The sequence below is a fragment of the Agelaius tricolor genome, unplaced genomic scaffold, assembly GCF_023055355.1.
Source record: "Agelaius tricolor isolate 1412-34295 unplaced genomic scaffold, bAgeTri1.0.p SCAF_2, whole genome shotgun sequence".
Lineage (NCBI taxonomy): Eukaryota > Metazoa > Chordata > Aves > Passeriformes > Icteridae > Agelaius > Agelaius tricolor.
The window spans coordinates 50,144-194,322 of NW_027269262.1; the positions used below are offsets into that span (position 1 = coordinate 50,144).

Below are 144,179 nucleotides of genomic sequence, written 5' to 3' on the forward strand. Positions count from 1 at the left end.
AAGAGTCTTGAAAGACAGTCTAAAACCTTTTAGCTTGCTTCTTCAACTGCCTTTAAGTTTTGACTTTAATTTTAGGATATTTTTGGAGGATGAAGATGGCGTGTTGCAGGTGTACAAGCATTGGAAGACATGTTAACTGGAATTCTTTGCCTGAAAAAAGTGCCTGCACTTCTGTTTGGTGTGTCATGGACTAGAGGGAGACCCAAATACATCTTCCTTGTCAATGTGTGCAAATGGCAGCAGAAGAGACAATTGGTTTTGCTTTCTCTTCACTTTTCCATGTTTGGAAAATGTTTAGATAGATACTATTGTTCAAATGTTGTGTTTCAAGTATTGTAGCCTTTGTAGATACTGAATTCCCAGCAGAAGCCTTCATATTTAACAAATGCTGTTCTCATCCTTTACTAATGCTTCTCATCCTTTACTAATGCTGAATTCCTAAGATGGTTGATGTGCAAATTTTTATGTCTATATATTTACTACTCAACCATAAACCAGAATATTAGAACTATTAGAAAGGGCTTATGTAGAGAGGCTGTACTTTGGACGCTCTTGAGCTTTAGACCAGGTTTCTTAGTGTTTGTCATCTCAAGATTTTTGAAAAAGTAGTGCAGTGTCTTGAGCAGATGGAGAGACCATGTTGATACTGTCCTACGAGAAGCAAGGTCCTAGAAGGATTCTAGGAATCTTTTGTTATTATCCATTAATAATAATGCTGTTTCAAGCATAGTATTTTTATTTTGTTTCTAAGTCAAGGTGTCTAATTTAGAATTTATATGTGAAATACGTGTCTCTTTCAAAACAGAAAGTTACTTTTATCACTGAAAGAATCTTTTTAAGAGCACAGATCAAGGTATATCACCTTTCTGATATTTCAGACAACCCTTTTACCAGTTTTTGTGCCATTATGAGCTATGGCTGCCTTCTTTGGAGTTCTTTTCAGTGAAAGGAATAGGGGCAAAATCTGTTGTGTAGAGCTCAGCTATGCTTGTCCTTCTCAACTTTTTGTGAAATGTTCAGGAACTGCCCCCTTGTAAATGGTTTGGTTTTCTGATGGACCTAATGTGTGCATACTCCAGCATCCAATCATCTTACTACATTCAAATTTAAAGTGTGGAAAATGTATTCTAGTCAGAGAACTAGAGGGCTTGATTTGTAAGGAGATGTAAGAAACTAAACTAAAAGCATCAGCACAAAGAAAAATCCATCTTAATAGAACATTTTTTATATGCTAGTCAAAAGACTGTCTTTCAAAATGTGTATGTAGGGTAAGTTAATGTTTTACTAGGGAATGTTACTTATAAATCTAAGTTCTAGGAAATAGAAGCTGTGGTGAAAACTGTTGGATGTTGGATAGTCACTTATCTAACAGTACAGTCAGGAAAGTACATTCTGTCCATTCAAGGCACCTAGACAGCTTACCTGTTTTTTAACAAGCAGCTTACCTGTTTTTTGACAAGCAATTAAAGGAATTTTCAGAATTTACTGCTATCACAGTAAGTTAGATACCTCTTACAAAGAAATGATGTTTCAGGAAGTACTAATTAAAATCTTCAGTCCGTTCAGTAACTCATGGTGAGTACTGACTCAGGTTGGTGTTTAAATTCAGTATGCTGGCATCAAATAAATAGGTGCCAAAGTTTCTAGTTAAGCGTGATTGCTTAGGAACGACAGTTCAGCAGCTTCAATTAAAGTCTTTTGCTATTTTAATTATATTCTGTTGAAGTAGGCAATGATTAAACAGGTATTGGGTTGAAATATCAAATCATTAATTTTTATGTAAGTTGTGTTTTTGATAACTTTATTAGGCATTTAAGGAGTGTATGTCTTGGCTGTCAGCTGATATCCAATACTTATTAAGTGAGTAATGTACTTACTAAGAACTGATAAAGCCCCATATATAGTTAATTTTTTAGTCCATGGTTTTCCTGCTTCTTCCAGCCCTGGCTACGAGAAATTATCTTAATCTTCAGCCTAAATGTGTACAAAGCCATGGACCTAAAATGGAATAAGCTAATGCAATTGTACAGGCTGGAGCTTATTGTCTTGATAGTAGCTTTATGTAAAAAGAACTGGGTGCCTGGGCATCCTGGTGGACAGTGAGTTAACTGTGAGTTAGCAGTGCATCCTTGTGGCAAAATCAGTCATGCACTCTGCCCTGGATTGTAAGCACAAACACAGCAGGTCGAAGGAAGTCATTACTCTTCTCTATTCAGCACTTGTGAGATGATTTGTGTAATACTGGGTCCAGCTGCAGGCTCCACAGTACAAGAAAGACCTTGACTGAAACAACCCAAGCAGAAGACCACCGAGTTGGTCAGGAGGCAGGAGTACATGATGTGACATAAAGGAGAAGTCAAAGGCACTGGATTTGTTCAGCCTCAGAAAGGAGAATACTGAAATCTTTACTTCTGTCCACAAATACCTAACAAAACGTATAGAGAAGACAGAACCAGAGTGTACTGTAAAAGGATGATGGGAAATAGAAGTTGAAACATGAGGCATTATTATTTGATACACATTTTCCCAAGAAAGGTGGTAAAATACAGGATGAGTTTAGTCAGATATGTTACAGAATTGTCTTCTGTGAAGACATTAAGAAATCAACTGTATGAGATCCTGAATAGCCTTCTTTAACTGGACATGCTTGGAGCAGGAAATTGGACTACATCACCTCCCTGAGGTCTCTTGCAACCGATACGATCCTACAATTCGTGGCCAACCTAAAGAAGCTATGCTTTTGACTCAGTTTTGTCCCTGAGGTTTAGCAGTTCTTTTTATACATACAATGTTAGCTGTCAAAGGTGTGTGTAGAGATGCATTAATAAAGTTCTCACCATGTCTTTTCTGGGTTGTCTTGATCTCCCTGAGTTCCCTTTTGCATAGGCTGTTGATTCTCTTTATCATCTTAGTCTTTTTATTCACCTTTTTGAATGCAGCTAGAGTCTCCAGAAATTATTAGCAATTCTATTAATATGCTAATATCTGTGCTACATTTTGTCTTTTTCAAAAAGATTATGATTGGTTAATTGATAGAAGAGGTAATTGTGCAGTCACATTGAAGTGTTCAATGCTCATAGCTCCTTGATGGTTGTTTTGTGCCAAATTTGATAGCTCCTAATCTTTTGCAGTTGTTTATTCTGATACAGCTTTTCTACTCTTTTAATGTTTCCCATTCAGTGGTTTTTATACATTTATGGGTAAAATATCTTCTTGTAGAACAGGAATGAAGGGAAATCAAATTTTCATGTTTTCCTATGACCTTATAAGCTGTGTATGCAATGTTGTAACTCAGTTATGATAAGGCTGTAATTTTTCAGTTGCTACAGTGTTTGCAGATTTTCACTGTTATAGTTAAATTTGAATATTAATTTTGGGGATAACAAGAGCAGCAAATGTTAATATTTATTCATTCTAAGTGAATGAAAAAATTATTTTAGTGCTTCATAACATTTTTTTTTGATCAAAGAATGTATAAAATTGAAATAATTTAGAAACACATTGGCTTGAAGAGAGAGCTCTTAATATTCTGAGATTAATGAGGCATTCTTTAGGTGTTAGCTGATATTTGATTCCTTAATAAGGACATACTTTTAATGGCCAAACAGTTTCTGTCATCCAAAGCTAGCTGAAGCAAGGTCCGTTTATTCTGTGAAATGGACATCTTACCATCTATATCAAGAAGTTAGAAAAAGGGCTTGTTTTTAGAAGCAAAATGATTTGTAATTATTGTAGTGATAGATGTCTTCCTCTTCACATGAATATAAACTAAAAACTGCTACCCTGTAAAATATTTTTCAAAACATTATCCAGGTCTATAAATTAAAAATATAATTATGTGAAAGAAATTACTGTCAATAAAAACTACTTTACAACTATGCACATTTAGAGTTAAGACTTTCCCTTTTTTCTACTAATATAACAGCTGAAGAGTGCAGTTTTGGAATTACTCCATAGCACACTGGCTGTAATCAGGTACTGGTTCCTCTTTGGATGTTCAGTTCAAATTCAGTCCACCAGTAATGTCAGTAATGTTCTTTACCTGCTCTAGGTATTAAGACTCTCTGATTGTTACTGGGTGGGAAGTTTGGCCATTGCAGGTGCAGACTTGGAGTCTAGACCTATGTGAATCTGTGACAAGAGTAGTTTTAGGAAAACAGATTGGGCAAGAGAGAGAAAAAGACATGGACTCACAACATAACTGGTGGTTTTAATTTCAGAGTTCATGGAAGATCTTATACCTAGCAGTCTTTTTGTCATACAGAGTGCCAAAAAATATGGGGAACACTGGAAGAGTTATGGGTATGATTGATTTCTTGATGCTTGACGATAAGAAGATAGTAAGAAAGGCAGCATACATCTCTACCTCTGTAGATGAAGGTGAAAAATGTGTATTTTATGATTGGTTTTTCACAAATATTAAAATGAATATTATATGTGTTATGTTAAAAAGTTATACTGTATTAATCCTTTTCAGTAGTGTATTAAATATAGTTTTAGGCTATAGCATAATATTAAAATAAAAACTTTGTGATGTAAGATACTTTTTTTGACTAGTGAGAGAAATTCTTCACACGGAGATAACAGCAACAAGACACCTAAATCTCCAAGAGAAGAATTATTGCCCCCTTATTGGAAAAGACAAACTTTCTTCCACCTCCTTCTTGCCTTTAAGGTACCAACAGGATTAAGGAGGAGAAGTTGACAATAACCAGAGAAAACCCTTTGTTTGAAAAGAATTTTTGAATCATGTATGAGATACATGAATATGCAACAGGCTATTGCTTTTAAGAGTTAATCGTTTGTTAGCAAGCCATGCTTTCAAGAGGAAAGCATCCAAACATTCGTAATTCTATGCTTTTATTGTCCTTTATTGTCCTAACTGATTTTCCAAATTCTTATTGCTCCAATTTGTATTAATATTTTTATAACCATTTTATTACTATTAAACTTTTAAAATTTTAAAAGAATTGATTGGTGTTTTTCACATTAATTACATGAAACTGGTCTGGAGTCATATGCATGGTATTGTTGAGCTTGGCTCTATAATTTAGACTCAGAACAGACTCTAAATTATAAGATGGCCAGGAAAAAAGCAGTTTGGGCTGATATAAGGGAGTAAGAGAGCAGGAGGGGTAGCATATGTTCTCAGGAACAAAGGCATTGTCATTCTAGCAGCCCAAGAGTTCATGAGGTATTCAGAGAAGGTAGTGACATGGAATGCAGAAAATGTTCCTCTGGCAATTTCTGCTAAAAGGGCAGAAAATCAGGCTTTGCTCTGTTTCTGGGAGGATATTGTCTCATAGTGATGAGAAAAGAGCAGGACAAAATGAGGAAAGGGATGCATAGTCAGTAGTATTCCTGAGCATATTGCAGGCAGGACAGCAACCAACAATATATTTCAAAAACAAATTAAGCTGGCCCAGGCATTTGGGAAGTGTGGGCAGTCATTCTGGTGGCACACTGAGGAACAAAATAGCTTGAAATAAGAATGGGAGATTAGGCAAGCATGAGCTAATGAGTGAAGACTTTGATGAATGGAGAAATATAGGTGAGTTATGCTTGAAGTTATGCTTGAAGGTGAGTTATGCTTGAAGCATAAGCATAAGTTATGCTTATGAAGTTCATGATTGCACCAAAGGTGAAGAGGTTTTGCATGCTAGACAATGGAAGAGGGGAGAGATTGGGATGATATATTTCTCCAGACTCTACGTGATGTTTGTTACACTTCGATGAGGCACTATTGGTGAAACCTCCCTCCTTTGCCACATGTGAGGTGGACGCTCAACCAGAGTCTGGCCTGCTTTGAATTGTAAGCTAAATCACAGAGGTGTGGATGGGAATATGATACACTAACAATTTTGGGTATTTTAGAAGTTCATTTCACGGTGGACTCTGCGTTCTGACAGATTAGCCCAGAAGAAGCACAAAGAGCTTCTTGGGTCAAGTACCAGAAGACTTCCTGGTTTTAAGGTGGACAGCATGTTAGCTAACAGCATGGAGTTACAACCTATCAAGAAACAGATAAATCCTTTAGAGGGAAAATTTTGTTTATTCTTAAGACCAATGAGTGATAGGGGACCAGTGAATTCTGGTTGATTATCACTTGTCCTCTTACTGTAGATATAAATTCCATGCTATTCTTGGAGAGCAGCCAGAGATGACAGAATGGATCCTCTGTTATCTCTGTGAGATACTGTTCCTTTCACTAAACATTGTTCATATATTTCTGTGGTTATAGAACATCGCTTACAAAAGATAGTAACTTAATATTTTTACTACTATTGATAAACCCCATGTGATTTTAATCTATTGAGATTTCAGTTCTAAGGCCAGACACAGTGGTTGCTCAACGGCTTGTTCAGTTTTCAATGCAGATGAGTCCAATGCTAGAATTAACAAATTCAAAAGACTGCTCATGTTTTGGATTGTCCTAATGGCTTTCTGTTTGCTGTGCAGCACAGTAGAATTGTGCCTGGACTTCTGGTATTTACAAGGCAACAGAAAAGAAGACAAATAGTACTGTTTAAATACACAGTGAGAGGAACCCCAGGACAAATTCCTCACTCTTATTATTGGAATGAGAGAACAGACATTTGCACTCAATTAGCAATCCTATTAAATTCTTTAGTTTTGCTGCCATGGCAACCCTAGTAACCATGCAGTATAGGCTACAACAGTGGCCATCTTGAGGCTGAAAAGCCGGACTGTCACACAAGGAGACCTGTATGTTTTACAGAAATCCTTATGAGACCTGAAGGGCTTCTCATAAAAAGCCACATGTTCTGGGGCCATGGACTGAATTTCAAATTTCATTCTGAGAATGCTAGTAGTGGGGAAGCATCCTTTACACACAGCTGTGTGGGAGATGACAGCTTGTCATCTAATAATATTTGTGTTGGAAGCTTGTGATTTTGTTTGATGTTTCAAATGAAAAGACTTTAAGAAGACTAAGAATGAAATAAAGACTGTACTGTTAGACCATGATTACTAATTATCGCAGCATAATGAGTGTGGAAACAGCAAGACCAAGGCTCTGGGTTGCAGTCACACATGGTCTGGAGACTACAGTTACTGCTGGAAACCCAAGGGTGCCAAAAAAAATAGTGAGGTTTTTGCAGAGCTGAAGATCATGGTGGTTACTGGGTATGGAGGAGTAGCAGGCAAGGTAGAAGGCATAAAAATGCTGATGTTGCAAATACTCTTGGCCCAGCAAAACATACAACATTGTTACAACAAAGACTGCTCATTAGTTAAGGCTAAAGAATCTGCATCTTTAAAGAGAGAGTTTATGGCAACTGTAAGTCCCAGAAGTGTAAACTGCATTTCTGAGTCTGCTGGGCAGTGGACGTGTGTCCTTCTAGGAAAGGAGTTCCTGGAAGGAACACCCTGGATATAGTGCTCACTAGAACAGGGGGCTATACCCACAAGTTTACAATGACTATGTCTGCCAGGAGAGGCCACTGGCAGCATACGCTATTTATGAGGGGGTATTTAAAAGCTCAATGTTACTTTTATACCCAAATGTCCCAGAAGAGGTAGAGCAGGAGGCATCCGTGGCGGATGTGCAGCAATGTGAATGGCACATCCAGGTGTTTGGAGCTAGGCAATATGTAGAAGAATACAGATTTGTACATTTAGGCTATCATTTAGGTATCATTATTGAAATTATATGAAATATTTTAACCATTCATGCCAACTGTTCAAACCTGGTGATTATGTTCAGCTTCATCTTGAAGCTCTCAACATGTACCATCCTCCATATTCTTCCACTACTAATTTAAGCAATATGAAAGCAGAGAGAGTTTTAGACTGCATCAGTACCTCTCCTACAGAGTAAATGAGTTGTGGTTTTGATCAGATTTTCCTCTTGACTATCATTACTATAAAGGAAGTTGAAGGTATATGACGCAGGACTGTTGTTCATCTGCCGCTTTAACCATAGACAAAAAGAGATACTTTTTAATTGAGCTAAATGATGGTAACAATAACCTTTGTTTTGCTGAGAGTCTCACAGGACTTAGAGAAGTGACGGATCTGATGTATGTACGTGTGTTTGTGCAAAAGAACTGCCTCAGAAATTGGGATGGTCTGTGCATAGGAAGGTCATATTGATTAATATCTCCTTGCCCAAAGAGCCACTGCATGTTAAATCAGAGTGGGGGAAAGTGTTGGGGTATTTTTAAGCCAAACAATCACCATGAATCTCCCAAGACCTCATTCCTCCTTTCACATGATGAAAATTATCACAGGGTTAGGGATGTCAGAAAGTTACTTAGGGCAGGAAATTTTTGTGCTGTACTTGTATTACAGGTGATAACTGTCTATAAAGACATATTGCCAGCTGTGCTTATCATATGAACCTGCAATTAATGTAAATGTGAAAGTAATTTGCCCAAGCTGCAGACTGATGTCTGGGAATGTTTGCAGAAGCACAAGGCCCTGGCTGTTAAAAAGCAAACTGTTAATTTGGCTATGATTTTTTCATGAAAAATGAAAAGTTTGCAAGGAAAGCATCAAAGATAAAAATGCTAAAAAAGTTAAACATATTATGGATTGATCTGTAACCTAAACAAAAGCCATGCTTCATTCCCCTGTCAAAATAAACAGAGAAGTGCTATGTTGTTAATTACATAAAGTGTATGCAGAAAACCGAGACTTCCAACTCTTATTTAGTACTATTTACATCATACTCAAGTCCCACACTATACCATACAGCCTTATTAACCACTTTCCCCTTCCCATTCTTTGATATAATACAGAGAGATTATTCCCTTAGTCTATAGACCACCCCTGCAAAATGTCTATAAAATATGTTTAAAATGTCTGTTGAATTCATTTAGTCCGTTACTTTGGGCTCTATTTCTTGCTTCTTGTTACTGGGCATCAAAGCTAACTCAGGTCAAGTCACTGCTTCCTATAAGGCTTCTCCTCCATTGCCTCAGGTGGTTTCTGCTGTACTAATTCCTGTACTACACAATTCAAATCATAGTTTACAACGATTTAAAGGTATAGCCCTTACAATCTCCATCGCTAGTCCTTTTGGGCCAGGTTATAGTGTTTTTAACATTGCCATGAACTCCTCTCCTTGTCCCCAGCCTGGCAAACAACAAAGGGTTCCCATTAGAATCTCCTGTTAGTGTAGTCCACCTCACAGTCCTGCATGCACTACAGGAGATAACTGCTTCACCATGGTCTTCATCATAGGCTGTGAGGGAATCTCTGCTGCCCCTGCTCCAGTGTGGGACCACACCCATGGGAGACAGTCCCTAAACTTCTCCAGTGTGGGGCCTTTGCACAGGTTCCAGTTCTTTGCTAACTGCTCCAGCAGGGCCCCCCATGAGGTCACAAGGCCTTGTCAGCAAACCTGCTCCAATCACAGCATCGCATGGGGTACAGCCTTCAGGCATTCACCTACTCAGGCATAGGGTCCTCCATGGGCTGCAGGTGGGTCTCTGCTCCATCTAGAGTGATTCATGTCATAGTCTATTCAGCTGAAGTTCACACTGGAATTCCACCTGTCCAGTAGAGCAACACAGAAACAGCAGTAACACCCTGGCCATCTGCCATCAGGTATATCACTAAGGCTGTTATCAAGATGTTCCCAGGTACAATACAGGGAGATGATAAGCAGTACAGCAATACAGGAAGCAGCAAAAGCAAAAAACATAGACTAATGAGCACTAGACTAATATACAGTCATAGAAGGGAGCCCCATGGCAAGCACAGGAGCCCGCTGATTACCAGCTAAACAGCACTAATAGCTATAAATTCAATTTAGCACATTCCAGTCAAATCTGTCTTTATCTTAAACACTTTGTGCCTCACATTGGGAGCCAGAAAGCTGTCGTGGCTTAACCCCAGCCAGCAACAAAGCCCCCCACAACTGCTCACTCACTCCCCTACCAGTGGGATCAGGGAGAGAAATGTACAGGTAAAAGCTAGAAAACTCATGGGTTGACATAAAGACATTTTAATATGGAAAGCAAAAGCCATGTACACAAGCAAAACTGTGGAAACCCAGAGCACTGGGAATATTTGTCTGCTCTGGGATGTCCTGACCCCCAGGGGAGCACTGACTTTGACCCTCATTCATGGAGAAAGTTTCCTAGACTTCAAGATAGACTAGAATCCACAAAAGTGTGAAATAGATTATAGAGAGTAGTGTAGGTGTATCACTTGGTGAGAAATTTAGGTTTTGGGATTTTTAGTATGTTGGGGATGGAAGCAAGATGGAGGGCACAGGGTGTGGTCCTGGGTTTCTTATTCATGCTTCTTCTTCCTTCTTCTTCATGGATTTGGGGGGCATTTTGTAATTGGGCAGAAAAGTCCACATTGCAGGCTCTTTGGGATCAGTTATTGGATTAAAAGGGAAAATAATCTAGGTGTCAGTTCTTAATTGATAGTTTAGTCTTAAAAGAGCTTGTGAAAAGAGACTGTTAGCCATTTTGTGCCTTCTAATGACAAGCTGCCGAACTCATGGTTGTGAAACTGTTTTGCTGATAAGAAGTAATAAACACCTGAGTCCGAACATGAACTCAAGTGCCTTCAATCCAGACCCCGAGAAACCGATACAAAATAAAACAAGTAATTAATTCACTGCTTCCCAAGGTCAAGCAGGTGTTCAGACATCTCCAGGTGAGCAGGGCGCCATCATGAATAACAGTTACTTTGGAATTCAAACATCATCACTCTAAACATCCCACTCTCCTCCTTCTTCCCCTACTTTATATAATAAGCATTATGTCATATGGTCTGGAATATCCCTTTGATCAGATTGGGTCACCTGTTCTGGCTATGTCTCCTCCCAATTTCCCATGCACTTCCAACTTCCTTGCCAGCATGTCAGTACACAAAGCAGAAAAGGCCTTGGCTCTGTATGAGCACTGCTAACCAATAACAAAAACATCTCTATTATCATCACTGTATTCAGCATCAATCTAAAACATAGTCCTATACCAGACACTGTGAAAAAAGGTAAGTCTATCCCAGCCAAAGCAGCACACAAGACATGTGCTTTCATACTCATGTTAAAAGAAACTAGAGACAGGAAAGTGCTATGTTTGTAATGATATAAAGTGTACACAGAGAAGTGGGATATATATTCCAAATTATACTCTTTCAATGGAGTTAGCAACAGGACCACAGCAGGATGCTGTCAGCCCTGCCTCTGCCTCTCTCTACCCCAGCTTTGAATCTGCTAAGAAACTTGCAAACTTCTTAGCCAGCACCAAAATGCCCATGATCACCATCTATATATTCTCCCAAAGTAGGCATTTTCTTTCTATTTTTCTATTGTATTGTGCAATGTGGCCTGTATCTTGCTGCCCCAGGAACTGCCACGATCATCCTGGCATCTTGGGTCAGGGTACACAGGGTCTTTTGATCACACTCAGAGGACTAGCCTCTTTGCATGGGGAAGAGCTTGCTTGGGGATTTCTTGGGGGCCTTCTAAGACTGGGGCATAGTCCTCTTGCATGTTCTAACTTGCTACTATACCTGTATGTTTTTAGGGTTAGGGGAACTACCTCCTAGACTTCTATTATTACTGCTAATATTGCATTAATATAACAGTGTAAAATCTGTAGACAGCAGTCCTGCACCAGTGTCACAAAAAAAAAAAAAAAAAAGATGGAATCTACACATTTCAGGAATACCAGAGGAAAGGTGACTCTACTCCCTTTCTTCCCTCCCCTTGCTTGGATCAATGCTGCATCCATTCCCTGGCTTTTCCAGGTTTCCCAGTCTCTCAGCTAGAAAGAAAGTAACTCATTTCTGTCCATTCAAGCCCAAATACGTGCTATATAATTATTACAATCAGTTCCTCCCAGTCTAAATCTATGTAATCTTTCTTGTGGACACTTTATTTCACCTATGCTCTTTTATCCCATTGTGAGGCTGTCTTCTTCAAAATGTTTGTGTTTAAAGGGGGATTTTGCAGTGGTTTCCGAGCTAATTGTGCAATTTCTGACTCCTTTCTCTGATATGACTTGCCTCTTTCCCTGGGTTTGACAAGATGAACAATCAACTCTGACTAGAGAGGTATTTCAGTCTCCTTATTCAAATCCTACAGGAATTATAACTAGCTTAATTTTTCAGGTTGTGTGTATGCACACTTATCACACTTCATTGATTTTAAATTTTATATATATATATATATATATATATATATATATCAGGTGATGAAGTCTACAGTAATTTTATATATTTAAGCCCTTAGTATTTAAAGGAAAAATGTATTCTTACAGGCAACAAAATGTCTAGAGTGGGAGTGACTTAAGACATTTTTTTTTCTCCAGATATATGGTTTTCTATGTAGCAGAGTGATGAGCTGAAAGTTAGCACATCCTAGTTCAAAATGATGCATAATTTCCTTGACTGGGGCCATTTTCTTGGCTCTAAACCAGGCCATATTTCATGAAGAGTTACAAGGCTTTTCTCAGCCCACAGACTTTTCATACAGTTTTCCAAATTTCCATTTAGAAGACAGCTCAAAGTGTAATGCTTTAAAGGATGCTACAATTCAAATTAGGATTTTCCTTTGCATTACAGCATAAGCTTTATTCCTGTAAGGCAAAAGTGGCTGATGTTGAGATCTTATCTCTAAAGAAAAGCTGAGAGAAATGTAGACAGTTTTGAGAAGTTGTGGAGATGTAGACAGTTTTTCTAAAATCAATCAGCATTTCTTAGTCAGCTTGCAGCATACAGTCTCCAGATAACTGTGATCAAAGTCCATATAGCAGGCACAACCTAACTTGTTTTCCTGGGACCACAGTAGTATGTGTCATTGAATGACAGTTAAAAAAAAAAATCTTCTAAAGCCTGGCTTTTGTTCCTGTGTTCTGTGGTTACCAAAAGATGCCATTCCCCCATCAGCTGCTTCTCTGCTTCAAACCTGGGTGAAAAGTTTCCTTTGGTTCTTAGTTAGAAAGGTGCTATTTTATGTGTACTTTACTTCCGCAGGCTCTTCTGAGAGGTACTGTCGAACTATATTGCACTGGGTGACAGTATACAACAGTGTGAAGACACTGAGGCATGATTTAAAAAAAAATCCACAGAGATTACGCGTTCCCAAATATTGTGAAAATTGTGATTTTTAATAAGCAGTAAATCTAATACAAGTTTTTTCTTATTTAGTTGAACAAAATTCTACAAAGAAAATTAAGTTAAGCTGGTTAGTATTTCAGCATGACAAGGTGTATCATAATTTTAGTCAATATTCAAATTTGAAGCTGTAACTGCAGCTATTATAGTTTACAGAAAGATTAGCAGCTTTCTATTGATTTGCAAGATCATTATGTTGGCTAGCTTCCCTGATACATAAAAGATACTTGCTCTCTTTATTGAGAAATAATTGGTCAGAATCAGCTTGTTTGTGTAGACTCACTTCACTTCAGACAAAGCAAAGAAGGTCCTAGTTTTGCCCATGTCCTCTGAGGGTCCTCATTCAGCAGACATATTAAAGAATACGATTTAACAGTCACCAGACAGTTAATTAAAAAGAGAATGTGAAGCACCTAGTTTTAGCATAATAACATGCTATTTGGAGTACTCCAGGAAGATTCCAAGTATTTATTGCCCAAAGGGATTCAACTATACTATTTGCCATGTCCCAAAATAACATCCTTAATGAGTATGCAAGAAAATACTCCCCACCCTTTCTACTGAAAATATAATACTCAGTGAGAGAACTCACTCTTCCAAGGAGTGCATATCAGTGTTACTTCTCAGTGATGAGGGCTCTCACTGGGCAGAGGGACTCCTAGCATTGAGTTGAGCATAATTTTCCTTTGGAAGAAAAGCAATGTAATTGGATTATGCAGGGGTTTTTCTGCCAAGTACTCTATGTCAGCAGAATAATAAAAGAAAGTTAAAGCAAAGTAATATTAAAGCAAAAATAATATTAACTTCTATTGTGTCATCTTAGTGTTTTTACCTGCCGCTCATATGAAAAAGTATTGTTCTTTAAGTAACACTTTACATTTTTTTATTATGATTCTATGTTCTCCTTACTTATTTGGCATTATGGAACTAGTTTCACAATTCATTTAAATCTCGCCAATGATTAACCTACAGTGCTTATGTTGCAAGTCAGCTCAATTGTGTATGCTAGCAGATGCCATTGGGAGAATGGAAAGGGCATTTATTTTGTCAGAGAACAACTTCAAGAGATACAAGTGTTTTAAATACTTTCATTATGTTTTCCCTCCCTCAGTTTTCCCTCCCTCAGAGTAGTGGTTCAGCAATGATGAAGAGGAACAGGTGTATGTGAAAGTCATGTTGGTATAAGCAATTTTTTTTTTCTACTTCAGCCTGTAGAGAGGTTTGCACTGCAGTCTTTTTTAGTCAGTCACTTCTGTAACTAATAAAATTTGCTCCAGCTGGCACAGACTCTGCAAGTCAGAAAAATTGACTATGCATATTCTAAGGGTACATCTCCACAGTTTTGGCATCTTCTCCACTCAACAACCTCTCAGCTCAAGGAGTAAGTGAAATGGTATGTCAAGTGGACAGAGAGGGAAAGGATAGAAAAGTTAATTCTGCAAGTGAAGTTGAACAATGCAACAAGAATGAACAGAAATTAGAGCTCAGAGTTCTAAGACAGCAGGGCTGTTATAGGCCCCATAACACAGGCTTAGCCTTTTTCACAGTGAAAGGTGACTTTCATTCTGTTTTATCACCAGGAAAGATAGAACCTGGTTTTATTAATATTCTATGAGTGTTTCCTATATTGCATGGCAAACTACAGGAGCTAGGTTTCATGACGTGCCCATACCACACAATATTGACACCGTAAGGCAAAAGTAGAAAAGAGAGAACGGAAGTAGAGACTGGAAGCAACAGATATTTTACCAAGCTTTCTAGTTTCTTTCTATTTTTCTTTGTGAAAAAGCAAATTCTGTTGCATCTAGTTGGTGTGGGCTAGTGGTTGCATTTTTACAAAATCAGAAAGAAGTAGTGTGTGAAGAACCTTTGGATGTCATTTAGTGCAGCCTCTTACACTAAGGGCGAACTTCAAGGGTAGAGCAAGTTATTTAGGGCCTCATTCAGAAGAACATCAAGGGACACTCAGGCCTTTCTGCTCCCTTTGGGAGAGGAGCCAAACCACAGTAACAAAAGCTAATACAGTAGGAGATTCTCCAGCCACTGTGCCCAAGTGAGACAAGCAGGCCAGCCTCTGGATAACAAAGCTCATGATGAAGCAGAGCTGTAATGGAACTTAAGGCAAGTACATCTGTACTATAGATCACACAGAGACAGAAGGCCCAAGCCTGAATTTAAAGGGAGTTCCTAGATCCAGGGACAGAGAATGTGAAGGCAGAAGTGTCTCAGGTGAGGCTGTCAGCACAACTTTGACCAATTAGTACATTTAGGGTCTTTGAGAACAAATCACTAAGACAGAGAAGGATAGAAACAATACCTTTCTTTGCTAGTTTTCTTCTTAAATGAGGATACTGAATCACATAAGATCGCTCTCCAAAATAAAAAAAATTCAGCCCTGCTGGATGGAACAAATAAATCTGAAGTCGCAAAAGAAATTTGCCTACTGTGGCCCCTTCAACGATCCTGCTGGATATATGATATTAAGCAATATCATAGGGCATTCCTGGAGTTAAAATACATAATGTGATTTCTCTGCATCTATTTTTTCTGTAACTTCTAGTCATTGACCGTTGGTACTAGTCCTTGAGACAATCTTTATCCGTTACTTTTTAGAGAGTTTGTCAGCTTGTCTGCCAGCTATCTTGCACTTGGAAACTTCTGTTGACCACTGTAAGTTACTGTCTAGAAAGGCAGAATGCCTATTCCAGGTGCCAGAGAGGCTCATGTACACACCTTTTTGCTTTGTTGTTTATCCATCTCATCTGTACAACAAAATAGACAATATGCAGGTTTTCATAAAGTAAACGGAAGCCACAAATTTAAGAAATGCAGCTATCTGTCGCAACACCTTAACAGTCTACACAACCTCATGGACTAAAAAGCACCACAAACTATCACCATGTAAACTTACTACAGGCCCAACTCAGTCTGAGGATTTCTACAAAGTTCAGCCATGAGTTTTTCCCTTTAGCAAACCAATACAACTCTTGAGTTTCACTCTTTACAGAAGCCACAGGAGTTTACTGAAAGAGGAAATTGTCATGCAAAGGCTGCCCATGAGCCAACAGCATTACTCAGCTAGCAACTCAAGTACAACCAAGTATGTGCATTTAATGAAAGGTGGCTCATTAAAGGATTACAAAGCAAATCTCAATCTCGTTAGAAACCTGTGTGGTGATATCAGCACATGCTCTGCCATATAATTTCTCAGTGAACATGCTATACTGTAACTATATCTGCCACTCTCCTAGTTTCCTGAGCCTTTGGTTAGCAGAGATTTATATATGTGCTGAATGGAGGAATAGTTGTTAAATCCACGTGTGTTCCCAGCCTTTTATAAGTAAAAAATACTTGCCACTAATTTTGCAAATATTGTTCAATAACTATACATACACAGGTTTTGATTTTGTGGTGGTATCATAACATGCTTCATATTGTAGTGGATACAACATCCTAAATAACCCATCAAAGGATCCTCCAGTGTTCTCTTGTCAATGTATTTATTATTTTTCAAGGAGTCAACCATGTTGCTTGATGTTATTCTTTCAGTACCATTCTACCTTCATACCAGTTTGTGCTTGTCTATCAGCATTCTCTAATCCTGTAAGACTGAACCAATTTCTTTAATAATGGAGAGGTTATACTGTGTTTCTGGAGCTGCTGCTGGGTATTCTATATTCACAAAGCAGTGTGAATATACCACTATGCTCTTGTTCAACCTGCCTAAAAAGTAACAGTTCACTACTTGAATTGACTGGGTTGGCAATGACTAATTTCATCAGGTTTTCATAGAATTCTATTTCCATGTGCTCTGAATGCAAGACAAGACATGCAATCTGATACTTTGCTTCAGGTGTGTCTCAATCACTATAGATATGAAAAGGCACTGCAGCATCTCTGCATGCCCTAGGCATGAACACTTGGGCAATTGATACTCTCTAGCTCTCACAAAGTTAGTCCACTGCAATTAAGATGAACTGTGTTCTAGAAGACAGAAATAACAGACTGTAAGGAATCCAGTAATGGGAGGTTATGATGCCCCTCTTTTCTCATTGAGGAGGCACAAGTAGGTAACAAACTAAGTCTTAAAACAGTATCACTTGGCATGGTGCATGGAACTCTGAAAAACACTTGTTAGACAGGAAATAAAAAGCACAATGCAGCTGGCTTGCATTTTCATCATAGTAAAAAACATTAATTCCTGAAGAGTCAGGAAGATCTGGCAAAGGTCTAACTGAAAAAGTGTCAGACTCAATTTGGGTTACACTGGATCCTTTTTGGAATTACTGCTTCCCAAAAGGAATTTTCACCTCTTGTAGTCCTGAACCTCAGATGTATTTATGACTGCATTATAAAGCCTTTATCTCTTCAATTCATATTACAAACATTTTCTGCCATTACTTACTGCAATCATTTGTGAACTACAGACTTTACTAGAAAATCTAAATGGCTGATGAAAAATGGGTCTGAGGAAATCCTAATCCTAACCTTCCTTGCTCCCTGTCTTTTATGTTTTTTCTGCTTCTGCTAACAGCTTGAGATCTTTCAGAAAGCAGTTTTGAAATACATAGGAAGTCTATGCAGTTAATTCCATAGAAATTTCCAACCAATTTTCCATTGGTACCAAATCACATGCCTTGACTATTTCTTGTGTGGACTGTAACACTTTAACTGTTCAGACACATTATCTTGTCCCCAAAATATAAAGATCATGATCATTCCTCAAAACAAAATGATCAGTAAGCGAGTTACCTCAACTTTCTTCAGCCACTCTTTTTCATCCTTTTTAAGTATTGATGACTCAATATTGACAAGGCCAGTCATTCCCTCTCTTGGAATTTTCCCTATTTTGCAAGATTTCTAAAGACTCTGAGGTTTCTAAAAATGCAACATTCCCGAGTCCAAGAAGTCAATTGCTAGTTTATTTTCAGTTTCACATGCCTAAACTGCATTAGTCCTGATGATGTGAAAATTTGTAAACATTAGTAATTTTTTTCACTCATATAGACTGTTAAGCATTCTTCTTTCCTGCTTTGCTATTTCTGACTTTACATTTATCTGTAACAATAAATATATTTTTTTCTTTCTAGTGATTTACTTCTAGTATCTTGATAACATCAAAGACAGTACAGGTTTTTTAAGGTATCGGTGGTTTTGTGACATCAGTAACTTCCTTAGACAGATATCTTGTTTTAAATCACAACCTTATTGTTAGCATTAATTTTATCCCTTTACTATTCTTGGTATATAAACTAGTTTCCTATACAGATCTTCATGTGCTCCAGTTTTTAGTTTCTTTTCGGGGCATGCTGTAGAATGTTCACCAAAATCCATTTTTGTTAACAAGAGGAATGACTTCTAAAGGTCCATCTGGATATTTCTGTTTGAATTGGTGCTGTCCTGCTGCATTCCTATCTTTCCAAACAGGAAGATGGTAATGGTGCAGAGCTCTGTGTTTTCAGTTAAAATGAACTTTAACATTAAAAATGCCCCAAAACATCCTTACCTCTGCAGATAACATTAATATTGGAGATCTGCTGTCATTAGCAATGAAACTATTCTAGTTGCTTTTTTAAGCTTGGAAAAAGGCTGAGGGAAGATGAAGAAATCCTTTTGTTCATGCAGACTCTATTCTTGTTACTGTAGTGACACCATGATTTGAATGGAAAGCCCATTACCACATATCAAAATGTTACAATGCATCTCTCTGTGCCCTTTTCTTGCTGCCCAACTGTGAAAAATTACCAGATAATATTGGCTTTTGCATTTATGTATTAGCTTATGCATGTTCTTAGTGATTATAAGTATTTAGAAATACTATCAATTATAACTCTTTTTAACTGCTTGTTAATATAATCTATCAATTAATATAATCTATCAGCTTAAGTATGCACTGTGTTGCTCATAGAAATAGTAGTGTAATGAATATAATATCTATGTATCACTTATGGAAATAATAGTGTGGTGAATATATTATGTTTTGGACCTTAGTAAAACATAAGATGTAAAAAAAAGGCTTTTATGTAACTAAAAATAGTGTAAGGCTATCTACTGACCAACATGTCCAAGTGATAAGATAACCATGACACAAACCAGAGCACCGGAGGACAATTAGTGAATACCATGTTAAATTTAAGGAGGACATACTAAATCCCTATCAGAGGATGTGAAACAGCAGGATGGAGACACAAGAAGAAATATAATATATTGACCTGACACACAGGATGTCATACAGATAAGCTGGAGTGTGAAGAAGTCAAACAAAGGAGTTCCCAACACATCAGAAAGTTCACAAGAATGTTTGAATAACGCAGGAAATACATGAATATACATGTATCTCAGCAATGTAACAGTATAAAGACAACATTGTCTGTATACACTGATGTGTTCTTTGGCTGTTGGCTAGGAGCATCCCAGTGCTGAAAATTTGTCCTTTTTTATCCTATTATTAAACTTTTAAAAATTCTAAGCAGTGAATTCTGGTTTTCACAATTTGGAGGTTTCACTGAGATATACCTCAAGTCTCCATGGCTCTGGGGATCCCAGGCAGGAGGCACCCTGCTTAAAATTACAGTGGCCCACCTGGGCTTTTCCTGCTGCTATGAGAGACTGCAGGTTAACCCTCATTTGGTAGGATAAAAAGGACAGAAAGAGAAAGGGGAGTAAAACTCTCTAAGAAATCGCATCAATTCCTAAACTGGTGCATGAAGAACCTAGGTGGGTGAGTATATCACAAAAAGGGGATCGTGAAAAATCTGGGAGTCTGGGTGCGTGTGCATGAGACATGGACAGGGCAGTCCCTGATCTGCCATGTGAGAGCAAAATCTTTTTAACTGCATTTCTGTCCCCCCACGAGGGGCCCGGCCTGTAACAAGACAATGTGAATGTTGGAGGCTGAGTGAGAATCTGGAGTAAGGGAAACTTTAGCCATTTTGCAGTTAAAACAGGGATTAAGGGATTGAAGAGGAGAGGGATTGCCTGTAATTTCGACTGCAGAAATCCTAATTCCAAGGTAGTGCTGCACTTGACCCATGTCTGACAGTCTATAGGAATCTAGGTTATAATGGGCATTAGGATAGTTAAAAGGTTAACATAGAGCCTTCAATGGCAAGGGGCAGGGCCTAGGCCCCAATATATTCTTGAGACATGACTAATTTGGCTGATCTGGAGTGTTTACTGCTAAGTAGTGAAACACTGCCTGAGAGATTGAGAAATTGATTAGGTCTGGTTGACAACAAGGCTTTTGAGAACCTTGTAGCAGGACCTTTGGAGTTTGTTTATGTGTTGGGTTTTTATAAAAAGTTTTAAGTTGGGGGAATCTTAGAAGGGTTGAAGACGATTTTTAAGGAAAGGGCATTGTATAACTAATAAGCATTGGTACAGGAATATCAGAACCTAACTCAACAAGAAGAATACTTTATTATGGTGTAAATGTGTGTGAGATGTATGTGTATGTCCCTCATTTTGTGTGACTTGCTGCTGAAAGGCAGAGTGCTCATTGTATTGTTTTATAATAAAATTTTTGTGTTGTTTGTATAAGTGTAGTTTTGTGTTTGAATTGTGGACCTGGGTGTGAACCTTGGGTCTTGTGTGAGTGTAAAACTTGTCATAAGAGGTGGCATTGTACTGCCTCTCGCAGGAGTGCCTGCTGTCAGGAGTGCCATAGGGCAGAATTGAGTACCAGATCTCAGGTCATAATTTCTGTAGGACATGAAGAAGTGGGTAGCCCAAGGATAAGAGAAGCCTGGAGTGAAGCAGAAGCTGAGTCACGACAGGCAAAGATCATCAAAGTAGTGTGTGAAAGACAGTATTTATTTCCCAGGATTTGGATTAAATCCGAGGAGAACTGGGGAAAAAAAACTGTAAAGAGTGTGTAGTTAGATTCACTTGGAAGCTAAGAAAGAAGATAGGCCACCAGGGTGGTGTGGGAGGTGCTGGGACAAATGAAACAGAATGGAACACAAAGCAAGCAAAAAGAAAGCACCCATGGATATACCTCCCCATAGTCCCCTTGGTATAAAGTTGGCACAGTGGAAGCAGAACCCTGACACAAAGAATAACAATAAGATCAAAATGATACATTATTGTATGATTTAGTGAACTAAAGAGATAAGATCAGAGCATTTATTCTGGCCCCTACATGGGTCTTTTGAAAGGGAAATATGCCAAGCCTTAAATACTTATGTAAATGACAAGAAAGGTGTCAGGCAAGGAGAAAAGGATTATGCCACTTGCTCGGGGAAGGTAAACTCTCTGGGAGAAGTGAAGGTGTTTAAATTAGAAGAAGACAAAAAGAGGGACCTCTTAGACTGTCTTCCCCCCCATATCTGCCAGCACCCAATGAACCTCCTCAGCCCCCTGACAGGCCTAGTCAGAATACCTGGGGAAGAGCTGCTCAACAGGAGGAATTAAAAAGGGAAGACCAAGCAGCATCACTATGCCCCTTCTAGGAAGTTCCACTGGGAGGGGCACAAGGGGGGATTGGGTTTGTCACAGTCCCACTCAATTCCTTCAAAGTAAGAGCATTCAAAAAGGAATTGAGAGGTCTATTTGAAGACCCTATTGGATTACCAGAACAAGTAGACCACTTTTTAGGGCCTAATATTTATACTTGGGAAGAAATTCATTCTATACTAAACCTTTTGTTTACATTTGAAAAAAGACAGATGATTTGAGCTGCTGGTATGTGAATATGGGAGAGGGAACACATCAACAGACCCCCTGGGGAGGATAAAATGCGACTACAGTCTACAGTGCAGGATGTGGGACCATAATGACTCCAGGGGAAGGCAAAACATGGAAGAATACAGAACATTGATTATCAGGGGAATTAGGGAAACAGTTCCCCGTAATCAGAATGCCCACACAGCGTTTGCAGAGCAAGAAAAAAAAGATGAAACCCCAACTGAAGGGCTGGAGAGGTTAAAAAGGAATATGAGGCAGTACTCAAGAATGGATACTGATACAGAGGTGGGACAAACACTGCTAAAAGTGACCTTTGACACATATGCTTGGCCAGATATAAAAAAGAAGCTAGAAGGATTAGAGGATTGGCAAGACAGAGGGTTGAATGACCTGCTAAAGAGGTACGAAGAGATGAAGAGAAAGAAAAGGCAAAGGTTAAGCTAATGGCAGCTGCTATTGCTGAAGGAAACCACTGGGCAAAGACTCACTCCTATAGGGAGGTGAGGCCCCAGTCAGGCCACAGCAAGGGGGCTGGGAGGAAATTAAGGGGAATAGAGCTCCCTTGGAGAGAGGCCCTACAAGGGAAGAAGGGGAATTTAATAATCAGGGCCCAATCTGCCATTTTTGCAAGAAAATCGGACACTAAGGATGAAACTGCCCACAGAGAGAAAAGGATCTGAAAGTTTTCAACGAGGTTCAAGAAACAGGCAAATAGGGGGGTCGAGGCCTCTATCTCCTGGGGGCAAAATATCAACAGGAGCCCTTAATAACTTTAAAAGTAGGCCCCCAGGAGGAGGAATTCAAGTTTTTAGTGGATACAGGGGCAGAGAGGACATGTGTGTGTAAAACCCCAACAGAGAGAAAAGCCAATATACAGTTCAAGTAGTAGGGGCAAAAGGGGAAGGATTTAGAGTGCCAGTCATAAAACATGATATTTGAAGGAACCAACAAGATAGGAATGGGGGATGTTTTATTTGTACCAGGGGCAGGATGTAATCTGCTGGGAAGGGGGTTGCAACTACAGTTAGGCATAGGAATCCTTCCAGAAGGGGATAAAATGGTAGTTAAATTCCTCAGGTTAAAAGAAGATGAAAAGCAAATTGAAGTAGTTTGGGCCAAACCTGGAAATAAGGGTAAGTTAAACACAACTCCTATCTATAGTAGTGTAACCACAACAAAGGATACAGCAATATCCTCTCTCTCTCAAAGCAAGAAAAGGGTTGAAAACTGTAAATCATGAATTAATCAAAGATGAAACTTTGGAGCCGTGCATGTCTACCCACAATACCCCCATATTATTAGATAAAAAAATCAAAAGGGACATAGAGACTCATCTAAGACCTGAGAGAAATAAACAAAAGAACTATAGAATGATATGCAGTAGTACCAAATCCCTATACACTGTTAAGTAGAATTCCTCCATCACACTGATGCTTCAGTGTGATAGATCTCAAAGATGCCTTTTGGGTTTGTCCCTTTGCAGAGGAAAGCAGAGATATATTTGCTTTCGAATGGGAAGATCCTGATACAGGGAGAGAGCAAAAATTCAGATGGACTAAATTGCCCCAAGGATTTACTGAATCCCCTAATTTATTTGGACGAGCCCTAGAAGAGGTACTGCAATGTTTCCCCGTGAGCTTTATTGATTCTTTTGTATCCCCAAAGGCCAGAAGGTTTCCAAACTCTGGGGCGGTGGTTTGCTACCTCCCCAATCAGGGGTATCAGGTATATGCAAACTAACAAACACCAGGTCCATAGGTGAGCCTAGAGTTTTTGCTTTTGCCTGTGATGTGCAGAAAGAACAACTATTAGCCTTTTCTGCTGAGACACCTCCCAGATTTATTCTTGATCACATACCTGGCTTAAAGCACCCTGGAATGAGACACTCAAGTTGGGTACAGTGTCAATGTGAAAACTGTGGCCAGCTCTGGCACTGAAGCTCACTCAGACAGCAAGCACGTAACAAAATTTGTCAAGATAAAGGGAAAAGTTCCAGCACTAATCGAGGGCAGGTACCAATTCTAACACTTTGTTGTGGAGTTGAGTGGATGATCCCTGATATTCACGAGCTATTAGAAGCTGAATGGGAGGTACTAAATCAAAAACAGAGACCATATTTTGAATGCAGGCAACCACTCTATATGATGGGGAGATAATAAGACCCTATTCTGAGAGTGAACTTAATAAGGGCTGACTATGTAAGGAACTACAGAGAATCACAAAATGAGAAAAGCAGGTTACATAGGTAATTTTAGGATAAGGAGACCAGAAGGCAAGACCAGATTAACCACTATACTTGCCACCACTCATGTCCACATGCTGTGGCCAGCAACCTCATCAGTCATGGCAGGTGGGGGTACACATTATACTGGGCTTCTGTTACTCCTTATTAATCATGTCACCTTTGGGAATCCAGATGATCCCTGCCACAAATGCTACAGACCACTATACCATGGGAAAACCCAAGGTTCTTACTTTAGCTTTCATACCTTCATTAGCCACCACTGCTGTAACTCCTCTCAGGTAGACACCCACATACAAAATAACCAAATGTATAAAGTTACCAAAACTGTAGGGTCATTTTGCCCATGAGGACACAAATGGGTTTGTTTCCCCATGAGTCAAACCCGAGAATAGAAAAAGGAACAAGATTTGATAAAAGATTTAATACGGGAACGAATAAGGATAAACAAAACAAAGAAAACAGACACAGCAACCCACCACTCTGAAGCCAACTTCGCATGGAGGTTTATATGCAAAACTCAGAGAACAACTGGAAAATGAAATAGTAATACCAAAGTTAGGGGAAAACTTCTTTGTAGATCTGGGAGAAAGGATCAGCAGGGAGCTAAATGTTAGCAGCTGCTGGGTTTGTGGAGGGGCTTTAATATCCGAAGAATGGCCATGGAAGGGTAGTAGCCTAGGCCCAGCTGAACTTCTCAAATGGAACAGATCCAAAATAAAAGGGGAAAATCAGACAGAGGGGTGGATATTAAGTTCAGACATAATTGGAGAGGAGTGCCTCTGGCCTATGGGAAGAGAATTTTTAGACAAGGACAGACCTTTTATAAAAGTGTTAAAGTATATAATGGAACTTTCACATGGTGGATCCCTGGGCCAATATCCTAATATTGGACTCAGGAAAGGAAAAAGAATTGTAAATATGAAAAAGAAATTAAACTTTTCCAGTGCAATGACTCAGGGAAAAATCCCTATTATGGGATTCCTGAAATATCCAAATTTTGGGAAAATATGAATTACCAAAGGAACAAATAATGGAAAGCACCAGATGGCTTATTTTGGATATGTGGAAAAAGGGCTTATTCAGAACTTCCTCTCCTATGGAAAGGAAGTTTTAGCCTGGGAATTATACAACCAGGATTTTTCCTGTTGCCAAGCCAAGATGGAGATGATCTGGGAATACTGGTGTATGATGCCTTAAAAAGAAAGAAGAGAGAACTAATTGGAGAAATTGGGGGATACCAAAAGTGGGGTGATGAAGACTGGCCACCTGAATGGATAATACAGACATAGGGTCCACCTACCTGGGCACAAGATGGGAGTTGGAGATATTGAACCCCAATTTATATGTTGAATTGCATCATAAGACTACAAGCAGTTGCAGAAATCATACCTAATGAAACAGCAGGGGCCATGGAATGAACAGTCAAACAGCAAAAGCAAACCAGAGCTGCAGTGCATCAAAACCGGTTAGCACTAGACTATTTGTTAGCAGAAGAGGGGGGGGTTTAACACATCTGATTGCTGTCTACAAATTGATGATATTGGGGATGCAGTTTTGGATATAGCCAGAAACATCTGGAAAATAGCCCATGTGCCAGATTCCCAAAAATGGGAATCTATAATGAATAAAGGACAGTTGGAAGATTTTTTTTGGAATATCCTGGTGGAAGAGGGCCGGATTTGTATTGCTATGCGGAATAACAGGTCTAATCTTTCTTCCATGTTTGATCTCATGCTTTATTCAATTAATCACTTATGTAGTCCAAAACATGCAAATAATGACAGTATCCACCAATCCAAAGTTGGGAACCACAGGACGAAAGCAGAAAATTATGGTATTGAGAAAAGAAAAAGATGATGAAAACAAGGCATTTAAGATCTATGAAAAGTATCAGCATGCCAAAAGTGTAGAAGTACATAAGTTGTAGCTCAAGCCAAATACAGTAAGAAAAACGAAGAGGAGGGATTGTGAATTCTGTTTTTCAGGGAATTCTGTTTTTCACTGAAATCTGATTCAGTAAATGCTGTTTTTCAAACCAATTATCTTCACATCTGCCAGCTCACTGCCACTTTTGATGGCCAGAATAATTTGCCTACTCCCTTCTCTGAAGGCCTTTATGCTGTGGGACAGACTGCAGTGTCACATATACATCTTCCATTCCAATGAAGTATAGGAGCCACAAAACTACCAGTCCTCTTCCGAAAGACACAGATACAGACTGAATAAATAGTCTTTCTGGTTTATTCTAGCACTTTGCTAGAAGAACAAGAAACAAGAAAAATGCCCTTGGCTTTTAAATTTGTTTTCTCTACTTTTGGAGTGGAGATGCTACGACCTCCTTTGAGATGGAAGTTAGAGGTAACCAAGAGCTATATCCCATCACTAGTGCTACATCATTAATATTTAATTTGATACACTGCTCATCCACTGACTCTCTAAATCTGCGTCACTGCTGGTCAGAGTTTAAATGCTGACTCCGGCCTGAATCCCAGGACCTTCACCTGCCTACTGCAAAGCATGGCTGCTGTGTAGAAAAGCAGATTTCTGGGAGCCATCTTTATGTCCTGGTAGTCCAAAGGCACACAGTGAATTTTCTCCACTTGTCCAAAAGGTGATCATAAATCCCCTGCTTAGGCCTTTTGGATACTCTCATCCCTTCAGTGATCTGGAGGATTAAGGTCCTACAGCCTGGCTCTGGTTTCGTTTGGAAAGCAATTTCTGTCCGGTGGGATCAGAGGAGCAGTAGCCTACTGGTCTTAGCGCTGCAAGGGTAACTGTAAGCCAAGGTTTGAGGAAGAGGGGATGCCCCAAGGCCCGTGCCCCTCCCTTCGGAGTTACGGCCGCAGCGCCATCAGGCGAGCGGTGAGGGGGAAGTGGCGCGCTGCCGGCCACCGCCCCCCCGCTGCGTGAGGAAATGGCTCTCACGTGAGGGAGGCGGCAGCGCCCGGCTCACCCTGCCCGCTGCCCTAGGAGGAGGCGCCAGCGGGTCTGTGGCCGTCTGCAGCATGCCGACGAGCTTCACGGTGGTGCCGGTGGAGGCGCAGGGCGAAGAGCGGCAGCGGGATGAGCAGCAGCGAGAGGAGGAAGATGAAGGCGACGAGAGAGACCGGGGCACTGGTGAGAGAGTGGTGAAGCGCCGGTGGTCAACGCCTAAAGAGAGCGTCGGCTCTTTGCGTGCGGAGGAGCGGGTCTGTGGCGGGCCGAAGGGCCGACAGAGAGTCCCCGAATACTGTGGAGGGGCCGCATCGCCTCTCTGCAGCGAGCGATGCCGGGGCTACCTGTCCAGGTGTAGAAGTGCGCTTCGGGAAAGGGCGAAAGTCTGGCGCCTGGGGTGGCTGAGAGCCTGTTTCTCTTTGTTTCCATTAGTCAGCGCCGCTGGCCGAAAAGAGGAAGTACTTATGGGCGGCTCCAGCCGGGGGAGCGGAGCAGCCCGTTGTCGGGCGCGGCGCCTGCCCGGGGCGGTGTGGGGCGGTCAGACCGCCTCCCGTCTGCGACGGGAAGCGGGCGGAAACAGCGTCGCCCACGGCGGTTTAACAAACGGGGAAAACACGTAGAATCAATCGTTTAGGTTGGAAGAGACCTTTAAGATCAGATCATCAAATCCAACCATTAGGCTGTCTTTAAGGCTAACTGCTGTTGGAGCACACTAGAGAGACGGCTAAGAGGCAAGATTCAGACTGTGGAGAAGAGCACAATTTTACCTGCGTTGCTCCAGGTGTTTGTCCAGCCATGTGCTTTTGCATCAGATATAGCGTCTAGGGTTAAGTAGGTGTTTGCTACGAGATGCCGTCGCGTTCGGAGCCTTGCTTCTTGCTAGGCCTCGTTCCTGAAGTTTCCTGGGGGAGTAGAATCAAACCGGAGGTGGAGCTCGGGCATCGTGAGTGAGGGTCTGCTCAGGACAACCCCTTATGCAGGGGCAGTAGTATTTCTCTGCCAGCGTTGCTGGGGAAATGAGTGATTCTTCACTTGCATGATAAGGCACTGCTGGGAAACCAGTAATTCTTGTGGCGCTTAACACTTCCTTTTTCCGAAGCGTGTTGCAGCAGCAATACCAAGTATGGTGTGTGAATCTCTGCTAGCACTTCGAGAGCTAGTTCACATCTTGAACTTTATTCTGGATGCTTTGTTACAATCGATACTTCTGTAAAAGTTTGGGTGGGGGGATTAACTTTGTTACATGATAACAGGTGAATAAATGGGGGTTTGTAAAAGGCATCTTATTTTTGTGGTACAGGTGGCAGATAATTAAGGCTAATTCCGTGTGATGTGGGATATGAATGTAAAGAGATAAACACAGATATTTGACAGACTTAATTTTAGGAAGCTAATATAGTAAAACACCAAGCTGACACAGTTGGGTTATTTTCTTCCAAAGCTTTTTACTCTAAAATCTTACTAACCCACTAAAGATATACAATACATATAGTTGCCTTTCCCTTAGTATATTCAAACGATCACTAGTTGTTCTAATAACTGCCTCTTCTTTTTCCGAACTAAATGCAATAGAAAAACCAAAGCAATATAAGCTGTGAAAGTTTAACAGTTTGTTTCTGACAACAAACAACAACAACAGTTTGTTTCTGTGACATCTGTTTGTACTGGATGGATGACTAGCAGTACAGCATTCATCTGGACAAATTTTCTTTTGGTAGAAGAGCTAGTCAGAGAGGCATGTGTTTACACAGGTAGCATGTTAAAATACTGACTATACATACAGGCAAAGTTAGACAGGATTTGTTAGACTGCATGTATATATGAAGTTATATGAAGTATCTGAAAGGCTTGGAACATTTTTAAATCCTGGGAAGGTGAGAGGAAGAGAGGAACTGCTGCTTTCACAGTGGTTTATCACAACCCTAAAGACCAGAGATAAATAAAAAAAAAATTATGTGATTAGGTAGTGGTTTGGGGACTAGTAGTTACAATTGCAAGATATATTTAAATACTGTTATGGATCTGTATCAGTCAAAGGGATGAATTTACGTATGATTCTTCTTGTGTGTTTGTAAAATTGGAAGTAGAGACAAAAACAGTGAAAAGCGAAGGCATTGGTTTGTATATAAATTATAGGCGAAGAGTTCTGACCTCATGAAGAGATTAAATGCTACCATCTGACAGAGAGTTTTGGGAAGTGAAAGATGTGCTACTCAGTGTTGCTTTGGGTATTGTATGGAATTGTTAAGTTAATGCTGTATAATAAAATAATTGTTCTTGAGTTATTCTTCTGAAAAGTAAAGCATTCTGAAATGTTTGTACTTCTGATAGCTGCTGTAGTTAAGCCCATCTAAAAGCCTGCTGCTCAGAGAAGGACTCCTTGCCCTTCTCACTGCTCTAGCCTTGAGAAAAAGGCTAAGAAGTAAATTATTTCTTTCCTTGTCCTCCTCTGTGTCTGGGTTTGCTTCCTTTTTCCTGCACTTGACCATCAGACGCTTCACTGATCTGGTTCAGCATGCTAAACTGTGAGTAAAGTAAACTGCTGGAGAGGTAAAAATCATTTTGGGTTGAGGTGAGTACTGCAAAAAGTGAGAATGGCTAGGGTTGTGTCAAGGTGAGAGGTGGGTAAAGCTGAGAGCAGAGATGAACATAAAAAAGAGGAGAATGGGAACTTCCCATTTGACTTATCTTTAGCCTATATAGCTCAGCATGTTATTTTGTTCCAGTTGTTTAGAAATCTAGCATGTTATCAGTTTTGATTGAATTGTCTGTCTTAAAAACCAAGTAGTTTTTCCTTGACTGCACTAGTACCTTTTTTTAAAAAAAAACCTAACCTACCAAATACATGAAAACCTGACAAACCTGTCCCATCAAACTCTGCTCATTTTTTTTGAGGGAATCAATTGTATGCTGTCTAGTCATTAGATCAACAGTAGTTTTGATTTTTATTAGCAAGGCACTTACCAATTAGTGCACAATTTTGTGCATTTATCCCCTTTCACACATTCTTATCTGATAATCATCTATGTGGTAAAGGAGTAACCTGGGATCTTCTTGTTCTATGATCTACACTCCTTCTTAATAATCTGAAATTCCATATCTTCATATTTTCTGACTATATGATACTTTGATGTATGTGAAAGGAGGAGAAGACATTTGTGACTCCCTATGGGGCTGGACTGTAGCATTAGTCACAGTAGTACTTCAGAAAAGGCAGAATACTTCAAGTTAACATGGTTAAGGGTGCAGCCTGCTAACTCAAATGTTCACAAAGTAGCAGAAAGAAGATATGCCTGTCTTCTGTGTCTTTTAATGTGCTTATAATAGACTACAAAGAAAGGGTAGTCAGGAGATAGTAAATGGTTGAAGAGGAGAAGGAAATATGAGTGTAGACAGTAAGGTATGAAGTTTTATAAGAAATTCTGGGCTTGATTTGTTTTGGGTGTTTTGTTTGGTTTTTTCACACATAGTTGTAGTGACTGTCTAGATAGACCTGTAAAAATTTTGTAAAGTTGATCAGCTTTTCGTTCCTTAGCAGCTCTGTGTATCAGGTGCTTCAAGACATCGCTAGTATTTTTAGCATCCCATAGTATTAGTTACCTTTCCACAGCAGTTTCTTATTTAGAAACTAATGTGAGAACTAACTCCTGCAAATTCTTTTAAAATTGAAGACCCTCAAATACAAGGAATAGCAATAACAAACCTGATCATCTACAAAGAAGCCATCATATAACTAATGAAGCATGGATGCTGTGAATTTCTGTAAAATGTTACTTATTGGAAAACCAGGGAATAGTCGACACAGTTATGTGTGTGTGTGTGTGTATGTGTGTATATATGTGCAATGGAGGAAGATAATTAATCTCACGGAGAAGTCTAGTGTATTTTCAGTCAACCCTTCAACCTTAACTGCCACAATTGACCATGCTTGCAGCATAGATATTATGATCAGAGAAAAGTAGATTTTAGATGTTATTCAAGGATTTGATCCCAGGAACTAGTCTGTTCCTATCGCTGGCATCCATTTAACAGAATTGAAACACTTTTTATGAGTTTAAGACTGGTTTAAAACGTGTAATACATTAATGCATAAACTAGAAAACAGTGACATATGTAATTTGAAAGAGAATTAACAAATTATGCTGCCAGTCTAAAAAGAAACCTTTATAAATTAAAAATATTTGTTTTTAAAAAGAGCTTACAAAATTACTAGAACTATATTTTAAAGTGTTTCTCTGCTACATCTTAAGTAGAACAAATGCCAACTATTTCTACATAAAATCAATGTTTAAAAACTAACTGACTTGCTTAAGGTCTGCTAATACGTACAGATATCTTTTGGTGTGTAAAAAAAGGTTTGTTAATAGTAGATAGGTCTTTGGAATAGGTTAATACTACTTGTTGCTAATCTCTACTGATCTGTTTAGTGGATATATTTTAAAATTAATTTATTTGATAGAAATAGAACTTTTAAAATACTTATTAGATGGAGACATGGGATGTTTTAGTGACTTGATCCTTCCCATATCACTAAGCAGGGTGTTTATTGCTGACAAAAATCCTTCAGCTTAATGATCTTCAGTGAATTCTGTGACTCTCATGTAGTTCCTGTCATGTGCACTCATGCTGCCTGAAGTCTTAATGACTTGTTTCAGGATTAATCCAATGCTAGTAAGAAACAGGATTTGAGGTCTTACATTAAGCTGGGAGGAAGGAACTGTCAGTTTCCTCTTTCAATTCTTGGTACCTGAAGAATCATCAGAGGAGACCCACTTAATTTTCCTTAATCATGAGTGAGCAAGATTTTGAAGAAAACGGGCCAAATCCAAGTGAGTCTCTTTACAAGACAATACCATGGTTCTAATATCTTTCTTACTGAAATAGGAGGTTCCTGTACTTCCAGCCATATTTTAAAGAATTTATAAAGAGCTTTTGCAGTGTTTTCATTAGAAGTAAGTTGTGCTTGATGATAATAGCAGCCTAAGTAAAGAAAAATCCAAGATTTAGCAATGTTGATAACATAGATGATGCATGTAATATTAGAATCATCCATTATGTAAAGAGGTTTATTTACAAGGGGTTTAAATACACTTTGTTCTGCATATCAGTATAACATATAAATTGTGCTTATCATTAATAAAAACACTGGAAGAAATTTGTGATGTAGTAAATATATTTAGACATTAAATTACTAAAAAGAACCCAATAACACGAACCTTTGAGTTAGGTTGCACTGAATTCTTAAACCAATGTGGCTCAAAAATTGAGGCAAAGTGTGTTCAAACAATTTTATGGATGCCTTTTTCATAATTTGCATTATAGGAAGACAGTGGCTTTTAAAAATTTGACTGTATTGTAGAACTCCAAGGTGGCTTTTAAAAACATGACTATGTTTTAGAGCTCTAAGGAGTGCTCCAGTATGTGGGTTTAGATTAGAAGTGTTAGGATATTTAATTTATAAGATTCTATGACTTCTCTTTTGTTGCCTCCCTATCAAAAACTTGAACATACAGGAAGGAAATACACATGATAGAGAAGATAGAATTACAGATTTTGCCACAGGCAGCTTTCTTGGATGAGATGGTCATATACATCAGTTTTATTGATTTTTAAACTTTATGTATTTTTACCTTAAAAAGTTTTGTTACAGTAACATTAAATGTTTGCTGTCTCTTGTGCAAACAGAATCCTATTTTCATATTCTCAGTTTGCAGTCGCATGTTCTTAATGTGACCAAATACTATGTGAATGAAAATGTTACCATTGTTTTTATTTAAAACTGTTACGTTTCACCTGTATATGGCTAACCAGAACCTACCTCAAGGTACATGGACTGTGATTAAGGGTTGCCCTTTGCAAACTGTGAAGAGTTAGGGCTTTTCTGTTAAAGGTTATTCCCCAGCTGCAGTTCTGCTTTAAATAACAACATATAAAATTAGCAATTTCTAGTGGGAATCAAAGCTTTTCTAGTTTAACACATGTACTTGTTTGGAGAACAGTTATACATTATCATAGCTGCACTACTGTATTTGAGGTCATCATGTTCAAAAGTTTATGTAACTCTCACTCCTTTGAACAACACTTGCATTCTTTTGCCATATGAAAGCTATCTACTTGTATTTTTCAGATAGATGTTAAACTCTTACAGGATGTCAGGAGAAAAAGGTGCTTGCTTTTTTGGACAAAACATGTTTGAATTCAAAGGTAAACAGGAGCATTAGAAGCATTACTTGGATATGAATCATGATGGCAGACATAGTGTGGGACAGTGAGGAAGCAGTGAATCTGGAAAGGATTTAGGGGTCAGACTGGAATAGAATACCATGACCTTGGTTTAATGCTATGGTAAAGAGGGCTAGCCTGATCCTTGGAGTAGTAGTGACGATTATACTTTTGTAAATAGCATTGACTGAGGCTGGTGTTAGAACACTGTATTTGATTTTCAGAGTTTGATTTTTTTTTTTTTTTTGATGTTGTGTAACTTAAAACCTGTACAGAACGTTTCCACAAAAAAAGTTAGAAAAATGTTTTAGGAATTTTTTTGATTTTTCAAGAGATAGGTTGAGATGATTTAAATAAGTATATTTACCTTCACAGAGAGAAAATACTGTAAGTGGTTAAATTTGGAAGCAGTTACTAGGATGTTAAACCTAGAAGTTTGAAAGAACCAAATTTAAGTAGAAATATGGAACAATTTGAGATTTTTTCAGTATTAAAACCCTTAAGCTTTACATAAATTAAGAGGGTTTTTTCTTATTTCAGTTCTGAAAACATCAAGAGATGCACTGCTTAAATTACAATATGATTTTTTTAAAGTTATGGAGCTTAGTGATCAAATTAAATTCCTGAGCCTGCAGAAAGATGGGAAATTAGATTAGATAGTCAAATATTTTTGTTCTAATCTCCTGATCAGGCATCACAGTGCAAATTTAGGACCAATTAAATGATAGTTTCCTATCCTCTATCCTTTCTCTGCCACTTTCTCTATAACAAGACAGCTATAACATACATTTTTCATACTCTGCTACTTGTGATTCGGGAGTGGGGAAGGAGGCAGAGGTGGAATTGTTATGAATGCTAAGGAAGTTGTTTCTGTTTGAGTAATTGCTCATTCCTACATTGATTGTCTCTGGTGACAGCATATGCATTTATGTTCAATAGTTCAATTCTTATGAGGAGCAGTATGATATGGGGATGCAGAGTGGTGAGTAGTAAGTGTGAGAGGGAAATTGCAAAATTGTCACAGTTTGAAGGGACTTCTGGAGATCATGTTAGTCCAACCCCTGAATAAGAGGGCCACCTTATTGGCGAAGTTGGCGTCTGCATGTTTAAGCTCTACTGTTGGATTCTGGTTTACACTGTATAAAATGGGCCAGTTTGGATCAGCTTAGAAATTTTTACCTGTTAGCATGCTTTAAAAGTAATCTACTTGTTGGTGTTTCTGAGGATCGCTACTCTGAAACTTCTGAAGAATATCAATTTGCACACCGTGCTGCCTTTTGTGTCTGTGACCAGCACTGAACTGTGATGTGCAAAAATTTTTACCTAAGAAGTTTTGTTTGGTGTGTGGAAGTGTTAATAAAAAATCATCTGATGACAATGTCAGAAAATTTAAGGCCAGAACAGCTCTGGTATAGTTTGTGATAATTTGTGTGGGTTACACTGCATTGGCATTTGGGGGACTAGTGTGTATGGGTGTGCACATTGTAATGATGTGCATCAATGCACTAAATATTATCTTGAGATATATCTCCTACCTTCTCTTCTTGTATTGGAATATAATCCCAATATTACAGGGGGGAACGTGCCTGAGCTCTTCTGGCCCTTGCTGCTTGGCCAGAGGCGGCAACTGTGGTGTTTTCACCTCAGAGACACCCCTGGCTGGCTATATGATGCCCTGGCTAGGCACTGTAACAAGTCCAGACAAGCAGGAATTCAGTTATTACCCTTGATGGAAAGGATTTAGGCGAGGTGAAGAGGAAAAGGGGATGGATTCTGCCGGAAGGTTAATCCAGAGTTTGATTCCATGGTCACAGATCTCTGAATCTTGGTAACAGCTCCCAACAGAATAGGGACTGCATGGTCTCCATGTCTTTTAAGGCTGGGGGCAGGGGGAGGGAAGGGATAGGTGAGCCACCAACCAGGTGGGAGGGGGGGGAGTCTCAGGAGACAATGACACCTAGATGGGCCAATGACCCCAGGGCTGAGGGGCATCTTTTGAACTTCACCAACCAGACGATGCCCTTGCTGGAATGTTAAGCTTGATGGACAGCACTTAGCAAGGAGGCAAGGGGGCGGGGAAAGGAGAGGTTGGCACACCTGGGGGACTGGGATAGCTAAAACAGGAAATTGCTTCACACTGCAACATTCTTGTAGCTGTATGTCTTGTTTACAAAAAAAATGTCATTGCACCTAATTTCCATTCAGATACAATCACTCATCACAGTGCTTGAGTATATGTAGAAATCAAGAGTAGGGTTTTTTACATGTCCCATCAACACAGCAAGTACCACACAGGCTTTTAGGAAAAGTACATTAGAGTGAGAGACAACTGCTCACTTTGAAAATTTTAAAAGGTTTATTAAGCCTTAACAAAAATACAACAAAAGGACTAAATAAGGAAAAAGTTGCAGCACTGGGAGCTGCCTTCGTGGCTGCCTACCATGTGGCTGGTTCATCTTCAAGATGGATGCTCCGTCTTTTATACCCCTGGGGGTTGCATCAGCCAACACTGGCCCCTTCCAAAGTCTGTCAGTCAGCTCTTCTTTGCCGTTCATTGGTGGAGACTGCTTTCTTGTAACTTGATTGGAGGGTCAGGTGTTGTCATGCTGCACCACCTTAGCAACAAGCTTTTCCATTCCCAACTGCCCCAGGTAAGGGGCACATGTGCACGCCTTCTCTCTACCTGTCCTAGACAACCCAGGCTGTCTGATGGCAACAATACAGAGTAGATGGAAAAGGCAACTATGGGGAGAACAGAGGACATCTAAACAACATTAACATAATTATACAATAATAAAGCTTTTCTTAATTTTCACACAATATTCATCTCTCAATTGTAAGACCCAATCATCTCATTATCTATCTATAGCAATTAGTCATGGCTTTAGTTTGTCTACTGCTCCAGCAGTAAGCACAGAATTGTGCTGGGTTATAAGAACATTCCGTATCAGATTAAAAATTGTAATAATAATTTTTAAAGTAGGTACAAGGGTAGAAACATAATTTTTAAAACTTAGGCTTTGATGACTTAGTTGAGTGACATGGAGTATGATATCAACAGGCAAATTTTTTCTGTGTCAGAAGACACATGAAACATACCATAAACAAACCCAAAGGGTTTTTTTGGTTATTCTATTTTGCCTTTTTTGTGATCCAAAATGAAATACTAGTCTAGATTTAAGATTTTTGTCTGTAAACCCTCATAAACTGAGTTACTTTCAGAAATCAAGCAACAGAAAGTATAGATTTTTGGAATGCTTCGCTTGCAGAAACTGGATTTCAGAAGAAATGCAGCTGAATGATATGACTGAAACTACATTGGAAGTTCTAATTTTTATTTTATGTTTCACTCAGGTCACACTTGAGAAGTGTTTAAACAGACACAATTTCAAAGAGACCTAAGGAAAAGGTGATTTGCTTGTCAAGCATTGGAATGGGCTGCCCAAGGAAGTGGCTGAGCCATTGTCCCTGCTGATGTTTAAAATATGTGTAGGTGTGGTGCTTAGGAACATTGTTTAGTGGTGAATTTGGCAGTGTTAAGTGTATGGTTGGTCTCAAGGTGCTTTTCCAACCTACATGATTCTGTGATTTGACTATCTTAAAGCTTCCTCATAGAGTTCAAGGGGATAGGGCTGAGATAAACCATAGATGGCTTAAGACTTACTAGTGAAATGAAGTTCTTATTGCTTTTGTGTTCCATGTAACCTCAGTAGAAGTAACTGAAATAGCTTTTTCTATTGTCCACTTGATGCATGAGGGGCAAGATTTACAGGATTTGTGAAAAGTGTTAATCCTGTCATAATTTGATTCTGGTTTTCTAATGAATAATTTCTTTTCTATTGAATCTTCTTTTGAAGAAAGAATAAGCTAAAGATTGAGATAGTTTGTTTGGTTAATTTCACCACAGATGATGTCTGTGCATTGAGATTCTGAAACTAATTCTTTCTGCTGAATGGTATAATACATGTCAGTTTGACTTACATGTTAATAAGATTCACTGTATATCTAAACATATTAAATAAGGATACTTCAAAAAGTGGTGGTTTTCAATTTGAAATAAAGGTGATTTTGTTGACAGCAGTGATGAAAACTCAAAGATGTTCATAGGTGTTTTTATGAATATATTAACAAAAAGAAGACCAAGGAAAATATATCCTTTCTTGGATGTGAACGGTAACATTGTAACAAAGGATGAGGAAATCTGAGGTGCCTTTTTTGCCTAGTCTTCAACAGAAAGACCAGTTATCCTCATGGTGACCAGCCCTTGGAGCTGGTAGAGAGAGATGGGGAGCAGAACTGACCCACTATAATCCAGAAAAGTAGTCAGTGATCCACTGAGCCACTTAGACACTCACAAGTGTATGGGGCTGGGTGGAACCCACTAGAGTGTACTTGGGGAGCTGGCAGAAGAGATTGCCAAGCCTCTCTCTATCATTATTGTTAGTCCTGATAAACTGGGGAGGTTCTGGACAACTGGAGGTTAGCCACTGTGGTACATGTATGAGGTTCAGTAAGGCAAAATGCCAGGTCATGCACAACAACCCCATGCAACTTTGAAGACTGGGAGAAGAGTGGCTTGAAAGTGGCTCATCAAAATAGGACCTCAGAGTGCAGGTCAACAGCTGATTGAATATGCGCCAGTGGTGTGCCCAAGTGGACAAGAAGGCCAATGGCATCCTGGTCCCTGTTGAAAATAGCGTGGCCAGCAGGACTAGGGAAGTGATTGTTGCCCTGTACTTGGCACTGTTAAGGCCACACCTTGAGTTTTGTGTCTAGTTTTGGGCCCCTTTCTTCAAGAAAGATATTGAATTGCTGAGTGTGTCCAAAGAAGGGCAATGAAAAGGTCTGGAGCACAAGTCTGATGTCAAGTGGCTGAGGGAGCTGGGGTCATTCAGCTTGAAGAAAAGGAAGCTCTGGAGATACCTTATCACTCTCTATAACTACCTGGAAGGAGTTGTAGTAGAGTATAGGGGTTGGCCTCTTCTTCCAGGCAACTGGCAATATGGCTAGAGGAAATGGATTCAGGCTGCACCAGGGTAGGCTCAGGTTGGACATGATGAAGAATTTTTTTACTGAAAAGGTGGTTAAACATTGGAATGGACTGCCCAGGGAGGTCGTAGAGCCACTATCCTTGGGGGTGTTCAAGAAATGACTGCATGTTGCACTTAGTGCTATATTAAGATGGCATGGTAGTGTTCAAAGTTTGGACCTTATCTTAGGGCTCTTTTCCAATCTTAATGCTTTTATGATTCTGTGGTCCTAATGATTTTATAATTGTAGAAGTAGTCAACAAACTGCAGATGACAGAGTACTTGTCAGTTTGCTTTTTTGGTCACTTTTTCAGTGTTGATTCTCTTTCAAGTGAAGGTAAAATAATATTTGACATGATCAGCATTGCCTATCAAATTGCTGTGCCAAACATACACAAATACAAAAAGAAAACTGTGTTAGAAAAACAGGAGTTTATTGCAGTCTGTCACTACCAGACTATTTTGAAGACTATTATCAGAAAACTTTAAAATAGGCAGAATATTGGTTGTAAGCACTGAAATAGGTTTCTTGTTCTTCAGATCCTAAGTTCTGTATTTTCCCGTTTGAAGCCTGTCAGGTGCGTTTAACAAGACTTTTGTTAGAGATGCTGTGCTCTTTTTCGTATTGGAGTAAAGCCAAGTAACTCTGTTTAGAAATAGAAACATATAACGGACAGCTTCACAATTCTCCAATCTACAATTTAAAATACTGTGTAGTGCTGAGATACTGATTTTTATGTCCAGAACTGGTTAGCCAAAATTCTAGTCTTCAACTTCAGAATTATGAATACTGATTAACTTTTTTTTTTTTTTTTGCTACCCTTTTGGTGTTTAGATTAGTCTAATGATAACCACTGAAAGAGTAACTCCAGTGACATTATCATCTATATGAAGGCAAAACAAGAATTGAAATTTCCCAGCTCACTTTTTGAAGAGTAATCCTTTCTGAAGGGATTGGAAGTACCCTGAAAGGAGTACCGATATTTAGTTAATAATTACAGGTACCAGATGTCAGTTGGTGAGAAAATCAATAGAAGTAGGGTCTTGGCAAGACTGAAATCAAGCAACCTTATTTTTATTTTAACTTGGGAACATACCTTTTAATGAATGGCTTATAAAAACTTCAGCAGAAATAATGGGTGATTTCAGGAATGGAGCTAAAAGAAAAACAACATTGCAAAAATCTTGGAAAGAAAATGCAATGTCTTAAGCAAGAAATCCAAGTGCTCATATGCTTTAGCAAAATGGTAAGAGAAATCAGGATGTATTTGTTTCAGGGCAGAGTTGCTCTTTTGTTGTCTGTGAAAAAGCTAATTGAATCTTTCTTTAAAGTACAATGGAGCCCATTAATGCCAATTTCTCAGATAATTTTGTGTGAAACCAGCATGTTCCATATACTGTGAAACATCTCAAGGTGTTAGTTCATGAGGGAGATTCTTTTGTTTTAACAGTGTTCCTTCTGCTGACCTTGCATTAACCTTGGTTGGAAGAGTGGTGCCTAACCAGGCTGTAGGACTTGAAGTAGTGAGAGACCAAATATATAATGTAGAGAAGCAGAAAAATGAAAGTTGGAGGATGTGGATAGAAGGAAGTATATTGGATGTGTGAATTCATCACCATTTCTTCTCTGGACTGAGGAACTAATTTTAAAGCCCTAATTTTTAGGACAGTTGTTATATTCTGTGTCTCTTATAATAGTATGTGGTTTCTATGTCATGATACCAATAACTATAGTGATACTGTGGAGAGTGGTAGGAAATTAGTGGTGGGAAATCCACAGTCCCTCTTATGTTTGAGGGACTGAGATATATTTCTGTCTGGTTTACAACCAAGATAATATGTTGTGCTGAGACTAGTGTACACATTTGCCGGAGCTTTCTTCTAGGATTTCATGTAGGGAGCAGAGGGAGGAGACAGGGGAAAAGAGTACAGCTTGTTCTCTAACTGTTCCTTAATTTTGTAGTGGAGAGACTGTAGGTGCTATTGCGGTCATCTGTGCATATAAGGGCAAAAGGGCACACAGGCAAAGTGGTGCAGGCAAGGACTTGAGATTATTTGGAAATGCCAGGGTTGTGACGGTATCAGCATGTCATAGTTTTTGTAGTTTGTCGGCTGTAAGGCAGTGAAAGTAATGCTGTATTTTTTGAGAGGTGTGCCAGAGCAGGTCAGTAGAACTACAGGTTAATGCAATTTCTATTTCAATAAGGAATAGGTTAAGTACAACATGTCATGGAAGGTTCCCCACAACCTTTACAAAGTAATTCCTTTTGCGTTTCATAAATTCCTTCCTCAACTACTGGAGATTTTTTGAGGGAGTCAGTAAAGCAATAAAAAGGTTAGCTGGAGGGCTATTTTATTCTATACTCAAAACCTTTATGTGTAGTGCAATTATCAAGTGTTTTTAGGGAAACTAGAAAGGGTAGGGGAGAAATCAGTATGTGTGTTAAAGAGTAATAATGATGAAACACTATACCAAGATTAGACTGTTAAACTAAATCTCCTTAAATGTTTAACATCCACATGTCTGAGATGAAAACTGGGTTTGCAGCAACCTGTGGTCTTATTTAGAACCAGCTCTTACCAGACTCTTCTGACTATTCCTTTTATAGTATAATGTATCTTTTTTTTTTTTTCCTCTTGTTTTTAATTGTGTTACTTTTCCACTAGGGGATGGGATTGCCAGGGAAAGTAGTCCATTTATTAACTGTGCAGAACTGGGCAGAGGAAGCATGTATGAAGGAAAGAATATGGCTCTCTTTGAGGTAAGTTAAATACACCAAAAACATATTTCACCTTTAATGGAGATGAGCAATCATCTGTTTACTTTCTGTCTTAAAATTTAGTGGCAGGGAAAATGAGTTTTAATAACTTTTTCATAGTTTGGTTCCTGCTAACATTCCATTTCAGTGGATTTGAATGATATATAGGCAAGAACAGTAAATATTGGTGTGCATAAATGTGAAGATATGAAATAAATCTTCGTGCATTTAAATTTTTTGGGCTATGATCTTGACACTGTTAGACAAAGCTACTGGAAGTCAAATGTATTTTTTAAAGAAAGCAGTATTCAGTTTTAAGAGGATTAGCAAAATAATTTGTTCAACGGGGGAATTTTTGTTAAACAGCAAAGCTAAAAAACAAATTTGCAAGCCAAATTTACAAGCCAGTTGTATTGTCCAACTACAATGTAGAGCACACCATAGCAATTTCTAATGTAAATATCTATTTATTAATGGACATTTCATACCTTTTTAATCAACTGAATTATTACAATCAAATTACTGGAAAAAGTGTATTAATTGAGTACTTTTAAGGGCCACTTTTGCAATTAAGTAGTATTTCTAGTAAAAACCTTAGTTGCTGTGCTCTAGCAGCATCAACTAGTCTTACTCTGATGCTTGCTGTTAACAAAAACAAGGTGCTTCCAACATTGTTTAGCCACCTTGTTGCATTCTTCTCAATTTTTTCTTGTTGTTCTCTTACATTTCTCTCTTCTTCCTTTCAAATATCTTTGCACAGGGGACATGGTTTTTCGTCTCACCTGCGCATGACCCAAATAATGTATATTTACTATTTTTCACTGTTTTAGAGAAAATTTTGCTTAGGATCAAACTAATGTTGATCATTAATTGTCTTTTTGTCATGTATGCAATATCTTAGTATTTTTTGACAGGAATGATGGTAATAAAGTTCTGTCATTGAATTTTTCTCCTTCAAGCTCTATTCCATAAAGCCATTTCTGAAACTTTATGTGGTTCAAATTAGTTGCTGTATTCCTCAGTGATGATAATTTGGCCATAGCTGCTTTTTGTCCTGAATCTGTTATTTTGACACATGGCTCACATTAAATCAAGTGATATGAAACCATTATTTTTATGTATCTCAAGTTATAGATATTGCTGTTAACAATATCGCATTGAAAGCCTTCTAGTGATTGCATCACTGCTGGTGTTGTTGTGGTGAAATTTTTTGATACTATGTATGTTTCAAAGTAAGTTTTCTATAATCTTGTTTTTCTCGTGTTTTCAGATGTGAGAGTTGTATAAACTGTTAAAAAGAAGTTTGACTATTATGACCATTATCATTACCTAATCTCCCATACTTTACTTCTTGTCTATGTTTGTCACCCTGATCTCTTGTCTTCTTTCCAGTGTTCAAGATTTTGTATTTAATTGAATTCTCCTGGATCCATTTTTCTTGGAATTCTAATGCTGTGTATTCTTCTGGATTGTATGATATGTTTTAGCATGCTTTTGTTTTGTAGCAATAAAGAAAGATGGGCTGACTTCTGTGTCAGGTGCTATTATATATGTGCAATTATATGTAATAGATGTGTGGGTATTTTCAACAAGTTAACACTTTGGAAGTATGCCTGGTATAAGAAAATATGTAAGCCTGCAGCACTAGACTTCAGAGAGGTACTTAAGTACTTTAGTGATTGAGAAATCATTTGAAGTCACTTTCTAAACACAAGCAAGGTGCTGGAAAAACTCATGTGCTGGAAAAACTCAAATGACTCAACTCTACCAGTACAATCCACTAAAGACTGTGCTGTGATGAAAATAGATTTTTAAAATTACAGTGGAATTTCTCTAGGTTTTCCTTATATTTGAGCTGCATATTGTAAGGTAACGTAAAAATATTAAAGAAATGGTGCAACATAGCCATGTAGAGTTAAACTTCTAGAAAGAATAGAACCCTCTTGTTGGTTGAAAGCTGACTGGTATTCTGTCATGCTAATTTTTTTATTTGGCTGAATCAGGGCTGACCTGTTGAGTATGTTTGAAGCAGTATCATAAAATGATGACTTAAAAAGAAAATTTATTTAATAAATGCAGTATTCTTCAAAACCCAACAGGAAGAAATGGATAGTAACCCCATGGTGTCATCTCTTCTGAATAAACTAGCAAACTACACTAATCTGACTCAAGGAGTGGTGGAACATGAAGCAGATGAAGACAGCAAACGAAAGGAAGTGAAGGTATTTAGATTTCTAATAATTTATCGAGATAAGAAGTGCATTTTTCAACCTGAAAAGTGAATATGTGGACACCTAAAAATGGGAGTGAGGTTTGTAATACCATGTTTAGAATTGAAGCATTTTTGCAGGACTTGTGTTAATTTGATGTTCTTGTTAGCATGTTTTAGCAAAACTGTGCTGTAAAACCCGTAGATAAAACATGTGCAAAGCTAGGATCTGAAACATGGAGTATACCCAGTTTTTTCTTCTTTCTTTTCTTCTTCCTTGTGACTAGTGCAAGCATCAGTACCTGTTACCTACCTCTAATAAGCATGCAGTAGGACTTTTTGCAGGTTTATTGATATATTTTAACTGCCTAGGTTTTTAGGTAGTTATATTAAGGCAAATTTGAGATGAAACAGATCACTCTTTTAATTCTAGAAGCATATTTGCACCTCTTAACATGGTATTAGTTTTTTGAGTAGTTGTCTTAGTTTTGTGTGTTGGAGTAAGTATTTTTAAAACTTAATGGATGAATTCCAAGAAAACACTTTGTCGCCAGCATCAAAAATATTGTACTTGGGGGAGAGGAAGTCATATGCTCTGTGTGACACATTGCTAAACACACTTGCTAGAAGTGAACTGAATTCATCAAGGGTTGTCTGTCTACTGGACACCCAAAATGTGTATCTGTGTCTGTAGAAGTGGAATGTATGCAATAGTTGGAGTCTGCAGTGGCATGTTGGATTGATCCCTCTGTTAGCAGAGGCTGATTTTGAAGGAGAAAGCTTGGAATAAAGCATGTGACCTGACAGAGTATAAAAACATATAGGCAAGGGAAGAATGATGAGCTGCATGGTGAGCATGGTGACTGAAACTAAGAAAATTAAGGTAGATGCTGGGAAGAGACAGTGCTGGGAGTCACCTGTCTTTGTGTAGGAGAAGGGGTCCTGCTACTGAATTTACATGCCGAGCTATGAAGAAAAGAGGAGAAGTATATGAGAATGAGAAAAAGGAAAATGAGCACAGAGCAGAAAAGACAGAGATAAAAATATGTTTGAAAATAAGGTTAGAACAGCAGCTCATTTGAGTGGAATGGAGCTTTTGAGTGGAAGTTGGTACCAGGACAGTGGGCAAGGGTCAGGGATAAAGGCCAGCTGTTTAATTTTTTCCTTATCCTGTATTTGTTCATGGGTGTGCTTTCTTTCTGTTTGTCTAGTTGTGCTTGATCTATATTTGTTTCATCTCATCTGAAGATAAACTTCAGATGTGAGAAAAGTAACACTGATCTTCTCACACTTTCCTTACTGTGAACCCCTTTGTCTGTTCAGCTGCTGTGTAGAGGTTTTTGTCAATGCAGCACCATATTACTCTCTCTGGAGCTGACTATGAACAAATGAACATCATGCCCTCGCTTGCAGTTGATCTTGTTTGTGCTCCATGTGGTGGCCTGATAACACAAGTTTTATGTATGTATCTTAATTTAATTTCTGAAATTGTGATAGTTAAGTAGTAGCCTGTCAGAGTAGCATTTTAATAGTGTGATTGAGACAGTGGAGCTGATGCTGCACATGGATATCGCTCAAGATGCTAAAAATAAAAAATGTAGTCTAAATGGCATTCTATGGTTTCTTACAAATACTTGGAAATTTAGAGTTTTCTTAATGATTTTGATAACTTCCAAAGCATCAATGCTTGCTTATTTATTTAAATCAATTGCCATTTTTCACAGCCCAGGTTGTGATTTAAGACTATCTTGTGTAACTGGAAAGCTACTGTGTATAACTGTTGATTTTAACTAGAGTATTTCAAAGCCTGTTTTCTCTTCATAAGTGTAGAAGACTGAAACTTTAGTGATGAAACCTGAATGCTTTTGTGTATGTCTTGACCTATGATGATCACTAGCAAATAAAAAGTACACATATACTATGTTGTGACAGGTTTTGCAGTTTTTGAAAAAAAGAAATTGTAGTCAGCTCTGCATTACTTCATGCTCTGTCTTAATACCTTGTCTGTCTTTTTTTAAAATTGAAATTACTATTGAATATAATTTTTTGTGCCAGCTGTGTGGCAATTTGTGATCAACTTTTTGCAGAATATAAATGATATTTTGATTATGGCAGTAATTTATCTTTAACCTCTAACTTTAGCCTGTAACTGGTATTTCTGAAAAAGTTTGTAAAGTGTTATGATCAACAGATGAAGGGCCATCCTATCCCATCTTATCATTAGGATGACACATCAAGGTGTCATCCTAATTTCTGTGGTATCCCTATCAAGGTGTCATCCTAATTTCTGTGGAACAAGAGAGTTTGTTATCACAAATAGTTTTCTCTCTTTTCAGGAATTTTTCTTTATAAATAGCACATGAATATTTGCAAAGCTGGACACTCCGAAGCTACCATTCATTTTCACTTGGCATTTGTTCATGGAGCATTTGTGATAAGTGTTTGTGGAATAAAGTGTTTATAGATTTAAATTTTTTAGTGCAAAGGAATTGATGTTCTCACTTTGTTTCCAGGGTCCACGAATGGGCACCTTTATTGGTGTATATCTTCCCTGTTTGCAAAACATCTTGGGAGTTATCCTTTTCCTGCGTTTAACATGGATTGTAGGAACAGCTGGAGTTCTTGAGTCTTTCATCATTGTGTTCATGTGTTGTGCTTGTGTAAGTTAACCTTATTTTATTTCTTTTTTAAACTCCTGTCCAAATTCTCTGTTGAAAGAGTACTGACACCTTCTAATGTATGAGTATCAGGGAAAATATAACCATATTTAATCATACTGGTACAATTGTACTGATATTTAACCAATATGGTTCAATTGAGAGAAATGGGTTATATATATAAGCAGTGGGTGTCACGTGTCAGTCTAACCTGTATGGACATTCTTTTGAGTTGATCAAAGTAAGCTTTTATTTAAAATTTTATATGAGTTTTATTAAATCAGCCTTTGGCAAATATTTCATTATTAACTTAGAGATCTGAACTGTTCTGCTTTTTTCAACTTCAGAACAAACTGAATAATAAACTACAAATCAAACCCCACAGCATTGCATCCATAAAGTAATTTTTTAGAATAATAGAATACACTTTTACTAGATGTTGTCATAATAATGTTACAATTAGTTTTCACTACTTTTTAAATTGAAATAATGAACATACTATTTTAAGTATATGCAATGCTCTATATTCTTCCAGTTCTTTAAAGACTGTGTCAAGTGTAAGTTAACTAAATCTTCTGCCTGAAAAGTTGAGTACTTGAGTTGCATGGATATCCCAAATTAAACATCTTGGGGTGAAAAAAAAATCTAGTTACATTTGATTACTGTTTTGCCCAATCTTTAAAAAAAAAACCTCCAAAACTCTGGTATTTTAAATTTCCTCTATTTCATCTTTCCACAGACTATGCTAACTGCAATTTCAATGAGTGCTATAGCAACAAATGGTGTAGTTCCAGGTAATGAAGAATTCTATCTTACATGGCAAATTCTTAAATAATGGAAGTTTAAATCTGGGATAAGAAATTCTTATCATTCTCAAATATCAGAAGTAATGCTTTTGTATCAAATGCATTTTTTCTTTTAATTGATTTTATAAATAACTTTTTAATGTGAGATGCAGTCTTTAAGACTGGTTCTTCTGGGAATTGCAATCTGCAGCACATCTTTGTCATCAGTCATTTGATCCTATTTTAATCAAAGATAAGATGTTATAAATTGAATTAATGGAGACTGGTCTTCACACAAAGCAAATTTCTTTACAAATAAGGGTACTACTTTTCTCTCTCCTGAATTTTCCTATTTTCCAGCTAAACCCTGGAGTTAGATATCTTGTTTTCTGCAAGAATAGTAACTGGTTTCATGGCAAAAATATTTTTCTGCATAAACACTCTAGGTTCTGCCCATCTCAAATTTTCAGGATAGATTGATAAATTGATTCGGCTTCATAAAGTAAGAGGATTTTTTTTTAGTTGCAAAATCAATTAACTCTTGAAGCTCTTACCCTTTTTAGTTTCTCAGCACAATAATTGATAGTTCTGGTGTTCAGATATTGGTATGAACTCTGAACTTAAAGTGAAGTTGTTGGGCTATAATAATAGTAAAAGCTATAATTTGTGTAGAATGTAGAGTAATTGTATAATAATTGTATTTCATGGATCCAGTACCATATATGAAATAAAAATCAATAGACAATTTTGTTTAAAATACTCCTGTTTTATAATAAAATTGAGTTATTCAAATCAGTGCTCAGATAACTAAAATGTTCTGCTGTATTCTCCCTCATATTTTTAAAGTTCATTTTAATGGTTTTGTTTAACATCTCTCACAGACTTTGAAGCCTGCAGTTCTTACATGAGACAGGTCTTAATTTTCACTTTTTTTGTTGTTGGTGCCAGTTTCTTAAGAGAAATGGTGCTTGTCCTGAATATATGGAGAAGGCAGAAAGCACATATAAGAACCCAGGACTGAAGGAGACCTAAGCAGCGGAGTCCTTTATTTTGCCTTTATATGCAAGAGCATTCATTATATTTAGTAAAAGAATTGATGATGCATCATAATATCTTTCTTAGTTTCTCATTCATTCATATTGAAAACACTGAAGTCTGTGGAACAGACTGCGCAGGTGAATGGTGGAATCACCATCCTTGGAAGTGTTCAAAAAACAAGGAGGTGTGGTGCTTAGGAACAGGGTGTAGTGGTCGACTCAGTAGTGTTAGGTCAATGATAGGACTTAATGATCTTGGAGGTCTTTTCCAACTTTAGTGATTCTATGAAAAACAGCTTCAGACTCTTCACACTGATATACGTTATTTAAAATTGCACACATCTTTCCTCTGTCTCTTTCTTCCCACAAGCAGGACAAAAATCATTAATTTAAGAGTAGATGGAGAGGGAACCAGAGAGAAGAGTTTTCCTTGAGGGAGTTGGTTGACATTCTAAAAGAAAGAGATGAGCTTGAAATTTAGAGCCTTATTAAAAGGCAAATAGTGCAATGGAAATAGGATGATGGTGGTGTAGTTTATGACTTAAAGAAAGATGATGCATACGTATGGGAAGTAAGAGAGAAGAATTGAAGAACTCAGGGTAAAAGTGAATATTTTATATGTGGACAAGAAAAAGCAATCCCTTCCCAACACCTTTAAACAGTACTAAAAAACTGTGAACTGTACTGAAAATGGCTATGGTTTAGTATACAGAAAATAGAAAGAATCAGTAGAAAATAATCTGTTTTGTCCTTGTCTCATAAAGCAATTATTTTGGAAATTTATTGTTTGATGGGGAACAGCTTAAGGTTAGAAGCTAAAAATTCATTCATACCTATTTATACCTGTATATCCTTTTCTAATTTACTTCTGTTTAGCTTGTGGAATTTTTCCTCTTCTTTCTTTGGTCTTTGCTTTCTATTCCACAGACAATGCACATGGGGATATTAATCTTGAAATGTGCATTCTAACTATCTAGATGGTATAGACATTGGTTACAGTCTTGTCATGAGTTTGTCAGTGGAGAAACATGCAGTGGTTATCTTGATTATGTTGACTGATGAATGATTCAAATTTTTGTTCTCTACTGCCATCCTTAATCTGAAGTACTGGAGGTGTTTTGTTTGTTTGTTTTGTTTTATTTCTTTGGGGTTTTTTTGTTTTGTTTTGTTTTGTTAAATTCACAGCTGGAGGCTCTTACTACATGATTTCAAGATCTTTAGGGCCAGAGTTTGGTGGAGCAGTGGGACTTTGTTTCTACTTGGGTACAACCTTTGCAGGAGCAATGTATATTCTTGGTACCATTGAAATTTTATTGGTAAGTACTAGTCTCTATTAAGACTAAATGTATTTGGGCTGTTTCAGGATATTGCTTATGAATTTTCTTAATGGTCTAAAATGCATTCTAGTTTGGTGATTGTTAATGTTTTGATACTACATTTTAGGATGTTGATATTTATTCTTACTCGTGACTATTTGAGGAAGTTAAATTCTTATCAGTAATACAAAAATAAATTAAATGCTATTTGATGTATGTTTATTTTATATAATTTGCGAACCAAGCAGAAATCGTCTCTTTCCAAATAATAGGTGGAAAGCATTACCAAGGTAACACACTGCTGCATAATGAAAAGTTGTGGAGAACATGAAGGGCATATCTGTGATGAGGCAATAATAATCAATCACACTTCCTCATTTCAGAACTACTGGCTTTGAATTTTCATATATTTGCAAAGATGCTGTGGAATTCTGCCTGTGTGGCAGTGGCCTGGCTACTATGGCTTTGTTCATCCAGGAGGGGCCAATAATTGGTCATCAAATCAGAAACTGAAGATATGAACAGGAGATACTTAAGAATTCTTTCTTGTTACTTACTATGATCCATGTAATCAAATCCAGGGTTTTTTTACATTTAAATTAGAGATAGTATTCACTAATGCTTGCTTGTGTGATCTGATCTGTCTTGCTTGTTGTCTGATCTACAGCAGTAACATGAGCACATGTTCAATTGTGGATTGAATTTGGTGCACTGTTCTCCCTATTAAGAGGGTCATGCTGGGTTTGTGTTGCTGATAAAAATGTACAAGATCTAGCTACAGAATTTGAAGTAAAATGCTGCCCAGGATATCTGTCAAAGACCTCAGAATAGACCCCTGACATAGCCACAAGGCATGAGTATTGCTTTTTCTTTCACTGGGGCATGGATTATTTGGAGAAACAGAAATCAGTCATCTCCCTGTGGTTTTCCCTGGCAAAGGCTTTGAGCAGCAGGGCAACAAAATCCACAAGAAAATCTTCTGGAGTACCTCCATAGAGAGCCTGAAACTTCTGCAACGTCACAGTGTAGGGTTTTTTAACAATATATACTTTATCTGTAATAATTTTTTTTAGTTTGCTTTCTTTTTCTTCCATGATGATGTGACAATTTTCATATCTTCCAGCATTCTAGTAAATAGTAATTTACTAAATTTAAATTTAATTTAAGAAATTTCTGGTAAATTATTGTCTATGTCTATTTTTGGATTTTGCTTATGAATGCATCAGATCAGCCTCCTGTTCAAAGTTTCTTCCTGCCTTTAGAAATTATACTATTGAAAAATAGTCATTTCTGCAGTTTTTTTGAAGGACCGGAGTTGCCTCAAGCCCTAATATTCAAGCCCTGGTAGCTGAGCAGAGAAGGGTGTTTTTAGGGGTGCTAGAAGAGGGCATATAGATATGGTTGTGTAGTGTAGTACACCAATGTCTTAGAACTAGATCAGTTTGTCTTCTCACACACATTTAACAGTATAAATGCTATTAACAGTTTTCAACTTCTTTTCAGGTAGAGCACACCAAAATTTAAGAAAGAGAGATCTGTAAGAGAATCTTGTTTGAAATTGCAGTAGATTGAAATGTCTGGTTTAGCACATGACTAAACTTCTTCACAATAATCTTAAATTGTGCTCTTGCAACTTTAGATTAAAATTTTATGAAGTATTATATAGGGTGTATAATACTGAAAACATTTTTAGTTTATTATACTTTTGTTTGTTTCTTCATATTTCGTTTCAATCAATGGAAGTCCTGTTTATGGTTTGGGTTTTTTCTTTTATTTTTGTCATGTTCTACTTCCTTCCACCACCAAATTCCTTAGCTGTTTTCCCCATTTGGCAGACACATGAATTAGAGGAGTGGAAGATCTTTAATAGGAGATAAGAAGCTGGAGCAAAAGTTGTATCCTATTCTTAATCCTTGTTTTTCTTCACCCTCACCCTTTTCCTTCCTTTATTTCTAGAGTTTTTCGATGCCCAAATTATATGGCTAAACTCATTTGTGAAAGCAAAACTGGTATAGAAGGTTAGATTTTATAGTTCAAGTAAATGATTTAATAAAATGTTCATTATTACGTGTATGATAGTTCACCATATCTCTTGCAGACCTATATTTCTCCCAGTGCTGCTATATTTAAAGTGGCAGATGCTGGTGAAGAAACAGAGGCTATGCTGAACAACATGAGAGTCTATGGAACATGTATTGTCATTCTGATGGCCATAGTAGTCTTTGTGGGAGTAAAGTATGTCAACAAGCTTGCACTGGTCTTCCTTGCCTGTGTGATTCTTTCCATCATTGCCATATATGCTGGAGTTATTAAGACTGCTTTTGACCCACCTGACTTTCCGTAAGTGCAATATTGAGTTGTGTGGGTTATTTAAAAGAAAAAAAATGTGGGGAGGGAAGAGCTACTGTAATAATTTCATGTTTTAAGCTAAATTTCAAAATACAAACACATTGCTTTCAGTGGTAGCTTTATGTAGTTTAAATACCAATGTGGTCATTTGATATTCTAAGAAATATTCACATATCTGAATATTTCTCTCTTTTTCATAAGATATGGTAACTCTAGAAAATGTTCTTTGGTGCTTAAAATTTGGCTGTTATTTCATCCATACCCAAGGCGCAAGAAGGTGCATTTTGCTGACGGTAAATGTAACTGCTTTATCTAAAGATTTTATCTAAAAACCTGTAGAATAAAGTAAAAAGGTCAAGAAACCATTGTAGCTATTAAGCATTGTTATAAAAAAAACCCATAAATTTAAACTTTCTGTGTTATGAAGAAATTTCAGAAACTTCCATTTCTCCCTTCTTAAAAATGACACATTGAAGTGTTTAAATTCACTTGTATTTGTGAAGGCTTTCCCATTAATAAAATAAAATGTTATTGTTATGCATGACACATTGCTTCTCAAGGTCCTTGATGTGCTTAATTTTTAGCTCAATAGGAGTTACTTCTTCACTCCAGTTATTAGCTGCATTTTACTTTACCCAGTTATATGAGTTGCATTTTTGTGCATATTTTTCTGTTGAAAGATGAAACAAAGTTATATTGCTTAAGACATGATCAGAATAGGCTGATAACTTCAATCTTGTGTGGCACTTCATAGTAAGAGTTATCCTTTGCTGTATGATTGTTACAAATTCAATATTACTTTGAAGTGTTGGTAATTACATTATAAATTGACCATTAGAGTAGTACTTGTGGATTGTTCTGTAGCATTGTTTTACATGTAATATGTAAAACTTTGACCTATTTCTGAATAAAACTTATGGTTCTTACATTAACTTCCAGTGGGGCAATAGTAATATCTTTTTGTCTGTATAGGTAAAAGAGAGTTTATATGGGTATGTAGCATTGCTGAGACTCATTACCAAGTTCCTGGAGACTTTATATGTGGCTGCTACTGTAATATTATTGTATTGGGGGGAAAACATAAAGAGTTTATTTTCCACTAAATATAATGGTTTACATTTAGAGTCTGCCTCAAAATGAGAAACTCAAGTAGGGTCTAGTGTAATGGTAAGACTGAGCTGATGATGGTCATTAAAAAAACCCAAACAAAATAACTTCCACTTAGCTGGTTAGTTAGGTTGATATCACTAACCTCCATTAAGTTTGTCCACTGTGTAGGTGGTAAAATAGTTTACCTCAAGATCTCCCAGTTTGAATCAAACTGAAAGTTTCCATTGCTTGTATTATTTGACCCTGCTGCTATTGAGTCATCAAATCAGTAGCAATTAAAAAGAAAACTAAGCAAGGCAAGTGACAAGATGATCTCTTTAGCAATAGTTTTCTGTTAAATCTGCTGAAATTCCATGAGATGCAATACCTTGAAGCTGTGCTGGTGTATCTGCCTAACCCTCATTTTATATTTGATGTTCCTTCTTTTGTCTTCAAAGATCTATATAATTCAGTTTTTAAGCAAGCCTGGAATCTTAAACATCTTTTGTATAGTTTAACAAAGAAATATACCTAGATCCTTAATGTACTCTGCTGGTAGGAATTTGCTTTTGACAGCTGTTCAGATTTTTCTAATTCTCTTTCATTCCTGAAAAAAAAATTGCTTCCCAATACATGATTCTTTAATTTGTACTCCCATCACTGTTGTTATATTTGGCTGTTTAATCTTCCTGGCTTATTTCCTACCTTTTGGATTGTAATTGTTTTTGAGGATCATCTAAAGTTTTCAGTTGCTTGAAAAGGAAGAGAATGGTTTACTTGTTTAAACTCACTTTTATATTTTCTTCATCAGACTCATCTTTTAATTAAGTTTATTATTTAATTTTACTTCTTTCTTGTAGGGCTGAATGCATCATAATTGCTATTATGTAGTAGTCAAGCTGCTTAAATTGATTATACTTTACCATAAAGAAGAAATATTTGATCCATATTTTAAAGACTATTGATGATAGTTTTAGATGTAGAAACTATATACTGGTTTAGTAGATGTAGTATAGGCCTTAAGGTAGATAGTGTAAATAACAGGTTTCTGAAGAAGTCTAATGGACAAAAAATGGCTTCATTCACAGCCTTGTATTGAAGGAACAATGACTTTCTTTTTCTTTTTTATAGTATCTGTCTCCTTGGAAACCGTACATTGTCAAAACGCAGCTTTGATGTCTGTGCCAAATTTACTGAAAGCAATAACGAAACAAAGACTACACCTTTGTGGCTCCTGTTCTGTGATAGTTCTTTGCTTAATGCTACATGTGATGACTACTTTAGTCTCAATAATGTAACAGAAATTCAAGGAATTCCAGGAATAATGAGTGGAGTTCTAACTGGTAAGTTGGAAGGCACAGTGACTTAAAAGTTTTTGGACATTATTAATTTGGCCAATGGCTGGTCAGTAATATAGCGGTCTAGTCTGTGTGAAAGATTGCTACCTTGAGCATGCTTCTTCCTATAAAAGAACCTGGTTTTAGAATCTTAGTATCAAGTGCTTTAATTTGGTGGTAATTGGAGTTTGATAGCTACTCTTTCAAAAGCCATTTTTTAATCAAAATGTGATAAAGTGCTCATCACAGCTTTTTTTTTTTTTTAAATATGTATGCCAAACACACATTTCAATAAGCCATTCATTAATATATTTTCAAACTCTCCTGAGAGGGAACTTGTTTCCACTTCACAGGTGGTGCAATGAGAGTGAAGTTCTGTGGATTGTCCAATGTGTACAAGTTAGTGATTGAATTAGAGAAGAGCATTCTACAATGTATAGATTTTATTCTCTTTACAGATCTGTATGGTTGTGGCAGCTTGGAATTCAGATTGCATCAAGTCATAGGCTTCATCTTAAATGTGTAATAATTTGTATTGTACACTCACAAATAATGTCTCTGGGAATGAAATGGATACTCTGATACCTCTGCTTTGCCTTTCCTTAAAATAAAGTTTGATTTATATAAATATGCTACATAGGCACACTAGACGGTCACTGCTGCCACAGTACTCCAATTGAAAATATCACATATAAAGTGTACAAATACATTAAAAGATACTAAATGAAACATAAGCTTCTCTGAATCAAAATTTGTGGCTATTAAAAATAATTTTCTCAATGAAAAATGAAATTATTTGCTTGTTACAAGAAATGTAGCTTAGAGTTTGTTTTCTGAGTTTTATGATTTACCATTTGCATATCTACAATTTTTCATGAATAATTTTGTACTTCCTGCCCCAGCTCACAAGTTAGCTGTATGTTACAATTTTTTGCTACCCTGTAAGATTTAAACTGTTCTTTTACTTTTGGAGGTTTCAGGCTGAGTATTATTTTTTTTCCTTTGTTCCAACCACTGTTTAGGTGTTTCATTCAACAAGCAATCCTGTATAAAAGTATATTTTGTTAATTTATTCTCATATAATGTTAAGATCTCTAAAGACCAGGAGTCTGCTGAAAGCTCATTGTGAGCAACACACTTTCCACTATTCACTGCTCTTTGCTTACCTGTAGTGAATTTCATCAATTCCATTATATTTACTCATGGAATCTGATGCATTTTTGTTTAGTTTTGGTTTTTTTTTAAGTTCCTGGCAGCTGTTTTTCCTTCTACAACTTTGAATTAACTGAGAATTGCCAGCAGGCTCTCACCTTGGTACTAGCTCCTATTTTTGGGCTGTTCGAGTGTACTGGATAGCACTGGTTATATCCTGATGGTCATTCTTATAGAAGTTTCCTGGTGGCTCTTCTGCATTACAAAGCTGTACTTCCATTTACTCTTACCTGTTGTTTTCTGTCTTTGAACTGTTTTTTTTTAATCCCTGTGAGGAGATTTCCTCTTATCCAATGTCTCGTGTAGATTCCTTGGGTGAGGAATATTTTAATAACATGGGCAATATAGATGGACTGATCCAAGTGGATTGCCTTCATTTATGTTTACCTCAAGGAATTTGAATACTTCTGACAATTTTCTTTTGCAAAAGCTGAGTTGAGGTTTCCCCAGTTTTTCAAAACTAAAGAAAAATTGTGAATAACTACTAAGTTTTGTCCGAAATAAAAAATAACTTCCCTGTTTATTGCCTCTATCAACTGCTATTGTTGCTATTGACTGTTCCTGTAGAGATGCTGCTTATGAGTCCTTAGTTTCTGTGTCTCCCTGAAACACTTTTAAATTAAAGAAATGGCCTTTCATTTGTCCTTGGGTATCAATACTATTTCATGTCAACCTCAGGTATTTCAGTGTTCTTGGAGATTTCAGGCTAAGTACTGCTTTTCCTGCTTTTGAAAATATGCGCTCTGCTTCTGTTCGCTGATTAACATTTCTCTGAACAAGAGCTATTCCATAACAATACATTTCACTATCCTGGTTACACCTAATGCTAAAACTAGGTGTCTTACTTGCTGAGTGTGAACACACATTCTGATATCTAGCATAAGCTTGAGCTCTCGTGGCAGAGATTTCTCAAGGAGAATTTTCTTTCACTTGATGAATTTTCTGCCTTGTGTGAAGACTTTGAAACTGTTCTGGACATTAAAGTTTCTTGAGCTGTGACTGGCAATATTCAGATGCCATGACTGTCTCAGGAAGTGTGCTAAGTCCTCACACCATTTATTTGGCACTCATATAGAGTAAGTATTCATCCCTTATATACCTTCATGAGTGTTGTCCTGACAATAATAAATCATTCTGGAAGTGGGTGACTAAATAGGCCTATAACCCTAACAGAAATTATGCAGTTCTGCTACTAGCTTTATCAACATTGTTCTGATGGTGGTAGCATGTTGGTCTGATACACTGTACCTGTTCTTGTGTATGTACCCTAAATGTTAGCTGCTAGAGGAGCCTTAGCAATCAAGGAATGGTCCTAGAAGGGCCAAATGTCTGGACTTTTCTGAAAACTTATTATTTTTTCTCACCCTAACTTTCAAGTCCTCTTGGATTATCACTTTTGGGGAAATGAGCATAGGAAAGCTCTGTGTGACATGTTATGAAATGGGAAAGTGATTTCTATTCAACAAAATATCTAAGCCGATTTTACCCATGTGCTGGCATGCACAGTTCTACAGTTAAGTTGTATGCATTGCAGTGCTCAGGTCATTGTCACTCCTGTGTCATGCTGAATAAAGGACACAAGCTGTTGAGTGCTTATTAAGAGTTTAAGTGCTTTTGATTGGCAGTTCAAACTGATGTTTTGATTTTCTTCTTATGTTTCACAGGGGGTAGATAGATGCTAATTTGGAGATCTAGTCTTATTTTACATCACTCATCTCTGCGAAAATTCCTGAAATTTAAAATTCTCTTGTTTCATTAATTTCTTATGGCTTCAGTCCTATCTCTAGATCAGTCTGTAAGTCCTCTTCATTTGATTGTAGTGATACACATATCATTCCTTAGCAAATAATACTTATTTTCAATCTTTGCTGTGCTTTCTCTTCTGCTTCTCATGCATACTTCCATATAGGTTACCAATTGTAAGATTTTAGAAAAAAATCTTGGTATGAGTACCCTCTCTTTGGCCACTTATGGTTCAAAGTCCATCTTCTATTGTGCTCAAGGTTACTTTTTGCTATTATAAAGGCTTAGAATACTGTACTGGAATTCCCTAGAGTTGTTCAGGATGTCTGAAAATTGGCTATTCAATCATCCTGGCAGTCCATGGAAATTGTTTATTTCCTTGCTGTAAAATCCTTTGCCTTCTTGACAGGTCAGAAGAGTATCTACTTTGTTTTTTCACATATAATAGGACAACTTGTCTCAATTTCAAATAAGAATCAGTGTGGTCTGTTCTCACAATCTTATCAAAGTACACAACCAGTGTTTTCCACAAATGCCAGCTCTCAAAATTTACTCTTTGACCTATCACTCTTCAAACAAATGTGCTTAGTTTGCTGGGGAATTTGAGCCATATTCTGCTGGGGTTTCTTTGCTTACCAGTGATCTTCTGGAGTCTGGTTATGCTGCTTTTGTCACCATGTGGAAATCTTTTGCCATTAACAGCTGAATCCTGAACTGTTATGCAGGATTCTTCTGTACAGGTGGTGTCAAAGAACTCAAATTATTGTTAAGTAGCATTTCTTTTTCATACTGCTCCTCAAAATACAAGAATAAGAAGTATTAGTATATACTAAGATTCCTTGAACCTGGAGATAAGTTTCCTTATTTTTTCCCAATAGAACATCTGTGTGCCTGTGCAATGCAAGTGTACATTCTACAAATGCATTAGAATTTAATTCTATAATTATATTTTGCTTTAGAGGAAGAGAAAATTTTGCAGGACACATCTCACACTACGCCATTTTTACTAGCATGGGCTGGAGTTACATAATACCTGTTACAACTGGTATTAATCATACTGGGAAATGTCATGATTTTTGTGTAAGAAAAAGGCATCTGATTCCTAGGATTATTGCATTCTCACTAATTGATATCCTGAAACAGAGAGGTGACACTGATTTTGTTTTTTCCCCCACCTTGTAGATAATCTCTGGAGTGCCTATTCAGAAAAAGGATCAATAGTTGAGAAAAAAGATCAGCCATCAGTTGCTGGATCAGAAGAATCAAAAATGGGTGGACTTCCTTATGTTTTTACAGATATCATGACCTACTTCACAATGCTTGTAGGGATTTATTTCCCATCTGTGACAGGTAGACACAACTATTTTTTTTGCATGAGGATGTGTATTTGTATCTGGGAAAAAAAATTCATGTGAAATTTTTTCATTTTCATCAATCTTATGGGTGACTCATGCTGTTGCAAGTTTCTGTGTCTGAGGTTATGTACCTTCTGGTGCTACGGAGACATTAGTCATGGCTAATGACTTTTGGACATTATAGGACTCAAACAAGAAATCTGTTTAAGGGCCATTTCTATAAAGAAAGCAAAACCCTCATGTGTTACTAAATGTTTATTCCAAATAAGGTGCCTTTATAACACTTTAATCTTCAAAGGCTTGAGAGAACAGTTTAATATTAAAATGATTCTTCCAGTGTCCAAACTGCCTGGTTAACTGCCTGGGGTTTGTTCACATGTCCAATATTTTGCCACATTAACTGTGTAGACTTTTTTGTCAAGCCTAGACTAGTTGTATTTCATTTTCCTCAGCTCATGCTTGAATGAAAAAACAGACGTTTTTCTTCTAAAGTCCCAGCTGAAGTAATTGTAATATCAAGTAACAGAATAGAATTCCAATAAGAAGTTGCAGCACTGTTTGGTAGTTTATTATGAAGTGGAATTATCTTTGTATTCACTGTTTGAAGCCCACTGCTCCCATTTGTTTACATCAGACTCTTACCAACATTTCATCATATCTGACCTCATGGTTATTGTTTTATTCCATGGAGTCTGACAATGTTTTTGCACTGGAACATCTTGACATTAGCTTCCCTATTTTTGCTTCCAGTGGTTAGGTCAATTGTAGGAGAGATGGCAGAATTAATGATTGTATAGGTTTCTTTCCCTCCTGTCACTGTCTGTGCTACAAAATAATTCTGTTCTCTTTTTAGATTCACACACGTACGTGTGATTTTTCTAACCATTCTTTTTCTTGCCTGCTCCTTTCTTTTTTGATTCTAAGGCTTTATTTTTTAGTTTATTGATTTGCTTGTTTACATCTACTTGTTATTATGATGGTCTGTTTAGTAGAAAGTCAGTGCGTTAGGTCATACTGGATAAATTGCCAAGTCCCTATTAATTTGTAACATCCCTTCCAAATAGCAAAATTGCTACTCCTTGTATTTCTTCATTTCAAGAATGATTCTGAGGTAATACTTGAAAAATATTTTTTTAATCTGTCTTTTTACTGACCTTTATAGGATTTGCTTACTCAAGTGGGTAATAACACAGATTTCTGAATAAAATGAAGGTATTAATTGAGGATTTGTGCAGGATTATAATATGCTTCTGTAGCCTGCTCCATTGGTAATCTTTGAGTTAAAGTTGGTTTAAAATTAGATGTTCTTATTTTCTTAGTTATTATCATGGAGTTATTATTAATTGGTTTTATGACATAAATTTTGTCTCTTTTTAAGGTATTATGGCAGGATCAAATAGATCTGGAGATCTAAAGGATGCTCAGAAATCTATTCCTACTGGAACAATTTTGGCTATTTCAACTACATCTTTTATTTGTATCCTTTATACTGTGACTTTTTTCTTAGTCTACATTCTGTAGATTCTGTAGGTATAACAGGTTTTTCACTGGAAAATCATTAGTTTCCTGACTAGGAAATGAATGAAATCTAAACTGAAAAGAAATCTTTGATATTTGTCTAAAATACCAGTATTATTTATAAATATTATGAAAATATGTCAAATTTTATTAATAAATATAGATATTCTACTAGTGCTTCAAATTCCAGTATGTAATTGATGGTTGTAGTCAAGTGATCTGAAGGTTTTTAGCATTAGGCTTCTGTTGGCAGATTATTGTCATACTCAGTATAACCAGATCTTAAAGGAAAAAAACCAGTAATAGTAGTTGTCGGTCCTTCAAAACCTACAGTACACAAGTACATGCTTATTTGTATGAGAAAATGCCTGTTCTATTGCATGCTATATGATCTGGCTACTTCCAATACTTCACAAATCACTGTGACATACAGTCATAAAGAACATAAACTAAAAAACCATAGCAGGGAAGAACTAAAAAAAACAAATAAAAAAGCAGCCAGGAAATACAGACACATGCTGCATTGTCATGGACATTTTCATTTCATACCTTGGTGAAAAAAGGTGGGATTTCTTCTATGTGATTTTTTAGAGAGTAATCTTCCTTCAGTCTCAGTAACAGATCTCTCCTGTATAGTGTTGTTTGGCGCCTGTATAGAAGGTGTAATATTAAGAGATAAGTAAGTAATATTCAGCTTCTAATATTACATGGAGTATATGTAATCATATGTTATATTAATGGGACTTATTAATAGGCTCTTGTGTGAAATATCTATGTGGTATATATTTCTTTTACTTAGTTTAAAACTGGAGGGAAAGCATGTCTGTCAAACTGAGATGGCTGCAAAAACTGGTCCGGTTATTAGACTGAATGCCTTCAAGAAGCAGAAGCAGAATCTAAGATGAAGTTGAACCAGCCTAATGAAATGTTCTTGATGAAGAAAATCATAATTAGTATTTGCAGAGCTGATGGATGGGGATAAGGGATAGTACTTGGAGAGAGTTAATAGGTTTTTGAGGAACAAAATTTAAAATTTGACAGTTACATGACTAGGGGAGTTAGTAAGAAGACTGCAGTGCACCATCAGACCCATAATTTTCACTAGACTATTTTTTGTTTTAAAATTTGAGTAGTACATCAGGAGTCATGTCTATTTTCAACCATGTAGTTGCCTGACGAATTTAAGGCATATTATGAAGGGAATAAATGTGATGGACACGAGTATGAAGAGAATCTCCATATTTTGATCAATTTCTCCATTAGGAGAAGTTGGTTAATATGAAACTGTTGTCAGGTTTCACAGTTGTTTTCTTGCTGGTGTCTGGTTCTCTTTCCTACTGAGGCCCATGTTTGCTTATGGTGATCAAACAGTGTCATTGGGGTATTGTTTAAAAGGTGGTGAAGTTGATGTTGAGACAACTTATTTCATAAGTCTAGAAGGATAATCATAAGTTAAAAGCTGGATTCTAATCAAACGAATAGAAGAAGCAGCAGGGGGTCCATGAAAGGCTTTTGACACTCTCTCACAGCATCCTCATAGGAAAAATCAAGAACTGTGGACAGTGAGGTGGATTGAGAAGTGTCTGACTGGCAAATCCCAGAGGGTCATGATCAGTGGCAGAGTCTAGTTGGACGCCTGTAACTAGTGGTGTCCCCCAGGGTTCTGTACTGGACCAGTGGTATGACCTTGTGGCCAAGAAGACCAGTGTAATCCTATGGGAATAAATCATGCAGACTCCATTTTCTTCAAGATGGAAAAGCCATTTCTTTATTCACTTGTGTGTGGCTCCAATTGGTTAGTAGTATTGCCAGCCAGGGGTCTATGTACAAATCACAGACAGGAGGGGACTGCTAAGGAACATGTCTTGAGCTGTTGTATTTTCCAGCATCAATCTCATTACATGGTTATGACAATGGGAAGATGCCAGCAGCTCACATCCCAGGCAGCAGACAAAAAGAACTTAATGTTACAACTTACTTTAAAAGTTTTTTGACCAATCACACAAAGCAAAAGCATATTGACAGTAGTTCTATCCAACCACTATAAGCACACATACCTTTGGTTAAAACAATGCTTGCTTATTTCAAATACAGTATCTGCTTGAAAGCCTTAAAACACAATGCACAGAGCTCCATTACTAAGCTTAGAACTTCCTAATATCTTGCTAGATATACTTTTCTGCAGCTTAGGGAGTTATTCTAGACAAGCATTAATAGACAGACCATTGTTCTATTTGTCCTTACTTTTCTACTTCCCATATAAGTTTTTCTGCTGACAAATCTTATGGCTACTGCTTAGCTCTAATTGCAGTTCTGCTGTCTCTGAGGCCTGTCTTTTACAGCTTTCCCAAAACCCTCTGATTCTGAGGATTCCCACAATTCCTCCTCTCGGTTCAACTGAAAAGAAACCTTCATAACTGTGTTGTTAACTATCTTGTGTTTCGTATCTTTACCATAATATATCTGCTTATTACTTACTTAAAGCATTTTTTTTGCTCACATCAAGCATTGCTATATTGCAACACAGCAATTTTAATGCTGTGAAAGTCTAGTCAGTTCAAAGGGCATAAGTCATGTCTGATAACAACAAGTCATTGTTTTTAAAAGTCTCGCCGGTTCCAAGGTCTTAATTCAAAAACTTCCTCTATGTCTATACCTTCATTCACTGTCTCTGTAAGATTTTGAGAACTCTCTGCAAATCCATTTCCTACCTCTTTCTCTTGTATTTTAAAAACTTCTTTGATAGTTTTGTCCATCATTTGTCACACACACCAAAGTATGCAAGATATCACTACTAGTATCACCACTAAAACACCCAACACATATAGACCTATTTTACAAAGTTCCCTTAGCCAAGGTGCAAAGCTCCATGCTTTGAACAAATCATCTAACCATGACCCACCATCTTCTTTAATTTGAGTTGTTAAATCTATCAGCTTTTTTATGCTTTTGTGGGTGGATTCAGAATGATCAGACAGGTTCATACAACACAATCCTTCAAATTCCTCCAACCATGTCCATGTACCAGTAAAAGAAAATCAATTGCTGCTCCATTTTGAAGGGTAGCATGCCTAACACTGTTAACATTTGTCAGCATACCACTGATTGCAGTGGATGTGGCATTAATTTGTTTACTCAGCCAACATCCAACCCAATTTATTTGTTTCAATACCATTGCTGAAGCCAGTTGGGGTAAAAACAAACCTGCTGAAACGCTTTTCGCAGCATTCCAAGGCATGAAATCACTCTTACAATTCTCATCATAGTGATGAGTAGATCTTGTTCCCCTATGTTTCTTCTTAATGACTGCTTTAGCAGTAGGTGCAATCACAGTGAGCATACCAATGCTACATGGGCCACCTTCAAGGTGTGATGGAATGCTCTGCCAAGCCCTATCTCCACAAATGAACCAATATCTTTTTGGTAATTGTCATGGATATTGGTCAGCCTGGGAAAGCACATCCCAACTGTTTGAATAATTACACCAAAAACTTGAATTTCTCTATGCAAAATAATGGGGAGTGACATTGTACTTTGGAGGATCACGTTCTCGCTAATTGTTAGCTGTAAATGTAAGGCAGAAATCCATTGTTAAAGAACCAAGGATTTCTAATTCTTGGGGTTCAGATACTGCTTTGGGAAGTTCTTTGGTCCAAATGTTCCAATTCAATACAGGATTGCTCCCCCCATTGTCAGTTTTGCCAGGCTGACTATTGAATTGCTTTTTGATCAAGGGCAAATCCTTTACTGGCACACCGACCAGACAGGTTGAGAAAGGCTTTTCTGGTTCTGAGTTAGGCAAACATATGGTATCTGAGCCTGCTGCCTTGGCTAAGATCACCCAAACATTTGTTTGTGGTTGTTCCACAGGTAGATCTGCACTACAAGAAACAATTAAAACCAACCAACACCAGCATATCACTTGATTTCACTCCATCCTTTTCGTGAACTAATTTTTGACAAAAAATCCTTCCATATATATCAATTTAAAAACTTTGCTTTTGACCTTGAAATAAAATTTGAAAAGCCAAAAGAGGGAATCTACAACATAACAAAACAAAACCCACGCTTTTGCTAAAAATTAGGTCTATGAAACCAACAATTCATACATTTATAAATAGCATAAAATCAGAGTTTGCAAGTTCCACCGATGCACCGATGTTCAAGGAACATCAGGCATGACCCGGGATCTCTGTGTTTGGCTCACGTCTGCGTACTTGCTTCTACGGCCTTGAGCTCGTCAACATGTTCTGGGGTGCGGTACAGCTTGATGTTTTGCACTGGGACCCACTTAATTCCTGCACCTATAGAGACAGAAGCATACCCCAAGTGATTAATTGGAATGGACCTTCACCAAGTGATTTGCCCCAAGTGATTAATTGGAAAGGACCTTCAATTTGTCCTGTCTCAGGGTTTCTAATTAAAACGGGGGGATTTTCTTTCAGTTTCACCTGTGTGTTATTTGAAAAATGCCTAAAAATTGGTGGATTGGGTTCTGGAACAAAGCTGTTTAAAAAATTTAAAACATATAAAGTTTGTCCAACCTCATCTGTGGTGTAACCTCTACTCCCCCCTTCTCTTGATCAAGAATGCGTTTTAATGTCTGATGTGCCCTCTCAATAATTGCTTGACTTGTGGGAGAATGAGGAATACCAAAGATTTGACAAACTCCCCAATCCTTTAAAAACATGGCAAATTTTTGAGATATTTATGCAGTACTATTGTCGGTTTTTACTTCTTGGGTGCACCCAATGAAGCAAAAGCTTGCAAAAAATGGTGACAGGCATTACCTGTTTCACCTCTGTGAAGGGAAGCAAAAACTGCACCAGAGAATGTGTCCACTGAAACAATATTTTTAAATTTACCAAAGGAAGGGTATTTAGTGATATCCATTTGCCATAACGGCAGGCTTTGCAAACTTTGCAGGTTGACTGCTCCTGTAGAAACAGAAGGCTGCACAAACTGACAGTCAGGGCAAGTACTGATAATAGCTTTAGCTTGACTTTTGGAAATTTGAAACATTCCACAAGAGCATGTGCATTTTGGTGAAGAAAGGCATGACTGAGTTTTGCTTGTTCAAAAATGTTTGGCAAAATGTTTGTAATAACCACTGTCAGTTTGTCTGCTCTTGCATTTCCTTCCACTAAAAATCAGGAAGTGAAGAATGAGCCCTGATGTGAGAAACAAAATATGGATTAGTTCTATCTTGCAAAGTTGTATAAAGACATGAAAGCCAATGATATAAAGTGTCATAACTAACATCCTTTAAAACTGATCCTTCTATTCTTTTAACCACATTAGCAACATAAGCAGAATCTATGATTCAATTAAAAGGTTGTGGAAATAGCTGAAAAGCCCTAACCACAGTGACAAGTTCAACAGTCTGAGGAGATCCTTCTGTGTCCGGTCAGCTGTCTGTCTCTGCCCAGACACGTGTAGGATGGTTCTGGGGCAGCCCGTGCTTCAAAGGACGAGTCTGGACTCTTCAGTTTTTCAGTCTTCAGATTGTTTATTATTTCTTATCTACAGAATTTTCTTTCTGCCCAGCAGAGGTCTGACCTGCAGGGCAGCCAAGGGCACTCTGACCACCCACAGGGCGGTCGTGTCTTTTTAGACTGAAAACTACATACATCATATTTACCTTTATTTCCCAATACCTTTCACCCATATTAGCAAGTGCACCTTCACCATGGACCAATCCCCAAGTGCCAACATCACCACAGAAAATGGATGACAAGAAGAAGAAAGAAGGACAAGACACGCCCTGATCCCTCCATCCTGTCTCCATAACCCCCCTGTACCAAAACCCTAAAATCTATATTTCACCCTGTAAATACATCATTTCTGCACCATTCATTCCCAAGTGACTCTCATGTCCTCAAACAGGTGGCACATCCCTAGAGGGATCAAAGTCAAGGCACCAGACGCTCCTGGCAACATTCCAGGATTTCCGAGCCCCCCAAGGGTTCTCTCGGTAGCTCTGGACATCTGGAGTGATGTGCTAAGTTCCCACACTTCTACTGTTTGAATATCTGATTCCCAAGTTTTATTTGTCTGGTTCAACCAAGTTACAACTGATTTGTGACTTTTGCCAGATCCATCAGTGAAGAAAGATTATTGCATTTAAAGTTCTTCACTTAACATATGTTTCTCTTTAAAACTCAATTTTGCCTGAAATAATTTGTGAGCCAGGTAATGAATAGAACAAATACCTGGGAAGTTTAACAATGCATACTGCAAATCATCAGAATTTTGCATTGCCTAATCAATATAATCTTTTTTCAGTGGTAAACAGATAACTGCAAATTCTTGACCTGCTAGACTTAACAATCTTGTTCTGGCCTTAATTACAATTTTTGCTGTCATCTCTAAAACTGTAAAAATAGTCTTTGGAAACCTATAGGGAAGAAAAACCCATTCTATTATCAACAAAGAATCTCTCTGTGAAGGGTCCCATTGAAAAATGAGACCAAAAAGTTGCATTTTTTTCTCTTCAAATTGAAAAAAAGAAAGGCTTTTGTGGAATACAGCGATGAGCTTGTTGTCTTTGGAGAGCTTCCATGACCTTGTCAAGGGCTGCACGAGCTTCAGGTGTTAGAGATCTAGCAGAGTTGATGTCGCAGCTTCCTCTCAATAAATTAAAAGTTGGACCCAGTTTATCATTGGTAATTCCCAAAACAGGCCTGACCCAATTGATTTGTCCTCCAAGCTGTTGTAAATCTTGTAAGTTGTTGACACCAGAGCTGTATCTTCTGTGGTGTAATTGTTTTTTCAGCCATCTTCCATCCCAGATACTTCCAGGGTGGAACTTCTTGGATTTTGGTTATAGGAATTTCAAGTCCAGCATTTTGGACTTCAGGAACAACACTAGCACGTATTTGCTCCATCTCCATCTGTGTTGGAGCTGCAAAGAGCAAATCATCCATGTAGTGTAGAATCATGGATCTTGGATGCTTCTGTTGAACTGGAAACAAAGCTTATGCAACAAAATATTGGCAATGATTTCCAGTGGAATCTCTGCCTGGGTTCTCTTCAGTTGATGACTGGAACTGAAAAAGCAGTCTTGGAACATCATCAGGATGAAGTGAGATGTGGAAAAAAAGTCCTTTAAATCAATGACAGTGAGAGGCCAGTGATTTTGGATCATTGATAGAGAAGGAACTCTAGGTTGAAGAGGTCTCATGTTTTTAGTCACTTCATTGATCTTCAGGTCATGAAGCAACCTCCAGGAGTCCAATGTCTTCTTGTGGATGATGAATACTGGTCAATTCCAGGGACTGGTCGTGGGTGTGATGTGACCTTGCTGTAATTGTTCCTTTACCAATCTTTTAAGAATATTTAATTTTTTCTCTGTTAAAGGCCATTGATCAATCCATGTAGGATGATCAGTTTTCCAGTTCAGCTTTAAAGTGGGAGGTTTCGACGAGGTTTCCATCACAGGCCCACTTCCAGTTTTGTTCCCCATTGGGACAGGACATCTATCCTCCAGACAGTGAGAGGCTTCTGAACAACAAAAGGACGTACTGTCACTGTCATTCCTTCAGAACCTGTAATGTTAATCATGGGTGCACTTTGCAAACACACAGTAGCACCTCCAGTCCCTGTGACGGAACCTGCAGGAGCTACCAAATCCCAATCACTGGGCCAAAACGTGAGAAATTACAGTGGCATCTGCACCAGTATCCAGCATGCCTGTAATGTAAATTGTTTTGCCATGGTGAGTCAGGCTGCAAGTTAATTTTGGTTGGTTAAGGTCTAAACATTGCACCCAAAAGACCTCAGGACCTGAGATATCAAATGGCACAGACATAATTGAATTCTTTGGAAAGTTGTTCTGCTTGGGTGTATTCATGGGTAAAAGAAATGCAATAACTATAGGTGTTTTTGGAGGAATTACCAAAGGAGCATTGCATGCAAGAGCTAAAATTACTAGCTCTTCATTACAATTTACTGACATAACAGCTGGAAGGACTGAAAGTCCAAAAATTTTGTTGCTGGCTTTGCCTAGAATCAAAAAACTTGTCTTTGTTGAAAAAAACCTGTTAATTCCAGTAGAAATGCTTTCGTAACAAAAATTATTTAAAAGATGTATCAATTTTCAGGAGGCCAATTCGAAACTTGTACCTGAGGGTATTGGGCTGGGACCATTTGAGGAATGGTTGACTGAGGGACAAATTATTGAGGTACCAATACCATTTGACTGGGTAATTGACTGTAAGGAGGAACCACTACTTGTGTCGAGACTCTTTTTGAGTTTAACGACAAAGGTTTGCCACCAATGTCAAATTGAGAGTGACAGTACTTAGCAAGATGCTTCCCTTTCTGACATTGAGGGGAAAGTTGTTTGGATTGTTTTTTAGGACAATCCTTTTTGGTTTTGTAGGATTTTTTAATAGGATTGTTTTTGTAGGACAATCCTTTTTCACATGTCCTAGTTTACCACAAGCAAAGCAACAAGCCTTTTTATCAGAGTCCAACTGTACAGTACCAACAGATTTTTAAAAAATTTTTGTTTCTGCTTCTAAGGCCTTTTCAAACTTTTCCATTTGTTGTCCCAAATTTTCTCCCAAAGATTTTGCCATACTATCTCCCAATGTTTTTCCTAACTTTTCTTGAGCTTCTGCAATCTGCTTTCCAAAATCATTAACTTGCACATTAGCAAGATGCTGTGGAGAGGTGAGCTTACTGCAAGCTGTTAGCATCTGTGTTACAGTTGGAGGCTGATCAGGTAAAGTTAAAATAATTTTTCTACATTCTTCATGAGCATTGACAAAAGCAAGGTTTTCAATAATACAGGAATGAGCTTTTTCATCTGGACATTGTTTTTCGACAGCTTGGGTTAATCTATCTAGGAAAGAACCAAAGGATTCTAATTCACCTTATCTGATAGTAGTTTAAGCATTTACATAGGTACCAGCTGGCTTAACTGAAAACAAAGCTTTTCTAGCAGCATCTTTAATATCTGTGAGTACAGGCTGAGGAAATTCCACTGCCTGATTTTCTGGTCTATGGAAAGGTGGATCACCTGCCATTTGGGTAATATCTATATTCTTATAAGGTGAATTTTCATATTTTTCAATCAATTTATTAAAAGTTTTTTCCATTGTAATTCCCATAAAAGATACTGTGAATTGGTTAAGATCAGGGAAGCCACATTTCAACAATTAGCAGGGACTAAGTCATAAGAATTAAATATGCTTTTCAACACATTATTAAAATAAAGAGAAGAAAACCCACTTTCTTTCAAAGCTTGATGGAGTTCTTTTATATCATGGTGAGAGTTTAATATTGTGGATTTACATCATTAAGACCACATCTTACAGGTAAGACAAGGAGTTGTTTATTTGAATCCAAATATTATTCTAAGTTTTGATTAATATTAGACCAATTAGGTAGTTGAAATGTAAGGTTTACCTCTGATTTAGACTGTATTTTGTTTTTCCCTCTCATCACTCCTGTGTCTGATACAGAAGAACAGGTAGTGTTGTCACAGCAATCAGCTGTCCCAGGAACCCTGCCAAGAAGCTCCAAGCTCTTGGCAGTAGTGTTGGCACAGCAACAAGCTTTCCTGGGAGCCCTGCCAGGAAGAGTGGAGGACGAGAGGTCCACATTCCCAACAATGGCCCCCCTGCTGGAGGTAGCAGCTGAGAAATGTGTTGTATTGGTTACAGGAAGAAAGCCAGAACCTACTAAATCACGTCTCAATTAACTAAATTGGGTCTTTTTAGATCCACACAAATCGGGCTGCTCTCGAGCTGCAGATCCCAAATTTGTATTTGTGACATTTTCCAATGAACTGTTACAGGTTCCACACCATGCCCCTGACAATGGGGATGCAGCTGGAAAACTGTCCACTCACAGCTGCAATCTCAGCATGCTTTCACCACCACCCCACACCGCCTCCCCCCCCCCCCCCCCCCCCCCCCCGCAGCACAACTGAGACAGGCTTCAAGGCTTCTAAATGATCTGTGTCTCCACAGAAATTTTCCTGAGCTCTCCTGCTTCCACCCCATTCATCTTTCTGGCCAGAGCCATCCCAGCCCTGCTCAACCCCTGACTGCTGCCTGCCACCTCTGTCCTGCCCCCTGCCCACTCCTCTGCAGGCAGAGCCAAATCCACCAGCTATAACCAGAGGCTGGGGTGCTAAAAGCACTGAAAACACTGGAAGAGGCTTTGGGGAGGAATTAGTATGAAAAGAGTTCTTGGAACTGCAAAGCAATCTTCCTGCCTGAGCCCAATCTGAGGGAGTGACTTCCTGGGAAGGGGAAACTGTGGCAGGGGTGTCCCCCACAGCCCCTCAGCCAGGCAGAGTGGATCCAGAGCTCCCCTTGGCAGTGTCCGCCTGCACAACTTCAGAACAAGATCCATCCACAAGTTGTTCAGAAGAGGAGCAGGGCACAGAAACAGCAGCCCCTGTTTTGCAAAGCTTCCCCAAACTCTCATCTCCTGGACCTGTTCGACTCCCAACCTCCCCAGAACATGACTGCCAGCCCCCCAAATTCTTGGAACACAACAAAAATCCCAAACGCTTTCCCAGGAATTCCGGGGTCCGGGGATGGATGATTTCACGTAGGAATGAGAGGATGCCTGGTCGCAGCATCAGTGATGCAGGGAATCCTGGAGGAAACAGAGGACACAACTGAAGCTGGAAGCTGATTTGATTCCCCCTTCCTGGGGATCAGGTTGCTGTCCACACTGCCTGAGGAAATCCTGTACACATCAGGAGAAGGGAAGGAACCCCAAACAAAATCCGAGATCCCCACGGAGGAGAATGAAGAGCCAGCATCCCTCGGAATTAAAGTCTTAGAACCAGGTGTTCTGTTTTGGTGTTCGAGAAAGTCTCTATTACAATCATACTATTTACAGCTCTCCATTAAAACTCTGGAGACAGGCATTAGTTTGACCAAAGTCTCTTCCTTTTTGAAAGAGACTAGATTGTAAATTTTCCAGTTTATCTGATCCCAGAAATCAAAGGTAAAAGCAGACTTCAAGTCTATATTTTAAATACTTGCTTTTACCCAGATTAATAAGTCTTAGTTTATGTTTTAAGATGTCTGAATATCCTTTATCCTGTAAAATTGTCTCAAGCTGGTAAAAGATACTCAATTCTGTTTTAGATAGATTGTTTCTCATCTCATTGCCCAGAAGCCCCTGAAGTTGCTACTCATCACTTACAAGGATATCAGCTAGAGATGACAAAGGGAATGATCCATTCCTTCTATTAACAGCCTGGGCCTCCAGCAACAGCACTGTCCACGGTCTTCTTTATTATTCCTCTAATCTAACAGTCCTCTTCACAAAAGAGCACCATTTATCGCTAGCCGGGGTCTCTGTATACATCATGAACAGGATGAGACTGCTAAGGAACACATCTCGAGCTGTTGTATTTTCCAGCATCAGTCTCATTACATGGTTATGACAATGGGAAGATGCCAGCAGCTCACATCCCAGGCAGCAGACAAAGAACTTAATGTTACAACTTACTTTAAAAGTTTTTTGACCAATCACACAAAGCAAAAGCATATTGACAGTAGTTCTATCCAACCACTATAAGCACACATACCTTTGGTTAAAACAATGCTTGCTTATTTCAAATACAGTATCTGCTTGAAAGCCTTAAAACACAATGCACAGAGCTCCATTACTAAGCTTAGAACTTCCTAATATCTTGCTAGATATACTTTTCTGCAGCTTAGGGAGTTATTCTAGACAAGCATTAATAGACAGACCATTGTTCTACTTGTCCTTACTTTTCTACTTCTCATATAATTTTTCTGCTGACGAATCTTATGGCTACTGCTTAGCTCTAATTGCAGTTCTGCTGTCTCTGAGGCCTGTCTTTTGCAGCTTTCCCAAAACCCTCTGATTTTAAGGATTCCTACAAGGAGCTTTCTTACCAATTACTTTATTTGTTAGTAACAAGTTGTTATCCTGTATTGATTGGTCACTGAAACTCCCGGTGTGTACGTGCAGGAAATGTTGCTTGTGAGAGATAGTTTCCATTTTTCTATCTAACGGTGTAAAAACAGTTTATACAGGTGCTAGTTGTTTTTCACCCAGGAATAGATTGTTATGTTAACAAACTGCTCACACCAGAATTGCTTTCGCACAGGAATTTGTAAAGTGCTACTTGACAAGGCCAGCCACTGATTCCAGGAGACCAGGCCTGATCTTATGAGGCCTTTCTTTTATGATTTTTCTACCTTACTGCAACATAATCCTGGTTTGCATTAGGAGGAAGAGCATTGCCAGTGGGTCAAGGGAGATCATTCTTCCCCTCCACTCAGCCCTGGTGAGATTGCATTTGGACTGCTGTGTCCATTTCTGGACTCCTCAGTACATGAGTGACATGGAGCCTCTGGAGGTCCAGTGGAGGGCTATGAAGATGATACAGGCATTGGAGCATCCAATCCAATTGGACCTGGGCTCTTTATCAGCGTTGCCAACCAACAGGAAGAAACAATGGGCAGAAATGATGCACAGGAAATTCCACATGAATATGAGGAAGAACTTCTTTACTGTGCAAGTGATTGTGCACTGGAACAGATTGCCCAGAGAGGTTTGGGAGTCTCTGCCACTGGAGATATTCAGGAAGCGTCTGGACACAATCCTGTGCATTGTACTCTGCTTGAGCAGGGAGGTTGGATTAGATGACCCACTGTGGTTCCTTCCAATATTACTCGTTCTGTGATTCTGTGACTTTTACTTTAAAGTGATATTGCTGCATCAGTGAAAATATCTGTTAGTTTTTTCTTCATCATAAATATAAAAGCCAAATCAAACTGCCTAGGAAATAGTAAATGAATTCTGAAATAAGAAATTAAAGCAGAGCTAAACTCATATTTTTGAAATTTACCAGGCAAGCGGGAGGTGAGGGAATTTTGTAAGCTCTTAGCTATCCTTAGAGCAGGTTGCATTGCAGCAAGAATCTTGAGTCCATGAACTTTCATTTACATTGCTGACAGTTCTCACTTGGCTGAAATTCAGCTGAACAGTAAAGTGTGTGGATTTTCAGTCTAAAGACTGGGTTCTGAGGCTTTTTTCATTATGATGGTCATATCTGCAATGAGAAAAAGTAGGTTGTACATTTTTTCTGTTTTTTGCATCTCTTGAAGTTATTCCTATCCTGTGTTTAGTTGAAAAATAGGCATTAGAATTTGAACTAAGAATAATATACAGTTATAGAAATCTTGTTATAGAAGAGCAATATGGGTTTTATCCTATAATTTTGAGGAGTGTGATTTACCTTTTTTTCTTCTTCTGCTGAAAATAGTACACAGTCATGCCTCTCATCTTAGGCATAAGCAAGAATTTGAACACAAGCGTACTATATTCACTTCATTGCTGTGTTTCTTGACCCTATTTTTAAAAGTAGGTATGAAAAGACAAAAACCATTTAATTTTCCCTAATTTTTCTCTTCTCTTATTTCTGTAGACTTTTCCTTTTATTAAGAAAAAACTGAACACATTAGGAAAAAATAATGGCAGTATCACAGTAGAGATAGCCTTAAAATTAATTTTGGCTGCTTACTAACAACAGTAAGATGAACAAGAAAAACCTTACTTGCTTTTAAAACAAAACTGCCAGTTCAAAGGAGGGGGTAGGGTGGAATAATTTTTTTGTAGTTTATTCAAGTAATGCCTAAATTAACATAAAGTTGGGTATCTAAAAAAAAAGTGGAGATAGTATTGGATGGGACACTCAGGACTGTAATGAAAGCACCTCTTCCTGACTTCTACCCACTTGTTTGCTCTAGTAAATTAAAAATTGCATCAGGTTGCACAACAACCAGAAGATGTGCGAAACTCAAAATGGTTGTGTCTGGTAATTTCTCTACTTATTGTATGTCAGTGTCACACTTTTAAAAGGAAAGGCTAATACTTTTTGTGAATCTCCTGCTTATGCCCCAGGGTATACTTGTATATATAGTGGAACAGATTTCGGGAAACTAGTTCCTAGCTCTTACAAGGATCTGTAAGATACAAATGTACATACTCCTGCTACTGTTTTATTCAGAAATTATATCCAATAATTGCTATATCTGCTTAGAGGCAGCACTTAATGTGAAGTGATTATAATGTCTTCTTTAAAACATCACAATAAAGAGAGATTGCTTGGTTGGGAAATCCTATAGTGCATACTGTAACACAGTGTTTATTGTCAAAAAGTGCTGCTGTCCAGAAAGATTGAAATGTGGGTGTTGAAGCTATAGTAAAAGTTATTTTAATGCTTACTGATTCTTTTTTTGTTTTGTTTTAATTATTTTTGTTTCCCTTTTCTTTCCTAAGGTTTGGAGAAGCAGTTAATGGAAATCTGGTGGTTGGTACACTAGCCTGGCCTTCTCCATGGGTTATTGTGATTGGTTCATTCTTTTCAACATGTGGTGCTGGTCTCCAGAGTCTCACTGGTGCACCCCGGCTATTGCAGGCCATTGCAAGAGATGGCATTGTACCATTTATTCAAGTGAGATTTTTTTTTGTTCATGTTGTTACAGTATTTTGAAAAAAAAAATTGACACATTATTTCAGCCGTTCCTGTAGCATGTGAAGAAAAGATTTGGAGCTCAGTTCTATTTGTGTACAATAACTGATCAGGCTATTGTAGGACAAAGTTTGAGCTTCAATATTTTTGTGCAGTGCAATTTAATTATATTTGATTTTACACATAAAAGTTGGTGGTTCCAAACTGAGAATATAGTATTCTATAAATGGAAATAAATGAATTAAGAAGCAATTCATAACTGAACTTCTAGACTCTAGGCTGTGTTTACTGCTCGTATTTGTGAACAGAGTTACTTAATCTCACTATGGAACTGCATAAAACTTCTCATATTACAGAGATGAAATTCTAATTTTTATTCATTTTCGTAAGGTAAATTAAGTCAGTAAAGATGTAACAATAGAATTCTATCCCATTACTCCAAATATGAAGATTTGTTCCAAGTGCATGTTTTAAGAAGAAATAAATCAGATTTTTCTCAAAGTAAGGGAGCTGGCAAACAGAAGATGATGAGAGAATTCTTGCTGGGCTGCCTCTGCAAAACCTAAACTACACTTGAGTTAAAAATAAGTAAATAAAACTCCAAATGATTATACTGACTGGAGAGCAAAGCTCTGATGTGTATGGTGAAGTCTGGAGTTTGAAAGCTTACCTCAAGACTTGCAAGACTATCTGTAACAAGAAACAAGTACACTAAATATGCTATGATGGAGGGACTGAGTAGTGGTGGAGTTTGACTTGTCAATGGAAAGGGGCTGTAATGGAGTAAGTAGTAAGTTCTGGGTAGTGTAGAGAAAAAGAAACAAGAAAGATTTACTTTTGCCTGAAGCAAAAATTTGGCAGAGAGAAGGTGACATGATTACATGTCCTGAGAGTTAGACTTGAAAGGAATGGAGAATCAAAAGGAAAGATTTGTGGTTCGGGAAGTGAAAGAAGGAGAATTGAAGAGAAGCAGGATATTTAGAGGATTTGACACTTGAGAATGCACTTGCTGTTTTGGAGTGATACGGTTACTGCATGGATAATCAAGGAAATGGAAGGAGATTATTATAGAAGCAAGACTGACTTATTTAAGAAAAAAACTCTAAAGATTGAACCATGAGTAGAAAAGAAAAGGATTTTAATAAAATAGTAGGAAAATTGATGGAGGACAGGAAGCTAAAAGAAGAGGACAGCATGGAGAATGAATGAGGTCTTAATTTCTGTATTTGTATGGAGGAATATGGAGGAGAATAAATACCACTGGAATCTCAGGCATTTTGCCACCTGTCATCAGTATGGCTGTAGAGAATTCTCCACAAAGGAAATTACCACATGCAAAATGTTTTTTGGTAGGGCACTGTGCAGGATCATAGTCTTGTCTAATTTCTCTTTAAGGGTCAATATTATGTTGGTAAGTACTGAATTGACACCTAATTTCTATCTTACAAAAGTACTGGCCTAAACTATATTAGCTTTTGACTAGGCATAAATCTCTTATGCATATGTTTTTTAATTTTCTTAAGAATATTTCAATGAGAGCTTCCATAGGACTTCAATGTTATGTAGTCATTGCTTACTTTAGTAAGCATATTTCATATTGGATATGTGTGTTTTGCAATTTTAATTTTGGCTTTTCACAGGATAGATTGCATCATTTTCCTTTGTAACTAATAACTACTTTAAGTTCGAGTTAGACTAAATAAGTTAGTTCATGATTTTCACCAAAGTTTATTACTGTATAATGAACAGCTTTCCCTAATCTTACTATGAACTTGAATTGAACTAGATATTTGGTCATGGAAAAGCAAATGGAGAACCAACTTGGGCTCTGCTTCTCACTGTTGGTATTTGTGAAATAGGAATTTTGATAGCCTCATTGGACAGTGTAGCACCGATTCTTTCAATGTAAGTATGAATGTGATGTTTTATGTTCTTAAGTTAAATATTTTCTATTAAAATTAACTAGGTAATTATTTTTCTTTTTTAAATAATACATGTTGGACTTTGTTTTCTATCAAATTATATTCCTATTTGATCCTGGAGATAATATGAAACAAAAAAATGTTTTGACTGAACTAATTTCTAGGCACAAAGAAGTTTTTCCATGACAGAGGTCTGGAATGCTAATAAAAATATGTTCAAATTTCAAAAAACTTGGATTTTAAAAAAATAATTACTGCTATTTTAGGTCAAGTGCATCTAACAGAGACAGACAAGATTCAGTCTTTTAAAATATGAATAGAATTTTTTTAAAATTTATTTTTTCCAGAACATGATACCATCTGAGCCACTATAGAAAAAGAAAAAAATTAACTCTGTCCCAGCCAAAAATGATACACCATGATTGTCAGTTAGTTGCCACGTTTGTCTCCAAAATATGTCTTTGAGCCTCTATATTATGATAATATGATATTTTGAGGCCTAATATTCTGTAAGCAATCTTAATATGTGTTTTGTGTTCTCTTGGCCACTGTGAATATAGTATACAGAAAACTGTATACTAGTATACAGGAAACTGGACACCTTCCTTTCCTTTTTTGGATTGTGTTTATATTTTAATGCACATCTGCCTAGTACGTTTCTCATTAGAAAATGCTCTTCCTTTCTTAACAGGTTTTTCCTTATGTGCTATATGTTTGTAAATCTGGCTTGTGCAGTTCAGACGCTTTTGCGAACTCCCAACTGGAGACCTCGTTTCAAGTATTACCACTGGTAGGGAATATTTCTTCATTCAGAAGAGTTAAAACTAACTATACAGCCCTAAATTTTTAATTTTATTGCAATAATAAAGCAAAATCTCCCTTCTGACTTAAATGAGTTATGATTCATGCACTCAATAAGAGCATAAATTGTTTTCATGTTTTTAGAATAGCGCCATAGTAACAACAGTAATCATGAAAATGTGTGGCTAATATAGATGGTTTGGAAAAGGGTTACAGGATGACATTTTATTCCGCTTAGAAGCCAAGACATTTTCTGTGGGAAAATGAGTATGAAAAACCATGAAATCTGCCTTGTATATATACTTAAGGAGAACTGGTAAAAGTGTTCAGGAAGGTTAGGACAATTTTTATTTTGGTTATGCAAAAAATACACAAACCTAAAACTTCTACAGAAAAAAGTCTCATTCAATACACATCAATTGGTTCATTGATGATGTGATGACTGGTTTTAAAATATGCTTTGGACATTGCATTTGATAACTGAAGTAAACAAACCCTTTAAAAAATGAGTAATACAGAAGGTGAAAGTGTGGGTTTTTTTGGTTTAATCTTTTTTTAACAGGTTAAGAATTTAAACATCTCAAACTAAGATTGGGAAACTTCTTGATTTTTTTCTAACTGTATGTTAAAAGTACATAGCTTTATTAAAAAGAATTCTATTGAGAAATTTTACTGCTGAAATAACCTTAAATACTAGAGCATTTAGTAGATAAGCTGGCGTGATTTTGGGATGTAAGAGTTACTTATGGCTTTTCCTTTTAAAGAGTTGAGTGAAAACAAAATGTTGCAATTTTGGCTTTGATAAAACTTGTTGAATCTGCTCTGTAGTTACATACTAGTTTGACACCTAACCCTCCAAATACATACATTTGGCAACAATTCATTTTTGTATTTTTCTCAGAGACATCAGTGACGCAGCTGACTCACTGTGTGACTACCTCTAGCCAAAGCAGGTGTTGGAATGTTAGCAGGAATTGGGGTGGCATTTTCTTTTCTGAGTGAAAGTAGAGTCTTAGATTAATTCAGGCATGAAAGAGCAGCTGTTGTTTTTTTATACAAACTACAAGACTGATGTCCTCAGAACTTGTAGAAAGCATTCCCTTAGTTTAAATTTGAACTCAGTGCACTAAAGTACCAAACTAAAGGTACCAACCAAAGTTAAATATATCGACACCCCATCAATATAGTCAAAGTTAGCTGTAATTTGGAAATTGGGTGAAAACTAATTTGGGAGGTTGTATATGACTAAAAGTATACACAAAACTGTCGATTTTGAGATGATTTACATCTAAATTGGATAAACATGGGCAAATCAGGCATATATACTTAAGTTTGGAAATTATTTTGTAATTTTTTCAGCTTACATTCATTCTTCTTCATAACCTTTAGAAGATTGTTTTCTGTATTCTATTGACTTATGTTATTGGCCAAGAGACAGACCACAACAGAAGTGAAGAATAGAATTGATGAGTCAAATAGAATTTAAACTAATCAACTATTTTTGCTGGAAGTAACAAAGTTGTTTTTTACTGTTTGAATTTTTTAACTTAAATTCAAATCAAAAGTAGTATGTGATAATGTGTTTTGAAACTGAGTTTACTTGGAGGTATTAAAGTTTCAATACTGTATATACTGCAAATGTAGTAAATCTATTGTTATATCTAATTTAGATGCATTATTTATGTCACACAAAGGTTCTGAATGCAATTTTTTCATATAAGCTAAAATTGGGACAATGCATTTTTTATTTTATAATAGCTAAAAAATAGACTTTGAAGGTGAAAAGTCTTTCTGGAAGTTAAATAAGAAATTAACTTTGTAGAACATTTGCATGCCTATTAAAAAAATGGAAAAAAATGGTTTCTTTTAGGACTCTTTCATTCGTGGGGATGAGTTTATGTCTTGCCTTGATGTTCATTTGCTCTTGGTACTATGCTTTGATTGCCATGCTAATCGCAGGATGTATATACAAATACATAGAATATAGAGGGTAAGACCATATATCTTATTTATTCTATATTTAATATCTTTACCATTCAGCAAAAAGCTCTTTTGTATAAAACAGATACAATTGAAGTAATAAAGTTCAGAGTATTCTTTGAAACAAGGTAAGATCTGATCTCTGTTAAGGGTTGTAAGTTTTCCGATTTGAATTTCTCTGGAAGATCTGTTACATACTTTTCATCAGTGAGAACTGACAGAAATAAGAGCAAATAAGTCTGGGAAACTCTCGCTGGAGAAGAGACGATGGTGTAATTTTGGTACTTCAGGAATATTACCTTTCAATATCAAGCAGCAGCTATTACAAGACTGTAGATTATTATTACCTTGTGCAGAAGCTCAAACACATTTTTGTGTGTGTGGACTTGATTACTTTCTAGAATTAATCTTTAAATTGCAACATACTTTATACTGTATGCCTTTGTCAAGAGACAGTCATACCTGTAGGACATGCTGAGCAACTATGAGTCTTAAAGGGCATGCTGTGTTCATAAAAAAACCCAAAAAAACCAAACAGCAAAGACCTCAACTAAATAACATATAGAAACACTACAGGTAATTATGATCAGTACAGATGCATGCTGTCCCTTTCTAAGGATAGATACCCTATGCTGAAAGAAAATAGTAATATCTTGGAGCAGGAAATTGAAGCTAGGCCACTGTTTTGATGGGTGATTAAGCACAGCTCTAAAGTGGATCAGCTGGTATAAACTGTTCCACCCTGTGGATCCTCCATCTTTTAGTATCTCCATTTCCAGATTAGATGCTTTCCTGGATTATAACACCTCCATTTACAGGTCTAATGATAAGGAAATTAATTTCCCGATTTTAGTGAGGAAGTCAGATCAGATGGTAACAGTTCTGCATGTGTATATATATATATATATATATATATATATATATATAAATATATATATAGGTTCATACATAAAATTATGCATAATTCCAAATTTATATATAATTTCTTCAAATGTTGGCACATGCCAGGACATTTACCTTGCTGAAGGAGATGCTTTACTAGAGGTAGCTTAGCTCAGAGAAAATTCATGAGTGAAAATCAGAGGGAGGGAGGGTGGGCAAGGGAGAGGGACCCCATGCCGTTATAGTATCCATTCTCCTGACCAATTTCAATCATCACTATTCTATATTGGAATTAAAAGGACTGGAAAAGGTAGGGAGACTGAAAATGGTCAGGAGAATGGTTGGAGCTTTAGGCTTTCTGGGAGAGAAGCTGGGAAGGAAAGAGAGTGGAGAAGACTACAGTGGTGGTGTTGAGGGCAAGATACGTTATACTAATCCATGTGAAGTCAAGTTTCATTTACTAATTTTGCTGCTTTAAAATAATTCCTTTTTAAGTATCCTTCACTTATTCATTCTAGTGCTAAAAAGCAACTTAAGTAGCTCTCACCATTACAAAAATGCTTCTGAAGTATAAAATAGACCATAGTAAATACTTATAAATATGGAAAAAATTACCTTGAAGGGGTCTGGAACTGCTTCATCTTGGTTAGTCTTCAATCTTGATTTAAGTCTACAAGACAAGGTTTTTTCATGCATTCATGCAAAAAGAGAGTGATCATTTTTTACATCCATTATCCCCCACATGAGAAAAAGTACTTGATCTGTATAAATAAATGGGACCCTGTTAATTGAATCACTTTTGTATCCTGAAGAGCGGAAAAAGAATGGGGCGATGGAATCCGAGGACTGTCTCTGAATGCAGCTCGCTATGCTTTGCTTCGTGTTGAAGACGGTCCTCCTCACACCAAGAACTGGAGGTAGAGTCCTATGTTTCTCAGAGTCACTTAATTCTTGAAATATGGAAATATATTGGAATACTGCTGGTAAAGCAGTGAAGTAAAGATAAAGTGAGATTCACCTTTAAAATAATGTTTTAACTTGGGCATGGCAATTATGTCATTGCAATACTACTATTTTACTGAAACGGTATGTGACTTGTGGTCATCAACTTTGTGGCAAACTAACTTCACTTAAATCCATATAGTGTTGACATGGTTTTCAAAAGTGCAGAAGAATTGTAATGTTTGATTATTTATAGATTTTTCAGAGTCAAAGAAACAGTTACCCTTGAATCTCACTGTTTCTACAGAAGAAACACTGCAATTCCATAAGAACAATTCACATTTTTTTTTGTTTGTTTATGTGTATGTTTCCTCTGAAATACATTGTACAAATCTATAGAGGACCCTTTTTTGTTTAAATTATTTTTTGTGTTATTCTTTTTATATAGCTTCATTCAATAGTAGCACTTTCTAAATTGCTTATATGCCCTTAAAAAAAAAAATCTCGCATTTTACTGTAATGGAGGAGTTAGATGTCCTCTACTATTTTTGCAATATATTTTATTTAAATTTAATTTTTGTTAAATTTGATTTTCCTCAAAGCCAACTTTAAAAGTTATTTAACATTTAAAAATAAAGGACGTTTGCACATTGTCACTTCTGATGAATGTAAAGTGATACTTTAATTCTAGACACTGCTCAGTGATAGTATCATGGAGTGCAAGCACATGCAGTATTCTGTTGTCCTTCAGTACAATGGCATTACTTTACCATTTTTCCTGGGACTGATGAACTTGGCATCTCAGAAATACCAATGTAATGTAGCGTTGACAATCCTGTTAAACGTTTGACTGCTTCAGTTCCAAATGAGCTTTCTATTGTGTCAGTGTAATTGCTAGAACTGAATGATCTTATTACATCTTAAACTGTGCTAATTTTGAGTACGATCCAACTTGTCATCAGTCTTTTGAATTTGTAGCAATGACAGGAAAAGTATAAAATGTTGATTTGGGAAAAGTAAGTGGATTGAATATTGATTAAAGGAAACAGTGCATCCTCATCTAGTATGCAGTTGAAACTGAACTTTGGTTACTCTTAGTATGATTAAGGAGTTGACTGTCCTTTTGTAAGGACCTACGCAGGTAGAGGGGTGGGTCATTTGAGAACATCATGAAAATCCAGGCTAGATAACTTGCAGTTATCTTTCTATCCTTACCTGAATATGCCTAGTACAGGCATATTCAGAGCAGTGATACAAGACTGGGAAGCTGCTTTCATAAAAAGGGCCTGTGGTTCCCAGGAGATAGTAATCCAGCAGTGTGTCATGGCAATGGCATGCTGGACAGGAGGACAAATAGTACATTGAGAAGTAAATATATTGGGGGATATTTATTTTTATTTAGTACTCATTAGAATACATTTAGAATATTTCTTCCATGTTTATGTACCATGATGTAGGAATGACAAACTCAAGTAGATACGACTGCAGATGATGGTTGGAGCACAGGGGCATCTCTCCTGTGGGGAGGGACTGAGGGGCTATGCCTATTCAGCTTGGAGGCGGCTGAAGAGGTTAAAGTTATAACTAACTTATTAAACATACAAAACCTAAAAGAAGGTTACTAAGACGATGGAGTCAGATTTCTTACAGCAGATTAGAGTTGGAGAATAAGAGAACATGATAAAATAATTAAGCACTGAAGAGGTGACCCAGAGGTTTGTTTCTAGAGATTTTCCATATCTAACTGAATGAAGCAGTAAACAATGTTCAGTGTTTAGTCATTTCAAGCAGCAGGTTGCACCAAATGACATTGGAAGAGTGATTTTATAATTTTCTAGGGGAAAGTGGTCTTTAAGGGAACTTCTCAAAATGACATTGTGATGGTTTACGTATTCTGTACCTGAACTGTTGTTTGTAATTGCAAATAATGGCTTACCTACTTAGGAGTTGGCTGCTTTCCATTGAATTAAGCAATTAATCTGCATTTTATTAATTCTTAATTTTAGTTTTCCAGTTCTTCCTAATGAATGTGTGTGTGTGCACTAAACTTCTTTTCCCTTTGTTTGGCAGACCTCAACTTTTGGTCTTGTTAAACTTGGATAATGAGCAGTTAGTCAAACACCCTAGATTGCTTTCTTTTACCTCTCAGTTGAAGGCTGGTAAAGGACTGACTATTGTGGGTTCTGTGCTTCAGGGAATCTACTTAGACAAATGTACAGAAACTCACAAAGCTGAAGAGGTATGTAAAAGAGAGCTTGCAAATACTTGTAATTTACATTAGTATTTAAATGTTGAATCTGGATAGCTTATATATTTAATGAGAACAGACTGTTGTGAAATGCTGAATAAGACATCTATTTTTGCTTTCAGCACAATCAGTGATTATATAAAAAGAATGGATTGGTGTATGTAGCAAAATGTTCTAAAAAATTTTCTAATAGGATGAGGCAACACTCATACTTCCTAGCTTTTTCTTAAATATGGAGAGTCCTGGGCTTACAATCAAATTACATTAAAAAAAAAATTTAACACCCCCCTCCAAAAAAAAACAAAACACCCCCCCCCCCCCAAAACCCCAAAAACAACAACAAAAAACAACCAAAACCCAGCAAGCTTTAACAAATTACCTTATAAAGAAACCAGCATATATTTAACAAAATATTTAACTAACAAATGCAAATGTTTGACATAATATCATCCTCATTATGTGATTTTCTACATCCTTCTAGAAATACATATGAGAATCAGGATTAGGAGTACTCTTTACCAGAAAACTGTGAACAGGATCCTTCTTGGGATCCTTTATTTTATTTTTCTATTTATACCATATCTCCAGAAAAAGTAGGCTAGGTAGGAAAAATAGTAAGTTGTTATATAATTTAAAATTATATCCAACTATACCTACAAACACAAGTAAATTTAGTTTCAATTCAATTTCTTTAATAATAATAGTTGTGTTTACTTGCCTATGCAAACTCTCCTCCTCCTATCTTTATAGAGCGGGGAAACATTTGGAGAAACTATCATGTATCCTGTACTTTTTTGAAATGTCCAAAAGCAGGTTTTGATTGCCATTATATCTTCCATATTGGTTGATTTCTGCAGTGTTGCTCAAAAGAGTACCAGTTGATATGCCTACTATTTTGGTCCAAATAGCCTTCAAAGCTGTGTAAAAACCCATGTGATATTTTCAAACCTGGTATCTCTTAAATAGATGAGCATTTAAAATCTTGTAATGGACTAGCTAACATAGCTAACTGTCCATTTTCTCACAGTTTTCTTTCTCTTCCTCTTGCTATTCAGTCCTATCCATAGTGGTTTTTAAAATAAGAAAGTATAAAGATAGATTACCTATTTGATATCACATGAAAAGGTTCTAAGAGAACAATTAAGTTGAAAACAAGTTGAAAAGTCCAACCATGCTATATTGTGGAAGTAGTTGTTAATAAGCTGTTGCTATCAACATGTATTGGTAGAAAACAAGATGAAGAATACAAAATTAGGCCTTTGAAATAAAACAGGAAAAAACCTTTAAACAGAAACTGTTTACCCACAAGAATTTGAAATGTTATTTGTAGATAGCCTAACTTAACTGTTTTTCTGAGAGATGGAAAATTAATGAGATTAGGCCTCATCCATGAGTTTAACCCATGGATGAAGCCTAATCCATGGGTTTTCTGGAAAGTCAGACCTGATGTTAAGATTTAGGAAACTATTGCTTTTAAATTGGAAATGAAGATGAATTGTAAAAGTTTCAGCATCTGGAGGCCTCATTGGTTCTGGAGAAATTAAACTAGAAAGGTGTTTCTAGGAGACCTGTAGAAAATAAAGATTTTCTTCTGTCTGTCATTAAAAAAAACCCCATCTATTTAAACTGATAAACCCTCACAGATATTATTTGTACAGACATACTTGTTATCTTTGCTAGCAAATTCTCTGAAGACTTTTTTCTCTGTTACATGGAGTTTCTGATGTGAAGCTACACTGAGACAGTGCCTGGCACTCTGTGATTTAATCTGTTCCTGACGATTTTTGACAAATTTTGTTTTTTTGTAAAATACAAAATATTTATGTACTAGTTCTTCCTTCTGAAACATGTTGATCTCCCCCACAAGTCACTGATGATGATGGGGGGTTTTAAAGTTATTTAATGCGAAAATAATAATTGCCAAAGCTCATGTTCCCTGGTCAAGCTTGATACCGGTTTGAATGCTTCTTTTAAACTACCTTGTTATGTGTCTTTATGTTTGTCAGTGTTTAAATGGAGGGAAGCTATTCTGAAATTAAAGGAGTGTGGGATACTTAATCTGGTCGGTTTATCTTGTCATTATTTGGACAGTGCTTCCAATTTTCTCCTGCACATCTGTTTTTCTATGTTGGAAGCTGATAAATACTTAGCCTCTTAATGTCAAAGGTATTTAAGAAACTTTGACAGCCTCTTCTTTTTAACTACTTGCATCGCACATCCAAATTCTTCCAATTCCAAAAGAAATGACTGATCATTCCAACCATATGCTGCTTTCTCAGTCACTGGTTTGAATTTACCTGAAGCAGTGTTACTTCATTTATCTTCATCTATGTGTTTTTTTACTCATGTCTTGTTCATTCTTCTTTGGAAGTAAAAGGCTGAATAATTAAAATAATGAAAAAACTGTGTGGTGTCTTTTAGGGTGGTAGCAATTTGGGCTCTAGTTTTCATAGAATCATGTTCATTCTTTTGGAATTAGTATTTTCTTCATGTTGGTTATACATTGTTGATATAGTTTTGCTATTATTTAACGCTGTTACTCCTTCTGGTGTTAATTATCAGTGTTGATGGTTTGTATTTCCCTATGTGTAATTTTCCTATTGCAGAATGTTAAGGCCTTAATGGGTGTAGAAAAGACTAAAGGATTTTGCCAGATTGTGGTATCTCCTAACTTCAGAGATGGAATATCCTATTTGATTCAGTCAGCTGGTCTAGGAGGGATGAAGCACAACACGGTCCTGATGGCATGGCCACAGTCGTGGAAGCAGGCAGAAAATCGTTTCTCATGGAAAAATTTTGTTGGTATGTGTTTACTGACTTTCTCATTTGCATTTGTAATTTGACTGTGTGACTAATGTATTTGCTGTGTGGAGGAAATGTGCTACTGAACACCTGGTGGACAATTGAATCTGTATCTGATTTAATCTGGAGTGGGTTTTCTCAGCCCTCTTCAACCACAGGTTTGCTTTTTCTTCTAAGCCGGTTGATCACTAAATTCAGTGTCATGGTTTAGCAATTTAGTGCTCCCAGTGAGACTTTCCAAATCACATTGCTGCTTGCTGTCCCCCTTTGTCTTTCCCCACCTCACTTGGGCTGGGTTGGAGAGAAAAATTGGAGGCACAAAAGGTAAGGACCACAGATTAAAATAAGAACAATTTACTGGAAACAGCAATGAAATAAGAAAATTAGCAGTAAGAGCAAGAGTGTTATTAACAGAAAGTATACAAAAAAAGAGTGATTCTCATGCAAAAATGTCCACCATAGAGCTTGACCCAACCATAGCCATGCCACTCCAACCACTCCCTCTGGCTCAGAACTAGTGCCGATCAGCCATTCCTCCTTGGCTTTGAATCGGGCCCATGCTTATTCTACCAGAAGAAACCTCTTCATCTTGGAAGAGACTACCTTAGCCCTGCCCCTGGAAATGACCTGAGGTGGTATAGAATAACCTCTGGGTCCTAGCCATGCCCCCTCCTGGCTGTTGCAAAAATTAACTGTGTCCTGGCCAGAAGCAAAACATTATCCACCCATTTTATACCATTTATGTCGTGCCCGGATTCTAATCCTTCCAACTTATATATATATATATATATATATATGTACATGTACGTATGTATGTATATGAATGTGTGTGTGCGCATATATATGTATATATATACAAACAAGTATCATTTCCACAGTCGCTATCCATTCCTCCAAGATGTCTCTTGAGTCCATTTAGTCCATGACTGCAGGTTTTAAGTGTTTTCCAGAGCAGGAGGGCTGGTTGCAAGCTGCATCAGGAGCTCAAAACTGGTGCATCTGTCGTAGTCCATGCTCATTGTCCACTTCTCCATCATAAGCCCATTGCTATGTTGCATCTCTTTTCCAGTGACCTAAGATATGATTGGCCCACTGAGCCAGAAATAATTCAGCCTATGTTGCCACCTAAGAGACTTCATTCTTGGCTGTCCGATGCACCTGTCCATTGTTGCAATGTACTTCAATAGACTGACTTTTGGGTATGTGTGCATCTACATGATGCTTTTATAACCAACTTCTCTACCTAAGCAGCAATGTCTTGCCACAATTCAGCAGCCCAGGTGGCTTTACCTCTGTGCTGCCAATAGGTCTTTTTCAGTAGTTTTAGCCATCCCCACAGAGCATACATGAGTCAGTTACAGCTAGAGCATTGGCCATTTATTTTGCTCAGTGATACTTAAAGCCAGCTGGATGCCATTCAGCTCCGCAACCTGATTTGATCCACCTTGTCCCTCAATAGCTTCTGTGACTCACCACACAGGAGTCCATACAGCAGCCTTCCATTTTCCATGCATCCCTACAATATGAGAGGAACTATCAGTAAAAACAGCATAACACTTTTCTTTTTCAGGTAGCTGATTATATGGTGGGGCCTCCTCAGCATGTATCACCTTTTCCTCCTCTGATTTCCGTACAAAATTTTTACTTTTGGTTTGGCTTGTCATGACTTCTAAGATGCCTGTGTAATTGGGGTTTCCTGTTCAAGCTCACTGTGTGATCAGCATGACCCATTTACTCCACATAACATCAGTGGCATGATGTGTGGAAGAGATTTTTCTTTTGAACATTCAGCCCAGCACTGGCAGTCAAATGCCGGGAGGAGCTGTGCTTTGGTGCTAATCACTTCTGAAGATGCTTGAACCTCTTTATAATATGCAGTTGTAATGCCAGTAGCCCTTTTTCAGTAGGGGTGTAACAGGCATCAGGTCCTTTGCATGCTAGATTCCTGAACCCTAGGAATCATTGTTGAGTCTCCCCAGGTACTGGGGGTTTTTGCCAGAAACTCCAGGAAGAAATAATCTTCTCAGCTGCAGCATAGAGCACATTTTTCACATCTTGTCCTGTCCTGACTTGCCAAGGGCTACTGCACGAACAGTCTTTTGTTTCATTTATTCAAAAGCCTTTTGTTGTTCAGGACTGCACTTAAAATCATTCTTCTTCTGAATCATATAATAGAGAGAACTTATGATTTGACTGTGTTCTGGAATATGCATCTTCCAAAAACCCACACTGCCTAGGAAAGCCTGTGCTTCCTTCCTGCTGGTTGGTGAGAATGTAGCTGCTGTTTTGTTGACCCCATCCATGGCAATCTGATGATGTCCATGTTGCCATTTTATTCCTAAAATCTGAGTTTTCCGGGCAGGTCCCTTGATCTTACTTTGCTTTACGGCAAAACTGGCCTCCAAGATGATTTGGGTTATCTTCTCCCCTTTCTCAAAAACGTCTGCTGTGTTGCACCACAAGATGATGTAATCAATGTATTCCAAGTGTTCTGGAGCTTCACCCTTTTCCAGTGCAACCTTGCTTTCTTATAGCAGCAACTCTGTTGCATACTGGCAGAGCATGGGATAGCTCCTTTCTAACTTGCTTGAGCTTGATCTGTCTGCAGTCTTGGACTGCCAAGGCATAGGTCATTAGGGAGGGAAAAAGATGATCTTAATATTGTTGTAATCAGATATATGTCTGAAGCATTGTTTGTTCTCCTTTCATTGATATCAGTCCCAATGAGTTGGCACACAATGGTGGCACATGCTGTACAAATTTCTCCCATGTGGATTGTGTACAATGGACCTCATCTGGATCTACAGAGGACTGTTTGTTATTTGAATCCCTATAGATTACCTTCAGCACAGCTAATTCTCTCATGTACTGGATACCTTTCTCCATGGTGTTCCACCTGCATGGGTGCAGTACTAGGTCATCCTTGAGAAAATACCTTTCCTTCATGCTTGGCAGGACTTGACTCCAGAGGCTAAGAGTTTCTGTTTTTTTCCCAATCCCCTTGCCAATGCTGACATACGAGGTCAGGGATCTCTTCACTACCATCTAGTTTCATATTACAGGCAGCAATATCCCAGCATCAGAGCAGCTAAGTCAATAGCGGCTCACCCGACTGGTGGCTGAAATTTTTTTTGCACATCTCACAGCTCACCTGGAGATAGAGGTTGGGTGATTATCTCTGGCCCTGTCTGTTCCTCATGTTGTGAGATCTCTCCTTCCTTTTCATCCTTCACTAAGTGAACTAATTTTGTCTTTGATTTTTTTTCTATAAAGGAGTGACTACTACTGGCACAGGTTGTTCCTCTGGTTCAGCTGCAGTTTGAGTGGCCACAGTGCCTGTCAGTCTGCTTTTCTCCTCTTCCCCCTGAGACTGCTGTCTAGTATTGTGGAGTGTCCAATAAATAGTAGCCAAGGCCCAGCATGTTGCAAAACTTCACACCTCCCTGGAATTGCCACAGCATTTTTCTGTCAAGTATTCTGTTACTTTACCATGGTCCTGTAGTTGTTCAGGAATGAAGTTCCAAACCACTGGAGCAGAATAATCCTTCAAAAGCTGGCCCATTTTCTCCCACTTGCCTTGATACTCATGATTATACACCCTTTGGACAGATGTCTGAGCAAACTCCTAAGAAAACTCTGTCACTCTAAACATAGTGTAGACTGAGGAGACCTGACAGACTTAGCACAAAGAATATGATTTCCTTAACATCCAAATGGAATTCAGAATTCTCTGAATATAACAGGCTGAAGGGGGTATAAAAGGCCAGGAAAAGGGGATGAAAAGCTGGGGAAAATTATCCTCTCCCATTCCTGCCGCAGAGTATGTATGGTTAGTAAATATGCAAAGGTAGTACCTGAGAGAGCAACGGTCAATATATATCCCAAATGATCGTCATTGTCTTTGATGTTACCATGTCATAAACTGACATCCCTCAGTATATCAGCAAAGAAATACTGATCCCTCTTCCTACTCTGAAAAATATAATGAGGAGCACATACAGGAATATATACAGGATTAGGTACCACTCCCACTTGAACAGACCAAGCAACATTGCGACCAGTGGCTCCATACCTAAACCAAAAAATGCCTAGATCAAATTTGTTTCCGACCTGCTCTGGGCAGTCTGTTCTTATCTCAACCCATTGTACCTCACCTCAGACACCAAATCAAGATTGTTGTGGCTTAGGAGTCATACTCCCTAATTTAGTGTTCTCACTGACGCACTCCAAATCATGCTGCTGCTCACTCACTTTTCCTTTTCCCCTGAGCCTTGTTTGAGAGGAGAATTAGAGGCACAAAAGGTAAAGATCACATGTTGAGTACCATTTATTGGAAACAGCAACAATGTTAATAGCAAAAAGAGAGAATGATGCATATGCAAAAATGCTCACCATGAAGCTCCATCTGATCGCATCTCAACCTCTCCCTCTGTCTTAGAGGTTGTGCCACCTCAACCTCTCCCTCTGTCTTAGAGGTTGTGCCACCTCAGCCTCTCCCTCTGTCTTAGAACTGGTGCCACCCAACCACTCCCTCCAGCTCAGAATCAGCATCATGCTTATTGGACCAGAAGGAACCCCTTCTCTTTGGAAGATACTCCCCCCGCTTTCAGCAACGGCATTAAGTAGTGTAGAGTAACCTCTGGGTCCTACCCACACCCCTCTTTGCTATTGCAACAATTAGCCTTGTCCCAGCTGCAACCAAGACACCCAGGATATTCCTCTTTCACCAAGACACCTGGAATATTCCTCTTTTGCCTCAGCAGAATATGGGAGGGTTTAATCTTTTGCATTTAAAACAAAAGCAAAATTTGTGTATGAAAGCTAGGAGTCCTTGATTAAATGTCTTGTTTTCCCTTACAGATACTGTACGAGAAACAACTTCAGCTCAACAAGCACTTTTGGTGGCTAAAAACATTGACTTATTTCCAACAAATCAAGAACGTTTTACTGAAGGAAATATAGATGTGTGGTGGATTGTTCATGATGGTGGTATGCTGATGTTGCTGCCTTTCCTCCTTCGACAGCACAAGGCAAGGACAACAGAAAATGGCTGGGATTTAATTTTCTAGCACTAAATGGTTCTAAGCATGTCTAATTAAATACTCCTTCACCTTGTTCAAATTATGCATAGTAATAGCAATCACAGTGTTACAAACTGTTATTTATGTATCTTTTTGGTAGGTTTGGAGAAAATGTAAAATGCGTATCTTCACCGTTGCTCAAATGGATGATAATAGCATTCAAATGAAGAAGGATCTTCAGATGTTCTTATACCACCTTAGACTAAATGCTCAAGTGGAAGTTGTTGAAATGGTTTGTAATTATATATTTTTAGGGTGCAACTGGGACTGAACTTGGGAAAACAGGTTTAGCTTTTTTCAAATAAAGAGCTATTAGCGCCAATATAGAAATTAAAAAATTGTAGTCCCACGAAAAACAAGAAGTTAAGCATCATTATCTTACCATGTTACAATACTGCTGTATGTGGTGGTGAGTTTAATGGGTTTTTCAAGTAGACTTTGAGATATTTTATGTGTTAATTCTTACTTTATTTATGACTACTAGTCCACACAGCTGGTTCATTCAGAAGGAAAAGCTTGAATTTTTAGCAAGCAGTGAAATGGAAGGCTAAATGTGCTTAATCTAATAAGCTAAGACATATGGTATGAGACAGGATGGACTTGTCTATGTCTCCAACTGCTGTTAAGAATACCTCTCTAGAATAAGGAATCCCTAGGCTCAAATGAGAGTTGTTCTTGGCATCTCCAACCTCAGCCAGTACTGAAAGCAGGACCTACAGTTTCACAAGTCAAGGTAGTAACAAAATGAATTTGGTAACTTTTTTCCTTTTTAAAATATGGGTCATAAACTGTTTAGGTGAAAGGACAAAAGCTATGTCTGTCTTGGCCCACTTTTTTTGGAAACTAAATATGTAATTTCCAGCACTAAAAGGCGACTAGCATAATGTTAAAAGTAAGACTCGTAGGAAAAAAAAAAACCAACCAAAACTTTTACTCATTCTGAAGTGAGATGAAAATGAGTAAACTGGTTGAAAACTTCTAACTTCTTACCACTCATTTATAGAATCACCACAACTTATTAAAAAAATCATGCTAATTAATCATAAAACTATTTTAAGAATTGTTTTAATTACTTAGGAAAAAAACTACTTGTGAAAAAATTGAGTGTTCTTTGCTTAGAGTACTAAATATGAAAGTCTCAAATGCTGTGGCATGTACAGTTGAAAGAACATAGAGTGTCATGAAATAGCTCCGACTTGGTTGAATTTTGAGCAGGGGGCAATATAGAAAGTTGTGCTTGTTTAAGCTGGGGTAGAATTAATTTTCTTCATGGTGGCTGGTATGGGGCTGTGTTTTGGGTATGTGCTGAGCACAGGATTGATAATATTGGGATGTTGTTGTTATTGTGAAGCAGAGCTTGCAAGAACCAAGATCTTTTCTGGTTTTTGTACTGCCATGCCAGCAAGGAAGTTGGGGGGGTTTGGGAGGAGACACAGTTGGGACAGGTCTCAAACTGACCAAAGGGCTATTCCAGACCATATGATATCATGCTCAGGATATAAGTTGGGGAGAAGAGGGAAGAAGGGGGGAATGTTGGGAGTGATGCTGTTTGTCTTCTCAGGTAACTATTATGCATGATGGAGACCTGCCCATGGGAGGCAGTGAATTAATTCCTTGTTTTTCTTGCTTGAATGCACAATTTTTGCTTTTCCTAATTAACAGTCTTTATCTCAACCCATGAGTTCTCTAGCTTTTATCCTTCTGATTCTCTCCCAAATCCACTTGTGGGGGAGTTAGAGTCTGCATGGGCCTTGGTTGCTGGCTGGGATTAAACAACTACAGAAATACAATTTATTCTTTTCTTCTGTGGGTAATATTTAATTCTGAGAATCTTCCAGAGGATAAGAGATATGTTACAAGTCAGTGACAATACAGGTGACTGGTATAGATTTTTATGTTGTATTTTAGTTTTCAGCCAATATGACAATGTATGCCAGAATTTCTTGCTATGGCAAGAAATGGCTTTGTTTATGAACATTTCTCTCTGATCAAAGCATAATGTGTTATTTGTGCCTAACAGTTAGTTACAGGTTTTAAAGAAACAAGTGTCCACACATGCTCAGGTGGCAGCAATGCATACCCAGTTTAAGTAAGTGCTTTCAACTCTCATTTCTGCAGCCTAGTTGGAACAGAATAGTTAGTGGAAAGTCTGTTCCAAGTACCTAAAATTTAGATAAAATCACAATAATATTGTTACAGTAGGATAGTTCACTGTATGAAATTGCTGTTTTAAGAGTAAGCTTTAAGAATGAGGACAGAAGTGATTGATCAATTATATGCTTAGGATTACTCTAATGAATACATCCACCAAATGAATACAGGTATGAGAGATACACTATCTAAATGTTGTCCTTGTAAGTAGTACTTTTCTTCTGGTGTTACTAATTCCAATTTCTTTTGCAGTTTGAAAACGATATTTCTGCATTCACATATGAGAAGACACTTATGATGGAACAGCGATCTCAGATGCTAAAACAGATGCAGCTATCAAAGAATGAAAGAGAAAGGGAGGTAGGATCTTCAACTTGACAGGATGTTCTGTGAAAAATCTCAAAGTATGATCTAATGGCTGTAGCTTCTAATCAGTTTCTAGCTAGTCAAAAACTTTCATAACTGCATTTCTCTACAACCAGTTTTACTTGCAAGATTAAAGTTATGTGGGGGAAAAAAAAATTATTTAAACAGATTTTAAGAGTTTTCCTGTTTTTGTTGAGTGCAAGTGTTGATTAGCAAAACATTTGAGCATCAGTGTGGAATACATTAAAAGCCTTTCCAAACTTGACATCAGTAGCTAAGATTCATGATTATGCAACTGGACTGATTATCTTTGATTGTGATTTGGTCTTAGCATCATACAATCATTTACATTGAAAAAGACCTTTACGTCAAGTCTGACCACTAACCTAACGCTGCCAAATCCACAACTAAACCATGTCCCTCTTGTTTAAATACCTCCAGGGACTCAACTTCAGCCACCTCCCTGGACAGCCCATTCAAACGCTTGATAATCCTATCCATGAAGAAATTTTTCCTAATGTCCAATCTAAACGTCCTCTGGTACTACTTGAGGCTATTTCCTCTTGTCACTTGTTACTGGGGAAAAGAGACCAATCCCCACCTCACTACAACTGTCTTCCATGTAGTTGAATAGAGTGAGAGAGTCCTTCCTGAGCCTCCTTTTCTCCATTCTAGAGAACCCTACCTCCTTCAGCCACTCATCATATGACTTACAAATACACCATATTACACAATATAATAGACATTTGTTCAAATTGCACTATGTTTTAGTTTCTGCATTAGTTTGCATATTTTATGAATCAACTCCTTTTTTTTTTTGGAACCAAAATTAGCCCAACAAACTATAATCCTCTAATATGAAGATGGAAATGCTGGTTTTGCTGCTCCCCTATCTTTATTATTTTGCATATTGTACCAACAAGCTTCATTCAGCTGTAATTTTATGAATATTTGTAACTTACAAGTCATTTCCTTTTGGTTTGTGCTTCTACCCCCTCATCTATTCTGCTAACTCTTCAGTATTATCAAGACATTTTAGTGATGTAGAAGATAGTGAATGCTCTGGCTTTGCCATCACATAAATGATTTCCATCCCATAGCAAACAAGAACTCCACTGTCTTTAATTGCTCAACTGTATAACAGCTAGATTTTTTTTCTTATGGCTTGTCTTTTGTGGTGTTAATCATACAAGTCCGAGCAGTTTGGGGGTTTTATGGTTTTTTCCTTTTATTTGTCCTCTTCTCTCTATTAATTTTTCCATCTCACATGATTTTTTAAAGGTTCCTAAAGATGCCTGCTATTGTTACAGTTTATTGCTGTAAAACATCTTTCTTATCCATGTCATGGTAGTTTTCTTTCAATTTGAGCCTGCCTAACATCCTTCCAGTAAAAAACCCAAACTTTTCTGTACAACTTATTCAGCCTTATTGTTTCTTTTCTGAACAGTAGTATTTTTCCAGTGGAGTTTGAGTAGTTTATCTGTTGTAGATTTTGAAGGATTTAACTTCCACATGATTAGTGGAAGCTATTGCTCTGTATTCTATAGCACATAAATTGCAGAGAGATGAAAGAATTTCTTCTCAGCTCTGAGCTGGTGGGAATCCGAACTATACTTCAGAATATTGTTTGTTTGGAAGTTTTTATTTCCTTCTACTCCCTCCATATAATTTTCTTTATTACTCACTTTTACCTGAACTTTACCATCACCATTATAGCATCAGTTTCTTCCTTCTTATCAGGCAGGGTAAAATCTGAACATTCAAAACACCATTGAATTTATTTCAGGGTCTAAAGTAAAACCCTTGGTAATTCCAGGAACGTCTAGTACTTACTGCCTTGTCCAAAAATAAAAGTCATATCCATTGATTGTTTCTGATTAGAATATCTAAATCTACCTTGTTCTTTTGTATTTTCATAAGAAAATGTGATTTATTGAAGTGACCGCCAGAACCCAGGCTAACTCTTAGAACTCCGGTGCAACGCCAGGAGTGGGGAACTGCCTCAGTATGGAGATTTACCAGAGGCAGAACCTTTAGAGCCACTTGCTCTAAGATGCCAGACACAAGCCATGACAGGGACCAGGCAGAGGAGAAAGGAGAAGGCTCCACAAGGAGCAGTTTATTCCAGATGAAAAGAGCAGGACAAAAAGCCTCCACCTCTATTGTGCAAGGGGTTTTGTTCAGACGCAAGTCAGGAGGTGGATACAAACAGCTAACCAATAGGGAATAGTCAGGGGAGGAATGAGGGGATTACATCAAGTGTCTGGGGCCAACTGGGGTAGGAGGGTGGAGAGGATGGGTCACATGGGCCAATGGGGCTTCCAGTAGTAGGGGAATTCCAAAGGGGTGTTGCAGACAGGGATTGGCCCGAGGTTTAAGTGGCAGAGAAGGTTTGGGAATCAAGGGCTGGGATGCCTTGACAGGCAGGGAAAGAGCTGGAACAAGGGGCAGGGAATGGCACGAGGGACAGCTTTGAGGGAGGGTAAAACCAGGGGTAAACCAGCTTGGGGAGAACACGGGGGTACAACAGAATGAACCACTTAACAAGGAATCATTAAAAAAAATTTGAACCATATCAGTTTATTTATGTCTTCACTTCTTCTGGAGCTACAAGATTAGTGTATGCACTCAGAGTGCCTGGCCCATTCTTACCCTAATCATTTTTTTTTTAATTAGCTGAGCCATTCTTTTCAATTTTTTGCTGACGTCCAAAACATTTCTTTTATTCGTATCACTAGTTCAAATTAGCATTGCTTTTCATTTTAATATCTGTCTCCAGGCCTTCAAATATAACCTGGTATTCCAGTTTTGAATAGTGAGTGTAGTTTGGTTTCCTGTTACCACCAAGATTAGTACTTTAACCTCACTTTTGTGCTTGCATGCCTTCAAATGAGGCTCAGACCTTCCCGAAGTGGAGACTATGGTTTTGTACAGTGTTTATTTGCTGTTTTAGTCATAAGCATGCTTTTACCCCTGAGCAATCACCCTCATCCTCCCTTCTCCTGTCACTTTTTAAAAACAGAATTGATTTAATCTTGCCTCTGGGTTTTTTTGTAGAACTGGGGATCGAGCACTCATCAGATTTTTGTTTACTTTTTTTGAAAACTTGTTCAATTTGTTTCTATTTGGATATAAATATAATAAGTACCTGCAAAACATAACATAGGCAACTTAGGTATAAATGGTAAATATCTATTTATTTGACTTAGTCAATAGTGCTACAAAGGGGAAGGAAAATGTAGAGCCTCATTCCCTTTCTTGCTTCCATTTTTGGTGGTTGTTGGCTTCTTTCTCTGGTTAATTCTCACTAAGGACTCTTGGGCAAAGCAGTGTTAATCGGACCTGTGAGAAGGTAATAATACTTTGCACCAACAAATTGTCTTGGGTTGTGCTGTTAGGTAAGATTGGCAGAAATTTGGGTGAATGCAGGTGCGTGATGCACGGACAGATGACTATTCAACTAATTAAAGTTGAAAAGAAGGGTATTTATTGCAGCACACTGGACACATGTGGAATCGTTTCCAAATACATGTGCAAGGAGTTGCAGATTCCTGCTCTCTGTTTTGATCTGCTGGTCATGGTCCAAGCCTCTCCTAACTATTTGATTATTCTTAAGGCAAGGTATTTCTATGGTCTCTGCTCCTTCACAAATGCTACATCTATCCCTGTCACTCCTAACTTCTCTTTCCTAATGTATTTGCTACTTTTTAACTAAGGTACTCGATTCTTGCCACCTATATTACTAACTTAGCTTCTTAACTAATTTTAAAATCTTAACTAAAATATGCAATCTTCTACTATTCCAGATATATACCCAGCTCACCCCTCAACTCATCTACAGTATTGAATTATCCTAAATACATTTCCAGCTGACCCCTTGACTGATTACTGTTTCACTGTTTGTGAATAATTAGATTTTTAGGTTTTTAGGTTTTTACAGTTGAAAAGTAGCTTTCTCATATGCTTTTAGTTTTTTCATGCTTTTGATTGTAATTGAGTGAAAAATTTCACCTGAATATATACATATATGAAAGGATGTGGCCCTCAAAAACAAGTGAATATTTGAGCTTCCCATAGAGATGGAAGGACTCAATTGGCTTCCTGTTTTCACAAATGTCTGTAAAGGGACTTCATAACTAACTGCTAAAGATTTAAAAATGTTATCCAGGAGGAGGCAATCAGAGAACTGCTGAGACACTTGGATATTCATAAATCCATGGGACCAGATGGGATCCATCCTAGGGTGATGAGGGAGCTGGCAGATGAGCTTGCAAAGCCACTCTCCATCATTTACCAGCAGTCCTGGCTCACTGGCAAGATTCCAGACTACTGGAAGCTGGCCAGTGTGACTCCCATTCATTAAAAAGGTGGAAAGGAGGAGCCTGTTAATTATAGGCTGGTTAGCCTGACCTCAGTACCCGGCAAGGTTATAGAACAGTTTATACTGAGTCTCATCACACTGGACTTACAGGATGGCCAGGGTATCAGACCCAGCCAGCATGGGTTTAGGAGGGGTAGGTCAGTTTGACCAACCTGATCTCCTTTTATGATCAAGTGACCCACCTGGTGGATGCAGGATAGGCTGTTGATGTTGTGTAGCTGGATTTCAGCAAGGCCTTTGACACTGTCTCCCACAGCATACTCCTGGAAAAGCTGGCAGCCCACAGCTTGGACAGGAGCACTCTTTGCTGAGTTACGCATGGATGGCTGGATGGCTGGGCCCAGAGGGGTGGTGAATGGTGCTGCATCCAACTGGTGACCAGTCACTAGTGGTGCCCCTTGAGGGTCTGTGCTGGGACCAGTTCAATATCTTTATTGATGACACGGATGAGGAGATTGAGTCTTCCATTGGTAAATTTGCGGACGACACTAAGCTAGGATCATGCGTTGGTCTGTTGGAAGGTAGGAGGGCTCTGCAGAGACTTGGGATGGTTGAATGGATGGGCAAAGTCCAATAGGATGAAGTTTATTAAATCCAAGTGCTGAGTCCTGCATTTTGGCCCCTGTTAATAACTCCCTGCCATCTTGTAGGCTGGGGATGGTGTGGCTAGACAGTGCCCAGGTGGAAAGGGACTTTGGGGTACTGGTCAACAGCCGGCTGAACGTGAGCCAGCAGTGTGCCCTGGTGGCCAAGAAGGCCAGTGGCATCCTGGCCTGTATCAGGAATAGTGTGGCCAGCAGGACCAGGGAGGTCATTTTTCCCCTGTACTTGGCGCTAGTGAAGCCACATCTTGAGTACTATGTCCAGTTCTGGGCCCCTCAGTTAAGGAAGAACATTGAGATGCTTGAGCGCATCCAGAGGAAGGCAATGAGGCTAGTGAAGGGCTTGGAACACAAGCCCTATTAGGAACAACTGAGGGAGCTGGAGTTGTTTAGCCTGGAGAAAAGGAGACTCAGAGGTGACCTTACTACTCTCAACTTCCTGAAAGGTGGTTGTAGTCAGGCGGGGGTTGGTAACTTTCACCAGGCAGCAACTGGTGGACACTGGTGGACAGAACAAGAGGACACAGTCTCAAGCTGCATTAAGGGAAATAGAGGTTGGATATTAGGAAAAAGTTTTTCATGGGAAGAGTGATAAAGTTCTGGAATGGTCTGCCCGCAGAGGTGGTGGAGTCACCATCCCTGGATGTGTTTAAAAAAAGGCTGGATATGGCACTTGATGCCATGGTTTAGTTGAGGTCTCTTCCAACCTAGTCATTCTGTGAATTTTGTGAAAAAGAGCCTTTTGAGCTGATACCACATCTCATCTATTAAAATGAAGAATAATATGATATCTGCTTTTTTCTGTAGACTTTTTTTTTGTCATTGGTAACCTTTTTGTCCCAGATTCAGAGCATCACAGATGAGTATCGAGGCTCAATTAGAAGAAATAGCTACTCCAGTCCATTGCCCATTGTCCAAGATGCTCAGGCACTGCTGACTAATGATTATCAAGAGGAAGAGGTAGCTCGACATAGTGCTGGCTATGACTAGACATATTTTCCATTGCAACACTTCAAGTACCACTATTGCAAACTGAACTACACATTAACTACAATTTTCTCTAAATTAATTATGTTACCTTGTATTTCTTGTCTTTAGATGATGCTTCTCTGACATGAGCTATATTCTCTTTCTCACACTTATTTTCCATAAAAGAAACACACTTCTGTGACTGCCTGTTTTCTTAAGTGCCAGAAGCAGGGTATTACATTAATAAACATACTTAGTGCTTTCATTGACTTCCTTTATAGTTCCTCTATTGAAGTACTGAAGATTCTCGGAGACTGTACTGATATACTACATCTTTTAAGGAGCGCAAGCCATTTTTATTTGCAAGCTATTATTAACCCATATATGTCATTACTGTGTTCTGTGGGGTGACATTGAAAGGAAATGAACTGGTGTAATCAATGAGTTTGGTGTGCACTTGAAGTGTTGCTCATATGTAAAATGTGTAGCCTAGTTTGTAGAAGTGCTGTATAACTTTGTATTTCCCTTTCATCATGGAGTGAGAGAACAAGCTGTTGTGTTTCATTAATTGAATTTAGTACCAAAATAGCACTAACAAGAATGTGCTTTTGTTGTGTTTGCATTTTTATAAACATGTATTATAGGTCCAGGATTTCTCTTGGTCTCACGGTCTTTCTGAAAATGGCAAATTTTCTTCCATTGAAGCATAGTTGTACTGAACTCATCTTACAGTTGTTCCTTTGAAATTTTAGTACATTGGATACTGCTGCATGGTATTTACAATATTGGCATGTATTTGTTAGCTTTTTTGATTCTCATGATAAAACTGTATTCACAGTAACTTCTGATTTGTGGTCTTGACTCATCATTTAATCATCTGTGAATGTAGGAAGACCATCATACTAAAAGATATTTATGTGAACCTCACAACTGAACTCCAGAATTTGGGAATCCTGAAGGATAGGGACTAGGAAATAATTTAGGGAATATACTGAAGCTCAAAGGCATTTAAAACCACCTGCAATTATAGTTTGTGAACCACTAGAGGAATTGCTTTTCTGAGAATGAAAGTAAAATTCTCATCTGCTTGGATTTTATTTATGGTTTTTATTGACCTGCACGAAATTCTTAATTACCAGGTATGTGGAGGAACCATGACTATGTCTAACATGTGAATAATTAGATTCCCAAATGGAACAGGAGCTTCAACTCATGATTTAACAAGTCTCTGAATAGCTTTCAAAACTGTTAAATATCTTAAACAAAAAGCAAACAAACAAACAATCACAGGATAAAATAAATACCACCTCCAAAATAGAAAATTTCAAAGCACAAAAAGAATCCTGTCCCCAGTTACCAATTCACTTATAATTTTTAGAGTCTAAGGTACTGTATTTGTGTTGTATTTGATGGAAACAGAGAAGCCTATGGACAAAGTATTATGAGGGAAGTAAGTAAATAATGTTTTAGATATTTAATCTTCTTTTCCTCCAAAGAAGCAAGGAGAGTGGAAAATAGAAAACACAATATTCTTCCCACATGCATATGCGCTTTTTTTGTTCTTGAAATTGATTAGAGTTTTTACTGTTAAAAGGGAAGAGAAGACCCCTTCATGGCTAGATTGGTTAGATTTGTTATGTAAAATGCTCTTGTAGGCATAAATCATCTAAATTTATAACTAGACTTCAAATCAGCCAGTCCCATACTGGCATCAGAGATTCATAGTTGTAGTTCAGCTAAAGGCATGTGAAATGGACAACGTTTTCAACAGTATCTGAGAAAACAATGTAACTTGTGAACAATTATAATACTGGCTTTAAAGTTTTTCATTGGCAAAACACCTTGATGTTAATAAAGTACTCTCTGGTGGAATTCAACCTCACTTTAGTTCATTACAAAAGTAACATTCCACATAAGATATAGTCTTGCAAATATAAATAAAATATGAACATTTTTACAAGCAATTTCACTTCATGCTGAAGTCACAATAGTCTCATATTTGTTCACAAAGTAAAGGTGCATTTTTCTTCAGCTTCTTTGGTTCTACCACTGTGAAACTCCTTTTCAAAACTGTAATAACATGTAATTTACAAATGCTGATTTTGGCTGAATTTTGGGGCAATTATTTGTTTTGTGGCCAGGCTCAGCTGATCCATGATAAAAACACTGCCCCACGCTCTGCTCCAGCAGTTGAAGCAAGTGTAGCTGTTGCTGTGCCAGAGAAAGTGCAAATGACCTGGACTAAAGAAAAGTTTGTAGCAGAAAAGCATAAAAACAAGGATTCCAATGTGTCTGGCTTTAAAGATATTTTCAACATGAAGCCGTGAGTATGCATATGGTATTTGGAGCTTTTTATTTCATTATGTGTATTTTACTGGGGGGGGGGGGGGGGGGAGTGCTTCTAGTTTGTTGTTTTATCTGGGTTTTGCTTTTTAAGAGATTCTGCTTTATTTAAAATTGGATACAAAAATGAGCTTTCCATGAACTTAAATGGCATCCTTAGAAAAATAACATAGACTTGGTGGAATGACTGTAAAGAGTCATTCACAAGAATGTTGTGAGTGAAGTTTAAATATGACAGCCTTTAAGCTGTTAACTCAACTTCTGGATTGTACCAGAAAGCACATGTGTTAAAAAGCTTAATTATAACTTTTTATTTCTTCCTGTGGGTGAAAAATTAGTGTATATGTCCCTGTATTTTTATTGTGTTTGGTATTAGAGGGAATTCCAAATAAGCAGATAGCCTTTCAAGACATTTAGCTTGTGTTTTTGATTTTGGCCATGGGGGGTGTTTTCTTGGGAAGAGATGGGAGTGGGATGGGTTTGTTTGTTTGTTTGTTTGTTTTAATGGACATTCAGCCCTCATCCTGTAAATTAAAGAAATAGAAAACTTGTGTAAATATAAGTGTATTGCTATATTAAGTATTTCCTGTTTAAATATTCTTTTATGTCTTTTTCTTAAATAGATAAGAGCTACTCCCTGTGTCAAACCAATGTAGTACACACAAAAACAATGACAGAGGGAAATCAGCTTGTTTGTTTCCTCATGTGGTGATTTTAGGCATGCACATGCATCTTTTCTTAGTTCTGCAAGAAAACTGCACTTAGAAACATAGCTTAAATTATTTTCTGCACATGACCAAACCAAAACTGTGGATGTCAAGGGAAATCTTAATATCTAAATGAAACACATCTTAAATCTAGGACTTGTAGGCAATGCAGTTAGACAGCGTATTTAAAATTAATACCTTAAAGTCCTAAGTCCTGAGTCTTGGATTTGCTTTGAGCTCTTTAGAAACAGCTTGCCTTCTGCACGTTCCAAAAATTATTGTGCTCATGCTCTAAAGCATTGTCCTAGGCAGCATTATACTCTAATTATTAGGGGTTTTTAAAATTTATATCTTTGAAATATTTCCTATTACTACTTTAGAATTGTGCAAAACACTGATTTCAGATATTATTATTTTAAGACTACTATATATAGTTGGTCAGAAATTACAGTTCAAATGTGGTGTGCCTGTACAGTATATTAATATTGTTGACTTTAAAATGTAATAATAATAATAATAATAATAATAATAATAATAATAATAATAATAATAACATTGTTGACTTTACCTGATGGCATAATTTTTTTTTTCTATGCATTTGCTTCCCTTTCACATAGAGAATGGGAAAATCTGTAAGTCTAAATTTCACTTCACCTAAACAACATAGGCTGGGTTCTTTGGTTCTTGTGATCTTGTACATTGTGTGCATGCTTCTAAATTGTAATTTGCAATGCATGTATTTTTTTTGTTCCTTGTTTAATACACTCCGATTTAGCATGTCACTGAAAAAATATCATTGTGACTTTTTAATATTCTCTTAAATATGATCAACTTTCTATTCAAGGTAAGTCACAAAACCTGTGTTATAGTTTCTGTGAGAATATAAAGCTTGACAGTACTTCTCTGCACCAACGTAATATTTAGTGTTTTAATTAACTACATTAAAAATGATTTTTTTCTGGAAAAATAAGCTCCCATTGTTCTATAACTACTTGGACAGTAGGAAATATTTGTTCACAAAGGGGACTTTCATGTTTCATCAAAAGTCAGTTCTTGGCTGCCTTCTACCAACCCATGCATGTGTAGAAATAACATAAGTTTAGACATACTTTGGGTATGACAGCACACAAAAATGGAATACTATATCTCTTGAGTGGAACTCACTTGACTGCTCTGCTTTTTTTCAGAGTTCAGAATTTTCTAAATTTTATCTGCTTAACAAATTGAGCTTCTTATAAAAATTTTGGAAGTTTATTTTGTCTACTGTGTATGATTTCAGTTCTACCAGTGCTTGAAGGATAAGTGATGTTAGTCTCAGTTTACATTTTACACACCCATGAGCCTTTATTTCAGTGCTGAATTTTTGCCCACTCTGTCACAAAGTTACACCCTGCTTTTTATTTTTAGTTTAACAATGTTTCAGTTTCAATATTTATGCTTCTCAGTTAGACAATCTTGCCTCTCTTCATAGTTCTTTTTAGTCTTCTCAAAATGCAATTCTGCTTCCAAAAAATGGAACTTCAAGCTTTCCTTTGTTCCATATATAGTTTTTGTACAATTGGTTCTTAGAATAGCTGGCCACCATGATAGAAAATCCCCTGGGAGAGACTGATAAACTCAGTTTTAGAAATATCATTCTCTTATAGCGGGGAAGATGGGAGGTAGCAGAGTATGAAGAATCAATTTAATTCATAGGGCTGGTTTCCACTGGCCACTAAATTTCAGGCGAAATTACTTTAAACTATTTATTTGGGGGAAAAAACCAAACATACAAACCCTACTTTTAGGCAGCAGATTTTGTAGATAAATGGACTAAGGTAGAGTTTGAATATTTTTGTCACACTGTAGCATATTACTCATTTCCAACCTTGGTTAACTCTATACACAGCTGTTTCTCAGGAACTGTAAGGAAACTGTTCTTTTGTTCTGAAAAAACACTGAACCATACAAAAGAGATACTAAAATAAGGACATTTTAAAAACCCTATCAGTTTTTTCTTCTTGTGCACAGATCTAAAACATTTATATTTGTAGGTGAAACATGGAAAATATTAGGTAATGTTGATAGTGTAAAGGGATAAGCTCAATTTAATTTCACTGCTTACTGCCATACAGTTACAACATAAGAAGTTAGCAATTTTTTCAAAATTCTATGGTGTTTCTGAATTTTCTTCACCAGCTGGTAGAATTTAGTAATGTTTCCAAAGGAGCATGAGTAAAATCTTTTACTGTACAACATAAATATTGTGATCTTTCCATTGCATTCCTGCAATTTCATTGTTTGGAAATTCTTGTATAAATCCAGTTACTTTTTTATGTAAGTCAATAAACAAGATTCCTAGTGGTGCTTGTCTGACCTGTAATATCTATTGAAACCATTTTTAATTCATCTTAGTAAAAGATAATTGACAACTGGAAGATTTGTGCATTTTGACAATTTACTTGGAACTGCTTGAATTTCAGAGTTAAACATTCTTGTCAAAAGGATTGCATTTTATTTTTTTTGAATATGTACATATACTAGTATCCATGAAAATACCTTGTTTTACATACTTATAATTTCAAATAAATATTGTATGATTCAATTACTTAAGTGTTATAACAATACTTAAAAATGTTTCTTTGCATGCTAGGAATCAGTCAAATGTGAGAAGAATGCACACTGCTGTGAAGCTCAATGGAGTAGTGCTTAATAAATCACAGCATGCTCAGCTAGTCCTCCTGAATATGCCTGGACCTCCTAAAAACAGAAAAGGGGATGAAAACTGTATCCTCCACTGTATTGATTCCATATTTCGTGAAATTGAGAATTTCATTTTTGTGATTCTGCCATCACCTGTTGGGATAACCATTACTAAGTAGGGTAAGCATAAGTCTGCCTATAAGAAAATGACATAAAGAGAGTTAAAAAACAAAAGATAGAAAATCTTGATTGGGGGGGTGGTTTATTGATACAAAGGATTTCCTTAACTTTGAAATAATTTTAAAATTTCCTATTCTTGTCTTTTTTTGTAGATAAGTAGGGCAAAACTAGAATTGTGCCCCAAGTTAGGCTTAACTTCCACTTGAATAACCAGGTAACAGGACAGTAAAGGGGGACACAGAAATACTCTGATGAAATTGTTGAACTTTATTTTTTCATTATATGTCAGACTTTTTGAGAGGTTACCAGGTATTTTATTTCTCTTCTGAGTAAATTCCTTGACCAAATGATATTTCAGACATGGAATTTCTGGAAGTTCTGACAGAAGGTCTAGATAGAGTTCTCCTAGTCCGAGGCAGTGGACGTGAAGTGATCACCATTTATTCTTAATCTGTTTGCATGTGTTTTTCAAACACAACAGACCCCCCACCATAGGAAAACAAAGTTTTTGCCATAATTTGAGCAGCTCTGTTGTCTTCTAGTGCATTGAAAATTAGCTTCAAGCTGAATCTTCTGATGATACGTTTTTTTTTTCCTAGGAAGATATTCTATTTAAATAACATTTTAAGCAGATTTATGTAGAAAATTAATAAATGGTGAATTAATAAATGGTGAATGGCTTAGGATATTTATATGTAGCATATTCTGACACTTCTTAAGCTGTGGTAAAACAAAAAACAATTGGTAATGCAATCATGTTTTTGAAGATATAGAAATGTCAGTGATTTTTGATTATTTTAATCTTTGCTCTGCATCTAAATAAAAGGGAAGGGTTTTAGAAAAGGTTGTCTTTTTTTCTTACCAAAATGCTGCTATGTTGCTTCTTTTGGAATTAGTTGTGGTTCAGGAGCCTTCCTTCAGAGGTATACAGCCAGTCAAATTTGTTTATGAAGTGCATTAAGTGTTTCCCAGAAGTTCGTTATTTGCCATACCTGTTAAAAATAACATTTCTGCATTTAAAATACTTAGGTAGCTGAAACCTCTGGATGATAGTAAACAGATAAGCTGTGTGAGTTCTTTTCTGTGAGGTACTGGCAGTTACCATTATTTTGCATGCAATAATGAAACGTGAGAGCATCCAACTTACAGGAAAGCTATGGTGCAGGAACTCCACCTGATTCCAATTTAATTCAACAGTTGATAAACCACCACAAGGTGGTTAATGAAATGCAGTCTCTTGTTTTCAAATATTTATATTTTGAAAATGTTGTATGTATGTGCTGCTGTTTGAAATAAAATCTGCTTTTCTGAACTGAACGAGCTCCTAAATGTTTTTCATTTGAAATTGTTGAGTAGTTTAGTTTAGGTGCTCAATAGAAACCTTTTGCTCCTGTTACAATTCTGTTCCTTTTTAGGCAGTCTTTTTTGTAAATGTTGTTTAAGACCTAAAGTGTATCAGAAGATTGTTCTGCTCTAAAAAGAATATGTCTGTTTAAACATATAAGCCACTATTTTATCTATTTTATTTTTTCTTTTTTAAAATTCCTTTATAATACAATCAAGATGTCTGTTGCTCAGACTAGAACAAGAGTGATGCAGTGCCCAAGTCCCTGGCTGGGCTCGAGGCCAGTGTTTTTATCATAACACTCAGGTGATGTAAGACAAAGCCTGTCCCCGTAGTTTGATGCACAGGAACAGAGGGAACAAAAAGGTAATCAAGCGGCCCAGTGAACTCCTGATGAGTCAAAAGCACTGCTGGGATACTTCAAAAGGCAATTGGAAAGGCATGCTGCACACCAGAATGTCCCCACATACCACTCGGTGTGACTGCAGCTCTATGCCTTTGGTTAGGAATAGGTTTATGCATAGGCACTCAGAGGTACCTTCAGGGCACACCAAAAACACTCCTTGGTCTTTTAGGTACAATGAAAACACATGGAGGTCCTGTGGACAGATCAGGAGGCATGTGAAGGTTCTAGATTTGCACAATATGTCAGTTGAATTAAAAAACATTCTCAGGCCAGTGAGGAGAAGAAAAATTGTAGCAGATGCCCCTACTGCACTCCAGATGGCTCTAAGCTTTTCATGAGACATATTAAAAGGCACTCCTTGGGCTGTGGTGCAGGGCCATCAGCAGGCATTTATAGAACTGATATGTGGGGTTGTGGGTCGGAGACAGAAACATGACACAACACCAGTGGGTCATCAGCAAACAGCAAGTTTAATATGTCTGCCCATTTTATAGGGACTTGGGATTTCCCAGGCTCAGATAGTTGATTGGATGACCTCTCTCTGCCCAGTTCTGGCCAGTGGTGTATCAGCATCTAAGCTAGAATAGGGTTGGCTGGGATCTTTGCTTGGGTTTGAATCCAACCTATCTATGCCTTATCCAGGGACTTGTTTTCTTCTAGGTTAGTTGAGTTTAGGGGGCAGCTTCAGATCAGCTGCAATGTGACAACAGATGACTGCAGATAGCTTGTAGTAAAAGGAATTATAAAAATTTAGTTTAGAGAAAGGCTTTCAGAGGCATCTGGGACCTACCACCTACCTCTGTGAGTTCCCTTAGATGCAAGGCAAGACTGACAGAGGTTTCTGTGGGCATACCAGAAGGCATTTGAGAAGCTTGTGGAAGTGGTAGAGAACAAACCTTCAAGCTGGAAAGTACAAAACATTAACTTAGACAGGAAGCTTTTGAAGATCGAACTTCAGAGGAAGATAGGCTTCTGAGACTCTTATATGGGCTTGTGTGTTACAGGGACCACCCGTGCTGTGATGGAGGAGGACATGAAAACACTTACATGCTGACTTCATTTTTTTGAGATTTGCTTGTAGGCTCACAGTATTAAGAATTACAGGCTATGAGTTATCAAACACTATGATTTAAAGTGGTGGATAGGTGGGATAGTCACATGCAAGACTAGTCAGGGCAAAATGCCGTTGAGGCCTTTTTTCTGGTGGTAGTTTGTTATATTTCCTAATGATCTCATAAGACAGAGCTACAGGACAATTTTGCCCCTATTCTCACCTGCAAATCTGTCTCTTGCAACTTTTAGATGTGTCAAGAAGTGAGGTAAGAATCCATTAACTTACAGCAGTAAACATAGATCATGGATACTATCGGCAATGATGAGAGAGATGGGGAGACTGTGAGATGGTCAAAAGAATCCAAATTTATTGTGGACTACCTTGCTTATATAACTATTTTAGGAAGACTAGTAATGATTTAGTACAATGCTTGGGTTAATCATCACATAAACAAACATACATTTTACAACATCTCTTGCTTGCAGAAGTCTTGATGTCATTTTCTTTTCCAATAAGTGAGTCTGATTTAATCTTACTGCAATCTTCAAAGCTGTTTGTTCTTGCCAAGGCATCTTGATTTTCAAATATCTTATGCTAACCAGGTCTAAAGTCCATCATCTGTCTTATGTGTCCCAATATCTCCCTCTTCTCTTTTCAACCAAAACCACTCCTTTAATGCCCTTATTAATAAATCTCTGCATTCATTGAAACAAGCAAGGTATCATGATTAATACAATTATTATCAAAAACCATCATATACCCATCTTAAAAAGAATCTTTTAGCTAAAAACCTTAGCCACTAAAGGCTCAGGCTTGATCTTAAAAAACATTTCTGAAGACAGCCGCAGGGGGCGCATTACTGGATTTAGAAAGTCTGCCAAAAGTACAATTGCACCAAAAGTTTTGATTCTTATATCCAAGGTGATAAGGAGAAACATCCCAAGCTTTAGAATTTTTTCTTCCTCTGTGTTTAAAATTAACACAAAAATCCAATTTCACAGAACCCAGGGGCTCTAATTCTTGGGGTTCTGAGGGTGTTTCAGGAGGGTAAGGGGTCAATTTTGATTTGATTTGATTTCAAAATTTTTAGTGTAAATATTAGTGTACAGTTCTGGTGGAGCTATATTCCACCCTATTTTTTTTGTTTTTTAATAACGTGTGTTTCTCATTATGAACATGAAGGCAGCATAAAAGCAAAACAATAAAAACAGTAAACTTGTACTAAGTAAAAATAAATTAGATAATATAAACAATTAGTAGTACATGAAAAATAGAATGGTGATTTGAAATAATGCATTATCGATTTCTTAAACATTGTACTGTTAGAGTTTGTAGTAATTGGCAAGCTTCCTTTTAAAGTAAGAGCTTGGAAAACCATTCCTGGGTAAGATTTCCAAGTTCACTTCAAAAGGAGGTTTACCTATTATAGGTCTAAATTTGGCAAGTCAAAATTACTTGAGTATAGTTTTGGTGTAGAAAACACTTGGGTTTATTTGTATATTTCCCTACAATTAAGGCCCAGACTTGGCCAGGGTCCAGGGTTTAACTGGAAGAGTCTTTTTAATATCTTTTAAAAACCTCTAAGTAATAGCAGTTAGAAAATGTCTTTAAAATAATACGTCTTATAAATAGCTATATAACAGTATGTGGAAGTTTGTAAATCAGCTGGCTTTGTCATTTATCTTTAGCTAAATAGTAATAAAAAAAAGGCATTAAACAGCTTACAACTCATAACAGTCATAATATGAAAATGATACTCATTTTTTAGTACTACTTATAAATAATAAAATAGAAAAAAATGTTCTTATTTCTATTACAAAATAGCTGTATCTCACAATTTAAATGAGCAAATTCTGACAAAATTAATTTAGGCTTTACGTCATTCACTTGTATAGCAAGCGGGCAAACCTGTGAGTGGTGCGAACAGTGCCGAAACTTGGGGGGAGGTTCCTTGCCTGGCCCCTACTCTAGGGCAGGGGCAGTGGACAGGAAGATGGCTCTGGCCATCTGGTACTTGGCCAGGTGATCATTAGCCACTAACTGGTGACAGTAACTGCTCTCTGAAGTGTATGTGCTCCTTTCTGATTGGTAAAGTCATGTTCACATTATTGCCCGAAAAATTTGTCTATGTACTAGCAGCAGTAGTGTGCAAAGAAACTTCCTTAATATTTATCTTTTTGTGTCTTGGTCCTCATGACCGAACTTTTGAACTTTTCTCCTTTGCGCGTGCGCTTTTGGTCCCTTGGTGCTTATCTGAGTACATCTGTCGGCCTTGATTAGCTTGGAGGCAGAGGAGTCCCTTTATCTGGGCTCTTTTGCATCTCTTGGTCTTCTCTGGTATTGTTCTTTATGCAAGAAACTTCAGAAATTTGCATTTTCCTATGCCCTTTGTACTGTGGCAGAGGTTTCTTAAGTAAAAGGTTAAAATTCAGCACATAGTTCTACAGGCTAAACTTTAAATGCTTAATTCATATTGCTAATTCAAGTGAACTCCAAAAATCTCTCTTTCATACATTAGAGGGAAATCTTTGGTATTAGGCATTTCGGGAAGTCTGTACCTCTCAAATACCTCAGCCAATGGGGAAAGAGAGAAGGGAAATGCAGCTGGGAAATTAGGATAAAAAGGAGGCTGCATCCTCCAAAAATTGGAGAGAGACCAGGGAATGCCCCATGGCCGCTCCCTTTATTCAAATAAAGTAAAAGAACTCCTCTGTCTCCTTTTTGGACATAAACCTCTGATGTTTGTGGATTAATTTTCCTGACAAACTGGGGGCTCATCCTGAGATCTTTCCACTGTCCAGGCGGTGGGCAGCGAGCGGAGCTGAAGGTGCGCCTCACCCAGTTTGGGTGATCAGCTCCTCTTGGTGGTGGCCGGCACTGGGCGATTGATTGGGTTCCTGAGACTGTCCAGAAGACAGACAAATGGTCTACCGGGGGGGGTCTGTGAAGAGTCCACAGGGAAGGACCACTGAAAATCTCACTGGTGAGTAAAATGGGATCTTTCGGGAGTAAACCTGGGAGGGCACCCATGGAAGGTTGCAAGGAGGGTTGCAAGGGTAAAGCTGGGAAGGGCCCCCAGCAAAAGGGATGACGATCCCACATAATACCCCCAGAGAGTCCCTCGAGGGGAATGCTGAGGTCTTGGAACAGATTATATGTTCACCCAGAAGTAACTATGGAGATCATGGTAAAATATTTTTATTTTGTGTGGCCAGAGTATAAGTTGCCAGAGGGGCTTATATGGCCACCTTATGGAACAGATAGAATTTGTTTGTGTTGAATTTGTGGAGGTATTTAGAGGAGAATTGGAAAGGATGGATTGAAAGGGAATGTGGATTGATATGGACTAGACAAGCAACAGGAGAAATCTATGTGTTAAGAAAAAAGGGGAGGAAGAGAAAAACGGTGAGGATTGGGATGCAAGTCCCCTGTATCTTCACCTCCCGGAGCAAGGGGATCAGGGAAATGCTGTTCCTATGGCCCCACCTGAGAATAATGATGGTGTGGGGGCAGGGGAGCAGCATATTGTGTTTCTCCCTAGAACTAGAAGAGGAACTCAATTTAGGACATCAGAAGCCCCCTGGACCCAAGAGGCAGAGGTACACCAGTAGTGCCACTCTGCCAAGTTCCTTTGGGGGTCAAGGGGGAGGGTTTGGGTTTGTAATTGTACCACTTACTACCCAGGGTGAGGGTTGAAAAAAAGAATTACCCCCATATTTGGATGATCCCATCAGGGTGGGGAAAAAGATAGAGGAATATTTGGGAAATGCGGATTATACATGGAAGAACTGGGATTTTCTTTTGGGGATTTTGTTTGGCCAAGCGTTGCAGAAAATATTAAGACAATTTACTCCACCTGAGGAATTAGGTTGTTGCAGATGCAGATGATTTGCTTTCATCAGGGGAACAGGAAAAGGTGGTTGAGGAGGCTACTGTAAAACTGCTTAATTTTCTTGCCAAAAAAAAAAAAAAAGGAAAGATTTACAGTGTCCAGTTGGTAGGAAAAAAAAAAATTCAAATATCTGGGACACATTCTGACTGGACGATTACAGTGTATTTACCCAGAAAGAATACAAGGGATTTTACAAGTACCATTACCCCAGACAAGGAAAGGAGTTGCAGCAGTTTTTGCACTTGGTGGGATACTGCAGAGCATGGATTCAGGATTCTTCTGTTGTGGCCAGACTTTGTGTGACTTTTTAACCCAGGATAGTCCTGGTGTTGTGGTGTGGACACCAGAAGGAGAACAAAGCTTTGGAGAATTGGAGGATGGGTTGATTGATGTCCCAGTCTTGGCTCTTCTGGACTGAGAGGGGAAATTTGAACTATATGTTAAACAGGATCATGCTAAAGGAATTTTGGTGCGAGAGCATGGGGGAACACGGCAGCCTGTGGCTTATTTCTTAGCTGTTAGACCTGGTGACAGGAGGCTGGCCCCATTGTCTGCAGAACTGCTGCCACAGCTCTGATGGTGGCTGAGGCCGAAGGGCTGACAAGGAGAGGGTATCTGACTGGTAAAGTTTCACATCAGATTAAAGCTTTGTTGGCTGAAAGAACCTCTGAGTGGATGACCAGCACTCAGTTGTTACAGTGTGAACTTTATTTGATGGAACAGGAGGATTTAGAATTTGGAAGTGGAGAGGGGTTTAACCCAGCCTCCTGTTCGGACGGTCCTGGGGAGGGGGGCCAAGAGGAGACCCATGGCTGTGTTTGGGTTGCTGGCCTCCAGACCCGGGCTGAGAAGGATTTGAGGGATGCTCCCTGGCCTGAGGGAGAAAGTGTTGGTTGATGGGTCTTCAGGGGTGATAGAGAGGAGAGATTTGCAGGACACTCTATCGTGGATGTAAAGCAATTAAGAGGGAGGAGGTTACCACCCACCTAGTTGGTGGCAACTGGCAGACAGGAGAGCTGTGTGCACTTGTGAAAGCCTGTGAATTATACTGGGACAATACAGTAAATGTTTGATTCTAAATATGCACATAGATGATACATGCATTTGGGAGGCCATGGGAAGAAGGAGGTTTATTGGCCTTGCAGGGGAAGGATGTTAGCTCATGAGAGTTCGATCTCTCACCTATTGGAAGTAGTGAGCTTGCCAAAAAGGGTGACAGCAGTACACATTGCAAGGGAAGTGGGGGGCGGTGGGGGGGGGGGGGCGGGGCACCAGGCAGGGTGCTTGGAGGAGGCACTGGAAGGCCGACTGGCTGATGGAGAAGCTCGGAAAGCTGCGTTGTTACCAGGGGTCTCTGAGATAGTCTCCTTGCTCCCAGTGATTACCCCGCTGCCAGAGAAATTGTTTTTTCCATCAGAGGAACTTAAGATAACTAAAAAGAGTGGAGCAGAGGAAAAAGGGGATAATTGGTTTACAAGGGATGGTAAGCAGTAGATGCCAAACTGGCCTTACAGTTGTTTAAACAACTTCATGAAGGGAGTGACTGGGGCTCCCGAGGACTGGCAGAAGCCTTCCTCAAAACATATGCCGCTGAGGATCTTTTTGGCAAAGCAGGCTATTGAGGGTTGTTTGATTTGTACAAAAACAATAACAGAGTTACAAAGAAACTTGCCGGGGTTGGGGGGGGGGTTGGGAGGCCTTGGACTCTACATCCCTTCCAGAGATGCCAGGTAGATTTTACTGAAATGCCCAGAATGGCAAGATTTAAATGTCTTCTGGTAATAGCATGCCAGTTAACAAGGTGTCCAGAAGCATTTCCAGCCATTTCAGCAACTACAGGATCTGTTATTAAAGTATTTTTGGAATAAATAATTCCAAGATATAGGATTGTGGAAGCAATAAACTCTGATAGAGGATCTCATTTTACAGGAAAAATTCTTCGAGGATTTATGACTGCTTTAGGGATACAATGGAACCTCCATACCCCCTGGCACCCACAGATTTCAGGCCAAGTTGAAAGGATGAATGCAAAAGTAAAGAGACACCGCCTGAAGCTGGTGATAGAAACTAAGATGCTATGGGTACTGCTCTTGCCACTGGCTTTGGCAAGAATAAGGGACAGGGGAGATATTCAATTATCTCCCTTTGAATTGATGTTTGGCATTCCTTACCCTTGTAATTCTCAACTGTGAAAAATGAATATGATTTGTGTTAACAATTGTAACTATATTGATATTTTAGAAAATATTTGTTAAAAAGTAATAGAGGAAAAGCATATATAATTAGTACCACAAAACAGATGTTTTCATATGTTCATGAGAAAATAGGATGCAAGGTGTAGTTTGAGATAAGTTACATCCCAAAATGGAATAGGCCTCGGGATAATTAGAGAATCGGCCTTGAAATGGACAAAATTGAAATTATTCCAGATATTTATGATATTATAAGGTTTATTTTTGGAATGGGGCACATGTGCAACCTGTGGGGTTCTTCAAAGGACCGTGACGATGAGGAGAAGCCTTCATCAGATGCAACCACCAAAGAGCCAGAAGCCTCCTTAGGAAACAAGCGGAGCATGCGCTGTGTAGTACAGTGACGTAGACTTCAAGAATCAAAAATAGGAGGAGATTTACAGGAAAATATTTATGAATATGTATTAGCATACAGTATATAAGCTGTGTTTGGGTCCTTTTGCTTTTTGTAGGTGAGGCTGGGTGGAAAGCCCTCCCTGTATCCAGATTGATCCATTTTGCTTATGCTTTACCTGAACCACTGCCAAATTTCTTTTTGTAACTACTTGATTATATTTAATTGTATTATTTTATATAAAATTGCTGGTCAATTAAAATTGCTACTAAATTTTAATCTTATGGTTTATTAACTTAGATGTATAGGACCTCATTCATAACAATTTGGTGCCGAAACCCATGAACTCCAGCCCTGGGGAAGGACGGCTAGCCTTGGGAAGGAGCTTCACACCAGTTTTTAGGTTGTCCTCAGGTTAGACAGGACTCCCTTGGAGAAGGAGTTCCAATTACAATAAAGCATAAGCAAAAGAAGCTAGCAATAGGAAGCACACAAAAAGGCTCCCTTAGGAGTGCCAGCTAGAAGTAAGAGTGCCTGTAAAATGTCTTGTATACAAGAACCGTGTAGAAAAAGCAGACTGTGTGAATACCACAGGTTGGGCAGGGGGAAGGCAGGTGTGTGTTAGCATTTGTGTTTCTGTATATGTGTAGGCATGCTTATGACGTGACCTCGCAGTCCTGCAAGGAGCTCAGCCAGCTAAGGAGAGGTGTTTTTATGTTTGTGTGAGTGTATGAGACATGACCTAGTCACAAAGCGAGTGTGGACCTCTTAGGGTCACAGTTTCGCAGTCCCACAAGGGGCTCAGCCAGCTAAGGAAGGAAGTGATTGTTTTGTTGTATTAAGTGTTTTGACTAGCCATTGTAATTCCTGTGAGGGGGGGTAAGCAGATGAGCTGACCCAGCTGTGTCTTGCATATCTAAAGGGTAAATGAATGAGTGTAGTTTAATTTTAGCAACAGTTATAAAAAAAGCTTAGTAAGTGAAAAAGAAAAAGGAGGATTGTGGAGGCTGAAGCTAGAAAGCGTGAGAGGCGGGAGCATATCAGGGTAAGTGGAATTAGGCAGGAGGAAGTGGCTGACAAGAAAAAAGGAAGTATTAGAGGGGATTAAACCATGAGTGAAGAGTGAGTGAGGATTTCCCAGGTTCTGGGAACTCCTGGTTGTTTACCTGCCAAAAACTAGGGCAAGAGTAATGTCTTGTACCTAGGAGCGAGTGCTGAGCAGGGAGGCTCGCAGGGTTAGTCAGAAACAAGGGGGTTTCTGAGTGGAGTGGGGAGTCCCCTGGGGACGGTAGTAAAGTTTTAACTTGCAATATTTTTAAGAGGTTTGCATTAGCTTTTAGAAATGAGCCCCAATACTAGGTCTTGGGGACACATAATAGACATATTAGATAACTTGCAAAATTTAAAGCATGAGCTACAAAAAGTTGTAGAAAAAGTGCAGGAACTGTTCATGTGCAAAGATTGTACGTGTATGAGGGTCAAACATAGAGGAAGGGAAAAAAGTAGAGAGAGAAAAGTTTTCAAAACAAGGAGAAAAACGCAGACGGGTACTAACATTAAAGGATCCACAAAAACATTGAGACATCAGGGTAATCTAAATTCTACCCCTAATGACTCAAGACTTACCTGTTTCTATTTCCCCAAAAAGGGACACCAGTGGAAATTTTACAGGAAAAGGAAGCAAGATAAAAAGAAGTTTCAGGAGGAGTAGGGGTGTCAGGGACTCTATTTAATGAGGACTGAAACACCAAAAGATCCCTGGATAAATATATTAATTGGTCCTCACAATAAAGAAATAATATTTTTAGTAGATACAGGAGCCTCTAGGACCATCATAAGAAAGTTATCCCAAGGATGCAAATTAAGGTGGGACTGTGTCTCAGTAATTGGAGTTGGAGGAGAGCCATTCCAAGTCACTGTAATTAAAAATGTACAAATTGAATCAGATGAAAAATATACAGGTTGAATCAGATGAAAAATTTGGGGTAAATTACTAAGAGTGAATTGAAGAGGCACACGAGTGGCAAAACATCGTCCTCTACAAGTTAGATAGCTGCACACACAATGCCAATGTTGTGCAGCTTCCTTCTTCATCTCTTGGAAGCTGCCACCTCTGTCTCCCGGAGGTGAAGAAGCAGCTTCTTCGTGCACAGAGCATTGTGCTGGTAGCAGTGCGCTCCGGAGTGCAGCTTCTGCCGAAAGACGCTTAGGACCAGCGCTTACCTTCAGACAGCTCCGTATCTCCGTATTCTGCATCTCTAGTCACCTGCATCTTAGCGAAAAGTTTTTCCAGTACGTCTCACAAGGAGAAACTGTACCAGCACAGCAAACGTCCCCCTATCTTCCCCTGAACTTTGTATTTGCTACACATTCAAGAACCACTCGTCTTTCTTAGTTAAGCTGCAGATTGCTTTTGCAACGCCCTGCTCTCTGCCCCCTCCTCCCCGAGGCAATTAGACATAGGCACATTACAGTGTCTCAAAAGGAACACATCCCGAGAGGTATCACAGTGCTTATGTGTAGCACAGATGCTGAAAAGGGGTAAAGCTGAATAACCTCTCTCAGCCTCAGTCCTGTGCAGATCACAGAAGGCTAAGAATGTAGTGGCACTGCCTCACTGTGTGCAGGGAATTGCAAAAATCCAGCAGCTGTTCATGCACAAGCACAGTCAGCTGCGTATGCCTTTGCTTCTTGAAAAACTCACCAATGCCCTGGATCTTGATCTTTATCCAGATCTTGATCCCTGGATCCTGGTATTTTACCCAAGTGTTCTGATTTGCGTTTTTAAACTTTCTTATGTGACATTCAGAAACTTTTGATCCATACTAGAACTTGTCGTCTTCTGAGAATCATTTTCTGACTACAAATGATACATATCTGCATTTTACCAGACTGTCTATATCTGCTCTTTTACCGTATATGGAATAATTCACCACCTGAGTTTCAATAATTGAAAAAGTCTTCTTACTCAGTTCTATTAGTCTCTATATTTCCTTCGCTTTGTCATGTTAATTTGGCAAATATGTGCATGCGGAATGGCTATTGTACTCCCATGGTGAGGGGTGAAATGTGCAGGCTCTTCTAATTTTGTCACTGATTAAATAATACATAATCCCCGCAGGAACCTTGCAGGGTGTCTCTCATTGTCATTGCTTCCTTTTAGTTTCCTTACTCTTCTGAATCTTTCCCTGTCTTCCTACTCACACCCTGAGTAACCAATTTCTAATGTTCCTTCCTATCTGGTTTTACGACTCTTTCTCTGAATTGGATGTTTTTTAATTAAGCCATGCAAAGTTAAATAATTGTGACAAGAAGAGTGCTAAATTCAAAAAACTAATATATTTTGGGGGTTTTATTCACTGAAGAGATAAAAGATGTCTCTTCAAATCTTCCTATGGGAAGACTATCTGGTGAATATCTTGAAAACTATCTCTGTGAAGGTATTTTGCACACAGTTAACATGTGCAAAAATTACTCTAGTCATTGCTTTAGCAAATTTTAGACACCTTCAGCATTGTGTGTTTTGCAGCTTATAAGGAGAGGTTTCTAGGCCTTGAGGGTGGGCTTTGTCTCATGTAACTTTAGACATTTGAAATTCATCTAGGTATCCTAAATAGTCAAGAGAAATACAAATACCTGCACACAATGGGAGGTGAGATGCATCTTACCATGTGTCTTGAAAAGGGGTATCTATGTGTGAAAGAGATTCTAGTCAGAATTCTTCTCAGTACAGTCAAGAAAGTTTAGAGAGTTGATAATTTTATTCTGTGGTATACCCACAGAGGCTGAAGGTCTCTCCATGCTCCAGTGCCTAGCAGTCTCCTCAATTCTTCCAATCCTTGAGTTGAATCCTAGCAGAAAACAGTTTTCTCAAGGTGATTTTTTACTAACTTAATGTTAAGTGGAATCAATCAATTCCTTTTCTGTCAATTCAATAGAAAGTGATCCTAAAGATTAAATACATTTGCTTAGGTGAGAGAAATCATACTCTTTGTAGATGGCATGTATTGCCCAGTATTGACAGCAGAAAGAATCAAAAAAGCATGCAAATAAATGCGCAATGCAGTCAGCAGAACTTCAAGCATACCAGTGGAAAAATATTTTCTTTATATGTAAGACGAACATGAGCGATACATATGGAGTGCCTAATGATGTTTATCATTCACATTTAAAATATGAAAGAGGCTAAAATTATGATAGAAGGAATTAATGGCTTTTCATTAGAGTTCTTCTTTAGAGACATGTAACTTGTGTATACACCTTTAGCTGCCTATTAGGTTTCCATCAGCAATTGTTGCATTTTAAATTGCCTTTACAATCTATAAGTTAATACTTTTTGGATTAATTTTTTTTCTAATATTTTCATAAGCTTTCTTTTTGGAACACTGGGAAAAATTTCCAGAAATGGTTCAACTGGCTGCTCTGTCATTTAATATTATAAAGCATTTATGGTGTTGTTTATTATGGTGTTGTTGACAAACCCACTAAAGAAAAGAGTATTCCCATTATACTTCTCCACTCTTTTTTCCATCATTGATCAAAGACAATTTTATATTATTTCCAGAAATCCAGAATACACTCATAATTTATCAAACAGAGCTTCTCATCAGACTTTTAAGAGCAACATGCTCATATGTTTATTTCTGCCATCTTGTTTGAAGGGCAGTTGCCCCACTATTAGAATCTAGACTTGAAAAACAAAAAAAAGCATCTCCTCATCTACCATCTAGCTCTTTTTCCTGGTGAATTACTTTGTGATACTCTGATACTGGTTGTTGCAGATTTTGGTTTCCGGTATTCTTCAGAAAAGTCAAAATATTTAGAAAAAATTTGCCACATTCACAAAACAATGTAAAGAATTCTGCTGTAAATAGTAGTCCCAAGTATCTAGGGAAAAAAGTGTACAATTACTTCGTTACATCTGAAGAGTTTTTTCATGTTGCATTCTAGGCATTAACTTCTATAAAGACTGTTGTAAATTTGATGCACATCCCAAATCAGAAACTAAATATCTCCAGATATGCTTAGTGAACACTAGAAGTAATAAATACATCTTGTGTTAGAAACAATATAAAACCAAGGGGAAAAAATCCCAAAACCACAAACCCCAAAACCCCAAACCTAAAAGCTCAAACTCACCAAGAAACTAACCAATGAAGCAGTTTATTCCGTTGCCACTTTTTCACTTCCACCATGTAAAGGTAGCTCTTGGCAGTTTAAGGAGTTAAAAGTATCCAAGTCTATTTGAAACCATATTGCTTCTGAAAATATTTTGGCCTGAATATTGTTTCTAATATGATTTATGTTCTAAGTAAGTAGCAGCACTTTCTTCTATATGTTATAATTGAAAATATTACTTGTAATTATATCTATGGTTTTAAGCAACTTAAATTGTGCAAGATGGTTTGGTTACAGGAATAAATTACTCCTCTTTCTTTATGTACATATATAGATGTGTCTGTACATGATTGTACAAATCATGTCAATTTCTTTTAATTGGTTTAGTTTGTTTAATAGACTTTTCCTATGCTCCAAATTTCACTGATATATTTTGTCAATAACTTTCAAAACATATTGATGAAGAAGCAATCCTCACAATCAATTCCTAACAATTTCCTTTGGAAAAGTGGATTTTCCCTGAGTCTAGATACCCAAGATTAAATAACCAAATTTTCCTATGGAAAGTAAAGTTTTAAAAGGGTAAAATAAAGACATTATGGAGAGCAAAATTTATTCTACATCATTCATAGGATGTATTGGATATTGTGACAAATTACTGTTTCTTATGAAAACGCTTTAGATTTTCCAAAGAAGAAAGGAAGAAGGATAGTGGGAAAACCACCTACCTTGAAGCAATTGATAGGCAAGTTCCTTTAGTCACTACTTAATGCCTCTGCAGTCTGTAGCATAAGTTCTCCATATTCTAAAAGAAAATAGATGGAATAGAAAGATCTGGAGAAGGCGATTCAAATATGTCTGCTCTTAGTCACTACTTCCATTAAGGTTCAAATGAGCTTCCAGCTCAATAGGTTTCTGCCAGATGAGGACAAAGAGTTGTAGTGATGTGCAACAGCCCAGTCTCTGGTCTGTTGTCTTCAGTGATCAGCCTTCTAATAACTTGTCATTTCTAGCTGAATTTATAGTGCACGCTTTGCATAGATGTTCCATATGCTGTATTTGCATCTTTATAAGAATGGCTATTTTCCTATTTTACAAGCTAGAAATTATAGACAGGGCACCCTATAGGCTCAACTTATTTTTTCACACCACATTCCTTGAAATGATGTTATGGTTCCTACATTTTAGAAACTTGCAAGTACTAATCGAGAAGGCTTTGATAAAATAAAAAATGCATGCCATAGGTGTGTGCTAAACATGCCATGGATGTCTTCCTGCAAAATATGATCAGTCATCCATGTAATTATTCTTTAGTTGCCATAATACTTTGAAAAAAAATTGTATATAAGCAACCTGAATTAGACTCAATGGTTCACATGAAGATGCAGTTAGGACAGTTTTTACCAAATACCTAATTAATTTTATTACCTTCTAGGTAACAAATGCAGGTAATAGATCCAGGAAGAATACCTCTTGACTTTGAGAACCAAAACCTCTTGAACAGAAAAAAGATAGACCCTTCTTTGAGACCCAATAGCACACATCTGTGTGCAGGGGCAGGTGTATCTGTGTGTGTGAATGGCAAGTGCACTCACCCACAAAACAGAGCTAATATTAAGTAATCAACATATAGTAAGTCTGGATGCATATAATTTCCTGATCTTTCTTAATCTGTTTTTTCAAAGGCTAATTTGCTTTTAAAGATTTTCTAGTCAGTTGAAAAATTCTTCTGTGTTTGTGTGAGAATAGGAATCTCCATAAAGCTTGCTCTGTAAGGGCAGTCCTTTGTACTAGATGATGAAGATTTAGAATATGATATCTTCATCTGCCTAAATCAATTTCCTTCTTTTGGAAATATTTTTGTTATTCAAAGCAATAACTTTAAAGATGTATTTTAGAAGGTGTAAAAATGGAGATCATAATTTGTATCACAGAAATACAAAGAAAATCCCTTAAAACCATCCATTCCATCATTTCAATTTTGTATTTTTGAATTTCCAATATCTAACTCTACTTCTCACTTTAAAATCATTTTGAATGCTCTGTCTTCACACAGTTTTGTTATTTGTCCATTTCTAAGCTTCAAAAGGATATTTAGGGAAGAGTAATTTACTGTAATTACTTCACAGTTTGCAAATTAACATCAAAGTTGAGGGAAGGAAGGAAGGAAGTGGTGGAAGGAATCAAGTAGGGGAAGAAAGTGGAGGAAGGAAGGAAGTGGAGGAAGGAAGGAAGTGGCAGAAGGAAGGAAGTGGCGGAAGGAAGTGGCGGATAAATGGCAGAAGTGGCGGAAGTGGTGGAAGTGGCAGAAGGAAGTGGCGGAAGTGGTGGAAGGAAGGAAGTGGCGGAAGGAAGGAAGGAAGTGGCAGAAGGAAGGAAGGAAGGAAGGAAGGAAGGAAGGAAGGAAGGAAGGAAGGAAGGAAGGAAGGAAGGAAGGAAGGAAGGAAGGAAGGAAGGAAGGAAGGAAGGAAGGAAGGAAGGAAGGAAGTGGCGGAAGGAAGGAAGTGGCGGAAGGAAGTGGCGGAAGGAAGGAAGTGGCGGAAGGAAGTGGCGGAAGGAAGTGGCGGAAGGAAGTGGCGGAAGGAAGGAAGGAAGGAAGGAAGGAAGGAAGGAAGGAAGGAAGGAAGGAAGGAAGGAAGGAAGGAAGGAAGGAAGTGGCGGAAGGAAGGAAGTGGCGGAAGGAAGGAAGTGGCGGAAGGAAGGAAGTGGCGGAAGGAAGTGGCGGAAGGAAGGAAGTGGCGGAAGGAAGTGGCGGAAGGAAGGAAGGAAGGAAGGAAGGAAGGAAGGAAGGAAGGAAGGAAGGAAGGAAGGAAGGAAGGAAGGAAGGACGTGGCGGAAGGAAGTGGCGGAAGGAAGGAAGGAAGGAAGGAAGTGGCGGAAGGAAGTGGCGGAAGGAAGTGGCGGAAGGAAGGAAGGAAGGAAGGAAGGAAGGAAGGAAGGAAGTGGCGGAAGGAAGTGGCGGAAGGAAGGAAGGAAGGAAGGAAGGAAGGAAGGAAGGAAGGAAGGAAGGAAGGAAGTGGCGGAAGTGGCGGAAGTGGCGGAAGTGGCGGAAGGAAGGAAGGAAGGAAGGAAGGAAGGAAGGAAGGAAGGAAGGAAGGAAGGAAGGAAGGAAGGAAGGAAGGAAGGAAGGAAGGAAAAAAAATCCCAGAAAAAAACCCAAGAAAGGCCAGAAAAACCCCAAGAAACGCCAGAAAAAAACCCAAGAAAAAAACCTGGAAGGGGCAGGGGAAAAAAACCCAAGAAAAACCAGAAAAAAACCCAAGAAAGGCCAGAAAAAAACCCGGAAACAAACCCAATAAAGGCCAGGAAAAAAAAAACAAGAAAAAACCCTAGAAAGGCCAGAAAAAACCCAGGAAAGGCCAGAAAAAACACAACAAAGGCCTGAAAAAAATCCAGAAAAAAAGCCAAGAAAGGCTGGAAAAAACCCAGATAAAAACCCAAGAAAGCCAGAAAAAAACCCAAGAAAAAACCCAAGAAAGGGGCAGAAAAAAGCCAAGAAAAAACAGAAACAAACCACGGAAATAAACCCAAGAAAGGCCAGATAAAAACCCAAGAAAAAACCCTAGAAAGGCAAGAAAAAACCCAAGAAAGGCCAGGAAAAAAAACCCTAGAAAGGCCGGAAAAACACTGAAGAAAAAAAAAAAACCCAGAAAATAACCCAAGAAAGGCCAGAAAAAAACCCAAGAAAAATCCCAAGATCGGCCAAAAAAAAAACAAACAAAAAAACCCCCAAGTTAGGCCAGAGAAAATCCCAAGAAAACCCAAGAAAAGCCAGAGAGAAACCCAATAAGGGCCAGGAAAAGACCCAAGGAAAAACCCAAGAAAGGTCAGAAAAAAAACAAGAAAAGCCAGAAAAAATCCCAAAAACGAACCAAAAAAGGCCAGAAAAAAAACCAAGAAAAAAAACCAAGAAAGACCTAAAAAAAACCCCAAGAATAAACCAAAGAAAAGCCAGAAAAAAAACAGAAAAAAACCCAAGAAAGGTCAGAAAAAAAACCAAGAAAAATCCTAGAAGAGGCAGGAAAAAACCCAAGAAAACCCAGAAAAAACCCAAGAAAGGCCAGAAAAAAACCCAGAAAAAACCCAAGAAAGGCCAGAAAAAAACCCAAGAAAAAACCCAAGAAAGGCCAGAAAAAAACCAAGAAAGGCCAGAAAAAACCCAAGAAAGGCCAGAAAGAAACCCAAGGAAGGCCAGAAGAAAACCAAGAAAAAACCTTAGAAATGCCAGAGAAAACACAAGAAAAGCCAGAAAAAAACCCAAGATAAAAGCCAAGAAAGGCCAGAAAAAAAAAAAAAAAAACAGAAAAAACCCAAGAAAATCCAGAAAAAACCCAAGAACAAAAACAAGAAAGGCCAGGAAAAAAAACAGAAAAAAACCCAAGAAAGGCCAGAAAGAAACCCAGGAAAAAACCCAAGAAAAAACCCAAGAAAAAACCCAAGAAAGGCCAGAATAAAACCCAAGAAAAGCCAGGAAAAAAAACCTAGAAAAAAACTCAAGAAATGCCAGGGAAAAAAACTAGAAAAAACCCAGAAAGGCCAGAAAAAAAACCAAGAAAAAACCCATGAAAAGCCAGAAAAAAAACCCAGGAAAAACCCAAGAAAGGCCAGAAAAAAAACCAGAAAAAAACCCAAGAAAGGCCAGAAAATATGTACAGATATTCTACCAATGTATGACGAGTCCTAAAGACTTCACAACGATACTACGGAACACTGCTGATGAAGACTGTCATGAGTCACCGGGTGCTGTGAAAGACGGTTGAGGTTCCCCTCATTTGCCTCATGACCGTCCAGAGGATCAATATCAGGACACTGAGGACACCGATGGAAGATCTGGCCTGCCGGTGGTAAATGAACACCAAAAATCCTGAGGCCCCTGAGCAGAATTCTGGCTTGCCAAGTGATTGTTCACCTCTGTGGCTACAGTGACTGCTTCTAGCAGGGCCTGCCTAGGAGCGACGCTCCCTATATGCTTGCACCTGTTTCGTGACAATAGTCCAGGAGTTTTCCCACCTCTTGGCCAGATGAATTTGCTGGGGCAACTTTGGTAGCCCCCCCATGGAAAATCCTTCATATGCTTCACTACCACTGTGAGGGACGGAGATTGAAGCCTCCCTGCCAAGGACTAAGACTGAGACACACGTAATTCTGATGCAGGGGTGCCTGCCTGACTGAAGCAGGATGCCTGCCAAGTGTTGCCTACAGATGTGTTCACTGGACCTAGACTGGTTTCCCATAGAAAGCAGTCCTGAAACAATGGGTCCCACTCACTGCTGATGCTGACTTATCCTGCTGAGAACATGGACTGTCTGTACCCATCTTCAATACCTTTTTCCCCCTCAGCAATTTCAATAGACTTCTTCTTGATTGTATCTGTTCACTCTCAGCCATTTCAAGATCTGTTTCCCCCTCAGCAATGGACTATAACAGAACCTTGAGTTAACCAGGACTATGAGATCTTGCCAACATGACTAGGCAAACTCTGTCAGCTGCACTACGAGGACTGCGTCTCTCCACGTCTGGTAGCTATACTCCCTCTCTCTTTCTCCCCCTCTTTTCTATTCTTTTCCTCTCCCTAATTCCTTTCATGCATTTGCTGTGGTCATTCTATAAAAGTGCATTTGTTTTGATTGATACTGCAATACCCTTTCTGTGTTGTCTGTTGCACTCTGAGATCAGTTAACGAACCATCACCACCCCCATTGGTATGAGCGGATCGTGACAATACATTCCTTCAAGCTGAAATTGGTTCTAGTCCATATAAGCACACTGGTAGGTAAAAGTAGACTCTAAAAGATAACATTCAGAATGTATTTCCCTTGTCTTACCATTAAAGCAAGTGAAGAAAGCAGAGAGGAGATCTTCAGATAACATGCTATGCAAATTGAAAATATTCTGTCCTTATTTGAAGCAACTGAGAAATTCACACAATGAAATACAGTTCAGACAGATGGAAGGGTCACATATGATGTCAAATCTATACTTTCAATGTTTGAATGAAACAAGATTTCTTGAAGTACAATCCTATAAAATGAAGGTGAATTTGCAGAAGCAATTGAACTGGGACTGTTTTATAAACACAATGTTTTCTAATTAAACCGAGGATTACAGGAAGGCAAACTTGGAATTAAAAGGATTTAGAAACGTACAAATACCAAGACTGGCAGTTCATTAGCTTTAACAGTCTCTTTAAAATAAGATTTATTTTTAACTTCTTCTTGTAGTAGGTCTGAAGACATTAGGAATGATGCAATAAAAAAAAAAAACAAAACAACAAACCAAAACAAAACCAAAACAACTTTCTCAAAAAGCTTGAAGAAACCAGAGAAATTATGATTTTTAGGGGTGAAGTAGTCCTTTAAAAGTTGTCTCTGGGAAAAGAGATAAAAAAACACTAATTGACTGTGGAGTATATTCAAAACCTGTAATGAAGCATGTAAGGGGCAAGAGCCTGTAATAAAACGACTATGCTGGGTTCATCTGTTGAAAGCATTCCAGAATGGTTGAAATTATGAATCACATAATGTGGGATTAAAAAAAAAAAAAAAAAGAAAAAGAAAAAAGAAGAAAACATAAGGAAAAAATATTTTGAAGATGTTTTTCCATTCCAAGATGGTATAACGGCTTTATTTCATTTTGTTCCTAAGACTGATTTATAGCTTATGAAGTGTTTTACAATCGAGAGTGAGAGTGTTCACACTAACCGTACAATTTGGATGGATCTCTTTTACTTTGCACAGCAGCAGATATGGTTTAGCACTCCACAATTCAGTCCCCAAAAGAGAACGAGTGTGGCAGATTTAACCTAACTGGCCAGTCCACCAGAATGCTTAATTATCTTGGAAAATGCTTTGCTGTATCTCATTATCTGGACATGTCTCCCTAGCTCCACTTTGAGCTCCTTGATCTTTCATCTACAGGATGAGATCCAATTTAGCTTAGCAAGGATATAGCCTTTCAAAACCACATCTTTTATCTTCTGTATTCATGCAAGTACATTTCTACTGCAGGGAACCCTGTGGAAGATCCTAGTTGTTTTGTTTCTCAGATATGTTGTTGCATAAAATAGCTCTTCTTTCATTTTTTTCCCTGCTAAAGTATAGGCTCTGTGCTTAAATGATTGTGATGCTAACTCATTATCATCTATTCTTCAGTCGTACAGAGTATGCAGCAAAGTTTTCTTCTGAGGACATTCTACTCTTTTTATGAGAAATGCTGAAGGTCTGACTTTAGTTGCAAAGGTCACTGATTGACAGGTTGCAAAATTGTTAAGTCTAGTAACAGCAGGAAAAGTGTGCTGTTGCTGTGTCTGTAAATGTCTTGTCAGCTGCTGTTGGGATAAAAAGCACGAGCATAAGCAAAGATATCTGCGTGGATAGAAAAGAAACAAAGACATTTGTTGTGATTTCTGTACTAAGAAACAAGAAGTATGAAGCGCTAATTTCAGTGGCTAAGACAGTATCATCATTGGGCCAGTTCTCTTCAACATCTTTTGAACAACCTGGACACAGCACTTGAAGAAATATTAAGCAAGTTTGCCAAAGACACTAAATTGGGAGGAGCTGTGAACTAACTTCCTTGAGGGCACAGAGACCTTGGAGAGAGATCTTGCCAAATAGGAGAGATGGGAATTATCACTGGCCGGGAGTCTATGCACAAATCACAAAAGGGGCGGGACTGCTGGGGACTGCGTCTCAAGCTGTTGTATTTTCCAGCATCAGTCTCATTACATGGTGATGACAATGGGAAGCTGCCAGCAGCTCATGTCCCCAGCAGCAGACAAAGAACTTAATGTTACAACTTACTTGAAAAGTTTTTTGACCAATCACACAAAGCAAAAGCATATTGACAGTACCTCTATCCAATCACTATAAGCACATGTACCTGTGGAAAAAACAATGCTCGCTTCTTTCGAATAAAAGACCTGCTTGTAAGCCTTAAGATACAATGCAATCCATTATTAAGCTTAGAACTTCCTAACATCTGGCTAGATATACTTTGCTGTAGCTTAGGGAGTTATTCTAGACAAGCATTAATAGACAGACCATTGTTCTATTTGTCCTTACTTTTCTACTTCTCATATAATTTTTCTGCTGACAAACCTTATGACTACTGCTTTGCTCCAATCACAGTTCTGCTGTCTCTGAGGCCTGCCTTTTGCAGCTTTCCTAAACCCCTCTGTTTTTGAGGATTCCCACAGGCAATCACCAACCAGATGGAGTTGAAGAAGGGCAAGTGCTGGATTCACCACCTGGGACAGGGCAATCCTGGTCTGTGTATAGAGTAGGGAGCAAGAGGCTGGAGAGAAAGGCTGCAGAAAGGGACCCAGGCTCCTGGCCAATGGCAGGCTGAATGTGCATCAGCAGTGCCCTGGAAGCCAGGAGGGCCAAGCCTGTCCTGGGGTGCATCAGGCACAGCATCACCAGCTGAGCAAGGGAGGGGATTGTCTTGCTCTGCTCTGCTCTGCTCTGCTCTGCTCTGCTCTGCTTTGGGGCGGCCTCACCTTGGTATTAGAAAGTCCTCAAATGAGGTCTACAAGGACAGGACTCAAAGAAATGGCATGCAGCTGAGTCAGGGGAGGTTTAGATTGGGTATCAGGAAAAAGTTTTTAACCAGAGGATGGCAGGGCACTGGAAGAGTCTCTCCAGGGAGTGGTCACAGCATCACGCCTGTCTGAGTTTTGGACATTGCTCTCAGGCATATGGTGTGATTCTCAAGGATGGCCCCAGGCAGGGCCAGGAGTTGTACTTGATGATCCTGATGAGTCCCTTCCAATTCAACTGATTCAATGAATCGATGGTTCTGTCCTGGCCACTCAAGGTATATTGCTTGGTCTCATCAGATTTTGATCTGCTCTTGTTGGTCAGACTTTGTCCCTAGTGGCTAATGATATTTATCACAAAAGACAAAGTGCCTTTTCTCAATTTTCTCAAGAAATTGGAACATGCACTCTAGAATCCTAAAAAAGTCTTTTCCTTGAAACAACACTATCTCCTGCCCAGTAGTGTTTCCAGATCTTAAGGAGAAAGAAGGCAAAATGAGGGGACGTATTACAATGAAGCATTGTCAATTTTCCAGTTCTTTAGCAGTATATTTGTACCTTCACTATTCTTTTCTATAAAATCATGGTTTTGTATAGCATCTAATTTTCTAGCAAGACACATTTCTGCAACTGAGCCCGTCAGTGTCTGTGAAAATACATTGTCAAAAGCACAAAACATATGAATTGGTGGTGACAAGTGAGGGGAAAAAAAGAGTATGAGAAGCAGCTCTGTGATACTAAAGTGAGACAAGAAGGAGGAGAAGGTGCTCCAGTTGACAGAGCAGAGAATCCCCCACAGTCCCTGGAGGCCATCATCATGAAGAAGGTTGTCTCCCAGCAGTCCCTGGAGAACTGTGGAGGAACACATACCTACACTGCAGCTTGTGGAGAGCTCCATGCCACAGCAGCTGAATGTGCCTTGAAGGAAGCTGCAGCTTGTGGAGGGAGAGAGGGCCAGAAAACCATCCTTGACCTCTTCTTTAGTGGAAGAGTACGTACAAACGTTAAACAGCTGTTAACTCTAATCTATTCTCTTTCCACTTCTTGTCTTAGGTAAGTAAGAAGACAATCCAAGAATTAGAAGTCTAAATTCTTTCATTTGAGGCTCCCATTATCTCTGCCATTCCCTTAAAATTTAGTTTGATATGAAGTAAAACTCATGATAAAGTTCTTAAGGCTTGATGTTCAGAATTTTCAGAAAATAGGGAGTGCAAATAACTCTTGCCACTGTCATTTTTTTCATAAAACAAAAAAAGGGAAATTACTGTTTTCGAAGGACTTATGGAAATCAATTGGTAGAGGTGGTGAGACTGAAGAGTATAATTAATCTGAAAAAAGAATATCATGGAGCGACCTCAGCTGTGTACAAGTTTTTTACCGGGAACTCTAGACTTTTAAACAGACTTGGGACACAATAGTTATCTCTGGGAATATTTTGGTATGTATAGTACATTGATCTTTAAAAAGTTCTATCTGTTTTACAGTTATGACTTAGGCTTTAAATTTTATGTGAAAAGAAATATTTGTGATTCAGATCATTTCCATTTCTGAAGCATTTCAGTTGTTGACAGTTTTTGCTGTCTCCTGAGGGCAAGAAAATAGTCTTTGTACCAATACTGAAACTAACTAGATGGAAAAAATTGTTTTCCTCATTCTTTTCTGTCTATTCTAACAGGCACAGCAGCAAGACCACTGCTGTGAGTCTGAGTGGCCTTACCACTCCTGGATGACAAACTTGTAGTATTTTAGTAGTATTTTATTTGCACACATTTCTGATGCTGATTGTTAACTGTTGTGCAGAAAGATCTGTCAACTGTTTTCACAGGAGGACACTCCTGAATTGCTTCACTTGTCTCTGAACCAGAGAACTAAGCTGGCACTCCTTTCTGAGATCTTGCTGTGCTAGCCCCCAAACCCATTTCTTTCAAATGCATTTTACTTTCAATCAAAGCACTTCATTACTTCATGATGTAATCTTTTGTTCTTAATGTTCAGGGGATTGTTTTAGAACGATAAGAACATACTCCAGTAAGCAGGTAGAACATCTGTCTTAAGCAGTATCCATCACTTGGCTTTGGTTCATGCATCATAACATCTGCAAGGAATGTCATTTACAATCAATAGATGGGCTGGGGTAACGGCCACAGGTTTAGGAATCTTTCTCCAATTAATTTTGCGTTAAAATTTAGCTCTTATCATTTCAAGTGTGTCTTTATTAAAACAATCAACTATTTATTACCACAATGAAGAACAATCAACAGTGGCTGAGCATCCTACAACAATTCCAAGAAGAAGAATGGTCTGAGCCCCCAGTGCAGCACATGGAGTCTGTCATCAAGCCAGAGCCCTGCAGGTGTTTTCTCAGCCTGGAGAAGAGCAGACTCTGGGCAAATTGTTAGAGCAGCTCTCCAGTAGCTGAAGGCAGCCTACCAGAAGGAGGCAGATGAGCTACACAAGGGCAGGGAATGATAGGAAAAGTGTGGATGGCTTTAAAACCTGAAGAGTATGTGTTTCCTTTGGATATTGGGAAGAAATTCCTTGCCAGGAGGGTTGTGAGACACTGGAACATGTTATGAGTGACCCATTCCTGGAAGTGTTCAAGGCCACCTTGAATGGGTCTTTGAGCTTAAGGCGAGCGAGTGGAAGGTGTCCCTGCCAATGACATGGGGGGTGAAATTAGGTGAATTTAAGGTCCCCTTCCAAACCCAACCATTCTATTATTCTATGGTAATATTCATTCTGTGCAGTAGCAGTAAGTAGCTGAAGCTAGAAATAACAGACTATTCATTCTGAGAAACTGCTATCTAATGAGTTTAGCTGTTTGGGTCTCACATATATGTTCCATTTAGCAATACTATATCTAGTATCTAGTCCTCGCTCTTTATCATACACGCAAATATTTTATCATTTTTAACATTTCTGACATTTGGGAATTTTCTTTCTTTCTTTCTTTCTTTCTTTCTTTCTTTCTTTCTTTCTTTCTTTCTTTCTTTCTTTTTCTTTCTTTCTTTCTTTCTTTTCCCACCTTCCCCCACTTACTTCCTTAACTTCCTTCCTTCCACTACGTCCTTCCTTCCACCACATCCTTCTGCCACTTCCTTCCCTCCCTCCTCCCTCCCTCCACTTTGATGTTAATTTGCAAACTGTCAAGTAGTTACAGGAAATTACTCTTCTTTAAGTATCATTTTGAAGCTTAGAAATGAAGAAATAAAAAAATTGTGTCAAAACAGTGCATTTAAAAGTAATTTTAAAGTAAGAATTAGCTACTGAAAATTCAAAAATACAAAAATGAAATGATAGAGTGGATGGTTTTAAGGGATATTCTTTGTATTTCTGTGATACAAACGAGGATCTCAATTTTTACACCTTCTAGAAACACATCTTGAAGTTACTACTTTCAGTAACAAAAATATTTCCCAAAGAATGAAATTGATTTATGCAGATAAAAATATCATCTTCCAAATAGTCATCATCAAGTCCAAAAGATTACCCTGCTTTTACACAGTAAGCATTATGGAGATTTCTATTCTCACACACAGAAGAATTTTTCAAATGACTAGAAAATATTGAAAAGCAAATTAACCTTTGAGAAAAAAGATCCAAAAAAGAGCAGGAAATTATATACGTCCACACTTGCTACATGTTGCTTACTAAATATTGGCTCTGGTTTGTGGGCAAGTACACCTCCCATTCACACACACACAGATACCCCTCTTCCTCCTGCACACAGATGTGTGATATTGGGTCTCAAAGAATGGACTATCTTTTAATCTCTTAGATAGGTTTTGGTTCTCAAAGTCAAAGCGTATTATTCCTGAATCTATTACCTGGATTTTTTTCCTAGAAGGTAATGTGTTTGTGTCTGTTCAAAATGGGGAGGAGGGGACAGGGAGCATGGCGAATTGAAAACAACTTGCAGCTTAACTAAGAAAGAGGGATGCTTCTTGAATGTGCAGCAAATGAGAGATCGGGGGCATAATCGGTGAAAGTTTGAAGTGCTAGTAGAGTTTCTCCTTGAGACAGCTTTTAAACTTATAGGCAACAATACTTTAACAATCTCCTGCCTCTTAAACTCACACTAACATTCGAATAGAAGGAGTTTTGGACAACTTTCTTTTGCTTCTTGCTAAACACTATGCAGCAATCTGTGGAAATTCTAGGGCAAGATCAGATGTTTTCTGCACTGGCACAGTTTGTCCTTGCAAGACATAGTGGAAAAGCATTTTGCTAAGATGCAGGTGACAAGAGAGGCAGAAGATGGAGATACGGAGCTCTCCGAAGCTAAGCGCCGGTCCCAGGCGTCTTTCGGCAGAAGCCTCGCTCCGGAGCGCACGGCAAATGGCACAATGCTCTGTGCGGGAAGAAGCCGCTTCTTCGCCTCCGGGAGTTGGAGAGAGTGGCACCTTCCAAAAGGCAAAGAACGAAGCCACACAACCCTGGGATTGTGTGCGCAGCTTTCAAAGCTAAAGAAAACAGTACCTTACCACTCTCCTGCCTTTTCCATTCACATTCCCATTCAAATAGAAGGAGTTTGGGACAACTTTCTTTTGCTTCTTGCTAAACACTCCGCAGACCTCCGTGCAACTTCTAGAACAAGATCAGGGATGTCTTCTGTACTGGCACAGTTTCTCCTTGCAAGACATAGTGGAAAAGCTTTTTGCTAAGATATAGGTGACAAGAGACGCAGAAGATGGAGATACGGAGCTCTCCGAAGCTAAGCGCTGGTCCCAGGCATCTCTCAGCAGAAGCCACGCTCCAGCGCACACCACGACTGGCACAATGCTCTGTGCGTGAAGAAGCCGCTTCTTTGCCTCCAGAAGAGCAGCAGCTTCTGAAAGGCGAAGAACGAAGCTGCACAACTTTCTTGATGTTATCTTTTATTGTCTACTTTTACCTACCACTGTGCTTATATCTACTAGAACCAATTTCAGCTTGAAAGAATGTATTGTCTCAATCCGCTCATACAAACAGTGGCTCCTGATGGTTCGCTAACTGATCTCAGAGTGCAAAACACAACGCGGAATGGGTATTGCAGTATCAATCAAAACAAATGCACCTTTATCAAATGACCACTGCAAATGCATTAAAGGAATTAGTGAGAGAAAAAGAATGAAAGAGAGAGGGAGTATAGCTACCAAACGTAGAAGGACAGAGTCCTGGTAGTCCAGCCGATGGAGTTTGCCTCTTTCACATTGGGAAGATCTCCAATCTTGGTTGACTCAAGGTTCTATTATAGTCCATTGCTGAGGGGGAAACGGAACAGATACAATCAAGAAATCTATTGAAATGGCTGAGAGTGAACAGATACAATCAAGAAGGAGTCTATTGAAATTGCTGAAGGGGAAAAAGGTATTGAAGATGGGTACAGACAGTCGATGTTCTCAGCAGGATAAGTGGCACCCACTGTTTCAGGACTGCTTTCTATGGGAAACCAGTCTAAGTCCAGTGAACACATCTGTAGGCAACGCTTGGCAGGCATCCTGCTTCAGTCAGGCCAGCACCCCTGCATCAGAATTACGGGCATCTTTGTCTCAGTCCTTGGCAGGGAGGCTTCAATCTTCTTCCCTCATGGTGGTAGTGAAGCAGATGAAGGATTTTCCATGGGGGGGCTACCAAAGTTGCCCCAGCAAATTCATCTGGCCAAGAGGTGGGAAAACTCCTGGGCTATTGTCGTGAAGCAGGTGCAAGCATATAGGGCGCGTCGCCCCTTGGCAGGCCCTGCTAGAAGCAGTCACTGTAGACACAGTTGCGAACAATCATTTGGCAGGCCCAAATTCTGCTCAGGGGCCTCAGGATTTTTGGTGTTCATCCACCACCGGCAGGCCAGAATTTCGATCAGCGTCCTCAGGATCCTGATGTCTGTCCTCGGGACGGTCGTGAGGCAAATAAGGGGAACTTCAGACAGTCTTTCACACGTATCAGAAAATCTATTAACTAAAATGGCTGAAAAGAATGAGTAACATTTAGAATTGAGAAAATAAAAACCAAAAAAAACAACACCAAAACTTTGGAGTAATGTCATTCTAGAGGATGCCATGTATCTATGAGAAGTACAAAAAACTTCTATTTTCAAATGCACTTACTAATCATCTGTTTTTCTCTTTGAATGCTCTGGCACTTACCTGGTTCCTTTTTGAGCTAGTTCAGCTCATTAATCTGGTAAGAAAGCAGTTAAAAATAAACCGAAAAACCTGTGGGGAACAGGATGTCACTTGAGCCATGTTGTAGTGAAGTGTTAGGTCAGCCTTCTATGTTGTAGAAATATGTCTGTCATGTATGAAAAGCCACACATAGCACTATCCTATTTTAAACTTTCTCATTGCTACTGGCAGCCTGAATGATCAAGATGGTTTAAAAACAAAAAACAGCCAGCCCTCTAAGATACTCCCCAAACTATTTCAATGGAATAACCTTATCAGATGAAGAGCTCACTATCAAAAGCTGAATATGATGTCAAGAATGCTTTGTTGTGGATTGCCATTGTTTGGGATTGTTTATCCCTTACCTCCCATGTAGGTATAGGAAAAAAATTAAGTAGCCACAAGGTTTTTAGAGCTGTTCTTGTATTTTGGGATAGTAAGGATTTAGGGTAGTGAACAAATCTATGGTGAGTTTTACTATTGACTTCATTGCTTTTTCACTTTGAATTAACTGCTTTGCATTTCAGCTTATCCATCAGTATAATGAGAAGATTAATATCTTCCTTCCTGCCCAAAAGATGTTTAGTTATGCCTAAGTGATGTCATGGACTTAGACACAAAAAACGTCGTGATTGAAAGGAAGTATTGGCATGCCACAAGGTAACTGGAGTGAGCTGTGTTTCCTCCTCAGCTTCACTGTTCTACTCTGATTGTAGAATTTTAATTAGCAGATCCAAAACTTTGTTTTAGCATCATCTGGTGACATATCTCAATAGAGCAGTATCCTAGGGTGACTTTATGATGCTTGTATCCCCAGCCATCTGTTCTGCTAATGCTGGATATTATATTCTGTGCCTTCAAGACTGGTTCTGAGAGCCAAGGTGGGGAGAAGAAGAAGCATGGAGTTTGTTATCAGAGGCTGCACTCACTCCTCTAAAAGCAACACTCCTCCACATTCTGCGCTGGACTGTGTTGTCTGGGCACTGACAGAGCAGAACAGAGTGTTTTGTAGTTGGTTTGTAGTTGGTTTAGCTAGCTGAGGCAGAGTTTTCCCTGGACTGTTTTTTTTCTTTCCCTTTTCTTGGAACTGTTCCAACCTGCTCCAGACTGGGGACCTGGGGAGCAGTGAGAACTTGCACTTTGTGGCCTACCAGGGTCTGCTCTGGGCAGCAGCCTTTCCCAGTGCCAGAGGAAATGATCACAGAGCAACCACCCACCAGAGAGACTTTCTGAATTTGTCGTCTCTTCAGAGTAGCGAATGAATTTTGTCATCTGGTATTGTTCATTTTTTGTGCTGGGGAGTGCTTTGCCTGTTAAATAAACAGCTTTTTTCCACTTCTCTCTGAGGAAATTTTTCCCAAACTGGTTGGGGGGAGGGGCCGTGTGGGTGGGCTTTCTGGGGGGGCCCCTTTTGGAGGTTTTCTGCCAAATTTGCCCTAAACCAGGACAAGTAGGATGTGCAACTTAGAGAATGATGGAATCACTTTGGTTGGAAAAGACCTTTAAGAACATTGAGTCTAAATGTAATTAGCAAATGCAACCATCAAGAAATGTTTTGCTGTTTGAAGAAAAGACGGTTTATCTGATAAGCTTTGCAAGTATTTGTGTCATCACAAGCACACATGTCCAATGCATTAGATGGGAATATAATAAGAAACCTGGGTAAATCAACAGAATGATTCTCAAGGTAGGATATTGGCATGTTTCATCCTTCTTCTTGACTTCTTCAGATGAATTATTTTTATAAAGTAAGGATTGGAATTGTTACTCTTTTGACAGTTCTTAGTGTATTACTGACATTTTTGGCATAGGAATGCTGAATGGGTTGATTCACCTAGTTTTTCAGATAAGGACCAAGATTGAGTGTTGCTTAAGCTGGAGGCAGAAATATTTAAATCCTCCAGCCTCCTTCTTAGCACCTAATTTCTATTACAAAATCAGTGCACAATCTTGTCCCTTAAGGTCCAGCTGTCAGCCAGCTGAGCTAGCTCAGTTTATACCAACAGGGTAACATTAGTACGGCTCATGTGATGCTGCGCACAGAAGCCCTCAGTGTGCAGCTATAGCAAACAGTAATTCCATGCAGTTGGGCAATCCCAGGGCTGACTTTGGATCACCAGAAGAGTAGAACTAGAGAGATTTAATGGAGAAGTCTCTGGAGGAAGTGGCCTAAAGAAGACAGCAGAAATCCCATTTGTGTGTTTGTACATATAATTTAAATGCCATTTACAGAAAAAGATCTTCAAACCTATCTAACTTTTTCTGCAAATTATTTGTCAACTATATGCATTACATGGACAGTTTCACTGAGCATCTAAAATACAGCTGCCTTTAAGTGGATTGAATCAGGGTTGGGAAACTTTTCAGGAATAGCTGACATCCAAGTCCCGCAGAAATTTATTTATTTTTTATGTCCAGATGCTTTTTTAAAGAATGGGTGACCATTTAGCTACCTAATATTTTTAATTAGAAATACAAAGAAAAATTTAAACTCACATCTTTTATACCTTGATTTTTTTGTGTGTTTATTTCCTGGTTTCCAATTCAGTTATACAAATCAGATGATTAGGTAATGAGAACTCATGCTGTATAAAAATATTTAATGCTATACTTCCAAGTTTAGGCCATTTTTTTTCCCAGAACTGTTTTTAAAAAAAAAGCCTATCTGGTTTCTCTCTTCCCCACACTCATTATTATATGAAATAATTTTAAATGGTATATTTTGACTTTACATGGTGCAATTATATTCAGAAATTCAAGGCTCTATTGTTAGATTGTTTACATAGCTTTGTGGCTATTCTAACTTCCCACAACCACTCTTTGCAGCTATATATTTTTGCAGTAAGGCATCACAGGGGTCTGTGAGAAGTTTTAATGTGAAACAGAACTAACATGCAAAATACTGGTGACATACTCAACACATTTCACTTCAGAAAGTTATGGTATGCTTAGATGGGATGAAATAGGAAATAAATAAACTTAACACAACATTTCTAAATCTTGGAAATCTATTACCTGAACTTTGAGTCAGTTTGCAGGACTCTGTAGAAATGCAAACGTGAAGTCCAAGGAATAGAGCAGAAGGTGTAGTAGGCAGGGGTACAGAAGATTGCTCTGAAGGGTGATGTAAGCAAGATTGCATCCCATAAAGATAGCAGCTGCTTCTGCTGGTGCCAACATAGAGAATCTGTGCCACCAGCCTAGTTTTCTGGGGACATTTGACCTGTACACTCTTGAGGGCTTGCAGATGTGAATGAATCCGTCCTTTGATCTTTATTTTCTTTTGAATGTCTATGACTTGATCTGGTATTGTGTACTGTACAGTATCATTTTATAAACAGACGTTTCAAGTCTTTGAAAGCAGTAGTTGAAAGGGAAATTGAAATTATGAGTTGGCTGTCAAAAGAATTTTCTGCTTTAAGCAAAATATCAATTTTCTGCTTTAAGCAAAACATTCAATCCACTCCTATGATACAGATTCATTTTGAATTTACAGGGTTATTTGCACTAGTCGTTGCACCTCATATGCAATAAATATGACTTGCTTGGTTTCTAATGATGATAATAGTCCTCTTTGTATTACTATAAGGATTGAATCTACCATCATTATTTTCCTATTACTATTGTGCTGTAAAGGAAAAATGGTTTTGCATTAACTAAGGAGTAAAATGCATGTATTTAGCATCATATTTGAAGGTAGTCCTCGATTCTGAAAATACCTCTCAGGAGCTGCATCAAACGCGAAAGCTAGACAGATGGCAGAATGCAGAACCTGCCATTTAGGATCAACTACAAAATAACACCCAAGAAATTCTTCATGGATGCTGCGTAAGTACAAAGATGCCATTATTTAAAATTGAAAAATAGTCAATGTGAAACTTGTTTGATGAATAAAAAACTATGCTAATCAAGAGACTACAGTGCCAAGTGTGCTACAAGGCTTTTTTGTAAGTAACATCATTCCCAGCATGAAAAAATACTATTTTTATTGTAGATTGTTTAAGAGTGCACAACAGTTTGAAAAAAGTGCGTTTCTTTTTCTATTAATAAGAACAATGTATCATTCTAAGAGCTACTGTAAACAGGTTTTGAAAACAATGTTATTTTAAATGTTAATTCTATTCATAAATACTTTGCATGAAAAAATTTGATTTGCTGTTAATCCTGAAGACTCTTAAAGGAAAATGTCTTTGTTGCATTCTCTTCTCACTAGTACAGGAGCTCAGTCTTACCTGCATTCTAATGCTTTTTTAAGTTCTTGATGGCACAGCTTAGACATCCTTCTCTCCATTACCATCATGATTTCCATATCAAGTGATGAGAAGTTTTGTTCATGACTGGTGAAGTTAAGTGTCATAACATTTATGTCACATCAATTTGAAGTCTCTTTTTCAAAAGGAATCTCTTCCTTCCTAATGAAAACCATTGGCAATAGCAAACCTACTCAGCTTTTCAGAAAGTGAAATAATACACCTGCACTGTACAATTTCCTCAGGTTTTTTTTCACCAGAAGAAGAAAAGTGCTGCTTTCTTCTTCTTCTTCTATCACCTTAGACTTACTTTATTCAAAATCCTTTTACACCTTTGAATTTCTATTTATAGCTCATTCCTTTCACAGTGTGCTGTAGCATATGTATTTCAAAAGGCCAGTTGTACATATTCAAATGGTTTACTTCAATTCTATTAAGATATGTGTTCTATAACATACGGCTGTACTTATATTAAGAAAACAAAAAGGTGCAGTAATATTTTATCTTATACAAAATTAAAAAAAACCCTGCCCAAAAAAAACCAACCCAATTAAAAATTGTACCAGCAAACGATGTCTGTATGACTGTGGCAGAAGGTTTTTTCCAGAACAATGTGCAGTTCTTCCCAATTCTATTTTTCCCTCCGATTACTTTGTACACAAATATTTTTACACAGTCTTCTAATAATGGCATGTTACTACTGGGGTAGAGTATTGCCCTGCCAGCATTGGAATTGTCTCGATTGTAGTTGTGCTCAAATTTGCTGATGGGACAGTGTTTTTGCTGAACACACTTTAGCAAGCAAGAGAGCTTCTTAGTCTTTAGATGCTATGAGTCCCAGAAGAAGATGAATGAGTTGATGACATGCCTTGTGTTCTGAAGAGAGATCAAAAACTTATTTCTGGAGTCACCCCCTCCTGGTAGAGAAAGCGCACAGAGGGTTTTAAAGCAGCACTTTCACCCTCTTTGCATTCACTAGTAAATCGGAGACAGAGCTTGCCCCAAGGTTTGTGCAAAAACACTCTTTTGATGCAACTGTTAAGCAGACAATATCTCTGGGAAGATTTGCAGTGGCAGAAAGCAAGTCCTTCCTGGGAAATCTACTGAAACGGTTCAGAAGTTATTCCCATTCACTGTTACTAACCTCTGCTGTCTAGCTGTCAGATAGGTTTAGGACCACGTAGAAATAATTCAAAACAATGTATTGATGCTGCAATATTGAGCAAACATTGGTATTTTCCATAGGTGTCAGGGAAAAATATTTCCATTGGTAAAAATTAGTTTAATATAAAAAAGTAACACCATGGTAGAAAAAAAATTACATCAATAGATGGCCAGAATTCTTATTCTGAAGTTACACAGAGTGAATATTTTCTAAAGAAGGTTGTGAAACTTATTAAGAAGTAGGAGTACATTCCACATGACTGTTGCACAAGCTCATGGTTCCAACTTACAAAAAACATATTATTAAAAGAAAAATGTTCTGCCTTGTGGAAAAGCAGTCCATTCGTAATTTTATCAAAGGTAGGATTAGATCAAGTATTCCTACAAGAAAGTAGTAGACTTTCGGTGTCTATTTAACTACAGGAAACTTGAGAAAGCGGAAGAGTGTCTTTTCCTGCTGCAAGCTGTACTTCTATTTGCTAGTGCTGCTTAAACATTGTCTAAAGAAAACTTGTCAAAATAAGACTATTGTATACAAGCAACTGTAACTATCCATTCCGTTCCAGCCAATTTTAACTAGCAAGTATGAGACACACACTGTAGTTGAATATTCTAATGCATAGACAGAGTATACCTTCACTAATAAATGGGGACTCTGAACAAAGGAGCAAATGCAGATGAATTTCAGGGAAGGAAATGTTTGGAGAGCCTACTACAGTCCCTGGACTTTACAAGGAATGATGTCCAGTAATCCCAACCAGAAACATCTAGAAATCCATTTTCAAATGGGTTGCATTTATGGTCCTCTGTTCTTCCTATATGAAAGAACTGTATTTTGAATCAATCTTCAAAATGCTATGGCTAAAGACCTTAGATGCCTCCAATTTATTTTTTCCCCCAGAAGCAACAGTCTCAACACCTCTTTAAAGCTGACTTTTCCCCTTAAGATGCCATATTTTAAAGCAGCATCTTTAAATTTAACAGGGTATTCCAAACATCATTTACAAATTTAGACTGAGTCACACTCTTCCTAGTAATCTTTCTTTTTTTACAGCTCAGTGCAAGCATAGGCAGCAAAGAAGAGAAGAGACCACAGCTCTTTCTGGAGCATCTTGAACAAATGCCCTTGCTTATGTTCTAATCATTCACTTCACCAAAATACCTAACAAAGAAGACAAGGTTGTGAAGGCATTACAGGTAGTATTATATGGCAATGGATGGGTGTGATTTCTCAAGTAGAATTTGTGTCACATAGATGATACTTGGCAAACAGCAAATGAAGGGGTTTTCTTCAGCTCTCAGACTGATGTTACATGTCAGTAATTTAATAAAAAGATAACAAGAAAGATACTTTTTACTAGTGAACATGAAACTTAATTACACACCTACCATGGACATCTGAATCTTATGAATAGACACTGTCTGATTTAGAAAAAAAATAATTACCACAGTTTAAAGAAACATGTGACCATAAACACATTTGCTGATGGAACATAGCTTATTCATTGGCTGAAATGAAGCAGGTAGACAGTGTCGGGTTCGGCTGTCTGTCTCTGCCCCGACACGGGTAGAGTGGTTCTTTGGTGGGCGCGATGCAAAGGACGAGTCTGGACTCTTCAGCTTTCGGTCTTCAGGTTGTTTATTATTTCTTATCTACAAAATTTTTCTGTCTGCCCAACAGAGGTCTGATCTGCAAGCAGTCACAGGCACTCTCTGACCACCCACGGGGCGGTCATGTCTTTTTATACTAAAACCTACGTATACAATATTTACCTTTATTTCCCAATGCTTTTCACCCATGTTGGCAAGTGCACTTTCACCAGAAACCAATCTCTAAGTGCCAACATCATCACAGGAGATGGAGGACAAGAAGAAGAAAGAAGAAGGACAAGACACGCCCCGATCTCTCCATCTTGTCTCCATAACCCCCCTGTACCAAAAACCTTAAAGTCTATATCTCACCCTCTAAATGTGTCTCTTTTACACCTTGTACTCTAAAGTGATTCTCTTGTCCTCAGACTCTTGTTACTTCTGTGGATGGATCAAAATCAAGCCACCAAGCACTCTTGGCAACATTCCAGGGTTTTCGAGACCCCCAAGGGTTCTCCTGGCATCTCTGGACATCGGGAACGATGTGCTGAGATCCCACAAGACAGGACATATGAAATATCTTTTTGTGGATCAACCATTTATTTTCTAAAGTGATGCTGACAGATGGTGAACTCACCAGCTTAGAAACTGCACAGTAGATAAGGGTACATAACTTGCTCCATCAAGTTATCCTTTGGAATCATCATCCAAGGGGATTTTCCCTTGCATCTGTGAAAATGTGCCTTCCACAATACTTTTGCAGCAGCATTGTTAAGGCCTGATCAGCTGGTATGGAGGGTGAATTATCAGCGGCAAGGTGACTGGCCAGGGTAATTTCCTTCAATGGATTTTGATCTACCAGGTGTTTTGAAGACCTGCTTCAGCCCTGTTTGTCAAACACAGCCTTTAAAGGGTGCTCAACAATTGTTCAGGCTGTGGATCACATGAAGAAGTACTTTCTGGTGTCTGTACTGGGCCATATGCTCTTTATTCTCTCCCTCAACTTCTCCATCACCTCTCATCTGTTTCACATGAGCTATGTTCAAGGTCCACAGGCTACTTTTCACAGAATCTTGAAGCCTGATGCATTAAGAATGATGAATAGAACACAGCTGGGATCAATTTTCCAGTTTGGATAAAATGTATTGTGCACAAAAATCCAATGAGAAGGTGCTCCCCCTATACCGGAAAAACGTTCACTAGTACTAGTGTTCTACATAAAATGCAATGCAGTCTGAAATAAAAACCTTTTTCTGAGATTTCCTGAGAGATTTGTTTGAAGCACAGATATTTGACATATGCAATTTTGAATATCAGAGGAAAAAGAAAACGGCAAGAAGTTTTTAATGTTACTGGTTTTAATTTTAAGTTCCATGCTCTTTTTCAAAAAGTGTCAAGCTCAAATGCCCATCAACATATTTTAGTCATCTGTAAGTCAGTATTCATATAAAATGTGCTTCAAATCAAAACAATTTCAAACATTTCCTCAAAGTTTATATGCCTAGATTTATTATTTCTGAAATGTACTAGATAAAAAGAAGACATTTTTTACTATGCAGTTCCTGGAACACTGGAGCAGCTTGCCCAGAGGAATTGTGGATGTCCCATCCGTGAAAGTATTCAAGGTCAGGTTGAGCAGCAACAAAGGAGACTCTTGATGGTAGAGAAACAAAGTTTGAATATAGAAGAAACTCAGATTGAAGTATAGGAGCAAGTTTTCTCTCAGCTTTTGGGGTAAATTCCAAGTTGTACAAAATTGCATTTTCTGTGATTTTCACTATTCTAACAGAAAGTTTACTGAAAACTGTACAGAAGATATCAAATTTTAAAATAGATAAGAATTACAACATGAAATACATGGGATGGTTTTCAGCATGGGACACTATCTAAGATAAAATCTCTGTCTTTCAACACTTCATCACGTTAGGATTTCATGAAGTGTCAAAGAAGGCAGCAAAATATCATTCAGGACATTATTTACTGTCATTCAGCCCGGCCATTAGTAGGAATTCATGTTTGAACTAATGTAGATATACCACACACATTCCATTCACTGAAAAATTACTGTTTACAACCAATAACCAATGAGGACCAAAATTGATTGAAAGCATCTTAAGAAGTAAAGTCTTTCACTGTAAATTATCTGTGATTAAAATTCTTTTTCCACCTTAGTGAGGGACAAATCAATTCTTCTATGTCATGTGGTTTAAAATGCATAAACCAATGTTTTCTTCTGAACATATATAATCTAATTTTTTTCTATTTCGAGAAGAAAATATTCCAAGCCATACAGCACATGGGAATTAAGTAATTTTAAAGAAACAAATGAAATTAAAATCTTCTACAAATATAATTAAATGAAAAGCTGTGTTTTAAATAGGAGGTAGATAGTAACCAGAATTTTTGTACCAGTTATTTGAATTATTATACCAGCTATTTTCCCCATGAAGAGAGGTATTTAGTGTTTCAGTCTTTTGCAAGGTGTTCATGATCTGCTAGGCTGATCTCTGTGTGTGCCCAGGTGTGTGTGGAAGGGGATGCATGCAAAGGGGAGTGTGTATGTTTGCTTAACGCTTGTAGAGGCAGATTCCTGCCTCAGCTCCATAATTTTTTTTAGAAACTTCACAGAGAGTAGATATGAAGTTTAATATGAACAGGAGATCAATTCTCAAGGAGATCAATCCCCAAATCATGCATTTTACTCTACCTTATAAATCATATGCTTTGTTGCATATTTTATCAAATATACTTTCAAGCAACATGGAAGAATGAGAATGTGGAGAATCCCTCCAACTTTTATGCAAATAGATTTTCAAGAAAATCATCATTTCTCTTTTAAATACGTCTGGGACAGGCATAATGGTGGGGTTAACCTGTTGGAGTTTTTGCTGCTGGGAGAAATTGTACAAAAGGATTGGTTTGTGCAAATTGACCAGTTACAGAATCAAGTGCATGAATACATTTGAAATTCAAGTTGGGTTTCCTACT

At 38.1% G+C, this 144,179-nt stretch overlaps 1 protein-coding gene across 6 annotated transcripts; it reads left to right on the forward strand.

Annotated features, from left to right (window-relative positions):
* The first annotated feature begins 26,896 nt into the window (after positions 1-26,896).
* On the forward strand, positions 26,897-106,424 carry SLC12A7 (solute carrier family 12 member 7). Of its 6 annotated transcripts, none has more exons than XM_071450094.1 (26): positions 26,897-27,151; positions 40,888-40,982; positions 43,079-43,201; positions 45,702-45,848; positions 46,585-46,639; positions 48,853-48,983; positions 51,082-51,323; positions 53,553-53,764; positions 57,896-58,063; positions 59,447-59,545; positions 60,208-60,265; positions 73,876-74,050; positions 75,855-75,973; positions 76,682-76,780; positions 78,662-78,781; positions 80,466-80,570; positions 82,666-82,834; positions 85,450-85,645; positions 90,506-90,675; positions 90,827-90,958; positions 93,130-93,237; positions 99,070-99,186; positions 101,337-101,518; positions 102,863-102,877; positions 104,878-105,011; positions 105,466-106,424. In XM_071450094.1, the coding sequence occupies exons 1-26, from the start codon at positions 27,040-27,042 to the stop codon at positions 105,555-105,557; spliced, it is 3,375 nt and encodes a 1,124-aa protein (XP_071306195.1). In that variant the 5' UTR covers positions 26,897-27,039; the 3' UTR covers positions 105,558-106,424. The 6 variants fall into 6 exon arrangements, with proteins under 6 accessions (XP_071306195.1, XP_071306203.1, XP_071306223.1 ...); XM_071450112.1 differs by lacking the exon at positions 26,897-27,151 and adding an exon at positions 33,103-33,172; XM_071450102.1 differs by lacking the exon at positions 102,863-102,877.
* Positions 106,425-144,179: the final 37,755 nt, after the last annotated feature.

Coding starts and splice junctions, on each gene's coding strand:
- SLC12A7 (XM_071450094.1), top strand. CDS start 27,040: ATGCCGACGAGCTTCACGGTGGTGCCGGTGGAGGCGCAGGGCGAAGAG. Junction 58,064..59,446: donor TTATTTCCCATCTGTGACAG/GTAGACACAACT, acceptor TCTCTTTTTAAG/GTATTATGGCAGGATCAAAT. Junction 80,571..82,665: donor CCTCACACCAAGAACTGGAG/GTAGAGTCCTAT, acceptor TTTGTTTGGCAG/ACCTCAACTTTTGGTCTTGT.